Raw genomic sequence first — 144,179 nt, 5'->3', positions numbered from 1 at the left:
TTGACTTAGCTGACAGAAAATCGAGTTGAGTCAGTGTTTCCCCATTGGTAACGATGCTTGTTGTGCTTCATGATGCCTTTCAAAAACCACTTGGTGACGTCAAGGTGGCTATGGTCATGTTTTTACCGACTCAGGGTTTTATTGTGCTGTAGTAGCTTTGTATAAGCATAAATTTTAAGTTTTGGAAGATTTAATAATTTATGGACCAGACTCCATAAAGAAATAGCTAGACTTTCACACTTTTTCCCCCCCAAGTTATCTGCTGCATTAAAATCACATCATCACAATGATACTGTTAAACAAGATTAGCATTACTGTCTGATTTTTTAACAGCCATGCAGTTAATTCAGTCAGGGGAAAATCTTTTTAGCTATGATAGCAATTAGCTATTAACAATGCAACATTAGCACTTGGCTCAAAAGCACTGCTTTGCCTTCCTGTAGTCCCATCAGGTTCCGCGCATGGCTGTAACCCTTCATGCTGTCTTGATCATATCTTCCTTTGTACCAGAATATAGGGTTTGGGTGTTGGAGCCCCGTGTCCAGCAGCAGTACACAGCCTACTTGTCTATCCTCAACAGGACCTTCTCTGCTGACTTGGCATCACACAACAGCCCTGCATTCAAGAGGGAAACCAAGGCGGTACAGAAAACGGTGAGCATAATCTAAGAATGTGTCTGATAACCAACTGATTGCAGTAAAAATTGAATTTTGGGGGTCTGTGGAGTTTCAGTGTTCCTCTTTATTTCATTTAACTTTGGACAACAAAGTTGCCACGAAAAAATATCAATAGCCATATTGTTTTGATGGAAAAAGGTCAACACAAATGAATTATTTTACAAAATGGTAGGGGATATTCACACAGATCTTGACATTTAAACCATTTAATCTTGAATTTATCAAGACAAGAAATTACTGGAATGGATTACATGAAGTATGCGATAACAAGAGCTGCAATCAACTAGAGTGTATTACTATTTTGCAGCTCACAGGGTCATGCCAAGAAAAAACACGCAGTCTGTAATTAAAGGGTGAAATACAAATGTTACCTGGCTTGATGTTTTTTTTTACCCCATGATGCTTGGATGTAATGTCTCTTAAAGTTAGCTAACATAAAAAAGGATCATGTTTCCATTTTTTTTTGCCTTCAGATAGAGAAGATACTCAGAGCCTCAAGTCTTTCTCGATACTTCAACAACACCAAGGTGTTTGCCTTTGGGTACGTTGATCAAATTTTACAACATACACTCAGGATGGAATCACATAAAACCACAGTAAACACTTTGACCTAACATGAATAAAGATTTCCTCTGCTTTTTCAGTTGAAAATCGTGAGTGACAAAGAATATTGTTACAAGTGTGTGATTACAGGTACATTGCTTCTTAAACCCCTGGGTGGATTTTGGCCTGGGCTCTATTTACTACAGGGAAGGGAGTGTGGTGGCTCACTTCTGGATAATTATGTCAGTGCCTGGCAGCCATGTTGGGAGAGTAACTGGAGAGAAGGTTTCCGACAGCCTGCAGAGCGGCCTGAGGTGGTGCAGAGCATCAGTGAAGGATGATGTTGCCAGCTGTGATGGATACCTCCTCCACCTACCCTCTCTATCTGTCAGTGGTGAGAGCAATAGGAAAATGTGTGTGTGTGTGTGTGTGTGTGTGTGTGTGTGTGTGTGTGTGTGTGTGTGTGTGTGTGTGTGTGTGTGTGTGTGTGTGTGTTGGAGGGGGAATCTGAAATGTGCTTTTTTTTATTCTTTTTTTTTTGTGCCTATTTTTTTTTGTGCTCCTTACAGAAACGGACTACAGAGTCATAGAGCTTCTAAAAGCCACATTTGGTATCAGACTTCATTTTCATTAAATATTTTAAAATTTGTAATCTTAACTGCCTAATCTTAATTGGAATGCGGTATGCATGTAGCAGACAAAATTTTGCTGTGAAAAAAAAACCTAATGCATGGATCAGCTGCAGCATTACAAGTGCTTATTTCAATCATTGACATGCTGTGTTCATTGTTGCTGCTACAGAGGAAATGGTCACACATATAGCAAACTGGCAATTGATTGATAAAGCTTGGGATGTGTTAAAATCAGTAAATTAAAAATCTAATGAATGGGGGGAGAAAACTCCACTTTAACAACTATCCTTTTCTCCAAGACTGTTATCGCTACCAGAAGGTTGTGTCAAGCAGTCTCGTGGCTCTCCGTGGCCCTGACACACGGCGCTCCTCTTGCCTGTGGCACCTCCAGGCTGCTCCCGGCTCCCAGCTGGAGCTCCACATGGAGTGGCTGCTGCCAGAGTGCCGGGACAGGCTGGTGGTGTATAACTCCTTAACCCCCAGCGATACTCAGCTCATCACCTCGTGAGTGTCATCCACAGAATGAAAGAGTTGTATTTATTTGCTGTTAAGCTATTTAATCTCATATCTCTAAATAAGTACACATTTTCTATCCACTGTGAGTCATTTCACTGATTTCTTTTCTTTGTTTTTAAATATTAACTCTTTTTCTTGCTTCTGCTTCCTAGTGTGTATGGCTGCAGCAGACATGAGCCTGTGGTACGAGTGCTGTCATCAGGAGAGTGGTTAACAGTTGTTTGGAAACAGGGTCTGTACAACTACAAGGATCCCTTCTCTCTGTCTGCACGAGCCTGGGACCACCAGGGTAAGACCACCCAAAAACACAGGTGTTACCATTTGAAATACTTTCAGACTCCAACTAAAGGAACAAACAACACATAAAAAATAGGCCATGTAAAAATACTGACACTGGAGTTTTGTTAGCAATTACCAATCAGATCTGAGTCAGTATATCATGTTTTTCCATGTCCAGCAGCCATTGATTGACAAAAATACAGATAAAAAACACATCATAATTTGACTGGTTTACATCTGTAAATCTTTTGACAAGGCATGAAAGCACTTATTGTTCAGCAGCTCTGCCTGTTGAAATTTATTAAACACATTACTTTACCAATAATACCACATTGGCACTCACAACCTTCTCTTATCTTGTTGCATAAATCTTTGTTGTTGTTTTATTGTTGCTTTGTATCTATCTCATACAAAGATGTTTTTATTCACTCAACTTCTAGTCTGGTATTCTACTTTTTTTTTTTTTTTTTTTTTTTTTTTTTTTTTCATTTTTTCAATCTTTAAGTCTCTATGGCATTGTGTTTTCCTTCACAGATTGTAACTCCACCATAGAGCTGAGATCAGTATCAGGGGTCCAGGGTACCCTGAGGACACCTTTCTTTCCCAGCTACTACCCCCCTGACACCAACTGTACCTGGAGCTTCACTGTAAGAACAACATTCATCTCTTCATGTTCCCTTCTGACTGCAGCAATACTCCTCCTGGAGTCCACTTGTGCAAATCTGTAATTACAATCCCATCAGATCGCATCATAAAAAATACTCCATGACAATAGCTATTGGCTAACCATTTAGCTGGTTACACCAGTGATAGCACTAGCATTCTACAGATCCGTGGCTAATATTACTGCAAGATGGAATATGAAATATTTAAGTCAGCTTTCATTTGTCTTATCATGAAACATTATCAAATGGTTTGCAGGAGTGTGGTTATAATAATTCTTCACCTGTTAGTTCATGGGTTATCCATCTTTTTTCTGCTCTTGATATATTCCCCAAAGTCTCTTTGGGTGTATACTGTTTGAAAAAGCCTTGAAAAGCATTGAATGACAATAGCTTGTCAGATGTAGTGATTGACTTGTAACCTTACACAGAGGGGTATGCAACATAGAGATTCCTCAGAAGTTTTTGAGTAATGTGCTGCAAAGAAATCCAGTGTATAAAACTCTCCTTTATGTTTGATTTTAGATGCCCACTTCAGGTTTGGGTTTGTCCCTCGAATTCGAGGGTTATGAGCTGAACAGGGCCACATACAACCAGGCCTGCACTCAGGGTCAGTGGATCATCCAGAACCGCAGGTAATCTTTGTTACAGTGAGTCCAGCTTGTTTGTCTTGGCTTTAGAGGTTTGAGTAAGCTGCAGCAACCAGAGAGCCCAGCAAGAGTTTTACCATCTATGCTTCACAGACAAGATGTGTGCTGAAGAAATGTAATACTAACAAAGAGTATCTGTCTCAGTTCTTATCAAAATATCTTTACTTTACTGTAATGTATATTTTTTTACTCTTGAGTATTTTACCTACACTGCAAAACATAATTTTTAAGGGAATGAAGATCAGAGAATAGAAAACATAGAACCTTTCTATGCTTATTTGGTCATGTGTGGGGGAGTTTTGGTACTTTTGTCTGCCAGAAGTATCAGCGTCACACACTTGTCAGAGACTGATATAAACCCCAGACAACAAACCATACGCAGGTGGCAGCAATAAATACATGACATTTTAATTTCCAGACAGAATACAGTGGCTACAGCACCAACAGATCAAGTTATATGTTTCTTGTCAGCTTGTTGAAGTTTTGTCTATTTATAACTGACATCTGTTTGTGGTTTGGTGTGGGGCAGGAAGTATCAAAGTGTATATGTAAGTTTCCTATCAGGTCACGATGAGAAAAACTTTCCGTAAGTATCTCGATAAAATAATCTGCTGAAACTAACCAAATTATATTAAGAAAAATCCCTCTTTGCTGATGGGATGGGTTTTTTTAATACATCCCTACAGTTTTAACAACAGGGGACAACAGTGTCCCAACTTTGTGGCCATACGTGTGTAGTAATGGCTTTTTGAAAGAGGAGAAGTTGTCTGAGCTTGTTTTCAGGGGCTCCATAGTAGCTGAACCCATGCTCCTCACACCTGTGACAACCTCCCCGAGGCCCCTGCAGGGTCACCAGCACCTTTGACTCTAACTGAATTTTAAGACTCTGTACCTCCCTCAGGCTGTGTGGAACCAGGAGCCTGCAGCCGTACTGCGAACGCCTCTCCCTGCTCTCCACGACAGTCACTATTGTCATGACATCAGAGGTGTCAATCACAGGGCCGGGCCTCCAGATGCACTACAGCATCTTCAACTTATCAGATCGTAAGCTGTGAATTTAGGAGAGTCAGACAAGACATTTGGATGATTAGAGCAACAACAAAAAACAAGTATGATGGCATTGTAGAACTAAATGTGCATTATGTTTGTGTGTGTGTCTGTGTGTGTGTTTATAGCTTGTCCAGGTCAGTTCCTATGCACTGTGAATGGCATGTGTGTTTCGCTCTGTGATGGAATCAAAGACTGTCCAAATGGCCTTGATGAGAGGAACTGCGGTAAATACTGAAGCTATTCAGAACTAAATGCTCAACATTTACTGTGAAGTTCTTGAAAACAAGATATTGTCACAAGGATGAAAACATTCAGCTACTGATGACCAAAATACATAAAGCAGTGAACAAACTTTTCTGCAGTAACACCTGACAAAAAGGTCAAATGTCCACATGGCCAAAGACAAGGTTCATAAGACAGAGTGTCAATGAGTAAATCAATACAAACACAGTGCCTCGTGTGTGTTTGTACATGTTTCAGTGTGTGTGGCACAGTTCGAGTGTCCAGAGGACAGCCGGTGTGTGGATTACTACAAGGTGTGTGACCAACACCCAGACTGCCCTGAAGCAACGGATGAGATGAACTGTACAGATGGTAAAGCTTTCAAACCATATGCACAGATATACAGTAGGGGAGAACGGGGTAAGTTGAGCCTGTGGGTAAAGTGACCCATCCCCTGTCTTTGGGGAACAGTACGAATCAGTGGTCACATGACTCTGGATTTAGTTAGCCCGCCTCATTTCAAGCTCTCTGTGGTGAACAGAAACACAAGTTGAAGTGTTAAGTAACTTTTATTCTCCAAAAATCATTTTTTGCATGTTGAAGTAAATTTTCAACATATCACGAATAATGTCTATAAACTCGAAATAATTTTAATTATATCTAAAAACATACATCAAATGTGTTGCTGAACTATCAATGTATAAAACCATGTGAATCGTGTAGCTAGGTATTAGCCTGGGCTAGGTTGTTTTTAACAAAATGGTGGCTATGGGGTAAAGTGAGCCAAACTGCTTGGGGTGAATTGACTCAGTGATTTAACTTCCCCCATAATGAGGCACTAAAGTGTAAGAGGTGTAACGTGTGTAAGTGTAGTAATACATAATTATTTTTTATTTTTTTATTTTTATAAATATGTGTAACAATGTAGACAAGCTAGAATGCCAAGGAAATACAGCAAGAAGACAAACTGGGGCTCAACACCCCTTGAGAAGATGCAGAGAGCAGCAACCGTTGTCCAGGGTAGAAAATCCACAAGAAAAGTGGCCACAGAGAGAAATATTGACAGGTCAACCTTACGCAGATTCCTAAAAAAGAAAGAGGGAGGGGAAGTGACGGTGGCAGGCTACAAAGGGACAGCAAATGCAAAGAGGGTCTTCACAGAGGAGATGGAGGAGGACCTTGCAAACCATGTGAAAAATCTGGCTGACCAGTTCCATGGCCTCACGGCAAAGAAATCCTGTGATCTAGCTTACGAAATGGCAGAAAAAAATAATATCCCTGTTCCCGAGAGCTGGAAAGCTAACCGTTCAGCAGGTAGTGTAGAAGAGATCACAATTCAACTCAGGTAAACAGTTGGTCTTGTAGCTAAACAGATTCTTAATAGTGTCCCTATTCTTTTGGGTCAAGATTGGTTCATCAACTTCAAGGAGTGCTACCAAAAAAGTCAAAAGGTCAACTTACCCCCATGTTGTTCAATTTACCCTTTGAGGAGAAGCAATTTACCCCTTAGCTGGGGCAAGTTGAGCCATAAAGACCATTTTTTGACAGGTTATATTTTCATGACCAATCATTGTGGATGTGTTCTTATTATTTCCATTGATGTGAGACATCATGAAATTAATATACATGTGTTGATTTCACTTCAATTGTGTGTGTGTTTCCAGGCGTGCAGTGCACAGATATGACTTATGTATGTGCTGATGGAACATGTCTGAAAAAGCCAAACCCAGAGTGTGACTCTGTTACAGACTGTCCTGACGAATCAGATGAGAAACAATGTGGTAAGAGGATAATCACACAATTTTTTTAAACAAATTTATCTTTATTGTTTTCAACTTTCAGAGCCATTTTTTCCCCACACTTTTAAGGCAAATACAAGAAAAACCTTAATCCAGAGTAGATGTAATGCTTCTGTTCCAAAAAGCAAATTTCTAAAATGGGCATTTAACAGAGAAATCATCCCACTTTTACCTTTAAGCTTTCAAGTTTTCAGCACCACTAGTTTGCTATGTACATAATACAGTGTTGTTGAATGCATCCATCCTTGCTCTGTGTATCTCCAGACTGTGGCCTGAGACAGTTCTCCAGCCGCATCATTGGGGGTAAAAATGCCTCAGAGGGAGAGTGGCCATGGCAGGTCAGCCTGCAGGTGAAAGGTATTCACGTCTGCGGGGGCACACTGATCTCCAGCCAGTGGGTGGTGTCAGCTGCTCATTGTTTTTATGATGACCGGTGAGTGCAGGATGGGGTTTCTGTGGGTGAGGTGTTAAAATGTTCTCAAAACAAGGGATGTTTGGGGAGGGCAAAATTAGAAAAAAATTTTCCTTTCAGCTTAGGATTTCTATTTTTTACGTTATGCAGAAGAAATGCTTTCATTTCACCAAACTTTTTCCACACTCTAGATTGAGTGCTCATATTTATTAGACCAGAAATCAGTTTGGAAATGTAAAAACAAAAAAAAAAATACCTTGAATATAGATAACTACTGTATTCGTTCACGATTAGTTCAGAAAAAAAAAAAGTTTAATTTTTGCTCTGGGTTTTTTTTTTGATGATATACATTTGCCCACATATTTTTAAGCTTTCTATGCAATTAAAGGGTTAAGTCATGTTTGTTTCTACAACCACAGGAGGTGTTCTGAGGTATTGGGAAAAAAAAGGAAAAGAAAACTTTCTTCAGATGCACCTTAAACTATAAACAAACTATAAACTTCATGAAGCATAGACTGACAACCATTTTGTCTTAGACTCACAGAAAATACTGATAAAGTTTTGATGAAATTTTGCCAGACGATATCTCTGAAGTTTTAAAATGTTTAAACTGCCGAATTAGATTAGAGAAACAAGATTAAACATGATTCCCTTTGGATGATGTTTTGCTTCTACTCCCTCTCCATTTGTGTAAACCATAACTGTTTTCCTCCTTCTCCTGCAGTCTGTACTCCCCCTCATTGTGGATAGTGTACCTGGGTAAACTCCAGCTGAGTCGCAGCAGCCCCACTGAGGAAGTAGCTCGAGTTCAGAGGATCCACCTTCACCAATACTATGATGATGAGACCCAAGACTATGACCTAGCCCTACTGAAGCTGGACCGGCTGGCAGTTCATGCTCGACCGGCCTGCCTTCCTCCACCCACCCACCAGCTGGAGCCTGACCTGATCTGCTGGGTGACTGGCTGGGGGTCCCTCCGAGAAGGAGGTGAGGAGGGACAGATGGAAGGGGAGCCTGGGGGCACTGAAAAGAGTTACTGGATTTACTTTGTGATGAGAGAAGTTTATCCAAGATTCAGAGTTTCAGAATGGGATCATTCATTTTTCAGAATAATTTTTTAAGATTTTTTTTTAACCAATCTTGATGGGTTTGTGACCTTTTTAAAATAATCCACATCAGCTTCATGTTTCCTGTTTACCAGGTATCAACAGCTGGAACCTAAAAGTGGAGCAAATAGAAAAGTCTGCGATTCCCTTAGTGTCCACTGGAGGCTGGCTCTGAAATTGAATCACTGTCCATTAGGGACCTATCAGGAAGAAACCCTTTTAGTATCTTTGATCATATACTTGGGTGTCTGGAGTATTTACTCACTCATATAAGATGAGAAAAAAGCCAACCAAATCTTCTCAATCTACCTGTTTGCCAGATGTGATAACACCCTGTCCGACTGTCTGACAGAACCTGCTTGCCTTGTGTTGTGGCACCATGAAATACTGCTGGCTTTTACAAAAGAAAAACACAAAGTTAATAGCTGATCTTTCAGAGAAATCTTGATGCATTTTTGGTTGATGGCGTTTTTCTCTTTTTTTCTGCATCTGTGATCAACTTTTATTTTTTATTTTTTGAATTACAATTTTAGTTTATAATGCACTGTGTCCAGGTTTAGTTGTTGTGCTTTAAGGGCTTTAGTATCTGTTGCAGATAGTGATTTAATTTTTTTTTCGCAGTGATCATGTAACATGCTGTTTAATGAAAGGCATTCACATGTAGAGATCTGGAATGTATCTCAAAGCGATAAAGTGAAGCCTCCTCTCTCCTCTCTCTTCTCTGTGGCACCCGAGGTACTTTCGGAGCCGCCATGTGAAGGCTGTCCCAAAGCAATAATTGTGCTTGGAGGAGAGAGGAGAGAGGAGGGAAATTGATCTGATGAGCTATTGTCGAGGAAACATAAGAGCTGGCTTTACAGAAGCCTTTTCACTGACAGACACGCCCTCATATGGGATATCACTCTCTGATTGAACACGGCAGCGGCGCTGACTTCTCTACATGAAACTTCCCAAAGTTTCAGACGGAGCTGAGGTCAGGCACTGAGGATTGTTCAAAAATGGGTCATAAATCTGTGAATGAAAAGTGTCTGAAATAAATACTGAACACAACCATCATGAAATCAATATAAGGTAGGATCAATACTGGAAACAAAAATCTTATAGATAATATATTCCAGAGACACAATAGCCTAGGTTGTATAAATAACTTTCAGAGTTCATGATCAGATGTGCTCTAGATAAAGGCTAAACAATTAATGAATAATCTAATAATGACGTATTTTACCCGTTAAGTGATCTGTGTGCTTCTATACACAGTGATAACCGAAACGCGCCAAGTAACGTGCTACTCTGATTTGAATAGAACAGAATAGAATATAGCTTTATTTTCATTGTAACAAGTACAACGAAATTGAAGTCACAGCAGCAAAGAAAACAAAAGTAAGAAAGTGTATAGAAAGTGGAAAAAGGTCCATAAGAAAAAAGATGATTACAGCTTGTCCATCATTCTCCAGTTCAGCCAGCCTCCACCTCCACAGGGTCCAGGACTGAGCTTCTTCAGTCATGCTCCATCTCTGTCTCCTAGATCCTGACTGCTCACAGCAGGTGAAGCTCCTCGCTTGGTGTCTAGTGTTAGCCCTTAGCCCTGTTAGCCCTGTCTGTGAATAGCATGATGCTACTCTGCCCTCTGGTATTCCCTCTGTTGCTGGGTTAGCACAGCTAGCTCGTCCATCTTATTGGAGATAGATCTTACGCTCCCAATAACGATGGATGGAAGGACAGGTCCATGTAGTCACTTCTTAGCTCACACCTGAGAACCAGCGCGTCGTCCTTACCCCCTTCTCCTCACCTTGTGTGAAGACATCAGGCCTTACACCAGTTAGCACTGACATGCTACAGGCTGCTAACAGCTGAGTTCACATGTAAACAATGTGGCCATGGTTACATGTAGGATCTCCAGACAAACACAGTAGAAAAAGTAGTAAAAAATCACTGAGGCCAAAAAAAGTTTGGTGTCCATGACCAACAAATGAACCATACAAAGTAATGATCCACTTCAAATACTGAGATTAAGAAAAAGAGACGCAAAAATTACAAGAAAAGGACAAAGAAGAGAGAGCTGTGATGTTTGAGCTATGTTTGTTTTGAGCTATGATGTTGTGTGGTGTGAGAGCTATGGTGTTTTCAACCCAGAATTGCGTTAAGACTGCCCCCCCACCCCCCCCCCCACCCCCAGAAAATCCTTGCACAATTTTGCCAAATTATTCAGCTGCAGGTGCTGTTGGCAGCTGTTGAAAGTAACTAATACAGTAACTTGTTATCTACAGTTTACAGTTCTACAGTTTCATTTAGCAGACGCTTTTGTACAAAACGAAGTAAGCCATTAAGCGCAGTTTGTTTTTGTTTTTTTCTGGGGGGTAGAATAACCAAGCCAACAAATCACAATTTATCGCTGCAACGGTATACTTCAACCTTCAACAGCATTCAGCAACTTGTAATGTAACCTAGTTTCTTTTAAAATCAACTAGTCAGTAAAGTAACTAAGTTGCTTTTATAAAGCAGTTATCAGTAACCAGATTACTTTTTCAAAGTAACTGTAGCAACGCTGTCTATACAGCATACAAAATAAACAGAGAACAGGTTTTCTTTGTGTGAATGTGTTGGTTAAACAAAGGTCAAAGGAACAGACAAAGCTCTGTTACTGTTTATGTATGATTAGTGTTATTACAGTGCACATGTGCAGAAACAGCTGTGAGAGCTGACTGACAGATGATCCAGAGGTGATCAGATGATGCCATCATCACCAACACACGTCGCCTCATGTGAGGAGAGGATGTCTCATTGCTCTAAAAAAGAATCTCCTCGATTCCTCTTTCCTCTCTTCATTTCCTTGCGTCTCTCCCATGCATCTATGGTGGAAGGGACAAATACTATGATAACAGAGTACAGACCTGTGAAATGAGCTTGATCAAAGATGTAAGATGGAGTTAGAGTGACACGAATGTGTGTGGGTGTTGGGTTGTGGTTTTTTTAAGAAACATGAAACCACCTTTTAGCACAAACAGTTTCAAAGAAATCCAATTCCTGTGGGTTTGAGTAACAAGACTTAAGTGTTTCTCATGCTATACCACTGTTGTTTATACATTGGGGATTTTTGTGATTTGTTGATTTCCAGCTCTTCATTAGGCACCCAGTGGGTGAAAAAAAAAGCTGAGCAGTAAAAATGTCAGTTTCGTTTGACTGCAGTTTCTAGAATCATTTCTCCTGTACAGCACAGAGAAATGTGACTCTTTCTTTGATCCTGCACATCTCACCCACAAACTGCCGCTTAACAAAATGAGAAAAGAATAAAAACAGAGTGAATATTTCTGTCCTCACTGGTTGTCTTTCTCTATCTGACCTCTTCAGGCAGAGCCAGTGATGTGCTCCAAAAGGTGGATGTTCGCCTGGTCAGTGAGGAAGCCTGTGTTCGCTCCTATGGCCACCTGGTGACTCCCAGAATGCTTTGCGCTGGATACCGCACAGGAAAAAAAGATGCCTGTCAGGTAAATCAAACATGTAGGATAATTTCCACAAAGGTTTCAACTTTTGCAGATAGTTCACTCAGAGACGAGAGATACACAAACCCACTGTATGATACATGATCAACCCCAGAGAACAAACCAGCAGTGTAAGCTTTGAGAACAACAAAGTGAGCAGTTCCAGTAAACGTTTCACATATGTTTTAGTAACATATGTAAAGTAAAACTTAAAGGTGAGTGAGTAATGAACAGGGCAGATTAAAAAGTCAGTTTTTGCTGGATATGAAGAAAAGAAAACAAGACTTGGAGCGAGTCAGCTTTGTATGGTGCCAATGTTCGGTTTAAAACAGGAGTTCGCCGCCCTCTAGTGATAAAACAAAATCCCTGCAGTTCTGAGGCCCTTCTTCCTCTTTTTTTCTTTTTTACTGGTAGTCACAGTAACAGATTTGCGCAATGCAAAAAGCAGACCAAAGTTGTTGCATGACCTAAAACAGAAAACTACTGGTTTCTCCTATATCTTAGACTTAAACCCTTATGCAAAATGTGCTGCAGACTAGAAGCAGGAAGCTGGGCATAAGTAAACTGTGGCAGACAAAGCACTAAAGATCAATCAGCTATGACAACAGTTTTCACATTTCATTGGTGCTACGTGAAAAAAGCCAACTATTTAGACATCTTTACTATCCTGTCCCTAAAAATGATTATCTTTCTTGCACAGTGGAGTTTTTTACTAATTCTCTTAAATGTTCCCTCTGAGTTTACACTGGTTGCATGATCTAACATCATCACTCCTGTTGCTGATGCACTTAATGGTCCCACATATCATAGAAGTTTTATGCAGGCATGATTAATTAAAAATGTTCACTATTCATTTTTTCGATTAAAAAAAAAAAAAAAGAATGACCCAATATAATCTCCTTTTTGTTTGAATTTGAACACTTTTGATGCAAAGGCACAAAAGTTCCCCACCTGTCTGTTAAGCTTGTGATTGGTCTCTCTGCTAGGGAGACTCTGGAGGTCCCTTGGTTTGCCAGGAGTCCTCGGGTCGCTGGTTTCTGGCAGGTGTAGTCAGCTGGGGCAGAGGCTGTGGACGTCCTGACCTTTATGGTGTCTACACCCGCATCACAAGGCTCATGGACTGGATCAAGCAGGTCATCAGGAGCTCCTGAGACATCAGGGATCTTCCCCATGTTAACACCAAAATCCTCCCAACTAAAGCAGATTGCTGATGAAAAATTTGTCATGTGAAGGGAGAGAAGATTTTGGATGATTCGTTGTAAGGTGTAAGGTTTGAGTGTGAAAAACTTTCATCCAAAGGAAGTTTGCAAACAAATGTCTACCTTGTTCATGTGGCTGTTCCGAACTGATCATGTCAAAATTTTCATAGACATGCACTGATAATTTAACAAATCATGTAACATCTCTGCTGCTGTTTTCCCTTTTGGGGTCACAGATACTGGAGTCTATATCAGCATTGGGTGCAGGGCGTGGTACACACAGGTCACCAGCCTATCACAGGGCTAACACGTGGAGACAAACCAACATTCACCCAACAGGCAGTTTAGTTTGACCAATCATCCCGACAAGCATGAATTTAGATTTACAGAGGATGCCAGAGTACCTGAGATAACCCAGGCATGAACAGAGAGACCATGCAAACTCAGATCCTGCACACCTAGAGATTTGAACCAGGGAACCTTCTAGCTGTGAGGCAACAATTAACCTCTGCACCAACTGAATGCAGCCTCAATTTAACAAACCAATACTTTTTATTTTAAAGAAACAAAACCCAAACATTTTTCTATGATCAAGGATCAGTTGCTGTTTATAAAAAGTTTGCATTATACGTAGCATCTTGGGAGTCATTGCAGCATTTCGATCATTTGCCAAACAAGCACTGTGAACATCTTTGAACCATCTTGGTGAAATAAGGGAATAACCAAAGTCATCAGGGTTTACTCTTCAACCGTCAATGTCTGTAGAATTTTTCCTGCCAACTTGTGCAGCTGCTGAGGTCATCTTATCTGAGAAACACCAAATAATCTGCACACTAAACAGAGCAGTGGTCCCAACCCTGGCGCCACAACACTAGCATGGGTTAAAAGTCTTCTCTGACAATAGATTGGTTTATGTTTAGTATCTTTGATCATTTCTGTTGTGCTAAAAAAAAAATAACTAGCTCTAGCAAAGCATGCTGAAGAATCCTGTATTCATTGCTGATTTGTAGGCTTTTTTTCCTAGATTAAAAGTTATCACAGGGCTTTACCTGTGCTGTCTACTTTATAATTTCACCAGTCTATTTTGCACATGCAGAAATATGCTTTTTGGAGCAAGCTCTTTTTGTTGTGTCTCAACATTTTCACACTCAGATTCAATCTTCCTGACCTTGGAAACTACTATAATTCATCTACCATGTTAATAAATGAAATGACCCAGATTGGATCATTAAAAAACACATTCCAAGATGTAGAATTTATCAAAAAACTTTTAGGTTTACTCTAAGCCAGTCCATTAAAATAAGCAGAAAAGAAACTATCTCATGTTCTTTTTGAAGCTTTGATTCAGAGTTAGTTGTTGTAGTTGTCATTCAGAGATGTCAAGTCAACCGAACTGGGCCACTCCACAGGAGCTGTCGCTTGCATCCAAACAGCAATCAGCACCTCTGCACCTCAAAGCATGTCACAGACACATCCCAAGATGTCTGAAGATGGAGGGTGTTGTTTGTTTACCCACCAGAAGATATGATTTCATCAAAAAACATGTTACCATCAACAAAAAGTAAGATCCCAGGGACTAGTGCAGTGTGTTGGCTTGATCTGACTGCATAATGAGCTGTTTGAACTCAGCCTTGGAGTCAAGAGCATCGGTGTTTTACAGTGCCAGACAAAAAAGTATGCAGATTTCTTCGATATAAAGTCTAATAAATCAACAGTTCATGGGTAAAACACGCAAATCACTTCTTAAAGTATAAAGAAACATATAAGAACAATACTGAAAATAGACTGACCAAACTCTAAGAAAGAGGGGAAAGGCAGAAGAAAATGGACTTGAAAATGGATAATTATTTAGTTGTGAACATCAGCCAGCTTGCTGCTCTTATGTTTTGCCTCAGTTATGAAAACAGGGAGACAGATGGAGCTCATTCCATCCAAGAAGACCTGCATAATGTTTGTCTTGTCTCAGCACATATTGAATCAGTCACTGGCCCCAACATTTGCATCAGGTAAGGACATGCAAAACATTTATTCTTTAGACTCATAGGGCCCCCTAGAGCCAAGTTCCCAAATTAAAAAAAAAAAAAAAAAAAAAAAAAATTGAAAACAGGGTGAGATCTGGTCAGTTTAGCAACACATATGACATCATGGATCTCTTTCTTTCTTTCTTTCTTTCTTTCTTTCTTTCTTTCTTTCTTTCTTTCTTTCTTTATCTATTTATTTATTTATTTATTCATACCATGGAGTAACATTTTCCATATAAGTCATATTGCAACACAGACCCCCAAATTTTGGTTATAGTATTTGATAAGACCCTCTGAGATAATAATAATAATAATAATAATAATAATAATAATAATAATAATAATAATAATAATAATAATAATAATAATAATAACAACAACAACAACAACAACAACAACAACAACAACAACAACAATAATAATAATAATAATAATAATAATAATAATAATAATAATAATGAATAGATTAACAAATAAATGTGATAAAAAAAGAGATTTTTTTCTTTTTCATCAAAGCAATTCAGAAAAAATAAACACATGTTGATACTAAATTGCTGGATTATGTATAAGCTATCTCTAGCTTAACATTAGCAGTATGCCTATGAACCCCATGCTCATGTTTATTCTTGAAGAAGTGGATTTGGGTCAAGATTCAAGTTTGCGGGCCAAGCAAGCAACACCCTACAGTGGTATTAAAGAATTTGATGTCTCAAAACAAGAAGGCGTAGGCCACTAAAACACAACAGCTATTTCCAAGTCTGAACAGCTGGATGAAATACACACAGCCAAAGTGTTCAGAGCTCATTTTCAAACAATTTCAGAACACATGGACTACAATGATCAATCCGCAATCAGTGAAGAGCATGAACTGTATGGCCTGGCCTCAGCTTTACTCCATTGCTACCCTGGAATTAGGCTGAGTCAGCATTTTCAATAACTCACTCTCTTCAGAAACCAATGGCTTAAGCCACAGAGTATGTCCAAGTTTTACACCAGTGTACGGTTACAGTAGTTTGCTGACAGCAGTGTCCAGGCTGTCCAGGGGTGCTGGATGAGAGAACACCTGTACAAAGCAAAAAGGACACCAAAAGCTTTGGACACAAACCCATGTGAACAGATGTGTTTGTAGATGATTTGAGTGGTGGCAAAAATTATAAGAACACCTGAGATTTTTTTTTTCTTTTTTTTTCATTATTAAATTTAATGTATTTGCCTCCAAAGCATGATCATTAAGCATGCAATTTCTCTCTCTGGAAACTAGATTCAACCACAGGAAAACTAATGGATCTGTTGCTTTGTGTAATGAACTATATGGTCCATGGACCCTCCACACTAACAATTCAATTAACTGAACAAAAACCACACTGAGAGTCAAATCTGATGCACTAAAATGCATACAGGATTTAAACAACACAGCATGTTTTCCTAAAATGTAATGATTTTAAGATGATAAATGCTTTTTCAATGGGTGATGGGAAAAACCACCTAAAAATAATCAGAAAAGTGAAAAATGAAACACACTTTTAGTTACAGTTACTGTGTGGTATATTGAAGTTTCTTTCAACATCAGTCTGTTTTAATCAACAACACTTGTCTGCTGTGTTTCCATGATGAAAACACTCCCAAGTTGCTTTAAAAAAAATAAAAAGAGTCAGATTTCTGCTATTCTCCTCTCTCTTCATCCCTCCATTGCCCCCCTGGGCTCCTTTCCCTCTCATTCAAAACAGTAATGGGTTGAACAGCTGAAGGCTGCATGTGTTGTTGCTGTGGTGAAGATTTGTCTCAGGAGCAGTGGTTAGACTGGGATAAGAAGAGGTTGTGGGAGGATGATGATGAGAGTGTGCAGAAGTTCTTCAGACAAAAGAAGACAAAAGAATGAAGGAAAAGCAAAGGAATGAAACAAGTGGCAAGGCTTTGACACATGGTTTCCAGAGGTGATGCTCACTTACAAACCCTAAAATCTGTCTCTTTCTTTACTTTACTTCAAAAGTTTCCTCAACTCATTTTTCGATTAGATGTGGTTTCTTGTATCATTTTCATAAAGCTAAAACCTGATAGTATCTGGATTATTAACATGTGCGGTGTGTGAGTGATGTGTTTGTAAGACAGCCTTTCTACATTAGTGTAACACTACTTAATTCACGCTCACCTTTCACATGTTTTATGAGAAAACAATTTGAAAACGTTGACCATGATGTTTTTTCTACATGTTTGCTGTTAAAGGAGACAGTAAAAAGAAAAATCTTCCCTCTCAAAGCAAAAGGTTGCAAAGTCAGATCATATAAATCCAGCTTACTACTGTAATAAATGAGGCTTCCCAAAATAATTTGATGCCACTGAGCCACCGAATAAATATAACAGAAAAACAGTAAAGCAATCTTTATTTACATATAAATAATAACCGTTAATATGAGGTTGACAGCTACCATAACAAACCCCCTCAACAACTTCAAAAGCACCTGAAGGTCATCCATTATTATCCACCCTGTTAAATAGGGCTACTCTTCTCACTAAAGGCACCAAGCAAGGCACACTGTCACCCTCTACTGGAGGCGGTGTGATCAACCAACAGCCTGGGTACATTATCATGTGATGTTACCAGTGGGAAGTGAAAGCCCCTTTCTGCACTATGCAGGTCAGACTTGAGTACCCATGAGCTCCTGCAAGACTACAAGTGTATGAAGTAAAGTTGAAAAAAAAAAATATATATATATGTATATATATATATATATATATATATATATATATATATATATATATATATATATATATATATATATATATATATATATATATATATATATATATATATATATTAATAATGGTATCTGAGGAACTCGACTCACCCCCTTTTTTTTTTTTTCAAAATTGTCAGGCATGGAAAATGCATAATCTATGGCGTCTCTTTAGGCCTCCTAGTAACTGTAGTAAAAATAAATGCATGAAGTCATGCAGGCCCACCTTTGTTTGGAAGAGAACAAACTAGAAAAGCACTCAGAGTGTACAGACCTCTGTCAAGCATATTGTGATTGTCACGCAACACTTTAGTCCTACTTTAATGTTATACTCCCTTTCAGCAGACTGTCTGATACAAATTGGTGTGAGTTGCAGATTTGTACAATAATTTGTTACCTGACAGTGTTTAAAAATTTACTGGGTACACATTTCGTATTTAGGATCTTGGTATCCAGAATATTGCCAGGATCTGGATCATACTTTTACATCTGTCAGAAATTATGTTGACCCTTTGTTGTAATGTTTTGCAAAGCAATCCAACCACTTATCATGTAGTTATATACACATAAGGTGAAAACCGTGAAACGGCCCCATCTCACAATGATAAAGAATCCTTCAAAAAAAAAATCCTTGATCCAGATGGCGATCCAGATCACCTCCAAAACTTAATCACTTCCTCCTTGTTGAACATTTCCTGAAGATTTCATCAAGATCTGTCAGTTACTTTTTGAATTATGCTGTTCACAGAAAACAAACAAACTCTGACAAAACATAACCTTCTTGGCAGAGGTCATTATCAAGGCCGTTAAAAAGAAAGATTGAAAAACATAAAACAGTCTCAATCACCAGATAAGTCTGAGTCATTTTTCTCTAACATCAGGGTCTCAGCGCAGTTACTGCTCTAGTCTCAAATCATGTCATCAGTGCTTGAGTACAAGTCACAAGTTCTGTCAATCAGGGTGTGAGTGATGTGTAATGACAATGTGTTTATCATCGATTCACTGCAGTGTTTGTCACTTAACCTCCTATGTGAATCATTATTCAAGCAGTGATGCTCAAGGCCTTAGCTGTCACCATTTTTGTAACTTCCTGTTTCATACAAGCGCTAACACAGTGTGTTGAGGAATCCAGAGCTTTAGTATCATCTAAATATCTCTGATACTAACATACACAGAACATTTGTTTTCATTAACATTAGCTTTGAATTTAATCACTATTGCTACCACAACACACTTGATAAAACAATGAGTATTATGGTAGTGAATTGGATGCAGTGTGTAAGGAAGGTCTTTAATTACAGAATTATCTGGTGGAATTATGTTGTGCTTAATCATGATGGTTGGTCAGTATATAGTAGAAATTAAAAATCTTTGTTCCAAACAATTCACCAGGAATGTGCACTGTTTGTCTAACTAAAGTGGTGTTGCAATACACAGACTTAGAGACAAAACAGATATTAAATAAGCAGTTACCCCTAACGTGCAGGACTCTTTTCTGTTTAGAAAACCTTGTCAAACCATTTTGATATTTTCAGGCTTTAACTATAAACTCTGAAGAGGTTCTAGCTCTGGGTGCTAAAATGAGACACAGTGTTTACATCACTGTTAATGGGAATCAGATGTCTCTTAGTTTCTCTTGCCTGCTAGTGTCTAAACTATCCACCTCTCATGATCTTGTCTGACATGAAGCCACATTTAAATTTTCATAAAGAAAGTGACTTGGACAAAAAAAGGAGGAGGATTAGTTAATTTTAGTAACGCTTCCTACATCAAGAAAACAAGTAGACTGCAGAAACTGAACTAGTCGACTGTGCAATATCAACAGAACAGGGGACTGAACACTTTGTGTTATTTTTGCCTGCAGCTAAAAAATAACTCAGACACACTGAATGTAAAAGTTGAGAAGTAAAATGTGCTTGTGGAAAATCAGAATAAATCAAATTTTAAATAAACCACAGAGAGACTCACAAACGTGCATGAGCCATCCCAAATGTGCTCTAGTTTGGTTTGTGTGCACCCCTGAAAAATGGAAATACCAGGAGAGAAAGAGAAGAAGATATGATAAAAACCAGAAGCCTCATTATATTTTCTAACTGTGACAGTGAATGCATGAAGCACACTGATTAGTCTGAGCCACATTCACCCGCCCTGACACGTACACTCAATTAAAACCGACTGGCTGCAGTTCGTAGCCACCACCTGCAGTTTATCTCAGAAGAGGGTGATTATGAAAGAAAATGAACAGAGGTCTATACATTTCAAAGATTGCCCACCCTTTAAAGCAGGGATATTTGATATTTTTCAAACCAAGGACCCCCTGATTGATGGAGAGACTGGGCTGGGACTCCCATAGTTATATATGTTGTGTGTCTTATTAAACCAGGCCTTTACATTCTGAGTAACCTGACAGAGCCAGTATGAAACATGAAGCCCAGAGCAGAGACAGAGGCAGGTCTTTCTCTGTCTGGAGGAGCTAGAAGTGAACGCTGAGTGAACCTGTGTGCAGTTTGAGAGAGCTGCTGTGTTGCTGAATGTGTTCATTTCCATCTGAAAGATAACATCTTTGCCTCTGTGTATCCGTTGATATGTTTAAAAAACAATAACATGTAAAAAATTGAACAATTTGGGAATAAATACTTGAAATTACAAAAAATTACCTCACCAACCAAAAATGTCACAGACCCCCTGCAGTAGGGTCCCCACTGAAGACCTCTGCTTTAAAGCTTCATTACCAGGTGTTCAGATGTGCACTTGAATTTGTGTTATTCCCTTGATAAAGCAGGAAAAGCAGCAATGTCCATGTGTGTTCATACTGCTACTGAAAAAAGAGAAGATGAAAACAAAAATGATGCCTTAAAATAAAACAATATAGATATAGCACATGTAGACATGGCAGTGTGGCCTAAAGCTATCTTTGTCACTCAATAATTTTAGCTGAATTTTTTTTTTTTATTACCAGGAATAACACACAGTCATTGTCTGCACATCTGCAAATTTTCCAAAATGCCACGTTGCCTTTGTCATTTCAGGCACTAGAGACAACACTGCCCCAAAAATACACTTCTAAGATGATCATAGTGTATTGGAATAGTTCATGACATTGCATCACAGTGAATTTGAGTGGGAGGTCAAAAGAAGTACGGCCAAAGAGAAATAGTAAAGTGGTTTGGTGCTGAGGAGCAGTTATGAGCCTGGCACAAGACAGAAAGAAGAAGAAGAGGAGGTTACAGCTCAGCAGGAGACAGAAGATCTGGGGAAAAGAAAGATATGAGAGCGCAAGGGATGAGAGAGCGGAAACTGTAGGAAGAGAATTCAAGTTCCTTTAAAAGGAGGGGGTGATAATGGAGGAATGTGGGAGGATATGGGAATGAAACAGAGAGATTGAGAGGAAAAAAATGACCCCACAGCCACAGAATGGACAACTCCATTTAGGCACGCTCCAATCAAAGAGACAGCATGACTACAGGATGAAAAGGACTTGACGATGAGTTGAGTTGAGTCAGGGCGCAGAGCTGAGAGGACAGGAAATGACAGGAGGAGGGAGGAAGAGAAGGTTATATTGAAAGAATGAATCAGATATTAAAGTGAAAAGAGTTGGAAGCAGGGAAATGGTGGGTGTAAAAAGACGTGATGGATGAGAAAAAGACTGTCACACTGAAATCCAAGAATAGTGGAGTTGAAAGAAAACCTTTTTTTCTTTTGCAACCCAGTTGTCAGAGCTTTTCACTGGATTCAGTCACCCTTTGCAGAATCACAGAGTTTAAAGGGGAAAAGATAAGAAAGGTTGTGATCGTGTCTCTTTCAAAAAAAGACACACATGTCGACTCCAAGGGATTATTTCACAAGACAGATGACAGATGACACAAGACACCACTTTCACTTCAATATACCGATGAAACCAGTATCTCTACACAACTGAATGACAGGATTGGTTAGCTAACATGAGCACTAACATATTGAACTGTATGTAAAAGTGCCGGTAAAAGCACAACAACACGGGTCACTACGTCAGTGCAAAGAGGAGATCACAAACAAGCCATGATATCCAAAACAGAGTGGGGTAACATCATGAAACAGCACAAATGATGTCACAGCTTTAACACTCTTCGCTCTTTAACTCACAACAGTGGTTTCTGAAACTTCAAAAGTGAGAGGAGAAACAAATTTTCATCCTGGTCCATCCATGTTTCTTGTCCTACAGACTCAACAGAATTAATTTTAGTCTGATTCATTAACGGTTGAGCTTTGTGTCAGTATTTTGAGCCCTGCTTAGGCTGTTTCACAAGATTCATTGAAAGATATTCTCTGTAATTGTCCTGGCAGAGACAACAAAGTATTTACAGACTTTGTTGATATGAAATAATCCTTAAACGATCACCTCACTTTAATTATTATTGGTGAATAAGAAAGAACTGAATGACTTTTGTTATTTTATTTTCTGGGTTTTTGGGGATTGTATGTACAAAGTGTGTGCAGGTGTGTCTGGTGCCCATTATTTTTTTATGTACCCAACCTATAACCAAACAAACATTAATCTACCATATCACTTGATAATGTATGGAATAATTGAAAACTTCTTTTATCCTGTGCAAAAGTTTGGTTTGTGGACATTTAGAACTGAGAGCTATCACTATACTGTCTAATATCTGGATGGTGAAACCTGTTGACCAGCATTATACGACATTAACTTCACAGATAGATGTTGTGGAGAGTTTCCATCATTAACATGGCATGCAAGGGTGAGCTCTATAATCTAAGATTTCACCACTTAACAGGCTTGGTGCCGTTTCATTTATGCATGTTACACATGAGCTGCACTTTGACCAAACATGAAAAGTCCCAAAGTAAAGAAAGGTAAAGTTTTATCTAAAACACTTTTCAAAACCATGCAGAGCTGGTTAAGTAAGATTTAAGGTGGGAGGACCTGAAGAAGGTTGTTTCAAGGTTTATGTGCCTGAATCATAAAAGCAGAATTACTGGAGACTAGGGGGCCACAAAACATTTCTCTTTTCCCAGAGCATGTTGGATAAAAAGGAAGCCAGCTGAGAGTGAAGGGTTATGGGAAAGTCATGGAAAGATATGGACCTCAGACCTTTTGTGACATAGTGGTCAAGAAAACAGTTCAACTGTCCAAATTAAAAAAATAGTAATTTTCTGTCACTTTGATCCATTGCAATTCTTAACAACCTTACCATATGATGTTGCATTAAAAAATTCATGTTTAACTCTTTCGGCTATATTTTTTCATCCATTGCTACCCATCGTTATCACAAACACATTCGTCTTCTGTTGCCATAGGCGAACACTGTCCACAAGCGCACCACCAGTTCGCATTGAGTCGTGGACGTGCTCCTGTTTGTTGTTCTCGAGCCACCTCTTCGTCTCTCTCCCTCTGCATCCTTCTTTCACGGAGCTCCTCGTCCGTTTACGCAGGCTCAAACCGGTAGGGACAACCGTCAAATTCGAAGTCGTAGCCTGAAGGCGGTAGACGAGCTGACTTTCTAATAACACTGGCGATGGATGAAACAATATAGCCGAAATGAGCAATTTTGCAGAGATTATGTCCCGCGCTGAAGCTCCCTTGCCGTGGCCCCCGCTAAGTGCGGCTAGAATCGGTTGGATCTAAATAACTTCTGAAGGACTCCGAGCTGCACGATGTTTGTCTGAGTGAGTATATGAGCATGCACACATCTATAAATAAGGTCCAGGTGTCAAAAAAACAGAGTTGCCCTTGAAGAAAACTCAAAGTACCTAACAATAGGGTACAAGGGGAGGGCAGGCTGTCTCCTAAGATATAACCAGTTTAACAGGTAGAATTTGTTTATATTTCATGTATTAACATATATAAACATGTGGCAGTTTGTGTGAGACACCTGAACAGACAAAAACAGACAGCAAGGTAAATGAAGTCACAGTCGCAGATGAGTAAACTAAACAAAAGCAAACTTATGTACACAGTTTGGACATGGTGTCACTGAATCTGAATCAAGCTCAACAAAATATTCAATATTTCTTCAGGAAAGATTCATAGATTGAGAGAGAAGCATTGTTTGTGAGAGGCTAAATTATGAGGCTGGATAAAAATGTAATATTATACACCTCTTTAAAGTCTGATCACATTTAATAACAGTTCTACACTGCATGGTGAATGTATCTGAAGGAATATCAATACTGTACACAAACTATGGTTATAAACTTGTGACATCAGTACTGAGATGTTTTCGATAAATGAAGCTTTTCTTCTCGTTACTGAGAAAAAATAAGTTGTTCATTGCAACCCTTTAGTTTTACAGCATCCATATTGAGACTCAAAAACAATACGCTGCTTCTGCCCCAGCTGATTTAACGATTTTCTTCTCTGTATTTTTTTCTGTCTGTTGTTATCTGGTGTTGAGATTCTTGAGTCTTTTCAGGCATCACCAAGTGGCACCATGCATGTATTAACAGTGGAAAAAGCCTATTTAAGGGGGGAATTTGACACGCCTGGCCAACCAGGGCACTCAATAAAACTTGTTTTGATGAGTTAATGCCGCGCAGAGGAGTGAGGAAAGTGACAAATTAGCAAAGGAAGAAACTCAATAAAATGTTCCAGCACATAAACCAGGTCCTTCAGTTTGACTCCAAGTGTGTCACTTCAGTGTCTCACCACACTATGCCTGGGAAACGCATGATTATTATTTAAGACATCACATAAATGACATCATAGGCTTTTAGTTTAAAACAATGAACAGATTAAGTCCATTTTGTCACCCGTCAAATCAGCAGCACTTCCAGGATCTTTTCATAGGGGTAGCCAGATGGGGTCACTGAAAGTCTGTGGGTGGCAAACCAAAACAAAAAGCCATGACTGAATTTTAGGAATTCAATTATGCTGTTGCAGTAATTGGCATCGACTAGTCCAAAACTAAAAGAGTATAAGAATCACCTGCTGATACACTCTGGTTCCTTGTTTCACAGTAATGTTACTGATTATCCAATGTGCATAAAATACTACTTGTAAACTTAGTTCCAGGCGGACCCCCCCCCCCAAAAAAAAATAGATAAAATAAATTAAACAAATTAAGAAAATAAATAAATAAATAAATAAATAAATAAATAAAATAACAACAACAAACTAAAAAAAATAAATCATGATGCATATAGTACTGATGAGAGGAGGAGCCGGTGGGGTTGCGAGCAAATGTATGAGGATGCATTTATATTTCTGTATCAGTACGCTTTGAAGATGCTATGAGGAGGATCTGTTTTGATTGGACTTTCTCGACATCATCTGGCCCAGGGTCTCATGCACACTGTCATAAACACATGACTTTTAACAAGTATATTTGTTTTGGAACAAATTTTCTTTGTTCAAGGCAATGTTTTTTTATTGCGAAGATCGTTAGCGCAGTTGTTTGAAACATGACAAGAAGCAAATGCTATAAGTTTGTAGTGCACGTCAAAGCTGGCTATGCTCACAGGTGCTGCCAATTAGGCACCTGATTGGCAGCACCTGGGGGCAACAAAAGTTCAAAGGAAGATTCAACAGAAACAGCAAAATAGGCTGTTTGGCACTGGCAGTGAAGATTTGGCCAATTTTTCAACCCATACACTCAGCTTATACTCAGCTGCTCATCCAACAAATTCTCTTACTTTTTGTGTTAGGTTAACCAAATTTTAAATTTAACAAAAAAAAAAAAAAGGCCACCTTGTCAGTGGGATGCAACCTGTTTGACTTCGGGCAGACCTCCCTTAAGTGTCTCAGGAGTTATCATTTGAATCATGGTTCCCATCAACCACAGGGAAATCAAGCTGATTTGACATTTCCCAAAAACTCATTTAGATGGCTTAGTTCATCTGAAACAGAGATGATATTTGTCTCTCCTGGCTTGTTTATTTCAAAATCTGCTACATGAATAGCTTAATTCCCAAAGTCTTCAAAAGTATAATGAAGATGTGACCATAGACTGTAAAAAAAAAAAAAAAATGGCTGTCTGCTTGCCCGGCTCAAAGTGAGGTCTCCACAAAACTGCTCCCCCTGGTGGCTGGCTGCAGTATAGGTTAAAAAAAATCTGACTTTCCAGTCATTCCAGATGGGCTGTGGTCAAACTTGAAAAAATTAATACTCCTTGTAGAAATGTTTTCCATGTCCGATTGTTGTGGTGATTTGAAGACATCATTTGGCTGTCTTGTATTCAAGTCCTCTTTTTTTCTGAAAAGTTTCATTTTCATTAGTTATACGAGGTTAGAAACAAGGTTTTACGTAACGTTTAACGATGATACCAGATGCCGTTCAGGTGTATTTTTTTCGGGGATTGTAAAATATGTCGGGAGGTAGAGTCCAGAAGTGATTAGACTCTTGAAAGAAAAAAATGATTATTATTTTTGTCACCCAACTCCACTCAGATTCTCACAGAATCCCTCATCGTCTCTACTGCGCAGACTCTGGCTGAAAATTGCTACAATGGTGGCACCTGTGACAGGGTACTTTGGCTTCAAAACCGTACAATGATAAATGGCCGGGCCACACTGTCCACTCTCTATACAGTCTATGGTTGTGACTCAAAGAAGAAACAATTTTCATGTCATTGTAATACCTCATCTCACTTGAAAACATTAAATTGAAATAGATATTTTTGATGTCATTGCTATGTATGTTTACTCTTGATAGCTTGTCTCAAAGGTTTGTTTTCTACAACTGTTGGTTTGAAATATGCTATGTGTAAAATGAAAAGCTTTTTTTATTTCAATGTTTTAGGTTTATTTATTTTTGTTTTACTGACTTTCCTTCAAAGGATTTATTCAACAACCTTGCTGCCCTGGCACTTGGCCTTTTAATGCTCTGAGAAAAATGTCAGCACCAAAGCTGAGGTGGTTTACCTCCCTATTTACAACAGTATAGGCCCAACTGTCCTTGTGAATCAAGTTTCTTATTGTGAGGGGTAATTCATACTGGGAAAGTGGATCAGTGAACAGCTTGGTGGCCTAAAATAGAGAATTTGTTGAAATATCTCCATGCATTCAGAATTATTAGGATCTCCTGCTCTAATTTGCACACTTGCTAGTCTTCATTAAAGAATTTTTCCTGTCTTAAGGATTCCATTGGATCATATTTCTACAAATGTGAAGATCAAGCCCCTCAAGAAGAAATCTTTTTAGTCTCTGTGTCACAAGTTTACACAGCATTTTGGTGCAGTGCTTAAGATGAGTGGATTAAATAATCAACATGTGGTGTTTTTGGTGTCTCTATGGTTAGAAGGTTTGTAGACATAAAAGACTCACAAATGCTGCTTTCTTGCAATTAGCCCTCCAGCTTTTAAATGTAGCTCCCAGCCCTTAACTGAATTAACAGCCTCCACCATGCACACGCTGTTTCTCACAAATAAAAAGACTTACACAGAGAGCATGAGAGTCATTAAGAAGAGACAAAGTGAGAGGACGACACTGCAGAGACAAACAGAGAGCTCTCCAGGCGCCTTTAAACTACACCATTACACACACCCACACACACTTCACAGTCCCCTGGTCTCTCCCAAACATCTGTCTCATGCTCTGATGGGGCCCAAATGTGTCACACAGAATTGGGACGATAAAACTGCAGAGGAAAAAAAATGTTGGAGGAGATTCTAAGAGAAGAGAATGAGCAGAGGGAGACTCGGAAGATATAACATGTGACAGAGAGACAGGCAGTGTTGTAAAAGTTTTATATTCACTCAGCAAGGAACCAAAGCAATCATGAATACTTTGACAGGTGGGGTTGCTCTGAGGATCACATACTCAGCCTCACTTACATCACTCTGAAATTTATTAATGCAATATTTTAAGGTCATGGTTTCCTCTATGATTTTTTTTTACTGCTTCACAGCTGCTTATGAAAAGATGTTAAAGGAACAGTACACCTTTTTGTCAAGTAATATATCCAGCTTTTCACGGCTAACAACAGATCTGTGAAAATTCTTTCTGTGGCTTTTTCACTTTCATATTATCAGGGTTGTAATGCTGAACAAACCAAATCAAAACATTAAAATATTAGATATGAACTGAAAATTTACGTAGAAAATAGAAATGTATAGCGATTATAAGACCATATGCAGCATGCTAAGTTTTAAAGCAAGCATTAAGGACGCTTTCCCACATTATCATTATTTCATAAAATGATGACATCACATGGATGCAGGGTCTGACTCTGCAACCCAAAAGGACAATCTTGACTCAAGAGTAAAACCTTTTGGATGTACTCTTCCTCTTCTTGCCCTCACAGTGAACTGAGCGAAGACATGAACAGTCACATCTGAAGCCCAGTTATTAACGCTCTGACCCCGTACAGCCTGCTGTTAATGATAATCTGCATTCATTCACAGTATAGCTGGAAACACATGAGTCCAAAAGAAACTTGGAGGACACGTGAGCTAACTTGAAACATATGGAGCCAGAAAGGAAGAGGATTGCAGACTCTTGTGTAATGAAGAGCATTTTGAGGGTAATTCCTGCTTTGAAGATTGGAAGATTGCCGGTTTGACTTACGAGCCCACTGGCCAAATCAGTACTGAAGGACTGTGTGAGTGATACCAACTGGCACTCGCTCCAAAATCAGTGATGATTATCTTAAACAGCGCTCCACCAATCACTGTGTACTCTCTTTTTTTTATCTTTAGTCATTTTTAATCATCATCTAAAGACTACGGAACATGATTTCACTGTGTGTTAGGCCTCTTTTGTTTCTGTTTAACTTCCAAAGTGAATGCTGCTTTTATTTCAGAATTAACAAGGAACCTTACATTGTCTTAAGAAAGGATTGAAAGTAGTTTACATTTTTATACATTTTGGTCCTATTCCAACAAATATTAGATAATTGTGAAGACTTTAAAGGCAACTACTGAACAGCTGTTCCTTCAAGAATGAAAGAAACCTTCATTTGAGCAGTCAGCCAACTTTCCACCCCTCTTTTCTTGGCATCGACAGCAGACACACAGCTTTTAATGATACAATCTTCAAATGTGTTTAATTCAGTGCTGTAAGATCTAGTGCAGAAATTAAGATTATTGTGAATTTATTCATGGCTAGTGCCATTCTCATCTGCCTGAGCTGTTACAAAGCTGCATGGCACAAAATATTAACATTTCAGACTCAACTTTGTACAAAGGGCACTCTTTCTGCAAATAACCAGCATGAAAGCATGTTCGTAATGAGCCTGTTAGTATAAGGATGATGCCATTTATCTAAAAACAAAAAAAAAATGGTTTTGCTGCCCACATCACTGAAGAAGAAATGAGTTTTGCAACTTCAAAAGTGAAATTAATGCTTCACTCTATTACACCTGCATTCTTTGTGATGACCAGCAGAGGGCTTGAGTCTGAAAACAGACAAGACAACAGTCCCAACTGATTTATTCAAGAGTGAAGAGAGTGAGCCAGGTGACTCATGATGTAACAGCATGTGAGAACCACTATTTGGCCCATGATAATGATAGTATTGTAACACATCAATTATCAATATTGTAATAATATCTGTCACTCTATTTCTATGTGTACGTAAAGGCAATAATGTCTTCACCCTAAAAGGTGTACTGCATTGTATTTTCATACAGAATTCAAAGCACTTAAATTGTTGCATGAAATCACTAAATACAGACTCTTGGAAATGAATGTTTACAATATCTCTGACAATAGAAACCCGAGGGGAAAATCAAAGAAGTAGGCACAATAAAAACAGCCATTTAGTGTCAAAGCATATATAAACTTTCTACAGCCTGATGCTTCTTTGTGTGTTTGTTTTTAATGCAGTTTTTTGGTTGAAGCTTACTGAAAGTGGACCTCTTCTGTTGATAAATGCATGCGGTAGAGTGTGACAGTAACCCCAGAGACAAAGTGGATGTCATGCAGCGTTTTCAATCAGAAATGTCAAATGATTCATTAAATTGCAGATTTTGCAAACCGAGTACAAATGCACTGCACCAATCACAGATGGGGGGGGGGTTATTCAAAAATGACCCAGGTCCCCAAGTAATACTGTGTGAGAATGGTGCTCATAAAAATGATTCAAAAGCCCTGACAGGCTCAGTGCAGCTGCTGAGCCAAAGACCTGGAAGGTACAGTTTTTATTGTGGCTAGTAAGAAGATAAATCAAAGCTTAAAAAGAAAGTGTGTTTATATTAAAGGGCATTGCCTGAGCACCAAGTGTCTCTCTGGTCACATCCTGTGGATTAAAGCATGGGCCACTCCCTTCACACTACAACTTAAGGCGACCACAAAGTAAAGCAGGTGGTGTTAAAATCACATAATCAAGCTCTGCCTGCTTGCTTGACTTTGACGGACTGGCCACCTGGAGTTCTTCCTTTTTGAGGTCATTTTCTGCACTTTATATCCTCTAGTAAACTAATTTTCATATTGTGGATTTTAAGGTCTCTGTATGTAGGTTTTACAGTCCAGAATAGATCAACTCTGAATTTTCTAGTCAGTATGGTTTTTAAATAAAGACGCTGAAAGAGAAGAAATAATTTTATTTGACTTAAACCTGTGGTTACAACTGCTTTAAATGCAGGGACTAGCACATAAACATGGTCAAAATAAACACCCCATGGATCAGTGTTGTTGTTTACGTTTGAGGGCTAACAAATGTTTACAAGGACTACAAACAACCCACTTTCAGGCTTTGTTTGGACATTTTGTCTCCACTCTGCAAGTACAAGCTCCCACAGAAGAAGGGCTTTCACTCTTCTTTTTCATATGTTTGCAGTATTTTGTCCTCCCAACTCTGTGGCGTCTGGTTGGCTGACCGCTCTCCATTCTTGGCTGGCCAACAGGAAACAGAAGACGCAGAACACGGCCAAATTCTCAGAGTGAAAGGAGGTGAAGTCTTAGGAGATGAATGGCCAGACAGAGGAAAGGGAGGGCAATGAAAGTGGGTTAAAGATGCATTATGGTAACTTTAGAGGAGTTACTGTAAGAAGAAATAAAGAAGAAAAAGACCAGTTGATGTTGTCGTTGTTTACATTTCTATAATAAAACTGAAAGGAAGAGTCTTGAGACAGCTTGACCTTTTGTACCAACCTTTGACTTTATCCATGCAGTCCAGATGTTATCGTTTCTAGGTTGCTGACCCTGAAATGAAACAAGCTGCAGGATTTACAGAGGCAGTGGGTTGGGGAAAATACAACTGCTAACAAATGGTCTTTATGCGAAAGTGTGGTTTCTTCTTGCTGTATAATTAGATGTTTACCATTGCCGCCATCTTTCTGTATTCGTCTCAACCAATCAGGAGGGCCAAAACAAGTGAACTCTAAGCCATGATCACTATAAAGGGGAGTTAAAAGAGACTTCTCACAGGTTTGTTTATGAATGGAAATCCCCTCTGGGTTGATCTCACACTTTATGATTAGGAGTTGTTTCCTTGGTGTTTGAACTTTTGACGGTAACCTCAGTCAACCTCCCAACTCAAAATGTTGACGTGTCAGCTCACTGCTCAACAAAACTCTGTGGATTTGAGAGAAAATTGTTACCATCTTTTTTGAGGTTTCTGGTTTAGACCATGCATGTTGGGCCAAAGTGCACCCAAGACACCAAGATGTTGGATCCCACTGTGTGTGTTGGACTCACCGCAAGCACATCTGGAAAAGAGTGTATTGTTCCTCAAACTTCCCAGGAGTGACAGATATGTGAAAGAGAAATTCTATTCATTTCAAACTGGGGCCTATATTTTTTTCTATGTTTGAAAAAAAAAAGATTAGAAAGATTTGCCTGATGTATATCCTTGGGGAAGATATGCCAAAGAAAAGACTATGTGAAGACTACATTTCCCATGAGCATCATCACAGACTGTCCTAAAGATGTGGCTATTGCCAAAGTCTGCATGGTCAACTTTGCCAACTATGATTTAATTACTAGGAGCTTAAAAAAAGGCAAGCAGAGGACCTAGTCTAACACTTCAACTGGGCACTGATATTCAGTCTCAAGAAAGAAAGAAAAACAGCTTTTTTGTTGATAATCTGTTATAAATACATCTCTTTATACCTCTTTGTCATCCTGAGTCTAAAAAAGCCCAAACCCCCCCTCATATTACAGTGAGTGAAATATTATAAAAATCTCTGTGAGGGGGACAGAACTGAGCTATGTCTAACGTAATCCCTATTACATGACAGGCACGTTTTTCCAACACTTTTCTTATCATCTCGCCAATTTATCTTGACACTGTAACAAATCTTTTACACTAAAGAGATGAAGAATCAGATGAGAGCTAAGGAAAGAAGACAGGTTTATGTTAATGACAGCAGTATTAAAAGCGTCAGCGTGATTTAAGGACTGCAGTTGGACTTTATGAGCGGTGATAAAATGTAGTTATTTCTGGCACTTACAGGAAACGCAGTTGTTCCCGTCCAGAAACTGAGTCATGGACAGAGAAGTGTGAATGTAAACTAAAGAAAGAAGACGGAAAAAAAGTTGACCTGAATTTGAGTTTTTTGGTGGTGACAGTTTGGTCATACGGGATTTAGCTCTTTGCTTTAAAGTCTTCACTGAGACAGTCAGCAGTTTTGACCAGTGTTGAGGGGTGGACATAAATTAATGAAAACGAAGTTTTGCTTAAGCTTGCTTTTGTTCAGCCAGGTTTTAATGCTTATTTTGAACAAGTAATTAAATGTTTCACCTGATTGTTTGGTTAACTGGTAACGCCACAAGAAAAATAATCTTTAAACTAAGTTGTCAAACTATTGAAATATCCTTAATTTTCATTTACAAAACTAATGAAATTTCTGTTTTGCTTTGTTTTGTTTTGTGATTACCCAAAACTTAAAGGGGCTGTGAGGAGTTTCTAAGTGATCCTAAAAAAATTCTCCCTTTAAGATATATGCCTGACTGTCATCCACACTTTAAAATGAGATTTTTCCAACCAAGGGGCAACATCCAGTTAGTAAAAATTAAGCCTATGTCTCCAGGTCATCCTCAGACTAGCCTTCCATCGTTGATTCCAGTCATCTCTGTTTTCCATGCATCGGGCCAGTTCGCTGGTGCTTTGAGTTCCTGCGTCCTCTTTTAGTAGCCCCACATAGGTTAATGTGGGGCGTTCTTACAACCGGTGCCCATGTGTTGGTTCCCACAGAACCAGTTTGGAGGCTGGCAGTTCTCTGTGCCTTTGGCAATGTCCTGCGAAGCTCATCCTCCTGGCTGCTACTTTGTCGCTCACCCTTGGAATTCCTTTGTACAGGATATTGTTGGGTACACGTGCATCCTTGCTAATGTTCAGTACTGCACGCTGCATCCTGGTGTAGCACCCGCGTAAAGACTTGTGCAGGGTCGGCTTTAGGGTCCAGCATTCACTGCCATGGAGTAGAGCAGATTCCACTGTAGCGAAGAAGAAGCTTAGTTTGATTTGGCGGGATAGGGTGGACCTCCATACACAGGTCATGCCATTCAGCGCCAGTGCCTTCCTCACTTTTAGGTCCGACTCGGTTGAGCTGATCCATGAGCCCAGGTACTTGAAGTCCTCAACCTCTGCCAGCACAGCTCCTTTGATTGAAGTCAGTGGTTGATGTGCAGGAGAGATGTTGCAGGTGATTGACTGGGCAGAAGTGCTAAAGACGCTGAGGCTGGCTGGCAGAAAGACCGGAAGTCACATGCACACATGCACACTTTTACGGCATTAAAAAGCATATTTACAGCCTGGTTCAAAAAAGGCTTTGGTCTAAAATGCTGATTTCACTATCCGCACACACTGTACGGTACATATTATTTTTTTCTATCACTGCGGTTTAAAAGTTATCGGGATCATTTGATTTTCCAATCAGAGGCACAGCTCAGGTCATGTGACCACCGGGTGCCCTGCAGCTGCATAGCAAATGTAGCTTCCTCCGCGGATTGGCTTCATTTCATGGTTTCAGGAGCAGATGGGTGATTGCCACAGATGCTACGTCCATGTTTTATACAGTCTATGATTCCAACCCACATACAGCAGTTATTCTGCAGTGGTCTGTACAAATTTGAAAGTCTATCAATAAAATGAAGAGTGGGGTTACGTTAGCTCTGCTTGGTAGATGAGCACTGGCAGGACATCACCAGGATTCACTAACCTTACCCATTACGGACATATCTTAGAGCACCAGGCTGTGAGCAATGATAAATATAGACAGCTTCTCAACTACTTAAAAACTGACAGTGTTTGCTTGTTGTGACATAAGCCTACAGATACATCGGAGCACCGGGCTGCCGATAGCCCATGTAGCCTGCTACTACAACATTTGCTTGTTGTCACATTTCAAACAGTATCTCGACATAGCTATAGGCCAACTGATAAATACCTTACCTGGACGAGTTGTATCCGGTAAAAAGCCGATCTCCTTTTAATGAAAAAAAAAACTAGTTATTAGGATGCTTGAATATTCACTTGGATTCTACAAAAAGCTTTTTGAGATAATATGTTGTGTGGTCTTCAATTTTTTGTGATGGAGTCAGTGCTGATTCTGTTTTTTTTTTTTTTTTTTGCACTGTGATGCAATAAGTAGCATAAAAAGCTTTCCTTTCAAAGTAGCTTTTCCTCTGCTTTGACTCTTTCAAGTACTAAGAGTGATGAATGAGGAGTCAACGGAGGGATGTGGGAGTAGAAAGGAAAATCCAGGAGGTGATCATAGAAGCCGAAAGAAGACATAAAGTTAGGAGTATGTGAGAGACAGATTTGACTTTTGATGCTCTTTGATGAAGGAGGGGGTAAAAGTGTGTGTGTGTGTGTGTGTGTGTGTGTGTGTGTGTGTGTGTGTGTGTGTGTGTGTGTGTGTGTGTGTGTGTGTGTGTGTGTGTGTGTGTCCTCATCTTGAGTGTGTGTAAAATGAGGGGGGGGTTCCTCCTCAGTGATTCCTCCTCTCAGTCTGACTCCAGCAGTCTGCTCTTTTCCTCCCCGGCAGAAGTGAACTGCAGCAGCAGGTAAGAAACGCGACCAGGCTGTCTGACACGATCTGCCACAAGCTTGTAACAATCCGTCTCGCCCTCGACTCGACTCTTGACTCTGCTCAACAATCCTGCAGAGTTTTAAAGTAAGAGAAGGACAGAAGAAGAAGAAACACCCGGCGGCGCGTTTGCATGCTTGCAGGGACGTGCAGCATTGAAGAAGTTATTCACAACTCGCCAACTCAGCAGAGTTGTATCACTTTTGGGAAAGTTATCCCTTCAACATCACCGTGCATGATCCAGTCGCCGGCTCAGTGACACGTTTCTCAGAGTGCACGGCGTGTGTGTAAGTACGTTTGTTAACTTAGTGTGTGAGGTTATCGGGTCTGCAGCTGCATGCCTTAACTGATGCTCTGGCTTTGTAGACGTGGCTCCCCCAATGAATTCATTATGAGTGTTTGCATGTGTGTTGTGGTTGGTGTGCTGTGATGCTGTGTGTCTTCACTTCATAGGCAGCATGTTGGCACCATGATCATAGTGTCTGCTGGGCACACAGCTATGGTGGGAGCTGCGTTCAGTGGGTGACAAAGGGTGAGGTTGCATGTGTTAACATTAGGTAAGGGTGGGCTGAAGTGTTGTTGGCACGTGTCAAGTTCCTGTTACACAAAATTGTCAGGAAATATGAGGGTACCTGAACATTACAAATACTGCAATTTGATAATTCAGATTCAATATCAAATATGTTCTAATATTTATATTTTTATTGATAATATACCAACTTCATTATAAAAAGTTCTGTCATCTGCCTGCAAACCTGTATCAGCTCTACATTTGGCAGGAAAACCTACATGTTAAGAGTAATGCATGGTCTGTGAGTTAAGGACAGTGTGTGTTTTAGGACACCAGATCATGATGAAGTAGGGTATGAGTGTTTTTTACAAAGGCAGTGAGAAGCTGAGCAGTCACGTGCTAGAGGAAGAAGATATAGCCAACTTTATAGACCCCTGCAGGGAAATTCATTCTTTTTTTCCACTCTGGCGTTGAATAATGCTACACATACATTAGCTGAAATACATGCACTAACAGGATCCCACAAAGATGCACTGATGGAGAAATGAGGAGGATACTGCACGTGATTTGACACCCAGAACGGTTCGGGCTTTAGTACCTTGCCCAAGGGAACCTTGGCAGTGTCCAGAAAGTGAAGTGGCAGCTCTCCAGCTACCAGCTCAAATTCCAGGCTTAGTCCACACTGGGAATCGAAAAAGTTACCATACAGGGCAGATTGTGTAGGCTTCTGTCGGTAGTCTAGCAATATTTTCCCCCAGTTTTGTTTTATTTGTGCACAGACATGCCCTATCCATCATCTCCAATCCAGTCAACAGTCATTCATCACTGTTAAAGCTCTTGGGAATGTCTCTGTTATCTCCTTCATCCGTCTCTCCCCTGTTTATGTTCTTTTCAGTTTTGGTCTCTTATCCGCCTTTTGCTTTTGTTTTCTTTTCTCAGTCCTCCCCTCCAGAGGATTTGTGATACACATGTGTGGATTTCAAAGGCTAAACGTTAAGATGGATGACAAGAAGATAGAAATGTTGGGGGAAAGGGGACAGAAAGTAGAAAATATTTACTATGAATCCAGGGAAATAAAAAAAAACAAGGGTTTGTTTTAGCTTATTGTTTTGGATTTTTGATCCCTGAATTCCACTTCAGCAACTTTCCCACAGCAAACAGCTGCTGTGGGAAATATGCACTGATAAATTGACTGTACGCCACCCCCCTGCTCACCAAACAACAGATGGATGAACTCAGCATTGGAGAGCATAATGAAGCATGATGTAACACATGATTCTGACATTTATATCAAGAGATGGAGGAGACCAAAACAGAGGAAAAAATGAGAGTGCAAAAAGTGAGCAGCCTTCATAGACCTGTATAGAAACCGAGATTTTTGGCTCTTGATGTTTCTTCTGGGGAACCTTTAGGTTCCCAGAACTACAATCATCCTCTCAACTCACTGCCCACAGGACAATTAATCTGCTTTAACTTGAAGCTCTGCAAGCAAGAGGGAAGGAGGGAGGGAGGCCAACAGGACACTTCGTCTTTCCAAAATGAATTAACACTTGTGAAACGTAATGGTTGTGCTACAGATTCTTTTTCTGCCTGGTCTCTCTCTTCATTTTGCAACACAGCTGTGTTGATTTCAATCTAGATCATGTTAGCTTTTTCATACTTCTCTAATGTCATAGTTTGTTCAGTGCTTGTAAAAAAGATGATCTGTTTATGGCAGATTTTTATTGCTTGGCGTTGAATGTTATCATCTTCTTCCTTTTTCATTGGAACATGTTTAAACTCTGATTTGATTTATCAGGGTTGACAGTCAGCTACTTAGAGCAATCTCCTCTGTTAGGATTTGTGAGGTCAGATAAACCAAAAGCAAAAGCAACATTAAGTTCATTGAACCCACTTCTGCAACATGGCTGCTGGTGACCCAGCATTTCACAGTAAAATCACACAAAATCACTAATGCACTGTGAAGAAAACGTACAGGTTGTATCTGAGCATGGCATACATATTGTCAAAGTTCTTTTGTTGTATTCATAAAAGATCCTCATTCATGCAGTTATTTGTAAAGATTCTTAAATATAAACTCTTAAAATAAATCTATACTCAGTCTGTATAGTGTCAGACCAGGGTCCTTTGTTTTTTTTTGTTTCCAGGTTCAGGAGGTCCCAGCCTTCAGGGATAACATATGTAACATATGCACCTAGTTTACCAGGAGGCATTCTGGGTAACAGCATCAAACAAAGGCCAGATGTTTTCAGTTATATAATACACAATGTAGACCTACTATAAATGTCTTTGAAACTTTCAGTTGTCCTTCAGTGCTGTCTTATCATCCTAAACGTTATCTGAAATTGTCCATTATCCTCAAATAAGCAAATCTAGTTGATTAAATTAATTTTTAAAAATCCTTTTATGCTTGTGTTGCAAAATGCTGGTGTGTGGATCAAGGTAATACAAAGAGGTGTGACAAGGGTAACAGGTTAAACACCATATGTTGTCCTTGGACACGTGTATGAAGTGCTCATGGCTTTCTTTACGTACTGAGAATCCAATCATGGCTGGTGTTTTCTCATCAGATTGGGTCCAGGTGTACATGTGTGTACATATGGGAGGCCACATAACTTCATCCTTCTTACTTTTCAAAATCTATAGCTTCTCTGCAGGGCTTGTGTTTCCAAATCTAAGCACTGCACCCCATATGTGTCCTCCAAGGCCACATGACAATCTGTCATTTATGGTTTTTACCTTTATAGTGCAGTTTCCTTTTGGCCTTGGACATTGAAGGGAAAGTTTTTTGTCATATATGTACACAAATCAGCTTTTGCTTTCCCTGTATGCCCCATTAGGGGTTTCCTACATTTCCAGACATCCTTCAACAGCTGACAAAAGTTATCTATGATAGATGTGTGGTTATTGAAGACAAACCCTTCAGAGGGCAGTGCCGAGGCTAGGGTGTATTCTCGACTCTGGCTTCAGGTCTTATCCAAATCAAAGCATTTAGGCCTGAGTCCAGTACATTTTTTGGCTGTCAAAAGCAGCATATCAGTGCTACTTGCCAGGGCTGCAAAAAGCAAACGTTATCTTACTGTACCGTAGATTATTGTGGAAGTGACCATTAAGTTTGTTTCAAATTGCTCGGTATGATCATTTTTGCTCCCCGTAAGGCCTGTTTCATGGCTTATTTTAGACTCAACAGAGTACAATTTATAAAAAATTGAGTGAATAAATAAAAGGCCCATTCGCTTTCCAATGATTGATTTTCATTATAGTTGACTTTTCTTCAAAGACAGCCCTGAGCCTCAAAACTCAGCTGTCTTGAAACGCACTGACTCTTGCCAGTTATCCCCAGAAATTTTAAACCTACACCACCAATTAAAACCCAAAAATGTTGGTTTGGACCTTGATGGAGTATTTTTTTTTTCAGCTAAGCTTATTGGACTTTTTTTGAAGTTCCTATGGAGAAAAATTGCAGCTGAAAAATCAGTGTTCCAGACAGGTTATAGAGTCTGAATTGTTTATTCACAATAAATTTATAATTATTTACACATTTCTAACTTTACCATTCTACTCTCTGTGTGTTTTACTCCAGGTTGTGACAGCCATGTTGCCCTTGTGTTTGAAGCTCCTTTTGCTTCTTCCCCTGGTCAGCAGTGTCCCCTCCCCCTCCCGACCTCCATCCAGACTCTGCCGGCGATGCTGCGACCACCAAGAGCCTCCAGCAGCTTCTACCAAATATCAGATGCCTGAGGTCCACACTGTCATCAATATGACCATCCTTAAAGGTACCAGAGCCTTGATTAACCTCTTTTTTTTATCTGGATGTGTTGTACTTCACCTTTTAGGCAGTTACTTGTTGAAAGCAAACATCAATATATGATAGAATATAAACTCATACATTTCATTGTAATGAAGCAGTTCTGCTCATACCTAAACACTGAAAGTTTTTTGGCACTGGGACTAGAGTTTGATTTTCCTTGATCAGTGAAGTTTGACTGTAAACCTGGAACCATTAGTGTTTTCAAAAAGAACCAGACTGAAGAGAACAGTCACTTTGAAAGCTTCTGTCAGGAAATGTCCATTAATGTATGAATTTATGCAATCCATCTGAGAAGTTCATTAATACTCAGCCAATATGTGGCTGTTAACATGTGAAGGGAGCATTTTACTTTGTCATTGTAGTTACAGAAAACATAAAAGTTAAGCCTTAGAATAAAAGCATACATGCTAATGAAAAAAAGCTTAAAAATTGTTTCTTGGCTTTAACTTGCTGCTTGATGATTTCACCTTTTACTTTTGGATCTGATTTAGAACTGATCCATAGAAAAACTTTAAGAACCGCAGACGTTTATACATGACTTGGCATACAGAAAGAGACTATCAATCTGATAGAGATCTACAGTCATTTAGACCAGGTTTGACTGACTGATTGTAAGTTTATAACAAACCAGACTCAGCCCTGGAGTCTTGGAAACTAGAGGACCCATGAGAGTTTCTACTTATTACACATTACTGACTCACTTTGGACCCAGTCTCAGCCATATTTTAACTATGCTGTCTGACCCAATAATGATGTGTTTGTGCTTTTGTGGTAACTCAAAATGTGTGTAAAGGCCAAAGAGAAACAGAGAGAGGTTGAAAAATCCAACAAGACAAACAAGTGATTAAAATACAAGAAATTTTTCCAGTATCTGGACAACACAGGATCACAGCTGGGGAGGGATTTGTCAGAACATGTGTGTCTAATATCTGCTTATTAGCGGCCAGATCACTCAGCTCAGTCCAAATGATGTGTCATCACTTTTCTGTTTTATCTGCTGGGTCTCTGGACATGCCAAGCCTTTTCTGACCCATGATCAACCCCTGAAAGAAATCTTTTCTTTCTTTTTCTTACACCCTTCCATAAATAATGCAGAGGCACTCAAACAACAAATGCATTTTTACACCCAAGAAAAACCCTTAACCTTTAAACACAGAACTTCAGCACAAACATGCTACATTTCTATACCTTGGAACTTTATAAGCTTTGTGTTGATGAGAAAGGAATGAGGAATTTTTGGAAGAGCTCTGCCTGAGGGATGACCTAAAAAGTTCTCAGTCAGGGAGTAGGGCATTGTAAACACTGAACTTTTCACACTGTAACATGAGGTGTTGAACATTTCTGAATTTGGAGTCTTAAAACATTTGTTTTCTTTAAAAAAAGAAAAGAAAAAGTGTAATCAAGGCCCAGAATATTTGTGTTTTTGTGAATTTTTCTTTATATGAAAGTATGTAGGAAATAGCTTGCAAAAGATGGACCCATGACAAGGCTGATGAATTGCATGCTATAGCTCAGATTATTGCTCTTCTGTACAAATGAGCCAATAAAACAGAATACAGATTCTGAATTCCAGCTGGTTAATGAAGGAGGTCTCCCTTAATGAGGGAGCATGTACCTGGCCCTGAACCTGCTTATGTGGTAGAAAACGTACACGTACTTCTCTTCCCCGTACTGCTCTGATTCACTGACAGCTGACATTAAAGCTTAACTCTGTTTTGATTTTGATTGTGCTTAGGCGTGCTCCTACAAAGCTGCAGTGATTGAACTCAAAAGGCATGACCTGCAATCAGTTTTTCAGCCAGCTTCCATTTTTAGAGAGCAGTTTGCCAGTTTGCTCAAAAAGAAACCAAAACGAGGATTGTGAACCTGCAGGTTTGACATCATTTGTTAAGAGGAACAAATCAGATTTTTGTCAGCTTTGATCTATTGAGACAGTTGTGTTTAATAGTTTAAAATCCAGTTTTACTGCTGTTGCAGTGCTTTACGTGTTTTTAATGTGACTGTTATTTGGTCCTACCAGCATGTTTACTACTTTTCGTTACTACATCCTTTGTTTAAAATCTACTTTGGAATGAATGACTGAAAAAATTGTGTATGTGTCACATATTATATGGTTGGGGTAGAAGAGAACTGAGAGAACTTTCATCACCAATTGGTTTGTCAAACTACTTCCTGGAATATGTGGATTTTAAGCCTAAAGGGAGTGTTCGGGAAAAAAAAGATTAGTCTGGGAAAGGTGAAGGGGTTGACATCACTATGCCTTCCAACTAAAACAATTTCCATTTTTACATCATAGCGATTGAACATGCTACGTTAGACTAGTTAAACTAGTCTTGATGTCCCAAAACTAGGGATGTGCATCAGGTCTGCTTTGGCTAATTTTGACTGCACATACTTGTTTTTTTTTTCTTTTCTTTTGATTGTTTTCCAAATTTGCTTCTTTTTGATATAAAAAACATGATGAGGATTATTACTATTAAGAAAACACTTTGTTAACCTTACTTATGATACTTCTTAAATGACATTCAACCACAATTTAACACAAAGAAAGACATTTGATACAGCTGTTTGATTAAAGCACCAAAACTGGGCCAGAGAAGTTGAGTTCAGTGACTTGTAGCTGAAATAAAACCATGCAGATGCCTCTTATTTCTTTGAGCCTTTAATGAAAAAGAGAAATGAGACGCAAAGACCAAAACAGTTCTTAATACAAGGTTGTAAACACGTCAAATTAATATCACAGTTAATGGGGATCAATACACTTTTACAGCAAGTCTCCAGTGGTCGTTCAAGGAACTGCATTGTGATTTTTACATCAGTTTAAATTTCTTTTTATCTCTGGGAGTTCAACCTTACCTTAATTCATGTAAACAGTCATTTTGGTCTGATTCTGCAACATGCTTTGATTTTGTTGCAGAAGACTTTTTGCTTCCCTGCTTTATATCTGAATTAAATTCACATAGATTTTCTCTTATTTTCTGTGAGCAGAGGCACAGTTCAGAAATTCACAACAACAGATGGGACCAGCTGAGTGCAAGCTAGAAGAGTAGCTCACAATCATTATGCTCCTTAAATAAATCAAACATCACAGAGATATTCTGTCCAGTATCTTGAAAATGCTAGTCCCTTTTTCAGGCATCTGGTGCAGAGGTGCTGCTAAGCCGCTGTTAGTGGAAACTGCTGTAACTTCCCTCGAGGCTCTTTGTGTGGACAGTGGTCACAGCTGCACAGATCATGAACAGACTGAGCATCTGTGCAGGGGATCACTGGTATTTACTTCAGGTCTGCAGGAAGTGTTGGTCATGGTGAATGAGGGGAACACTGCGGCAGTTTCTTCCTGTGTGGTTTAACCAGGCCTAAGTCATTTGATTTAGGACTGCATCAGACTTCAGCGTTAAAAAAAATATCCTTAACATTTCTTTTGTGCCTCACACGCATAAAATCACTTTTTGCCCCTTTGAAGATTTTTTAAATGTTTTTCTGCTTTTGAATAGCCTGGCTGAGCCAGATATGCTCCTTTAAGTTGAATAAGAAGATCACGAAGTTATCACTTGCGTTTACTCTAACTAGGTCTGTTTTATTCCATTCACATGGACTTATGGAGGGAGTGTTTGCTTTGCTCAAAGAACTTTTCTTTTTCAGCTTTTAAAGCTGCTTTGTAGTGAAATGGTGATTAATTCCCATAAAAGTTGTCACCTGAAATCACAGCAAAGAGGTTTTTGTGTACCTGGAGCAACAGCAGCAGTCAGATTTTTTTAAAAAGCAGCACAGCTGCAGTCATGAGCAGCAATAAGAAAAATGCACAGAGGCACATTTAATCATTTTCAAAGTCTGCTGTTAGATCACATGTTTTATAATTCAAACCCTCGCTGAGTTCTTGTAGCAACCAAACAGGAAACGGGATGCTGAAATAGTAGAGCTACCAAGGACATGTACACCTCACTGTATATTTCGAAATGTCTCTCATGAAAACAGATTGAATTCTAATTTCTTTGTCATCCAATGTCAAAGAAGTTGAAACGTAAAAAAAAGAACATGATTGATTCAGCATGTCTACAATGCTAGACGGATCCTCCCCACTTACATTTTGAGAACTATTTGTCTTTTCAAGATAAGTTTTTGTTTAACTAAATTGCTTCGAATTTACACAAAAGATGAGCAGTTCAGTCATTTTCAATCTTCTGTGATGTAAAGAGTACTCTGCTTCAGTGCCTGCATAACTTTTTACTTTAAAATGATCACCCTGATGTTTCTGTCTGCATCACTCACTTGTGCTTCTTCAAACCCAAACTCATCTTTTCTCTCTCACTTAATTACTCAGGTGATAAAGGAGAAAAAGGCGACAGAGGTACACCTGGAAAGTCTGGCTTGGAGGGCCCTCCTGGCTTCCGTGGACCCACGGGCCCTAAAGGCAGCAAAGGCCAAGCCGGTTCTCCAGGAGATCCCTGCAAGATCCCTCAGTCTTCCTTCTCAGTGGGACGTCGCAAGTCTCTGCACAGCGTGGACTACTATCAGGCGCTGGTGTTCGACACAGTCTTTGTCAACCTCCACGAGCACTTCAATATGTTTAAGGGGAAGTTCTACTGCTATGTGCCGGGGGTCTACTTCTTCAACGTGAACATCCACACCTGGAATTTCAAGGAGACTTACTTGCATCTCATGCACAACAACAAGGAGCAGGTGATCCTGTACGCTCAGCCCAGCGAGAGGTCAATCATGCAGAGCCAGAGCGTTATGATGAATCTTGCTCTGAATGACGAGGTCTGGGTTCGACTTTATAAGAGGGAAAGGGAGAATGCTGTTTACAGTGATGATGTGGATGTTTACATCACCTTTAATGGATACCTGGTGGCGCCTGGCATTCAGTGAAAATGGAAGAATCTGGATAATGACAGTGGAGTGGCAGAATCTCTGGGATTATTTGGTCTTTTTGCCATGGGATCTGCTCTATGCAAAGAAATCAAAGCCAAATAGAGCACATCACAAGTTTGGTGCTTATTAAATATTCCTTTCAGACTGGAGAGGAACAAACTCTGCTTTTTTAATGAGGCTGCCTAAAAACTTCTAGGATAAAAAAGAAGTAGTTGAAAGAAGAAGGGTAGCACAGCCAGAATGTTGAATTGCTTCCTGAATTACTAAGAAAATAGTACCTTCCTTCTTTTTCGCTGTGCTACTTTTCTCTTTGATCACTTTGTTCAGGGACTTTGTGTACGAACACAAGTTATGTCAGGAAACACTTCTGTGCAATTAGCTGTGTATTTGTGACATGGTGCTTTGAAATGAATCCTTACTGTTTGCGTATTATACCTTTATCTAATTGTTCCTTTGTGCCATACAATACAACAAGTCATCCCACTTTCATCTATTTTGCACATAAAGCTGTTTTAGATTCATTTTAAGACCAGACCCAGTTGAACCTGTTGTTGTTGGAGTGACAGTTTAAATCTATAGTATTGACTTGGTCTCCAAATTACCCAGATCTGAATTTGGCCCTGAATCTTGGTGAATGTGCTAAATAAATGAAGCCCTCACCTGGCAACATCCAGTACCTAAGGGATGCCCTGCTAACGCCTTGGTGGCAGATACCACAGCACACCTTCAGATGTCTGGTGAAGTGTGTGTCTCATCAGGTCAGGGCTGTTTCTACTCTCACCTGATGAGAAGTTCACTTACAGAGTTTAAGACAGGTGGTCATAATGTCATGGCTGATCAGTGTTTATTCCCAGTGAATTCTTATGAACAAAAGGTGCTCTATTAATGTGTGCAATCATGCATTGTGGTTTTGGTGTTTGAATTTCAGTTTTCATCTGAAATATCAAACTGCAGAGCAGTTTGTGTAAATACTTGTATAATATCTCTTTCTTTACCAAATCATTGCTATTATTCACACTGTTTTGCACACTGTGTGTGTGTATGTACGTGTGTGTTGTCAGCATGTTCACGTTAGTCTCTCTTTGTACTGTATCAACACAACAAAAAAACACTTGATGATATAAAAAAATAAATGTTTTGCAGAATTTCACGTGAAACCCATGAGCCTGTTTGTTTTATTACAATAACAAAATATCACATTTTTCTTTAACTACAGACCAACTCATCATATTTCTGCAGCAAAGTCTCCAGACATTTAAAATTCTTTGTAACTGATATGGACCAGCTCAGGACTTGGCTCTCGATCAATCCACTCAATCCAGTGGGAGAACTAGTTTTTAAGAGTTTACCTCCAAAACTGGCCAAGTATCCAAAATGAGTAAAATAACAAATCCAGTCTCAAACTCTTAGAGACAGCTGATGGCTCTGCAGCGTGCCAGCTCCATCTGTTCGGCCATATCCCTCCCATTAGCCATAATGCCGTCCTCAGGGAGAACATTGGTGGAGAAAAGCAGGCTGCAGCGTTGTAAATACTTTAAGCCTTGAGTGGAGATCTGAAAAGCTCTACAGGGCTGCAAAACAGGACATCTGAACAGTTTTGTGGATCATCAGCTCAGGACCAATGAAGACCGTTTTAGCAAGCATAGTCAACAAGCTGTTCCTGAAATGAGCTGTGGCTGATTTGATACACCTTTGGTGTGTAATTGAAGCTAGTTTGTGTTTGACTACCCCATGTTTGCTGTCTGGGACAGAACATCCAGGCTATTTACCCTCTTAACACCAATTTACTCCTTTTTAAGTTCACAACAATTTGCAATTTTGTTGTACTTGTTGCAATGACAAATAAAGTTCTATTTTAATAAACACATCTAAAGAGCCAGGTCATCTTCTGTGCTTCAAACTACGGCGTAGATTGTGTTCACAAAGTTTGCTTATTGTCACGTTTCACACAATAGCTCCAAGGCAGTATAAATAAAATGCACCTTGTCCCTTTGAGTCCTGCAAAAAGTTTTCCTAGTCAAAGAAAAATATTGTCAAAAAGAAGATTCGTTCTCCATTCATTTATTCCAAAATAAATGCACGTCTTGGCAAGATTCACGTCTTAATGGCAGTAGGTGATAGTGCTCATGGGATAGAATAGAACAGAATAGAACTTTATTGTCATTGTAACGAGTTCAACGAAATTGAAATCACAGCAACAATCAAGAAAACAAAAGTAAGAAAGTGTATAGAAAGTGCAAAAAGGTCCATAAGAAAATAGGTGATGACAGCTTGTCCATCATTCTCCAGTTCAGCCAGCCTCTACCTCCACAGGGTCCAGGGCTGAGCTTCTTCAGTCATGCTCCATCTCTGTCTCCTGGATCCTGTCTGCTCACAGCAGGTGAAGCTCTTCTAATGTGGCGTTGGTGTCTGATGTTAGCTCCGTTAGCATGTCCGTGAACAGCGTGATGCGACTCTACCTTCTGGTATTCCCTCTGTTGCTGGGTTAGCATGGCTGGCTTGTCCATCTTATTGGAAAAAGATCTTACGTTCCCAATAACGATGGATTGAAGGACAGGTCCATGTCGTCACTTCTTAGCTCACACCTAAGAACCAGCACGTAGTCCTCACCTCCTTCTCCTCACCTTGTGGAAAGACATCAGGCCTTACACCAGTTAGCATTGACATGCTACAGGCTGCTAACAGCTGAGTTCACATGTAAACAATGCAGCCATGGTTACATGAAGGCTCTCCAGACAAACACAGGAGAAAAAGTAGTAAAAAATATTGCTGAAGCCACAAAAAGTTTGGTGTCCATGACCAACAAGTGAGCCAGACAAAGTAATGATCCACTCCAAATACAAAGATAACGAAAAAGAAACTAAAAAAAAATACAAGAAACGGACAAAGAAGAGAGCTGTGATGTTTGAGCTACGTTTGTTTTGAGTTATGATGTTTTGTGATGTGAGAGCTATGGTGTTTTCAACCAAGATTTGCATTAGGAATCCCCCCCCTCAATGAATAACCTCTGAAATTGAATACACTGTTATGACAGTTGAGATTGATTTTTATCACTTGATTGTGACCCACATGACCTAATAAACAACAACAACAAAAAAAAAACATAAATGCCACTCATCTACTTCACACCAATGTAATCTTGTTTCTTAAGGCCATACCTGCCAGCATTTTCAAGTGCTGTAATGTTTACACAGACACTGAGTACAATCCTTTTACGCTGACAAACCCACTGGAAACATGACTTAGAGGCTGCCTGCAGCAAAACAGATTTGATCTTGATAACAAGAACCACCTGCGGATCAAACTTTAAAACCTAGAAAACCGACCACAAGAATGCAGACTGAAATAAATACAGGAGAAGGGTGAATAACCTCTGATCTTTTCAAACCATCCAAAACTAACAGACTAATAACATCCTTCCATAAAAAATGGGACCGGCAGATTTACAGCTCAGCAGATACTGTCTGTGTCAGCTGTTAGGGTTTCTGTACTTACAATAAAAAGCACAGTGAGGCCTGTAGCATTCCAGCTGTTATGTAACTGATCACGAAGAGGGGAAAATGAGGGGATGAAGCTGACGTGGTGGTGGGAAGAGTTTTGATAAATGTAGTGTGACTAGAAAGGCAAGTTAAAGACACTTATTTAGGTTTTGTGAGTTTGGAGGCCAGGCCCCGTGGCTAACAGCTGTTTTCAGGGCCGCTCTAACTGAAGCTTGTTTTCTCGTAGATTAGAAACAGGAAGCAGGCAGATTGCCGAGGCAGCCCTCTCCTAATTACAACCACATGACCTCTGACCGCAGTCATCTGTCAGAGGGAGGCTGGATGGAGCGAGGTAGGAGGAAAATGAGCAAGAGAAGGAAAAACAGATAGGAATGAGCAACTAAGTGTGTTTGTGAGGGAACAGATCTTGTAGTTTTTAAGTAAGTCATAAAGGTGGAGAAGATTTAGAAGGAGCAACAACTTAACTATGAGTTTCCTATAGAGCTTGCAATCAAAATATGGGTTTCCGAATAGCGGTTAATCATCAGTTACACATAATGTTTTTTATTCAGTGTAACTTTTGGGACATTTCACTTTACATGGGTTTTGGCTTCCATTGTGTCCTCGTAGTAGTAGTAGTAGTGAATATGTTATCACCCTATGAGCACTTGTAATCTAGACTTCAGTAATTCCTAAACTTCTGAACCTGAATAAGACTGATGCAGTCCAGTCTGTCTTTCTAAAACCAGAAAAAAAACTGCCTTTCTCTGAAAGTATAAAAGTGGATTCCCAAATCTGTATCACTGACATTAAAATCAAACCTTTAAAGCTACTCAGAATATAAGGAATACACAGGGAGTCATTCTTAGAGAGCCAGCTAACCTTTTGAACACTCTCTAAAAGTAAGCAACATTAATCCTGAGGGTTGGAGAGCTAGTCCATTTTCAGACAGCGTGAGCACTCCACTGAGTTACAGTGTGTGTGTATGTGTGTTACTTAACAGAGACATATTGAGGTCATTTAGAGTTTTATGTTGGCACCAGACTGCTGCTGTTTTCTTCTCTTTTTCTTTTTGCTCTAAGTTTGAAGGCAATGATATTTTGGCATGTTGGGTAAAAGTGAAGGACTTACCCAAGAGTTGACAAATAACAGCCAGAAAAAACTATAAATAGATAGAATGACACCAATAAATCAAGAAAGGTTTCTAAGGTATCAGAATGTCTCATGTGTCATATGTTTTTTATCAAATCAGTTCTGAAAAACAAAACACCATTGTGGTCTCCCAGCCAAACATGTTGGGGTCTGTGTTTTTAGGAAATCCACTACTCGCATGCTCATTGAACTGGCCAGGCCCAGAGGGTTCAGTTTTGGGCTAGTGTGGGATCACTGTAATAAATGCTGAGCTCATGTCTACAAAAAGCATCCTTACATAAATACTTTATTTGTTGGTTTTTTTTTTTGTTTTTTTTTTTTGGTCCAGGTAGGTGAACACTGTGTGAAGAGCTGTTGTGACTCAGTCTTCTGTTGATCTAATGTCTGAAAGGCAAACTGAAAAAGCACTGAAGCTTGTGATATGTGTATGGAGTTATTTTGATGTGTAATTAGAAATAATGGAAAAAACTCATTACAGCTTAACTTTAAGTAGTTTTATGTATATTAAAGTTAAAAAGAAAAACAAAAATTAGAGGACCCAACTTGGGACCCAGAGGAACACCATTTTTCATATACATATATATATATATATATATATATAGAATAGAGCCAGCTAACGTGCTGGGACACTGTTCCACATATTAATACAACAAGCTTGCTTTGCTGGACTCGGTCATTGCACTTGCTATGCAGAGTTAGTTACCATTGTTAAGGGGTTTTCAATGAGTTTTGATTTCAATAGTTAACCCAGATTGGTGCGGGAGCCGGGTAATAAGAAAGAAGATCCTGTTCAGCAGTAACAAAGTTTACATTTAAGGTAAGTGTCAATCCCAGGTTCTTATTGTTTAGAGTACATGAAAAACAGACCCATGACCTCAAACAACCACCTCTTAAATTTTACCTTAAAAGGATGTTTTCTGGTCTGCTTGTTAGTATGACTTGAGGTATCTTAAATGGCTTTCAGAAAGGTTTGAAATGGGGATTAAAATAAAATGTGAACAAACTAACGTGAAAAGTGCCATAATACTTAAAAGTGACAGAATAATCTTTTATAATGGCTGTCCCATTGTGACCTTTTCACATTTTCCATTGCAGCATTTCACTGTCCCTCCCTCTCCACTCACTCTTCTCCATTTCCCTCATAAAAGCCTCTCTGCCTAATAAGTGGGTAATAGAGAGGACTGCCAGACTGCTGCAAGGTTAGCCTAAAATGAGTGGGGTGGAGGAGGTACAAGGCCCTGCCAGACACCTCTCCATGCTCGGTTGGTTTTATTTTATCCTGCGGTGAAGGTCATGAGTTGAGCAAAGACCAGCAGATTCAGATCTAAGGTAAAATCAAGCTGTGAGCTGGCAGAGCAGGCAGGTCAGGACAGAGCTGTTCAGAACATCATTAAAACTTTAAACGACACAATTCGAAGTCCATTCACGTACATCAACAGTGCTGCACAGTTGGTGCTCCAAAGTTCATATGTGAGAGACATTGGATGTACTATTCATAAAGAACACACACATAACTTTTCAGTTCCTCATGGAGTCAGTCCTCTAGCGTTCTTACATTTACCCTGTTGGTGATACTAATTATAAAATACTAGCGGTCTCAGATTCAGCAGCTAGGCTAAAATATTCCGACACCTTTCCTCATATTTTACATAAGGAGGTAATTTGAGTTTACTACCCCACTACTTAAATTTTTTACACATACATGGATGTTCCAAAGAATAATAAATCATTGCAGTTACATCTGTAACATACAGATGCCTGCTCTATATATTTACTGACTCAATTTATCCGTTTTTCTTCATACATCACTTTACATATGAATAGAATAGAATAGAACTTTATCGTCATTGTAACAAGTACAACAAAATAGAAGTTACAGCAGCAAACAAGAAAACAAAAGTAAGAAAGTGTATAGAAAGTGCAAAAAGGTCCATAAGAAAATAGATGATGACAGCTTGTCCATCATTCTCCGGTTCAGCCTCCATGTCATCACTTTTAGCTCACACCTGAGAACCAGCACGTCATCCTCTCCTCCTTCCCCTCACCTGTGGGAAATTGTCAGGCCTTATACCAGTAAGCATGGACATGCTACAGGCTGCTAACAGCTGAGTTCACATGTAAACAATGCAGCCATAGTTACATGTAGGATCTCCAGATAAACACAGGAGCAAAAGTAGTAAAAATATCACTGAAGCCACAAAAAGTTAGGTGTCCATGACCAACGAATGAGCCATAAAAAGTAATGATCCACTCCAAATGCAAAGATTACGGAAAAGAGACGAAAAAAAATACAAGAAACGGACAAAGAAAAGAGAGCCGCGGCAAAAGGCAGCCATAGCCAACGGCGGCGCCTCAGAAAATAAAATATGGACCAGGAAGGACCACATTCACACACACATATTGTAGTATTAACAGAGACAGACAGTTTCAATTTATCATGAGCTCCATTCAAAACTCTCAAGTAGACGCTTTCTCTGTGGAGGCAAAAAGTTTTTCTCAAGAAATTTGCAAGTTTGTATCTTTCATCAAGTTACTTTATCAGCCCCAAAACTTGAGCCATAGTTATCCATAATGGTATCTGGACCAAGCGCTAAGCAAACCTCTGACTTGTGTTACTTACAGAAGTCAAAACCAGTTATAATCATTGAAAGTGCCGTTCAATTCATCCTTAGCTAGCAGAGCCCCAACTCAGTTGTGTTCCTTTGTGGTTTGTAGCTGCTGAATGAAACTGCCTCACATTGGCAGGAGTCAGATTCACCTTAGCAGCATAATCAAAACACAAACACAAGTGTAAAGGGCTTTGAATGTTGAAATAACTTGGCTTACATCTAGGTACAGCCTGACCCAATAAGCAAGCATTTTCACCGGAAAAAAAAAAAAAAGAAAAAAAAAAAGTAGTTGCAACAGAGCTGATGCAACCTCAGGACTTCTTGAAAAAAAAATCTCATCACTGGTCATTTTTTCCAACAGCTTTCATGAAGAACTTGCGAAGTAATATGCCAAGGACTCATATTCATTTTATTGCCTGCTCAGGTTGGCCTAACAAAAATTTCTATTTTACCTTTAGTTTTGTTTGAGCTTCTGCTTCATCAGAATTAATTTCACTTTGGTTCTAAATGCACATTAATGCTGTGTAAGTTTTTAGCTTTTGGATCCATGTGTGCCATAACTGCAGAGCTGATCAGACAAATGACATTTGGTGAGTGGTTAATTTTGTTTCCCATGTTACATAAAGTGGGGTGCACAGTGCTTCAGTGGTCACCTCACAGCGAGGTGGTTGCTGGTTTGATTCCCTGATTGATTCTGTGTAGTTTTTGTTCTCGTGCAGATGAGCAAAAAATAAAATAAAATAAAAGTTGAAAGTTAAATAAGAATGCCTCTTAAGTTTGACTCATCTGTCAGAGGTTAATTTAGCTGTTTGGTTTCCTAAACCAGAGAAGGCAGCTGACAGGGAAATCCGCGAGCAGATGGATAAGGCTCTCCACTGATCCAGGCCCTGATATGCCCTGCCGCTCTCTTGGGGCTAAAGAATAAAATGCACATGCCTCAGGTCAGAGCGTCTTATCTGCAGCTGGCACAGTGTGTGGTGTGGGGCTGGGGAAGAAGGATCAGATTCTCCGGTTAATACCCCAAAACATTTTGTATTTTCAATCTGTGTGCATGCGTGTGCATGCCCGTGCAGCCAATGAGTTACATTAGATGTAGGTCATGTGAGGGTAATTATGCTCAAACCAACCAAGAGTCTCACATCTGAATGATTGTTCTTGAGGGGATAGTCTCGCCTGGTGTCCTCATTTGCATTAGTTGCTCCTGATCTACTATGAAACTCTGGGGCTGGTGTTCACAGATGGAAATGATGGCCTTTGTAAACTAAGATGCAGATACTGGCATTTTCCAGTGTTTGGATCTTACCGGTGCCCTTGGTGTTTTGCTGAAATAGTTTTTGCCATGTAACTTTTATGGCATTTGTATCTTGCATGCACACGACTCTTGCATGTTCTTCCTTTAACTCAAACTGTTAGAAATAATGCAGACAAAGTTTTACTTTCACTGCACAAAGTTTAGGGGCTGTGTTTAGTTTGAAAGCACTATGTATTTAAATTCTCCTAACCATGAAGCAGACACCCTACAGTCACTACATGTAAATGCAGCAGTTTGCACAACATAGATGATGACTCTTCAGAGGTGCTGCTGACCTTAAAGACAACACTGGCTGCTGTTGTGCAGTAACATTCTGGGTTTAATAATGTTACAGTCTGCATGCACAAGGAGCAGTTTATCCAAGTGATTCCCTGGCCAGAGGGATAATGAGCTTTGCATAGTAAGCAGCAGCTGTATTGGGTTAAGGAACTAGTGTACTCACACTGAACCAAGGGTATCCAAAACTTCATCTGAATATTCTGTTGTAAAGAAAAACGCTGAAAAAGACAAAAAAAAAAAAAAAAAAAAGAAATACACAAACCTGAATGAGTTAAGACTAAAAATTATACGGCAATAGGAACCAAAGAAATCCACGTGAAATGGACAGCATCTTGAGAAAAGCCAGCTGACCTCTAATTCTCTTTGCATAATGGATAAACCAGTCATTTGCCGGGGTTCATCTACACCAGTTTTTTTTTTTTTTTTTTTAAGCTGCAGATAAAATGCTCCGGTGTTAGCATTGTAGCAACCAAAATATCAAGTTCATCAATCAGGTATCACTTTTTGTATGTTCTATTTTCTCATTTTGTCTTTTTTGTCACTTTGTGGGCTATTTCTAGTTTCTTTCCATGCATTTCATGTCCTGACTTCATTTGGCCTCCCTGAATTGTTTTCTGGGAATTATATCTTTTTATTTGTGGGCAAACCTGTGTGTTCCTGTTCTTATGTCTGAAGTGTTTTATATTTAAGCTTTTGCACCAAGTGTCTCTGATCTTGTCTTACTTCCTATTTTTGTCTGTTTTCTCTCTCTTGTGGTTGAGTTGACAAGTTCCACCTGTGTCTCACTGCCCCTGGGTTGGATTGTTACATCCTTTGTCTTTTGTCTGCAAGTGTTCCTCTGTTCTCTGAGGTTCCATTGTGTTTTCTCCTGAACTTTTTTTAACTCTATTATTCTGTCTGTGTATGGGTCCACCTCCCTCACTTGTTGTCTCACAAGAAATCTTCATCTCAAGCTTTGGAGTTTTCAAAGGAAACTTGGTTGACATTGCTCCATCCTGCTTTTAACACAGTACAGCGTGAACATTCAGGTAGTGCATGACAGTCAGACCAGAGATGGTCTTAAACTGTCCCTGAACTCCTTCTTTTTGAATTTGAAGCAAATTTCTTTAGACTTGGTATCTCAACATATCCAAATGTTTTCCTGTCTGTATGATAAGTGGGGTGAGGCAGATTGATAATGACATTTCATTTTTAAAAAGAGCTTTTCCATTGGGGGAAATATCCATGTGTTGAAGAACTAAAGTGATATGAAAAGCTTTCTTTAAGGTAGAGGAAGCCACTTGTGTTTTTCAGGCCACACAGTCAGCTTCAACTGCCATAGAGGCCCTGAGGCGACAAAGATAGCTTCATGTCTGCCAAGGCCGGACAATTTACAACAATGACAGACGGCTCACTGTCTGTCACCTCATGCTCCTGCTGGAGGGGGGAGAGGTGGTGATGAAAGAGAGGGAAATTGTCTCAGCAGAATTTACTAAGAAAGACAATAACCTCTCAGGGGGCCGAGTGCTCTTGATCATGGCATACATATTGTGTGGCTCTGCCAGAGATGACTTTCATTAGCTAATCACCTACTTGCCTGTGGGTGTGTAGTTATTTCAGCTCTTGTCACCATGTATTTCATTCCCATTCTTGTCACTTTGATCAGCTTTCTCTGAGGAAATTATCCATCCTGAGGGTAAGTGGTTCTTTAAAAGAAGAAGGAGGAACCGAAGAAGGCAGGAGAATAATATAAAAGCAGCGCAACGCTGACACCAGCAATGTAACCAAAGTCTGTCTGAACACGTTCATCTTCTCCTGAGATTAGTCAAAGCAAACACAACAGACTCAAAAGAGTGAAACACTTAATGCATTCGTACCTTGTTTAAAATGTTTCATAATTATAGTTAATTAACTTTCTATATGGTGGTACATTTTCAGATCAGGATCTCAATAATGCTGGGTGCACATTAATTGCTTATATATAATAACTTCATTTTTTTCTGCTTAATCTGGGCTTTAAAGACCACCTTTATGGGAGCTCTGTTGATATTACACAGATAGGGTTTTGACAAATACTGCAGCCAGACAGCAGAGGGAGCTCTAGTTAATTCTACATACAAGCAAAGGACTCATATATTGTGTTTTTCACTTTTACACTGTCTCTGTGGTGGTCGTGTTTGCCTGTATTATCTGATATCTGATATACGCAGCATGCAAACACACTGAGAATAATAATTTTTCAAACTGATGCTTGTTCATCAGTCACGAGTTAGCATTTAGCATTGCAAAGTCGCAGCTGAGGCTGGTGGTTTTTCTAGTTGGTTTACAGTATTTTGGTCATACAACAACAAAAACATGATCAGCAGCAGTAGCAACAACAACATCATCAACAACAACAAAAGAGGAAGAGTAACCTTTGCCTATTGGTAGCCTGAGATTTAAAAAGAAAGAAAGAAAGACAGAAAAAGAAACATACCAATACTTTATCCTATATAAATAAAACCTACCTTGATACCTTATCTTGATGTCTGTGCTGTGCTCCTTTTAGAGCTAGTTTTCCATCAAAGACATGCAGGTGTGTAGGTATTGGGTAAAGAGTTTTTACACCTTTAAAGATGCTATGAGGGGGATCTTTTTTAATTGGACTGCCTTGCCACCTTCTGAGTCTCACACACACTGTCATAAATTACTTTTAGCAAGGCATGTGCTTGTTTAGGAATTAAATGGAGATCAGACCGTTGTTGTCTAGAACAACTTTTTACTGAACACAATTTGCCAAGGTAAGGTATTTATCGGTAGAGCTACATAGCGCTACAGTTTGAATATGTCTTGTCATTGTCATGTCAGTGTAAACATGTCATGACTCCTGAATTTCCCCTCGGGGATAAATTAAGCATTTTATATTCTATTCTATTCTATGTCAACAAGCAAACTTTGTAGTAGCTGGTGACATCACAAGCCCAAAGCGCGGACATATCTGTGGGCTACAGTGACAACAAGTAAACACTGGCAGTTTGTAGTTTAGTTGCTGTCTATACTTGGGGCAGCTAGCAGCCTGGTGCTCTAAGACATGTCTGTAATGTGTAACGTTACTGAATCCTGGATATGTCCTGCCATCAGATTTTGCTGCTTAATTTAGGGTAGGAGCAAATATTAATAGTAAAATTGCAGCGCCATCAAATTATGCTTCCAGTATTCAATGCATGCAATGCAATAAATCATCAATATTCACCTCAAAAACTTGTGAGTATAACTCTAATGATGGATAGTGCATGGGCAGAACCACAAAGTAGCAATTTTCAATGGGTAGCATAATCTGACAGAACTGCGCTCATCTAAAAAGCAGAGCTAATGTAACCTCACTCTTCATTTTATTGATAGACTCTCCAGTTTTAACAGACCACTGCAGAATAACTGCAGAATGCGGCTTGGAATGAACACTAGCACAAACAGCTTAGCCCCTGCCTTTGGATTGTGTCTTAGCCTTTAGCATGGGCTGTATCACTCTCCTTTTTAGCTTTCTTCTGTCCTCTTTCTGTCCGACAGTTAGGCTCCTGTGTCCACCGTTACTACAAAATAAAGCACAGACAAAGCAATATTGGTACTGATACTCTCATTTTAAAGTGTGGATTATGATTAGGCATATACCTAGAAGATCACTTTCAAACTCCTCACAGCACCTTTAAAGGTAAAGTCAGAAGAATCACTCTTGAGAATGTAACATCTTTGGACCCAAATTATCTGAATCAGCTTCAAGCCAGTCAGTTGAGTAGCTGGGGATGTTTCCTCTCAAGTAACCTTTTAACACAGATGGTGGGTCTGAATGGAAACTTACAGAGCAGCTAAACCCAGTGAATTTATCCTCAGGTAGCAAATAAATTTCTGTATTTAAGTTAGTGGTTTTCTTTTTAATTAATATGTGTTCAGCCATTTATGTTAAGACTAGGGCATACTGCCGGTCTATAGACTACCCACAGGACTAATATACTGAAGTATTGCTGAAATACTGAGTGTAAGTAACAAATCAGATTTAGAAATTATATTTCATTTAGTTATTGAACTTGACAAGCAGAGCAGATTTTGGTTATTTTGTGTATTGAAACTGTCCTTGGACTGGCAGCGCTGAGGTTACAATGTCCTCATATGCAAAATAGTTCATTGATATTCATATTTTAAGTCCTGTAAGATTTTTTTTTTTTTTAAACACAAAGATGATCTAGATTGGCTCAAAATGTCATTTGTCAGCCTGTCTGACCTCCTGCTAATGTCAGCGGAGAAGACAATGAGCAGAATCACAGCCTCTACTCTACCCAAATGTCCCACTGAAGCTGTGAGGAAACTATAACAACACACACACACACACACACACACACACACACACACACACACACACACACACACACACACACACACACACACACACACACACACACACACACACATACACACACACACACACACACACACACCTACTGGCACCCTTCTAGACACACGGACACACACAAAATGACACCCTGTCTGGTTCCTTTTTTTGTTGCAAATTATAGAGTGGTTTGTCCTAGTTTGCCTGACCCAGGCTGGGCTTTTTGGAGACATGGTTTGAGTCACACATGCACTTACACAAACAGAGAGAAAGAGGGAGACCTATGCAACACAGGAGCAATCTCTCTCTATTCAGCCTGAGGCCCTCAGTAATCTCCACCATCCTGCTCTGCAGAGTTTTCCATCTGCAGGTTTATTTAAGTTATTCTCATTAATGCTGACACACTTGGCCTCTGGCTTTCTGCTGCCAGATTTGTTCCATGGATTTTTAAAGCATTTCAGCTCTGTTATGTGGTTTACTGTGACGAAGTACAGGGGAGAGTGAGGACTACCATCTGTACTGCTTTTCTAAATCGAAGCCTCGTTCTGAACAACACAGGGTTGTAACTGGGTTAGAGGGGATCCCTCTTGAAGGTATTACGAGATCAAGCAGCTCCAAATGACATCCATCTGCAGCAGTACACGGCTCTCAGAGAAACTCTTCCTGGTGACACATCGGCCAGAGTGAGATTTTGTTTTTTACCTCCACTCTGTGTGAAGCATGCAGTAAGTGCTGAGCTTTTGTTTTGTCTCATGCCATTTTTTTTGTTCAACCTCAATCAAGCTGTTTGTTTGGCCCAGACTGAACCAATTCATGTTAAAGTTTGAGAATAATAGAAGATAAATTTTCCTGTTACACTGTACAAGATGCCTGAAGGGGTGTGACTAAGCATTGGTTATTTGACAAACTCAGATATGAATGGTTTGACCTCCAAAAATGTGCAACCAAATGTTCCCAAATCAGTCAGAGTTTTGTGAAAAATGACCTCAATCACTCCTGATGTGTGACTCATTAAAAGAGTGATTACATTACCTCATGTGTTGGCTGCATCTTCTGCAGCCAACACAATAACAAGAAACATGGAAAACCTGCCAACCCAAGGATTAGGGAAACCAAGTGAAACTCACATGCAAAGAGGGCTTTGGTGTTTTCAGATCATTTTTATAGAACACAAAGAGCTGACTTTGAATTGTACAGACTCTTACTTTGTATTATGTGCAAGATTTAAGTCTGTCATAATTCAAACCCTACCCAAACTTGCTGTCAGTTTTAAAACCAACCCACCTCTGCTGATAAGTTGAGGATAATAGCTTTAGACTAAGGAGGAGGTCTGTCAGCGTCTGTCACCTGTGTTTGATGGAGCTTTTAAAAACAAATAGGCTCAGAAGATTTTGAAAAAGGTAAAGTGACTTTGATCAACACTTGATGACAGTTCGTATAAACAGGGGACAGGTTAAGTAGGGTGAGAGTACAGAGAAAACTTTTACAGTGTTGCTGCTGATGCCTTAAAAGCACTGGAAACTTTCTGTAACAGAAGATAATACACATGAAAGCTTTATTCAGAGGGTTACACTGTGCCCATGAATCTCAGTTATTATGTGTATACTAGAAAGGTGTAAGTGCTGCTGTTTTATAATACAGCAGATATATAAACATTGTCTAGGCAGGAGAACACAGACACGGTCACACACACACACACACACACACACACACACACACACACACACACACACACACACACACACACACACACACACACACACACACACACACACACACACACACACACACACACTATGCACACACACACACACACACACTATATATATATATATATATATATATATATATATATATATATATATATATATATATATATATATATATATATATATATATATTCCAATAACGTGCATGTGTGCTTGCAGTGTTTTGTTTTGCAGCCCAGGTAGGGATGGGTACTTTTCACATTTGAAACGATTCGGTAGCAATGCCTGGTACCTGGTAATCAGTAGCGGTACTCAACGGTACCAATTTTCAGTACTTTCTTGTTTTTAAGTTGGTAAAATATCAATTTGTTCAATCATAAAATGTGATTTTTTTTTATTTTACATCTGTATTCTTTAATATATAACCTTGCAATGCTGTGTTAATGTCCAGCATGGAAAATCGCCCACTCTTCCAGTCCCTCTCTCACAATGATGCATTAAGGGACCTAAACATAGTACCTTTTGATTTAATTGGAATCAGTACCCGGCACTTTTGACAGAATTCGGTCAGTACCTATGAAAGTACCTAATTCGATACCCATCCCGAAAGCCAATGTGTCTTTGGATGTTTAAAGTTCTTTTGTTTTGTGCCTCTTTGTCCCCGGCTCTCTGGCAGAAACAGCAGTGGAGTGTTCCTGGTCTGTGTGACTGGGCTGGGAGCTGTTACACCCTGCTCCTCTGTGGCTCATCTGGCACTCAAACTGGATTAAATGGATGTTTTGATATAAAGTCACTCCCTGCTTCCTGCTGAGAGAATACCTCAGTTGTGTCACCGACTCAGATTGATTTTGTTTGCACATTTTGTTCCTCCAAAAATATGGACCACCATTTTAGACACTTGTGGTGAAAAGTTCTACCCAATGGAATAATGTATTGATTGCATTGTTTTGGGCAGGTTTTATAATTTACCTCATAGTTGAAGCAGGGATAAAGTGTTGTTGCTTGCATCTCTTTGGAAACTTGTTCATTTTTTCAATTATAAAAGAAGCAGGACTCAACTGTAAATATAAATTACCTTTGCAGCAGCCCTGAGGATTTTGCTTACAGTCAAACAAACTCAACAGCAGCATTTAACATTTTGAGTTATGAAGAGACACAAGTAGTTAGGCATCTCGAGCTGCACTGATTTCACACTTGACATGCATTATTATCATAGTCCCATGACACAAAACCTCACAGTTCGGTGGTCTACCTGAAATGTAGAGCTTCTGGTCTTCCCCTTTAATATGCAGGGAATAAAAAGAAGACACAGTTCAACAGGAAGACTATGATTAGCTAGCTACCTCTGACTAGTGTGGGCTACTAATGCGGTGCAACTTAAGCATTTTTAAACCCCTCCCCACCAATCAATCAGTCTCTTGATGGCACCAATTTTTGGGTGAGAATGATTTTAGGGAATAAGTTCACAATGTGACAGTCTTTACTATTTTACTGACAGTTTAGTTCCAGCATCAATCATTGTTTAATGGCCCAGAAAATTGATACCCCTCTCACATCTGTAGGTTAAATATACAGCTACTAGTTTGCTTAGCATACTTGATGTAAAAGCCTGAGATGTTAATCCAGCGATGTTCAGAGGGTTGTGTTTTAACGCTACTGATTTTTCAGTTCAAAAACAATAACAGAGAAGGCTGTGAGAACAGCAGAGATGTTTGTTTTAATATCATGGTACTGTGAGTGTGTCTTGTCTGTATGTGTCCAAGTACAACATCATTTTAGTATTTTTCTTTCTACTGGCAGCTCTGAGCATTAAAGTCCTGGTGTAAGGATGACTTCAAAGCATCTCAGATGAACAGGCTTAGACGGCCTAATGAGCTGTTTTATGTGCTGCGGTGCTGCCCTCTAGTGACACGAGGGACTGATGATGCAAATCACTGTAAGTTTGTTACACTGCAGAACACACACACACACACACACACACACACACACACACACACACACACACACACACACACACACACACACACACACACACACACGCACACAGAAATCAGAAACACAGCAACAGCACTTTTAAAATTTTAAAATTAATTTATTATATGTCTTTGTCATAGAACTCATTACTTTTTGTTCATGGTTAACATACAGCCATTCATATAGAGAACAAATGAGTTTTTTATTCATCATTTTCAATTAACTTAGAAATTTACACTCTTCTTATTGACCCCTGCAGAGGAGAAAAATATCCTTTTCTCAAAAGTATCTTTTCTCAGTTGTGTTTTTTTTTCCCTTGAGGGAAAAGGCCCTCTGCTGCCTCCTCTTCCTCTTCTTCATCTCTTGTTCTCTTTCTTTCCCTCACTTCTGTCTTTCATTTGGATGAGCAGATGCAGAGGAAAGGGAACAGCTGAACACACTGGTACAATGGAGACAGGCAAAGGGCTGATGTGCACCGAGCCAATAAACAAACACACCCAACGTTTCTGTAACCCCCCCTCACATACACACACACTCACACACACACGCACACGCTCACACTCATTCAGATACATTGCATACACACACTCTGTGGTGCACACACTCTCTCCTGCAAAACCACTGGAGACCCATTGAACATTTCAAAATAAAAGCACAAATCAACAACCGATCGCAGAAACAAAATAAATCCAAACAACATTAAAAAGATAAAATTCTGCAAACATTTACAATCATCATCAGTGCATGGGAACAGATGAAGGCAAGGGATACATGTTGCGTCAGAGTACAATGTCTCAGTATGTAGTAAGTTGTGCTCATGTAGCTGCAGCACAAAAAAATGAAATAAAAAAATTAATCTGTTTAATTTTCGGCTGTGTCTCTTGACGGCTTCAGCAAACTTTTTTTCAAATGCTACAAATCAGGAACTGATGTTTTAAGAGGTGTGTGTTTGAGCTGCTCTGGTAAGGGTGTGTTTCCATTGTTGAGTATTCGCACAGTTTGAATCACAGAGATCAGGTGTGACAAGTTTTGACTGGTCACTTGAGTCTTATTTAGGAAAGAACAACTTGTTCTGTAGGTTGCAGAACAAGTGTTGCAATCTGCTTGCTCCTCCCGAGAAAAAAAGACAACCCAGACATTTAACCTTTGTACCAACCCCACCCATTGTCAAAGAAATTTAAAACAAAAAATCACATCAAAAGGCTGTGTGAAATAACATGGAGGGTAAAATCTGGCAACATGGTGGGAGGGACAAGAGGATTAGATGGATAGGGACCTGGCAACCAGCCCTGTTCGTTAATTGGCTGCAGACAGAACTCTGCCCCAGGGACATGAGACCGGGTGGCAGCACCATGCCTGATGCCAGTCATCTGCCAGGGCTACACTTTGTGTGTTAAAAAGAATACTGCACTTTCAGTCACTGATGAGTCCCTCATTCAAGGACAGGAAGGACAGAAAGCAGTACAAGTGTTTGTCTGGATGTGACAGAACAGCCAGGGTGCCCCCTAGTGGTCACTGTAGGGGAAAAGGCCAGTGTGTATGCAAATGCATGTGTGGAAAAGGCTTCATTATGCAACAAATATATCAAGTCATTTCTCACAATTTCATTCTGGAGCAATAAGAGACCATGTGCCTGCTACAAAAGAATAAAGGTTTTTCATCTCTACAACTTATCGAAAACAGAGGATTTTTATTTTTCATCCCGGGACCACTAACTATAATTCATAAATTTGAAATGATTGGGTTTCTTATAATACAGATCATATTTTATTTTATGTTTGTTCCTTCAGAAGTTGTAGTTTTAAGGTTTGGCATTTTAAAAAAAAAGCTTAACAAGACACATTTATTTGAAAATATCTTGGACTCTTTATATGTTCACAAAACTCAGGCCCAACTATGACGCTACAAAACAAAGCCAACAAACACCAGTAAATGAATCAACTACAAAAGAAAACCAACATTATGAAGCAGATTTATGACCCTGTTTTACAAAACAGTACATTGCCTGAAAAATTAACAGATACCTCACTTAGTAAGTAAACAGATACATCCCCCATTATAGTATAAGCATAAAAGAAAAAACAAAAACATTAAGGTGCAATTCATGATTCGAAGAGGCATAAGTAACGTCTGCTTTTCAGCATGCAACATAAATAAGAAGCTTTTTCTGATACAGTTCCTTTTTTCCTTTTTTCCATATTTTAGAACTTGTCTAGTGAAGAAAAAATGCAAATGATATCAGTGACAAAAAAGGAAAAAAAAAAAAAAAGGCAAATAAAAGGAGCATCAAAATGGTACCAACTCTTTTTCAAACAAGACACATTTCAACAAAGAAAAACCTATCATGTTTGCAGTTTTTTGTTTTTTTTTTTTTGTCTGGGTTCCTCTCAGGGTCATGTGATCTGGCCCAAACTGGTTCTGAGTGGCTCAATGACGACAAAAAAAGTTTTTGGGATACACAATGGCCAGCCTTTATGGCGATCGCATAACAGTGAGGGCCCAAACAGAGCGGCTACAGTAGTGTGACTGTGTGACGAGCGGAGGACACAATCAGAGCACAGTAAAAAAAAACAGAGGCTGTACTCTGTGTGTGTGTGTGTGTATAAATGCCTGTTTGTTGTAATTTTTTGTTGTCTGCAAAGTGCTTGTGGATAAATCCTAAGATGTAAATAAAACAGCTTAAAAAAACTCAAAACAGATCTCATCACTTGCAAGGTCACAGAGAGCAGAACATGACATCTGCCACAGGTTTCCTTTTTTACTTTCCAAGAAGGTAAAGGATGGTTGAGGTGGAGTTAGAGTTTTTGAGCAGTAGACTAAGACAGTGCTTATGAGCTCGAACACACACACACACACACACACACACACACACACACACACACACACACACACACACACACACACACACACACACACACACACACACACACACACACACACACACACACACACACACACACTCTAACGGCCTAAAAAGACATTAAATGTCAAGCTGCCAAGTGGATAAAGTTACACAAAAGTACAAAATCAAAGTTAAATATAAAAACAGACAAAAAACATTCCATCTGTTTCCAAGGCTTTCACCAAAATGTTCAAAATAAGAAGAAAGACAAACTGATTGACTTAACAAAAAGAGCAAAAGAGTGCAAAAAAAAAAAAAAAATAGAATGGGAGAGAAAAGGTTAAGTTGGTTTGTTTGTGTCAGTTGCTCCTCTATTCTCTCCATCTCTGTTTCTGATTGCAGGGAATTGAAACCCCTCTGGAGGCTCTCTCTCACTTTCCACTCTCTGTCTGACTTCCCTTCATATGCCTTTGTCTGACCCAGACACCCGCTCAATCCCCCTCTTTCTATTTCTCTGTCTCAGTTTAGGTCGGGCCGCTGAGGGATGGTGAGTGTCAGGGCAATGTGGGTATAAAAAGCGTGTATTTCAAAGTGCATCACACACAGACGGACATAAATACGGAAATGTAGAAGAAAACTTCTGAAAGCCAGGCTTGTCTACTATCAAACATCTCATTTTAAAAAAAAAATGCAGTTTTAACAGCTGACACCATCCTATGCAGGACTGAAACAATACTGTGGGACCAGACCACAGCGATTTTCTCCCACAAGAGCAGATATTAATTTACCCCAGAGGTGTTGCATGGAGCTGAGGTCAGGGGGGTGTACAGGCCAGTCAAATTGTTCCACATCAAGCTAGGAAAAACCATCTCTTTATGGACCTCACTTTGGCCTTGAAGGCATGAAACAGGAAGAAGCATTCCACAGACTGTTACCACGAAGTCCGACCCAGAATGAATACAGGGCAGACTTAAAGGCCTTGAAAACACGTGTTAGTAATCAGCTTCTAAATATGGCTGATTATATTCTAAATAGATACTTTAAACTCCACCACTGTGTGAAAAGTAGGGGTTATTTCACTTTTAAAATGGCTTTCTTTCCCACCTTTTCAATTTATGAGATGGCATCAAAATGATAAATTAACTTGGTGTGCACAAATACCACAACCATGTGGGTGCTGGAGTCCAGCTTTTAGGGTGGGTGTTACCCCTTCTCTTGGCAATGCACAACAACACCTAAAGTGTGATACCTATGATGCACAAAGTCACACATAAGTCATATCACATGGTTTTCATGTCACTCAACAGTGTGATTTCAATAGAAACTTATGTGAACTTGGAAGTCTCCACAGAGCTGAATAAAAAGTGTAGTTTAAGTAAATTGAAGATGATGGGATGTTGGCATGGCTCAAAAAAGGCACAATGAGAACACAAACATGCAGCAGAGCTGGGGTGATGACAGATCTTCCTTTATCTTTTCTTACCTGTAGAAATGTAGAATGTGATATTGAAAATTTACTGAAAACACACACCAATGAGAGAATAAGGGGAGTACCGTCACTTGTTGGTGGTGTCTATATACTCTTGGCTGTGTTGCTCAGTCAAACACACACAGCAGGACACAAACAAACACTGATCTCTTCCCTCCAGTGTCTGATAGCATTTGATCTGCAGCCAGGTGTCAGCCTGCCTGCGAGCCTGACTTTTACTTGCTCGTATGTGTCTCTGTGTCCATCTGTCTCTGCAGCCCCACACTGACTTTCATCTTTTTGATCTGTTGTGTCACAACATATGGACTCGCCGACCAAACTCATCCTGCACAAACCCCGCAGCCAGTAATCTCTCCTAGATTCAGAAGTCTTATGACACACACACACACACACACACACACACACACACACACACACACACACACACACACACACACACACACACACACACACACACACACACACACACACACACACACACACACACACACACCTCTTCTTTTGTTTTAAATTCTAGACACATTTTTCAGATACAGCAGGACACAAGCCGTGACCCTGTCCTCATTTCATCTATGCCCAGTTTCATTTTCACACTGCTACTAAACCTCTGCATAATGTGAGCTGTTTCTTCCCTGAATTAAAATCCATGTCCACGTGTTAAAGGACAAATTATTTCCCAGCATGCTTTTACAAAACTTGGCTTCTCTACTGACGAGAACTGGACTACGCCCAGTTGATTAACTTATTAAAAAGTCACATAAACAAAAAGAAGGTTCTTGGTCTCCGCAGAGGGTGGAAAGTAATTCTGAAAAGGAAGGGAGACACTCTTTTGTCGAAGTTTGGCTTTACCTGTTTCTACAAAACCTCCTATAGCTACAAACACAGAAGTCTGATACGTCTTAACCTTGACTTAACAAGGAAGCAACCCTAAAACTTTCCACACTTAATTCCTGAGGGCCATATTTGGCCAAAGTTTCAATTTAAAGCTCCTGGAACTTTTGGGTTATATTGAATTTAGCGACCCCTTGGGACAATGCTGTACCTCTTATCTCTGCTGATCTCCTATAAATGTGTGTTATCATCCTGCTTTCTCTTAAAAGTACCACTCAGTAAAAAACTTGGCTGTGGGGAATAATAATAATAATAATAACAATAATAATAATTATAATAATAATAATAATAATAATAATAATAATAATAATAATAATAATAATAATAATAAAAATTAAAAATACAGCCCTGTAGTTGCAGCCTTCCAGTGAACTGACACCTACCTGGCAGCTTTTAAAGGCATTCAAACTGACAACACAAAAACAGCCTGTCTTCATTCTGATGGTCTTGTTTACATCTGTCACACATGAAGGGCGTCAGAATCAAAGTTGGTGTGCTCCACAAATAGCTCAAAGGTCATCAGAGAAACTTCAAAGTAGTCACAGCAGAAGTGTGCCACCTCAACATTGAAAAAAATCTACCTTTAAACCCTCAACAACAAAGCCTGCATACTTGGTTTGATTAAAGCATTGTGATTTTAAGGGCTCATACCACCCCTGGTCCCCTCGCTGGACACACTACTGTAGCACTGTACTGCACTAAATGTAGCTGTCTCCTAGAAACTCATCTGGCAATGGAAAGTATGTGTCAGTCCATAAAGACTTCAGTGGTAAACTTTCATATAGAATTACAAGTATCTCTGTTCCACATTTCACTTTTAATACAATAAAGACCACAGTACTTTCCCTGGTGTTATCCAAAAGTATGTTGTTACCTCAACCCACCTGCCTCTAATATTTCTTCTTAGGGTGGCCAAGGTTATTTTACGACCCTGAAGCCACTTAACTTGAAATTAAAGAACTCTTTTTGGATAAGGCGTATTGTACTAAGACACATTTTTTAAAGATGGTTATCTCTACCTGATCAACAGGCTGCTTTCAGTTTTGTATCAGAAAAAAAAAAGTTGTCCTTAAAACAAGCTGGTGGGCCAAAGTATTGCACTTGTTGTGTGGTTACCAGCACCAAGTTCTTTCCAATCAGTTGTGACACTTTGTTGCAGCTGTTGGCGTTGAGGTGATTGCTCAGCTAGAGGAATGTGAATGCTTTCCGTTGCTTACACAAAGAGAATAACAACATGTTTACAGCCAAGACCACAACAGCAGCAGATTCCTGATGCTGTGATAAGAGGGGTTTGCTGGTTCTTATTAACACGTAATTTCAAGTGTCACTGTGGTTGTAAATAATGACTTTTACACTTTAAGTTCTGTTTTGTTAAGGTTTCCACACATTCCACATTTAAGTGGGAGCCACAGAAAAAAAGATAAACAGCTTCTCAGAGGGATCCTGGTAAAATGACCCCCTTCTTCTGCACCCCCACACAGTCTTTTTTGATTTCCGGCCGCCTTGCCTCGAGTGTTTCTTGGAAAAGATCAATCAGTAGGAGCCACAGGGCTGGCGGTAGGCCAGAGCTGTGAAGGCATGTTAGCCATGTCGACAGGCAGCAAGTTTGCCGCTCTGCCAAGCACAACAACAGATGGGGGGTGATTGTTGAGGAGGTGATGGTGGTGAGGGGGAAACACACCCCTGAAGACAGATATAAGAATGAATAGTTTTCTTTCAATAGCAAACAGGCAGCAACCTCTGGTCTGAGAATATGAGACAATGCGAAAGTGCTAAAATCTGCTGTTTCTCGAGTGTTTGCTTGAGGCTGGCTCCGGAAGTACCAGAAGTCACATACACACCAAGCCAAAAAAAGCCGTTTTCAAAGAAGAAATTAACCTATTTACAGCCTGGTTCAAAAAACCTCGCCTGTCTGAATTGCTAATTTTACTACCAGCACCCACTGTGCGGGGGGTGAATTTTTTTTCTAACTGGGCCGTTCAGAGGATATTAAGATCACAAGCTCCCCCAATAAGAGGCACAGCTGAGGGTCACGTGACCGGGAGGCGCCCTATGGCTGTAGGCGAAGCCCTTGCCACTACCAATATGGCCTCTATAGCCAATGTGACTTCAATTTCCGTTTCAGACAGATGGGTGACGTCGGCGAGACCACGTCCATGTTTTATACAGTCTATGATAGCAAAATGCTGTTCAATTGCATTGTGGTCAATGTAGGACCCCATGGTTACTGAGGATAGCTCAACTGTGGCAAGATCCTACGTAATACATCCCCCCTCAAGTCTTAAGGTAAATAATTTAAACATGAGAATGGAGCCAAAAAGCTTAAATGAAAGTGTTTCAAGAAAGTGTGTCATGTAAAGATACACTTATAGATAAAATGGCGGTAATATGTTTTATGTTCTATAAACTGAATACTCCAACAGTCTAACGCATTGTGCTGCAGCAAACCTGCACAACAAGGTGAGCACTCTGAGAGCACCCAAATCCCCAGTTAAGACCACTCCACTTTCCAAGATTAACCTCCCAAATGGGTTCAGTTTGGTTTTCATGTTGCCAATATCAACAGCTGAAAGGACAAAAGACGGTCCCAATCTGTTTCCTAGCAACTCGATTCCCAAATCTCTGCAAACGTCTGCAGAGGTATTGCTCCATCTCGTTCGCAGGTTTGCATTTCCTGCTCAATTTGTTCCTTCTATCTTTTCAATCACCTGAAGCAAGCCGCCAAGTTGGTTGCGGATTATTTGTAGTCAGAAAGCCTGAAAAAATACTGATCTTGATGAGAAGTCGCATCTTATGACTTTAAAGGCTGTAATGAGTCATCATATTTTCCTTCTTTACTGAAAATCAGTTACTGGTTAATGAATGGTACAATTTTCCATCTGAAGCACACGTGTTGCAAAAAAATTTCTAGACTGAGTATACTTTTACATAGACATTACTGTTTGGGTTAGAGTTTCTCTGAAGTAGCTACAGGGCTGGGGGTATCTGCTCAGGTGGACCAATCAGGTCAGACTTGCTCCTGATTAGTCAAAAAAGGGAATCGCTGACGTCGGCAAACCCCGGAATTTCCAAACAGCTTGTTTTAGGTCAGGATTTTACATTCACAAGCACGACTAACTACAGGTTTGGTTATTGAATGTCACATTTTGTGGGCTGGGAGGAAAGCCAAAGACCCACAAATTTCACTAAAAGACTTAAAGTGATTTTTGCACAATGTATGACCTTTAATTTGCCAATAACTCACAATTCTGCCTCAAAAAATCCTTAGCAACCTCTTTAAGTCTATCATTGGCCTGTGTTTTGGTTCTTTGATGTCAGCTAGAGTTTTAATGAGTAGCAAACAATGCCTCCTAGCTGGCTCTCAAATATAGTAAAGCCATAATGAGCTGTGAGGTGAAAAACACAGATCTAAACTGTTTAACACCACCTCCTCTGAGTTACATGCTCAAAGATTTCCTTTAACATTAATGATCATCTGTCCCCTCTCAAATGGATGGTTTTCATTTCAACTCTGTGATGACTTTCCCCCCATCAAAGTGAAAAATCAAAGCTTGTTTTGTCCAGCTGATTACCTCCCTCTTCTTCCTTGTGTCACCGCCAATAAGCCTGTCACTGGGAAAGATTAATTCCAAAGTGTCTCTCCTTACGCTGAAGTCATCAAGGCTCGGCTTATTTATTTAAAACAGAACTGTTGTTCCCAAATTTCTCTCTGCTTGATCCCAAAATATATCCTCGTCATCCGTCCAGGTTTCCTACTTCTGTATCCTTAAAAACAATAACAAACTTCCAAAATGGAAAACAAAAGGTGTATGTGTGCTGGTAAACTGTGTTTTATGTGTGTGTGACACCATTCTTTCTTCTGCAGTGACTTATGAGGTGTAGCATGTTCACTCCAGGGAGGTGTGGCTGAAATATAGGAAGAAAACACTTTAAACATTTTCTTCCATCATCCCCCTGCTTGCATTCCCCTCACCTCTAATCCTATTGGTCAGCTTTCTGGGCTGATGACTTCAGGCTGTTATGGATGTCAGGAATCCATCTAGAGGATTGTTGCCATGGCTATAAGGGGCAACAGGCCGAATGAAGTAACCTTGGCTCAGCTTTCAGCCAGCCAGACGCCCTTATCTGGCATGAATCACTTTCTCCTATCTAGCACAAACACAGAGACACACATGGCTCTAAAAGTGAGAAGCAACATGCAGATGCAGCTGGCCAAATGTGCAGCTTGATTGCAGTAAGCAGAAGGTTGAGAGTTAACTCTGGTTAAATGCCTCTATGCAGAGCTGTAACATAAACACACACACACACACACACACACACACAACCCAAATCTTCAAATCTTGATGGGATTGAACAGACAACCCTGTGGCTACATTTTGGATGCCGTTAAACGATAAAGCACTTATTCAAATTTCACATGCATCCAGACTTATTTCCCACCACAAGAGTGAGTCTACACATGGCTGTGTTTTAAAGCCTGTGAGTCTGAGGAGGAAATTTTTCTTTATGTTAACACTCTGAAGTCAGACTCTTTGGTAGTCCCACTTAAAGCAGACAGCTAAAATAACCTAAGTTATTTGTCATATTTTCTGGAGAAATCAGGTTTTGGATTGAAACAGTTTCACTTCCAGTCTTTTTGTTTTCTCCTCTATCGCCTCATGTCAAATCATCCCCAGAGCTTGTTTCACTGCAGCACTTCTTCATTTGTGAAAGTTTGGCTCCAACCTCAAAGAGCTGCCACCACAGACCGAACTGCTACTGAGGCAGCAGCACAGACTGCTACAACTGTCAGCAGCCTTTTGGGAAATCTACTTCTCACACAGCAGAGCGATGGACCAAAAGACAAACACCCTCACTCTAAATGAAGAAGTTTCTACATACATTTCATATCTAAATTCTACCAAATTCATATTTGTCTCTGCTGCACCACAGCACTGTATCTGGCACATAACAATTCAATTCAATACGTTAGCTTCCACTGGCCTTGCTCTATTGCATTCTGCCTTCATTTCAGATCTGGCTGCTAGGAGCCCTCCTGAACTATCACACAAGACATCTAAACAACATTAAATATCGGTTGATTTTCAAAATAAAGCAATCATAATGAGCAGAGACAGACTTAAAGTCAACAGGTTAGAGGTTTAAGTGGACAATACGGACAACATAGATAAGAAAGAGGACCCTCTACATCCTTGCTAAGTAGTTCTGTGTCCGTCTTTCTTTATTTTTCAAAGTAAAATTAAAGCAACTGACTATCTACTTTCCACTTCAGGGTTTAAATCCAACTGAGTCTTATCCTCATCCTTCAGCAATTTAAAAAGTTTATCTACAAAACTTTTTTTATTTCTCCTGAGGAGCTGTTTGCTTTGAAAAAGCATCTAGCCTGAAGCTGAGGTAAACAGTAGCCCACAGAGGCTTCAAAGAAGCAGATGGTGGACACAGTCAATAAATAACTAAAAGGAAAAAAATATCAATCAGCTTTTGATTGGTATATGTCTGCTGCATCCTTCTTTCCTCACCTCTCCCTAGAATATTTATGATCACTTTTAATATAAGTCCTTCGCCTTTGATAAGCAGTAACCCAGTCAGCCCTCCACCCCATTGACAGCCACATGACACACACCCATGGAGGAAAATATGCACTCAAAGTTGTCCAGAAACCTCTGCCAAATGATGCAGGGTGGGGATTTAGGCATTCAGCCACACTGACAGCCGCCTATGGCAGGGAGACGGCAAGAGGCATGAGCACTCGTGCCTGAATGTTCAGTTGATACTGATCTGTGTGCACAGGGAAGGTATCGTCATGGTTACTGCTGCCCTGCCCTGTCCTGTAGAGACAGTGGGAGAAATGAGGCAGAGAAGAGATAAATACGTCCCCTATTATTTAAACAGGCTGAATTCTTGAGAGGATTTAGAGGAAAGAGATACACACCCAAAATGGAGTGTGAGAGTGGGTGTACGTGTGTGGAAAAAAGTTACAGGAAGAGTAAGAGATTAAAACTTTTTGGATAGAGAAAAAAGAACATTTGAATAACTTTCTAACAAGAGAGAATGAATGCCTCCAAATGAAGCTCAGGAGCAGAAGCACAACAGAACGGCAGTGAGACTCAAAGTGAATTCTCAGAGTGACTGACAGCTGAGAGAGACGAATATTTAATCCAAGGAGGCGTATTTGACCTCGTCCTAATACTGCAACTCGTTTCCTGATGTGAACCCACCCACTCATCTTTAAAAACACTCATCCCATCTTTCTCACACTTTAGTTTCCAAGGAAACAAAGTCATCTCTGCTGCCAGATAGACTGCAAGACAAAACGGAAGGGCAGTCATTCCCCCCAGCTCGCCTTGATTGTTCTCATTGGACAAACAATAACAGCAAGTTTCATCTGCCTCGGATGCCATGAAGGAAGCGTGATGTATTCAGAACTGCCCGAGGGGAGCACGCATTCTGCACAGTCATTCCTGCAACACTCATGTACCCGCAGACACTGTGGGGAACAGCATTGAGAGAGAGCCTCCTTTTCTTTCCTTTTCATCACTGCTCTCTTCCTCACTCATTACTCTCCTCTTTCTGTCTGAGTTGTGCTGTTTTCTCATCTCCCTGTTTCCTCCCTGGATGATTCTTTCTTGCTTTCCATTTCCTCTACGCTGATCTTGTCCCCTGTTCACAGCCCGGAGCCTTGAAACATGACACAAAGACAGACCACACACACTTTTTTGAAACAAACACACAGACAGAGGAGGGTAAGGTGCATGTGGATAAGTGAGGGAACATGGATGAGCTGAAACCTCTCCATCAAGTCATTCCTTCTTGTTTGGCAGTGGATACACTCCAGCAGGGTTCAAACGCTGTTTAACATTTTCTACTGAGACCCAAAAATAATACAAATCTGAACATCTGGTTCCAAAAAGAGGTCACCAGATAAGACAGGAAGACATTTGTAGGCAGAGAGTGAAATGGGAATATCAGCCTGTCTGTAAACTTTAACCAACACAGACAGACAGACGTAAACAAACAAACAGACAAACAATCCTTCACTTTTACTTCTCTGTGCTCCTCTGGCTGCACATGGCTGCAACTTTGCTTTCAAAGTGGCCTCATGCTCTCAGACAGCAGGCGTATTGGCTCGGATGAGGAAAGGGTGGACAGGGGGCAGGTGACGAATAGAGTGACAGCTTGGCTCCTCCCCCAAAAAGGGGAGGGTTGAGGAAATCTATGATTCTGTTTATCCAGTGGTTGAATCCTCTCAAAGATCTCTTAGTAAAACCATGTTTGATGTTATTCAGTGTTCCCTTTTGACCCCAAAATTATGATTTTTAAGAGATTTTGAGTCCCTGCAACATCAGTGCTGCCTGATGAAATTACACAAGTATCTCAGCAATGGGAGATCCAGTTCATCAGTACCATTCTGCACCCATTAACTCAGTGCTGAGGCCTCACTTGAGCCTTCCAAGTAATTTCACATAGCTCGTCTCAGCTGAACCCCTAGCCCTCATTCAGTCTTGACACTTTGCTGTAAGGGTTCTCCAGGAGGTAGCGGTACCTGTCATAGTGCTCCAACATGTACTTCGGAGCGTACATGTGTTCTTTGGGGTCCACAGGGGGATATTCCTGCAGGGAGCCATCGAACCAGCCCCCCGTCCTGATCAGATCCCGAATGTAGTTGAGGTCGCGTTTGTCCTCGTAGTCACCCCATCGTGGGAAATCTCCATTCTGCGCTGACACCAGCTTAAAGTAGATCCCCTCTGGCGTGAAACACCAAGAGCAGTGCCACCCGGCAAAGTGGAAGGGGCTGCCCACAGACCACTGCACCAGGATGTGGCCCGTGTCGTTCTCGTACTTACGGAAACCTGGCATGGTGTAATACTCACGACGGCGGAGCTTGATTCCGTCGCCATCGTAGACGTCGCGGAGCATCCCCACTGTGCAACCTGAAACCACCTCTAGAGAGCCGAACTGCTTCCAGAAGAACCCGTACAGTGACTAGAAGTCAGGAAAAAGAGACCAATAAAAAGGCACAAATTAGCATAGCACTTGGTTAAATGTCATTTTCAGGCTTTTAAAACTCAAGGATAAAAGCAAAAAGAGCTGCACAAGTGATTCCAAAAGGAAATCAGCTTCATGTCTGATACCCAACCAACCAACCACAAACAAGTTTCTCCATTACCTTGCGCATGTGGATGGCAAAAGGCTCTGTCCATCCATCAAATAGCTTGAGGAAAAGAAGGCCCTCATGAGCTGGGATTTCATCAGCATCATTTATTACGAAGACATCGTCTGCTCTGGTGCCCACCACCCTGGACATGCCATTATGAGTTAGAAAGGTACGCAAATAGTCATCAGCGATCCAGCCATCCTGCCGACCGCCCTCAGGGAAGTGGTCGAGGAACACGTAGAGGATCTTGTGACGTATGTAGTCATACGTACCGTTGAGGAGGAGCCTGAGGAAACTAGAAAAACGACATACACGTCAAGAAGTTGCAAGTTATTCAACGCCAAAGATAATTTTTCATGAGTGCTGTATTTAGATTCTAATGCATTTTATCATTCATTCAAGGAGCAGCTGTTCTTTTTCTTTCTTCTACACTTGACACAGTGTGTGTCATCAAAGACTCTCACAAGTTGATAGAGTTTAATCCTTGCCACAGTATCTCATTTTAACAGGTAACTTTTAAAGAGGAGATTGTGTATGTTGAGTTTTTTTTATTTTTATCACAAGTGGCTCTATAAAGCATTTTTTGATGAACACAATCCATATTTTTTTTGGCATCCTTTACTTGACAAGCACTTGCACAGTGAGGTTCATGAACTTGCAAATTGTGCACAGACCACATCCATGCTGAGTTTCATCCTGTCGCTGTGGTCGACACCCTGCGATTGTTCCAAGAAAGGCAGCAATGCATGGGCCAAATGCAGGAAAGAGAAGGGTTGTAAAACTGGCTCCAACATTATAAATTCTGCTTTGAATATTTCAGAACATGTTTTTTAGGGCTCCATGAGATGCTTGTTGTTGTACACAGCGGTAAAAATGAAATAGGATTTCCAGCCCTGACACACCAGGTTGACAGACCAATGGTGGGCTGACACTGGATGTCGGTGGTCATAAAGTGTGTGCTTAAACCTCGGTTCCTGCTGAATGTAGCCTTTTCGACAATTCAGTGTATTGAATCGGTGACAGAGCCTGTTGGATTAAAAGCGTATATTCTCTGATTAAAATAATCAGTTCACTAAAAGAGAAATGGAGGTAACGAAAACAATAAAAAAAAACAATCCTTTCTTCTTTCACAAGCTGCCAACACTTCCCATGTACAGCATTTCAACAGGCATATTGTTGAGGTCAAACAGGGTGAGAGTGTTGAAAAAGGAAGTGAAATTCGACTTTTCTCCTTCTGTCGACATGATTACAGCTAACGACCACTGCCTAATGAGTTGCTTCCTCTCACACAGCTGTAAGATGTATACGCTGATTAGCAGCAAACTCACTGACTCCGTGTGTTTTAAAGGGAGATAATTTTTTTAAAGTGCAACTTCAGTATAACTGAAAAGTTCATTGAGGCTTGATGATCAGTGTAAAAGAAGGCAGGACTTACACATTGTAGAGAACAGAATAAATAAAAACAATGCCGTTTCAAAGAGCAAAGGAAATCAAATTCCAAAGCTGCTGCTGTTAAATAAAAACATAGGCAACAAAGGTCCTTGTTTGAAACCTTTCTACACTTTAAACACAGTAACCATTCACCAAAGTGAGCGAACTCTATTAACCTGTTAAAAGGCATAGCGAGAAAAGATTGTACACCAAACATGTATATTTTCATGCTGTGTCACAGTCTCTGATTAAACACACCAATCTCTTCCTCCGAGGCAGCATGCAGAGACAATCATGTTGCTCTCGTCATAATTTGCTGTAAAATTACCTCGAGGCATTTTATGTTGCTGCCAAAGGAACTTCTGTAATTTCTGTTCACAACCTGATACTTCAGGAGCTTGAAGGTCTGTTGTAGACACAGACTGGCAGATGCAAACATCAACCTCTCACTCATCAGTAGCATCACAAAAATAATGGGAATACATAGAAGACTTAATACACCTTCATATCTCTATTAAGACCTGATGACAACATAGCCACTATGTTTAAGCACCATGAAGTGCTTCACATTCTGTCGTGCAGCATGCAGCTGAACGGTTTGCTGAGCCTTTCTCGCATTTTTACAGCGCTGTTCAGTCAGACAGTGTTGTTGCTGATGGCCACAGAGCAGCTCAGCTGAGGATTATACAACTTTTTCAAATCAACTTTGATCTTGGGTGGGTTTGTTATGTATTTTCATAATAACTGCCGTAGCAGGGCATTTATCCAGTCTTATGTTATGCTCTTGAACAGTCTCAGGGTTGATGTATAGCTATCTGGCAGATAGAAGGATAGCTTCTGTATCCAGCTTGTGTCTGTGAGGTCTCTTTGACCTTGTGTAAACTTTAACTCAGTCCCCAAGCTTCATGCTCTGATCCAACAGTCACACACTTTGATAGCACATCTCACTGAAACCTGACACTAGCTGTGGGTTGCGACCATAAGCTACGGATGTTCGATACCACTTTTTGTGCAGACCGATACCAGTTCCAGCACTTCTTCTTGAGTACTCACCGATATCGAGTACCGATACTTCTAGTACTTTTGATACATAAAATTTCAATTAACAGAGACAGATCATTTTGATCAAAGACTGCACAGTCACTATACCATTAAGTCCAAATAAAACACAAACAACTCTCTCTGAGTTTAGAAGTTTTTTGATCAATATTAAAAAAAATATATATTGAAAGCGCACAATAAAACTAACAACTGGCAGAATTTTAGTATTTTTTAAAGTAAACGTAAGTGCAAAATAAAAAAAGTCTAACTGTTAACTCTTCCTGGTTCATTCATATTGTCTGAAAAGGACCTGGCGCACATTTGCAGTGGTGTTAAACCGCAGCAATTAGTAGCATCTAATGGCGAGGAGGACTTGCTCGACGTAAGAGTTTTTTGCCTTGAGTATCTGCTGCTAGTATCTGCAGCCTTTTGGAGTACCGATACCTTGAAAAAAGGCTGGTATCGGATGGATACTGATACCTGGTATTGGTATCTGGCCATCCCTAGTATATAGAATGGACAGCATGGTTGCGCCATTGGAGTGCACAGTAGAGACTGTGAGGGACCCTGGGAGAATCTAAGTGGAGCCAGGGTGACAAAAATAATAAAAAAAAAAATCTTTAAAGAGTCTTATCACTTTTTGGCTCTACCTCCTGACATATCTTCACATACAGACATAACTCTTCAGAGAAAAGAGGACTTGAATACAAGGCAGCCAAATGGTATCTACAAATAACCACAGCACTCAGATGTAAGAAACATTTCCAAGAGGTGTATTAATTTTTTAAATTTTGACCACAGCCCATCTGACTAGAGAGTCAGATTTTTTGACCTATACTGCAGCCAGTCACCAGGGGGAGCAGTTTTTGTGGCGACCTTACTTTGAGCTGAGCAAAGTGATGTCCATTTTTTTTTTTTTTTAGAATGTATGGTTGCCACAGTGGTGTCAATCAAGTTTTTTTGGCCAATTAATCTTGGGTGTTTGGTTTTATTACAGGTTGTCTAATCCTCCAAACACACACCCGTCCAAAGGCAGACTTACCCCAGAGGCCGTTTCTCTCCGTAGGCAGTAAAGTTTGATTCACAAACGAGGAACAGATCCACGGCTTGGGCGAGCTCTTGAAAGCGAACATGCAGCAGGTCAAACTCATGGTTGACATTGATTGCGTTAATCACCCTCCGTGGGGTCTCTCTTGGTGTCAGCCGCTCCTTGGTTGGCAGATTGGAGTGGTACACCATGGTGGGAACTCCACAGTAAGGTCCATGCCACCCGGGCCGGCACACACATTTGACCAATCGTTTCCCATTTCCCCTGGCTCTGGGCTTTGCTTTGGGAGCCACAGAGGGCTGTTGCTGAACCTCCAGAGGTTTCCGTTGACCAGCAGCCACAGCTCTAGAACCCTCACCTCCTCCATTGGTCAAAGACCCCCCTGCTTTTCCAGAGTACTCCTTTGCAGTAGCCACCTCAGTCCCTTGCCTGAAGCAAAGGGCTCCAGCTTTGGTTCGAACAAAGTACGAGGTTTTATCATCTTTGAGCTGGTAGGTTCGAGTGTGAAGGTCTCCCATAACTTCTACGGGCTCAGGCACATGATCCTGAAGTAAGATCACACGATGCTCTTGTCCTACCAACGGAGCTTCTGGGAGGTCAGGCCTGGCAGGTTGGGCTGGGTTGCTGGGGGGCCGAGGTTTCAACTGGTCTTCGATCCTTTCCTGGAAAGAAATCAAAAAAGAGAAGGGAATCAAGATAACTTTCATTGATTTTATTCAATTCTAACAGTTTGAATAAATTTTGCAACAAGGGCCAACCATAAATAAGTAACAGAGTCTTTTCTTTTTTAAAAGTGCATTTTCAGTATTGAATGAAGACATTGCACAAGTGTATGAACTCTGACGAGCCATTACAAACAGTTATTGATATAATTGCTTTATGGTTGAGGTAATAAGAGGTTAGACAAAACATACAGTTAAATTCAGTAATAAAGGCAATTAAGTACAATAACAAAATGACATCAGGGTTGATGGCTGTCTAACATGTGTCTGGTTCTGCTAATGGTTTCTGTCGTTGGAAGAAGTTTTTCCATCCTGCCTTAACGTACTGGAGGGTGCTTGCTAAGGTGGGTGGGTTAAGATGAGATCAGACTGATGGTTTTTTGTTTATAATACGACATTTTGAGGTCTAAGTGTGACCTTTTTATAAAGCATTAAGAGACAACTGGTATACTTTGGCACTAAAGAGTAAAAAAATCTAATTGATTGAGGATGAAACATAGAGGTATATAAATATTCTTGCGTGTACTGAATTGACAAACTATATGAGAAATATTCTCGCTGCTGGTGGCAGATGATAACAACTCCCTGACATTCTGATACACTGATGTATTGTTGTCTGTATATGGACACTTTAAGCTACTGTTCAGAGTTTTGAACTGGTTGTGGAACTGAAAAAAAGAGTACATTTTTACCTAAAAAAGCAAACATGAATAAAAACAAAATATGCTTTTGTGTCAAGGTAGAAATGACTGAACTCAGACCAGGTGGTTAACTGTGATACAACTGTCGGTCCTCTCCATAAGTGACACATTTAACCACTGAAATTATTTTGTTATAAAACACTCATTAATTAATTAACAAATTAATATTTACAAACCCTGCATTTTATGATATTTCAAATTAGTCTTTGTAAGGCAACTGCAACAAATCTTAATAATTCACTTAAAAAATAAACTGATACTCTTTGATGCAAGGAAATACACTTCTTAGATCTCAGACAAATAGTATAGAAACAATTTAATGAAAAGTAGAAGAGACACGCATAACAAGCACAAAGAAAAAAAAAAAGCTCATATCACCCCTCAAATCTCTCATACAGTTTGATAGGGTCATTATGGCTCACTTTTTCTTCAGCAAATTCTTGCATCATTAATTTACTCTCCACTAAATTCAGTTTTTTTGATGTGAGCATTAAGCAGCTGCATTGTATAGTGCCATGGCAATAACATTTAATTCTTGTTTGCAGGAAAGACGGCATCTTTTCAAGTCAGATATAAAATAAACTCTTATTTTTATTGATTTATCTTCAGAAGAATTCATAAAAATAATAAAAATCTGTTCGCTATTTTTATCTTTGTCTGTATGTTTTATTTTGTTATCTTTAGAATCACTGAAGTCAAACAGAGACATGATCTGAGTGATAGACACTGCTCATAATAGTCAAACAAGTACAACAGGATTCTTTGAAAACAATGTTCTGCATGCTGACATTGTGTCTATCCTGAACACAACAGGGCAAGTACTGTCTAATGTATAGCTTTAATGATACCCTTTGTGCTGTGGTTCACTGAGTGCAAATACTTTACACGAATTTGTTGCTCTGAAGGTTGAATTTGCTTAAATAATGTGCTAAAATGGTGTTTTATAGCAAAAAAAAGACCTTTTTGTGTTCAATGAGTCAACCAGAATCCTGCTTTTGATCAGCTCCTGAGTCTAAAGATCCGTGGCTGTGATCGCTGCCCCTTCAGGACTTCCAGCCCAGCTGAAAGCTGCTGGTTAAATTGCTTTTTACTGTTTATTATATGAGAAAATTATGATGTTTTGCTTGTAAACAGGCTTTTCACCAGGCAGAGGGAGCCTTGCTCAACATTATCGTGCTTGCTTAGCTCCTGACAAACAGACAAATTTAAACGGTGTAATCCCCCTTATGTAACACAGTAGATTTTTGATTATTGATGGGAGTCCTGATGGAAGACCCAGTGTTACTACCCAGCACCACACAGCTTTCGAAAACAGCAAGTAAGCCAGTTGGTTAACAACTGAAACATTTAGTCGCATTCCTACACTGACATACAGCATTTTTTAAAGACATATTTTGGGCTTTTGCACCTTTATTTGGAGAGGATGGGAGAATGGACAGAGCAGGGAAACTGGGAGAGTTTGGGGGGCCATAAAACACAGGGTAGGAGCCTTGAACCAGAAGTAAACCCAGGCCCCTGGTGTAACATAGCCTGCTTTACCTTGAACTTAACATAAAACAGGATCAAATCGTACAGAGTGAATATTACATCACCAAAAATTCTGGGAGTAGCAATTGACCAAAAAACACATTGGTAAATTTTTTCCTGGTGTGAACAAACAGCTGAAAAATAAAGTCCTGGCTGTTTTTACATATACTCCATTTTCTATCTGTAGAGTCTCCCCCTGCTGGTAACAAAACAGAATGCAAGTTCACACCCTTCAACGTTAGCACTAGTTACAAGACAGTGTGCCAATGTACAGTGTTGCTCTCACCTCATTGGGAGTGTCTCCTCGCTGGTTCTCCTCAGGTTTCTCCCAAGGATGAGGTGCTGCTGGCTCCTCCCTTAACTGTATCTCAAGACCTGCACTGCCAACGATTCCAGCACCTCCAACCACAACTCCACCAAACCCCACACCAATGCCTCCCGCGCCTCCTCCTCCTCCAGCCCCCGTTCCTCCTCCTCCCACAGCACCACCCACAGCTCTGGCTTTGGTGTCCAACTGGCGGAGAACTGGCAGGGGAGGGGCTTCTTCAGGGGAGGCTGGGCTTAGTGGGGTCGTGGACGCGCCTTTCTCCCTCCAGAAGAAGCCGGTGACCATGATGAAGGACTTGATGTTGGGGTACGGGGCAGAGAGCTCACGCAGCAGTGAGACGTAGTGGAGGGCCTTGTAGTAGTGCAGGAAGGAGATGACGCACAGGCCCACCGTGCACAGCAAGAACACTCGGTGCCGCCGCATTTTCATCCTGGAGAGGGGAAAGAGGGAATGGACAGAAAAATGAAACATGAGTTCAGCTAATGTCATCAGAGGGAAGACTTAAACTCTGTGGACTGGAACCACAGGTGACAATGACCATTTTATAAGTTCTGTTTTTTATTTTTTTTACAGTATGTGTTGGTTTATTCATACCCTTCTCAAACATAATTAACTCCTGTAGATGGAGATGATTTAAAGAAGCTATACTCTTTGTCTGAAACAGACATCAGATCTTCGATTCATTTCAGTTCATTTTAAAGCTAGCAATTTAAGTGAAACAAGTTTTTATGAGGTAAACCTGATGTTTATTTTAACTGTACCTCCACTCTAAAAAGTGCTGCAAAATGTCACAAAATCACTTGGAAATAAATGAAAGAAGCATAACAGGCCATGCTAAGATTCAAACAGGAAGTGCTGTGATCTGTCTCTGTCCAGTAAGCTGGATAAAATCCATGCTGATGGTAATGTTGATTAAATTATTTGATTTAATTTCTGTCGTGTATCTTTTTATTAGAGAAAAACTGGAGAAAAGAGCAGGCGTAATGGAAGATGACGTTTTTAATAAATGATAATTCATATAGGCACTGAGCTCCTCTTAGAGATCTTGCTAAATATGGATGGATTTCACCTGCGTCCTGTGTCTGTTACAATAAAAAAGGGATCTAGACAGAGTGTTAATGTAGACTCAAAGCGTCTTAATGTTAAGCATCTGTCCTGGCTTCTGAGGGGATTTCCTTTTTAGCCAAACACTGGCAGTATGATCCAGGAACGGGAACACTAGCTGCTAACGCAGCAAGATTTATTCTTGCACTCTAATCCATCTTCAAAAAATGTTGGACAAGTGAACACATTAAGCATACAGTGTGGGGGGGGGGGGGGAAACAAAACTTGGAAGTAGGAGGGGCGAGACAAAGAGTCAGCTCTGGTAGTGTCCTCCCGGCAATGCATGCATGAATCTGAAGTAGCTTGTTCAGCACAGTACACCCCGCTGGATATTAAAACAAATGGCACAGAGGAACTAGAGAGTGTAGAGGAGGTCAGGGCAAGGAGTGAAAGCCAAGTGAGGAGGAAACAGGACAAAGAGGGAGAAGAGGAGAGGACAGAAGGTGGCTAGATGTACTGGAGGAGTAGATGGATACATTTAGCATTAGCTGAGGAGAGCCAAAATAGTGCAGAAGACGGATGAAAAACAAAGTTTTGCTGTTTTTTTCTTTCTTTTTTTACACAAATCAGCCAGGCATTTCAAGCTGCATTGTCGTACACTTTGAAGCCATTTATATGGTTTTAGGATGAAACACAACAGTAGGCCATAGTTGCGTTTCGGTCTCTCATTTACATGGAAACAGCGTAATAGCTGACCTAAAATGGGAACTTTTAAAAGTAGCCTCCAGGTTGGAATTTTTGTAAAATGCTGCAGCCACCGTTTAAATGGCAAGCTGGAGTTTTCAGTGAAAATACTAACGTCACGCTCCACTTTGCTCATAAAATGTAAAACAATACTGTGGTAACTATCATGGCGGAATACTGTGTTGTGTTTGTGCCGCTAAATCTTCTGAGTCTGCTGACTGTCTTTCAACAAAATGTGCATCTGTTGCTCAACTTCTGCAATCAATCTTGGCCCTGCCAAGATGACATGCCCAACTCTACTTTGGTGGTAATCTACCTAAAGCTGCTTCTAGACAAGACACTTATAGTGCCAACTACAGGCCTGGTAGGCTTACTACAGCATTTTAATGTAAACACAGATTTTTTTTTCAGTTTGTCTCGTCTTTCGGGGTGACACGTCATGCAAACGGGGGCTCAACCCGTCATTTTCCACAACTAGCAAAAAAAGGTATCCTTCTAAGCTGGTGATAGATTCAAGCAAGATTTCTGGTTTCTCTCCTAAACTCTTTCACTGCCACCTCTGCCCTGCACCAGTGCTGCACCCACACTTTCAGCCCCCACCATTTCCATAGCATCCCCCCTGCAGATCCGAACTAATGTGTGAGATACATTATCTCTCTCTAATTAAGCAGTGTACCAATAATTATAACCAGCCTGACATTTTGGGATTTTTGCTTACATGTGTTTTTATGTGAAAATAGAGCAAGTTATCCACGCAAATATCCTGGTGTTCAAATATGTAAAAATAAAGCAAAAATATCTTTTGGGGCCAGTAAAAAATAAGAGCCAAAAAAAGAAAAGGCTATCAGTCCTTTATGAGATGTTTCTGCTTGTTTTAGGTCATTTTGTGGGAGGGAAAGTGGTCTCACATTCCCTGAGGGTTCATTAAATAAACCCTAATACTGCAGTGCAGGCTAGAATACGTGGCCATCTATGGGTAGAAACGTGTTGTGTAATCCATCTCCTAACCAAGAGAGCATATAGGAGAGAGGAGACTCAAAGGAAGAGGAGAGATGAGGTGGAAGTTCGCCTCCCTCTGCCACATTTCCCTGCAATTCATTCATCTTCACACCCATCGCATCACATCCCCCCTGTCTTCACCACCGGCTTTTCTATCGTCATTGTATTGTTTAAAGAAGAAGCAGAATAGAGTCTAAATAAAGCACTGCTTTCTCATTCCCTAACAAAACGTAAAACTGAAAGAAAAATAGGTTTCACTTTCTTACTGATGCTACATGTCAGGTTTGAGTTCTGGACAGAGTCCTTAATAACCACATTTTTTCCCAACCAAAGCTGTGAAGAGAGAGCAAACAGCTTACACAATCTTTAAACAACTCCTCCAGGCTACAGTTGTGTTGAAAATATTTAAAGCAGTGGTTCTCCAACACCTGGGGGTATGATCAGAGAGAAAAGTCCACCTGAAGCACCAGTCTGACACAGATAAACAGTGTTTTCATGCCACTAGGGCTATTGAGGCTTTTTTCAGGTCACATTTTTTCATGTAAAATGAGCTGAGGTATAATACTCTGTTCCTTTAATATGATGCAAGATGTTTGTTTGTTTGAATAAGCTTAAAGCTGGAAGCTAGCTCCACCCAAACATGAATGTATTTTTAGTGTTGATGCGCCGGTTGTTGGAGTGTGTTTAAGAAGGCCATTGATGGGAGTGGCCACATCAGAAATGCTTATTCACTGTAGCTTCTCTCAACACAAGCCAAGAGGCCGGTGGAGTTGGGGTAAGCATGTAGTCTCCTTACCAACAGTACTAAATAGAAATATGACCCAAAAATGCTAAGATGCTACTTTTGCCAAATATGCATGACATTCAAGTATTTCCCATTGGGTTTTTTAGAGTGTCTTTATTCAACATGTATGAAAAGACTTTTGGGTTTTTGCTTAGCAATCTGAATTACCTTGCACTCCGTTTTGAATAAACATGGTTGACTGCACAAAGAAAAATCTAACACAACCTTCCCCTTTATCCTGAAGCAGAAAGAAACCTGAGAGCAGCTGGCTGAGAAGAGAAATATCACACAAGTGAGAATCTGGTTAATTACTAAATATTTAAAAGCCACAGCTAAAAGAAGAGTGTCAAAAACGATTATGATTTATTTGTTATCATTTGTTTAGGTCATACTTCCATTTTTACTGAAAACAATAAAAATAATCTTGTAAAGGTTGCTAAATAAAAATAATAGACCACCACCAGGTTTGCGTTACTACCAGAAAGTAACAGAATAAGCTGCCCTCTTGTTTAGCAAATGATTATAAAATGAAATAGAAAAGATAGATGAGAAATGAAGGGAGAGTTAACCTCTGAACTACACCATCACCAATCCACACACCCCATCACCAATCTGTTGACAAAAGCACTTACAAACAGAGGAACCGCAGGCATCGTGTTGCCTTTATCTTTGGATTCAGAGCTCTCAACATGTTTGTGCACCAAGACATGAAAGAAGATGACAGTCCACTGCCTTCATGTCAGCATTGTTGAAACTTTTCTCCTCCGGTTGGCTGCCTGTCAGGTAACACACAGGGTGGAGCTTAAAAAGTGAAACACCACAGTGTCCACAAACCAAATGCCATGTTAGTGAAATCATCTGGTGACTTGTTGAATCTATATGGGTGGGTCTGTTCACCAGTAATAGTGTCAGCAAATAACAATTAGCCTTATTAAAAAAACAAAAAAACAAAAAACGTAATCCTCCAACCACACCCAGACAAATATGTGATATTGACTGACTGCAGATAATATTTCACTTTTTCTTCTTCATTTTTTTTTTTAATTGAACAGAGACAGAGAGATATTTTTAGTTTTCGTGCCATCTGGTGGATGTAACCTTGAAGCATTTTTTTTCTCGTCAGCTAACTGGATAAAAATATTTGCTAAATGCTTCAACTTTTGGCATCATGTTGTCTGCAAACACAAACTGAAATGACCCATCATCAGGTAAAGGATTGTATGTTTTAATTAGAAATATCAAAGGAACAATAAATGGAAAGATGAGAGGTGTTTGTTCTCTTTTTCATTCTTTATTACACCATTTTTTTCTATCCAATTTGCACTTTATCTGTTAAACTTTGAATTCATTTGAGTAATTTGCTGATTGTAGTTATTGCTTTTCTGTGGCGCTGCATTAATTATTATCTTGTTTACCAAAAAAGTAAATAAATAAAAATAAGTAAAAAATCGCATTACTTTACCACAGTTACCCGATTACCAAACACAGAGTTAGGGATTTCACTGATTTTATCAAAGCCCAAATACAAATGGACTTGTATTGACTTAGATTCCCAGGACTCTCAAGTTAAGGAGCCATATCAATAAAACAGCTACATCCAAATTAGAGAATTAGGAGCTGCAAAAATGATTCTTTTTTCATCTGTTAATGATTTTTATTTGTATGTGTTAAGATATATATATATTTTAAAGTAGTTTTTACATAACAAGTCTATGATTCCTCTCTTGTCACTTGCTACACTACTATCACCGTTAGTTTAACAGCTGAACTGCAACTACTGATAGGAGATGTTTACAAAAATAGAACAAAAAAAAACAGAAACCACAGTTAAGACCTACTCCCTTTTCTATTTTAGTTTTATCTCTAAGAAAGCTCTACCAGACAAGTCAGTTTAGAAACAGCTGTAAATGGTAGATGAAATATTGTCAGGCCTCCCTCCCTCTTCACCATGAACATTGACTCATAGACTTACATTTGCAGCACCTGTGTTTCTCACACAGGTGTTTCAGAATTCAGCCTCTGTCTAGAAGGTTTTAACTGCTATCTCTTTTAGGCTCCTCGCTCCTAGCTGTTGCTCTGTCTGCCGCCAATGTATAATGCAGTTTATTAGTAAGGAGATCCTCATGCGATGACCTCATTATTTAAGCAAGGCAATTAAAAAACTTGTGCTGATTTTGGAACAGACTATTTTGAGCCATTTATAGGTAGATTCAATGACTTCTACAACATATGAACATGTACATTTGATATTGACATCCAGCTTTGTTTCTTTTTTGTATGTCTAAAATGTGATGTAACACAATATGTAATAGGTTAAAAAAATACATGATAAAACACATTACCCCCTCTTTAACTTGGGAAAACACTGCTTTAGGCTGCTTTGTTGAAATACAGCTTTAAATTGCTAAAATAAAGATGAGGATGTGACAAAACTTCAAGATGTCGAAACGTGAAACTGTTCAAGTTTTAAAATTAGGAGTTTTTAAAGATTAGATATTTTTTAAAGAAAAATGATTCAATGTGTATTATTAAAAGCTTTAATTGATTTATTATTTGTTTTTGTTGGACGCTCTCTTTCCCATACTTTGAGAAATCCTTATCTACACAGGAATAAGCCAGCCAATCAAATCTGGGCAAGAGTTCAGGTCTGGAATGTGCTGAATGGAGGAAAGAGGAAATTCACAAAAAACTACTTTTTACATCTCTTATTTTGGGCCAGCTTTAAGTTTCTGTGTTTATGCAACCCAAAGACTTTTGAGAAGAGTCTGATATGAGCCTTAAGGAAATAGGGAAGAGTGAGAAAGCGTCTCTCCTCTACATTCACATGTGTTTATCTTATCAGCATGGTATTACATGTAGATGTCACAAACCACAAAAACTCCTCTTCTCTGAAAAAAAAAAAAATCTGCCTCTGGGAATGTTTCATTTACACGTTTCTGGACTGCATATCAAGCCCAGACCGCTGCTAAACAAACTTAGCCCAAACATTCGGTTGGGAGACCAGGAGGTCGATCCCAGCGATAAACAACCACAGAGAGTGTGAGAGTGAGACAGACAGAGAGACAGAGTGAGAGTACATGCCAGGAGGAGGAGTCCTTCCACTTTACCATCCCTAATTTCATCAGTCTCCCTCAGTGTGTGTGTGTGTACATCAACGCACAGACGTGTGTGTGCCTGTAGTTTTGCATATTTGTGTGTGTGTGTGTGTGTGTGTGTGTGTGTGTGTGTGTGTGTGTGTGTGTGTGTGTGTGTGTGTGTGTGTGTGTGTGTGTGTGTGTGTGTGTGTGTGTGCACGCCCTGCTGCTGCTAACCTGATGAACTAATTTCACATTGAACTTGGTTGGTCTCAGAATTTGGGGCTGGCAGACAAAGATAAAGAGAAGGGGGGATGTCTGTTGTCATAGCAACAGTTGGATAAGCTGGAGGGCTGTTAGTGAGAACAAGGAGCTAATTGCATCATCACAAATAGTTTTAATTAACAGACAACAACAATAATAAATAAGTGTGCATATCTCTTCTTTTTAAAAAAAGAAAAAAATCTGATTAAAACAACACAATGCCTCAGTCATGAAACGATGACTAGACATGAACTGCAAACACTTTGAATCGTTACAGTTTATGATAATTGGTGTCTTGTTTGAATTATCGTAATTTTCTAATACAAAAAAAATCCAAACCAAAGACATGCTTCTCACAGTTAATGTCATGAAAAGGTATTTCAGTTTGTATGAAAAAAGGCCTTGAACACATCTAACCCCTTAAAAGTTTTATGTTGCAAAGAGTAATTAATGATCACGCAACTTTAAGGCAAACATGGAATGCTTTATGCAGAAAAGGTCCAAACACTCAGTTCAGAATCCTTACGTGAATCATTCATTAGGATTTGTTAGGATTTCATCAATCAAGACAGCAGGTTTAAGCTGTAGCTATCTTTCAGTGAATTAACTGTGTTTAGCCACCAGGTGGGTTAACCTACTGACAGAGAGCCTCTGATAAGGGCTGTGGCTGGTGGAATCACTCTCCAGACGCTGTTGCACTAACAACTATGTTGGTAGGCAAATGGGACTGAGATTTAGTATTAAGCCCCAGATTTGACTGCCATATGTTGAGTTCCAAGTGTTAACACACACAGATGCATAAAAACGTCAACACACGCAGGCTCACAGTCAGTGGTTTAAAAAATGTTGCCATGTCAACTCAGCTGGTTCATAGGTGGATGACGAATGATGCACTGCCTCTCCAAAGTGCTTAAAGGGACTTTGTTTTGTGAGAACTTAAGGCAGGAAAGCTGTTCCCAGAGAGAGAGCGTGTGTGTGTGTGTGTGTGTGTGTGTGTGTGTGTGTGTGTGTGTGTGTGTGTGTGTGTGTGTGTGTGTGTGTGTGTGTGTGTGTGTTTTTGTGTTTGTGTGTTGTGTATGTATCTTAGGATGCTCTGTGAGAGGTGAAGTGCCTCAGCTAAATCCCCTTTTCTTCTCTTTCAGCACAAAGAAAACTCACAAACATCTTTCCACATGGGAGAGGCTTTTGGTATCGTCTCATCTGAACAACAAAACGTCTCTCGGTTTATTCAGCGCCACCCACGGTCTCTGACCAGTCTGTTGACCTCACCTAACAAGCACCCGGGGGGAGGGACGAACAAAACAAAGCACCTTGGGGGCAGCAGTTAGTGAAACAACTTCCAACCAGACTCAAAAGTTTGGCTCAATCAAAAGTCTCCTTAGTTCATGCTCTGAACAGTTGAACAGTAGAAACAAACTTTTAATTGCATGGTGTCTCTAAGATAACCTTTCATTGGCAAAGAGTGAAGCACAACAGAAGTTTCAATAACACAGCAGGACAGCAGATTGTGGGACATGCATGAGATAAAACGCCATCCACAAACTGTCTAAATGACTGAATGGAGAAAAAAATAAAGTATACTGTTTCAACTTTGTGTTTCGAGTAAAAGACATAGGAGGCTGACTTTTACTGCTAATAAAGATAAGAAGACACAAGAAACTGATGCACAATGATGCACAGCTTGACATGGACCCAGTGGAGGTGTGTGTATTCACTCTCACGCTTCCTGTACTCTCATATCCTTTCTCATGCGGAAGGTTGGGACCAAATACTGTTCTTATTGATTAAAATCCAAATTGCTGCTTACAGAGGGTGAAAGGCAGCTGAGGCCTCACTCTGATATTCTCTCCTCCACCTGTATTTGGCTTTTCACAGGACCTGTGATGATTCAAAGATGCATCAAGTGTTTGTGGTTCTGGAAACGCCTCTGCTTGTATTAACGTGATATGAATAACACAAATAGACTGCACTAACTCACAATCAAAGAGATATAATAATAAAGTGTATGATTGTGTTCGGGAGATATGTACATATCAGTCAACTAGAAACACTTTACATTAATCCTCACACAAAGAAAAGCCTGTGGTTTTTACTAAATGTAAGTCTTTAGGGGCTGTAGATAATTACCTGTGAAAAGGCTAATCTGATAAATAAAGATATAAGTGACTATTAATCCATAATCAAGATAATAATAAGCTGCAGCAAGTTAAAACCTGAAATCCCATTAACGCTATCATAGTGACTTTCTTTTCTTGGATGCTTTGTTCACAAATCCACTTCAAGAAGTTTTATGTCTAATCCAATAAACACGCACAGGCATGAAATTGAGACTTACTGGATATGAAACAAAAAGCTTCTCTGCACAAAATCTTTATCATCAGGCAGCAACTTCCTCTGAAGATGGATGGAGTCTCAGGATGAAATGCACCCAGACCCAAAAAAACCCAAAGTTTTATGGTAGTGACTCCTCCACTTGCAGAGTAAACCTCTCAGTATGCAACACTGACCACACTTCACCCCTTTCACTTCTGCTCTTGACGCCTGCTCAGCTAACCCTCTTCTCGGTGGTTCTCTCTGTCAATAAACACGTGTTTCACTGGAAAGATTGTGAGATGATATAACTTCACCCACAGAGTCATCAGGAAGTCCTGTTCACTTCTCACTTTTCCTCCACCCAAGTAGCAGAACATTTAGCTGAATTATTTTACAAACTAATCTTTTTGTGCCTAACTCCATCAAAATTTGAATAATACAATGTGAAGCTGTGTGGGTTGTGCATAAGCTGCATAATATTCATTTCTTTTCTGAGTTGTGCATTATGCAGAATTTTTTTACCTCAAAATATACAATGCGGTGTGTGTTTTTTTCTTTATTTTGTTTCGTATTAAACTGTATTGGACTTTACTGTGTAGCATCATATAAAAACATTTTGTGTTATATTGTAACAAACTGTACTGTGTTGAATCTTAATGTATCCGTTTGTAATATATTATGTTGGATGTTTGTTTAATGGATCATACGTGTCATTCTGCATTGGATTGCATAGTGTTGTATTGTTCAGTAATGCATGGAGATGTGACAGTATCATCAATTTTGGGATATTGCAAGTTCTTTAGTGTCTTGATTCTTTTGTGGACGTGTAATGGTATGAAACATTGAGTCTTCCAAAGAAAACCTGTAGTTGTGTTTCTACGCAGGAGAGCACTCTGGTTCGGTTCAGTACGGTTTGGCACAGTTTGGTACAGTTAAGCCTGATCCCGTTTGCGTTTCCATAGCAAAAGCATGCCCCCTCGTGGTAGGCGGTGTGTAAGCCAGATGCCAAGAGCCGCAGCTGTTTAACAATAGCGTGACGCCGTAGCAGCGCGACACAGTGTACCCCACTAATAAATCCAACGAAGAAGAAAAACGCGACAGAGTAAACAAAGAGCATAGATGGAAGACATGCAGCACTTTGTCCTCTCTGTGATTGGCATGTAGCTTTTTGATACAGAGTGCAATCAAGCTTTGTTTAAGAGAAGTCTGTGAGCCGCCAGGAGAAATACAGTTCAGTCTGGCACCCATACGAAAGGGTCCCAAAAAGTGGGACAGCTCATCTCGGTTCTTTGGGGATATGTCCCGGGATAAGTCAGTGGAAACGCCACAAAATGCGCCCCGTACCGAGACGAACTGAACTGGTCTGCTTGGTGGACACACACAGAGACCATTGTCTCTGTACGTGTGAGCCTATCATCCCCTGCTCTGCAAGGAAAAGACAGCTGGCCCTAGAGGCCAAAGAAAACAGAAAGATGATTTTCAAATTGTGGTTGCTCCACTTAATATTAAATATGACATGTGGAAGCATTTTGCAAGTATTGGCAAATCGTCACCAGAAGTTTGAAGAAGATGCAAGAATTAAAAAAAAAAAAAAAGGCAGACTCTAAAGCAAATGTTCGGTCTTGGGTCTAAAGGAAAAAAATTGTCTTACTTTCCTGTAGCATGTTAGGGCTCTCAGGTGATCATATTTTACACCACTGAATATTTTGCTGTGAATATTATTAAGACCTGGAGATCTCTCTTGTGGTTAAAAACTTTTCAGATTAAGAGAAGATTATTCACTACAAGATGGAGATTTAATCTCATAACTCTCTCATCAAAAACCCATAAATATCACACCCAAAACTTGACTTCATCTAAGCACTTTTGACTGTAATTCATTACAAAGCTATGTCTTGCTCCCATGGGTGTGCTTAAAGGGAAAATGCAGTCCTTATCTCTGTCAATCTAAATTTGTTTTACTGAGTAGGAGATGACAGGAGATTTTTTATGCTGATGTCCCCTGTGTCTGCATAATCAGCTGTTCTTTTAGTCACTCATAACATCGTTTGACAAAGTAGGTGGGCAGGCAGGAGTAGTCTCGATTCAATTTTTGATTTTTAGTCTTTGCTTTGTATTGCAAAATAGTTTCCAAATACGTTCTAAAAAGCAAAAGGTGGGATAATCAAATATGAGGGCTGAGTGTTTTAAATACAAATATTTTACTGTGCCTTGGCAGCCTCAGAAACACAAAGCTTTTAGAGGATACAGAGGGAGGCCGTGTAATTTCTCACACTGTATAGGCTGGGGATGCTTGTGTGCAATGCATCCTGGTAAATGTCGGCAATGACTGCATCAATCTGAGGGCGTGAAGACTCATCTTTTTACATAAACTGAGACATTTTTTCAACATGTAGTGGTCAACCCAACTAAACATAGCAAATAGTTCATGCAGATGAAAGCTGATAAGAGTTGTGGGATGTTTTATGTCATCTCCACTCGGCTGACTGTGGTATCCAGCTGATCTGTCATTTAAAACTTTATTTATGGGATGCCCATGCTTTCTGTACTTTTAAATGGTTTTATTTGTCAGAACAAATTTTCTATCCAGGATATTCTAGTCAAAGCTAGGGAACATTGTGTTTTATATGTTTTTAAATGCTTTCACTTGTTCATTTGTGATGGATAACAGTCCTCCTGGGCCCGAGGGCACAAAACATTTGATAATTTATGGAACAGACATCAACATTATGTCAATGGAAATAAAACATCTACTAACTCCAACATTTAGGGATATGGTACTCATCAGGAAACATGATTAGATTTTGTATACGCCTAAAACCAGCCCTTCTTTTATTGTTCCTCCTGAAGCAGAAGAGGTTGTACTCCCTCTTTTTGCTTTCTGTCTGCAGCACCAGTAAGTAGTTCTTCATGTCTTGTCCCACTCTGACCCTAGCAGAGCGTATTCCTCTCTTGTCTCCTTCTGCTGCAGAATCAGGGAGTTCAGCTCTTTTTCTTTAGGCTCATGGGTCGCTGGTTTGGTTATTCAGATGTCAGGAGAAAGCCAGCATGCTAAGTGGGTTTCAATAATGCAGACACAGGGAGGGCCCCAGAAAGTCTACATGTGTGTGCACATTTTTGAACCCCAAACTGGGAGTATTTTCAGATAAACTCAGTGTTTAAGTGTGCACAAATGGAAAAAGCTGAAAGGTGGAGCTGCTGCATCGAATAAAATTTTGGTGAGGAGGTGCCATTTAGTGTTTGTGTTTGTGAGGAGGGAGGACGGGAAACGCTGGTGAAGTGCATCCACCCCCCCACACCCTCATCTATAATTCATCCCCATAGCGGTCCGTGAGGTCTTTCTCTTACCCCCCTGCTCGCTCCCTGCTCTGAAGGTGGAGACGAGTGTTGCACGGTACATTTCACTGTCTCTCCTTATTCATCCGTTCCCATCTAGCGCTCCCTCTCCAGAGGCTGAAGCAGCTGTGAGCAGCAGCCCAGAGAATTTCACGCAATGAAGATGTTTGGAGGATACCATGTGTGTTCAAAATGGGGGGTCAAGACTTACCCCAGCATAAAAAGCAGGTTGAAAATGTCTTCATCCTTTTATTGTCAGTGACTGTAAAGCCTGTCTGCCTGAAGCTAATATCAAAGACTGTGTGCTGTGTCTGCTTTTCATTTCTTAAAGCTAACTCTCTGCTTTTATTTGTTTAAATGTCTGACAGTGTGCTGTTTCACTTTGAGTATAGTGTTATGTAAAGCCCTTGCTTTGTATACAAAAGCATTTTTACTGTAAAGAGGGGCTCGACCAGTTTTGATGACGAAGCTTTACTTCCCAGAATCTATTTGTCTGTCCATCCCCTTATGCATGTCTAAAGAAAAAAACTCTCCCTTTAAAACTATCCTATATAAACAGTTTGCTAACTAATTTGATCTTGTTACACTAAACCCATCAATGCTGGTATGTTTCTGCTCTAGTTTGTTATTCATTAAAGGCATACCTGACTCCAAAACAAAAGATGTATGAAATATACCTTGACAGTGATTTCTGGTGTCACACAAAGTGCAGTTCTTAGACAAAATACAATTTGTTTACATTTGCTGTGGGTAGCAGCTAACTATTTGCAGTTTGGATTGAAATAAACTTGAACTTCTTCAACTTCAACTTCAGCTTTATTATAGTCCCGTGGGAAAATTGCTTTACAACAGGCTGGCATCAGACAATAAAGTCAACATTTTAAAACCCTGCCTACTTATCTGACTCCTCTGCCTGCTCAGCTCAGCTCTCTAAAACTTCTAGGTGAAAGAAATTGGTGAAAATATTCATAAGTATGTAAAACTAATCCACAAATACTGATATCAGAACAAGAGTGACAGTATTTGATGATCAGCACAATAATCTTTTTGATTTTGTACAAAATGAGCCTTGAATAAGTGATCAACCTTGGTGACCTATCATCTTTTACTGAGCTCAGTTTCTATGTTTATTTCTAATGATCAGTTACATTCAACCATGTAGTTACTCATTAAAACCATTAGAGCTTGAACATTTGATGACTTGTTTAAGATTCATATTTCATTAAGATTGGTTTTGCAATTCAAGTACCAAGATGTTATTTGCAGAACTTCAGAGAAGTCTCAAAATAATAAGGTAAAGCTTACAGAATTGCCGAAGAAGAATCTAAAGAGCCTCTTGGTTGGATAAAATACTGATATCCAAATATTTCTCCAACTCTGACAAAGGTTTGGTTTTGTCTTTTCTCTTCTCAATTACAAAAGCAAGCCAATTAAACAACTGTGACCAACAGGGAAACTTCCCCTTATTACAAAGCACTTTAACGTCCATCCTCTCTACTTCCTTCAACTACTTCCTTACACTCTGTCACTGCTAAACGAGGTCGACTAATGAACACAGCTTTTTCATACAAAGCAATCTTTAATATTCACTCCTTCAGCCAAATGCAGTCTTTTATCTTTTTTTTGCCACACCCATTTTCTTTGACTCCATTAAAAGCTAACATCATGTCTCTTGTGTTAGCTTGTTGTCATGCTGGATAGTGATCATGCATCTGACTTGTGCTTAAACTTGTATAACATCAGACGTAATGACAGGCCTCTGCAGGTCAACCAGACAGTGAACAAAGACGCTCTCTTTGTTCAGAAGTATCCCCCAGGTGTATCATTACCTTTAAGACAGGATGACAACACCCATTCTCTGTCAAAATATTTCCCCACTCCTTCCCATCCTCTCGCTCTTCCTCTCAGATCCCTGCTAATGTGAGAATTGTTTGGCGCAAGGACTGGCACTTCTATTTGTGCCTTGATCATTTCATGTGTTTGCGTGTATGTGAGTTAGCTGGATGACAGCCGTCCCTCAGGTGGATCTGTCTGCCATTTGAACACTCAGGCATCTATTTTTTGTGGGAGGAAATGACAGTAGACACACATATGTGGCTTTACTCCTGATTCTTTGTTTACTTGTGTGAACACGTCCAGTGCGGGTCAGCCTTTGTGAAAGAGCATCTGCTTATCCTACCCGCATCCGTTCATCTGTCTCTGCTGCAACCTTCAATCCATCCCAGTCTAGAGTCAAAAGCCTTCAGACTCATGTCTCAAATTAAACAGCTGGCTAAATATCTTCTCAATCCACTAGGTCAACTTTCAAGTCATGATGCCATCCGAGCTTACTGGGAAACTTAAACATTAAAACAACAAAGACTCCAAGCATGCATACTGTACTTAAATGAACGTCAATTTGGGGCCCTTAGACCAAATTCGGCATGCAAGAGCTTTTCATCTGACCCCAGACTATTAGTGAAAAATACTCTAATGAGGTGAATTGAAACTCTTTCAATATATCTGTTTTTTTTTTTTTTTTTCATTTAATCAAATGTAAAAAACACCCTCGGGGAAGTGGCTTGTGCCATAATCTGCCTTTAATCAAAAATATCAACAAATTTTGCTGCATGCAAAGACACAGTTGTTCTCTTGTTCATTTCAAGCAAGGTTATAATAGCTTTGGATTTGTCATTTTAGTTTAGCTTTAGTTAGTTTTGACATTTTTTTTCCATTACAGTTTAGTTTTAATTAGTTTTAGAGCAGGCTTTCTAGTTTTTATTTAGTTTTGATTTTTGCAACAAGGCTTAGTTTTAGTTTAGTTTAAGTTAAGTTTCAGTTTGGTTATAATTTTCATACCTTATTAACCAGGTGCAGGATTCAAAAAGGTCAGAGTAAATATTTTTTAATACTGTTTATTTTCAAGTCCAACATAGTGCTCACTGCTCAGCCAATGCTGATACTGAACTGTTGGCTGCTGCCTTAAACACAAGAAAATAATATACTTAATATAAAAGATATAAACATAAATTATATAAAACAATATAATATGAGCTTTAATAATGAAATTAAACTATTACAGATGCTCTGATTCATTGCTCCACTACGTTTTGTCGCAGCACAGCGCACAGCCAGTCAGTGCAGTAAACAAGCACGTCCCAGTATGTCGCTATGATGGTGCCGTACGGCGCTGACAACTGCTGAAAACTGACGTAAAATTGGTTGGGAAAATGTGTCTGATTAATTTAAATTCTAAAGGCTATTAATATTGTCAGAAACTATAACTAAGGACATTTTGTCTACAATTCTAGTTAGTTTGAGTGAACACAAGATACAGTTATAGTTTACTTATCGTTTTTGTTTCCTTTTCTAGTTTTTATTAGTTTGAGTTAACTGCAATGTATTTTAAATTTCAGTTTTCGTTTTTAGTTTCGATTTAGTTAACTATTATAACCTTGATTTCATGTTCAGTTAATAATTGAGATTTTAAAATACAAATGTTTTTCTGATGGACGTCTGACTTTTGCTGTGGTGACCCCTCAGATTTTCTTTAGCAACAGCAACAATACGGTTGGAAATGAGGCACACAGGTACAGCATTTCTAAAGGTTGGCACCATGAATTTATAATTATCAGTGTTTCTTCATTAAAACTGCAGTTTTCTGCATCAACTTTCCACATTTTCTAAGCTTTAAATAGCAAGAGCAGGAAACGGGGAAAGAGTGGGCAGCTGCATGTAGGAAAGAGGCCACAGGCTGGATTTGAACCCAGGCCACCCGCTCTAGGGCGAACCTCATGGAGTGTGCACCTAAGACCAGTAGGCCATCTGCACTCCACTTTGTTACATTGCCTGTTGACACTAGCTACATGTTTGGAGAATTCACAAAGCCTATGATGCTTCAAATGCAAGTGGCTACAAGTGCAGTACATGTAGGAGTTGGGGTTGTTTGGATGATTGGGATGGAAGATGTTTAGTTTGATTTATAAAACAACTGTTGCTGGCTTGACTGAAAGAACATTTAGATCTTGTTGTATTAACATATGACTGTGAGTCTTTCCATGATTACATTAAAAAATCCTGTAACATCCTTCCACCCACGCATTTATTCATTCATTCAGCCTTGCTTGTTGCTTGATTTTGAGATTTTGAGATTTTGAGTCATTAGCTAAGGACTGAACCAAGTGTAGTCACAGTGGGGTGGGTATTGTGTTAAAAACAGTTTATATGTCATGCAGCGATGAAATCTCTTGAACGTTTTTTAATGAATATATATCTGCAATAATAATTAATATAGAAAGAACGTGACATCCCAGTGTCGGTTCCATCTTTCATTGCACAGCCTTGGCACAAACAGGCCTGGGATCAGCTTAAGTAGGTCAACAACACCCAAACACAGTGGGCTGAAGGATTCACTGCCACGCTCATATTGTGTGTTTGGCTTGCATTGTTATTACGGAAACAGGAAGATGGAGGCCATTAGAAGGTTCCATTTTGGCTCGAGTTAGCCGTCCTGGTCTTTGCATTAGTCTAAGGTCCAGACAGGAATTGCTGATTGCACAAAATCAGGTCTGATGGACCCAGAGAATGGCGCCTTTGTGTCCACCATTGTTGCTGTGCAATGCACAACAGGATACACCGTGGTCTACTGCAACCCACGCTCATAAAATCTACAAAAATATATTTAATTTCTGCTTTTTCTGGTTAATTTCACTCTCCCACGCAATGTGGCAAGAAAATGTGCTGATGATTGTAGTGGAAGGTGTTCAAAGGCAGCAGGACAAAGAACAGAGAGGGGGCAGGAGTCAGAGGTTACACCTGAACGCAGCTTGTACATCCATGCCAACTGTTTTTAATCAGAGGTCGATGGAGGCAGCCGAGGAGAGGGAGTGATCATAGGGAGAGAAGAGAGTGATCAGAGCAGAGGAATGTAGAGAGCGAATATCAAAAAAGAAACAGCTAGAGGAAGAGAAAAGAGAGTAAGGGAGGGCAGCCTTAGAGGGGAAGCAGAAGTGTGAGGAAGAAAGAGGAAGGTTGAAAGATGTGAGGCTGTGGATGTGAGCTGGAGTCGGAAGGAAGGAGGAAGATAAATAAACAGAGGAGAGAAGAAAAAGATTTGTGGGGGAGGGAGGCAGTGGAAGTGCTGATGAAGAAAGAGCCAGAAGCTGTGTGTGCATGCATGTGTGCATGCATGTGTGCTTATATGCGAGCGTGTGCGTGTGAGTGTGATCAGGACTGGAGATGAGATCAGAGTGTGGAGGAGAGAGCTGGATGGGAGACATTGTTCAACAAGAGGGATGAAATATCATGACTGGTTTCATGTACACCAACAGCTTCAGTGCTGAGGATTCACATACTGAGGAGAGTTATTGAGGCGGCAGTAGCATTTGTGGGTGGTGATAGCTTACTACCGAGGATTTACAGTTGGGAAGCTGAGAGTTTCTGGTTCAAGTTGGGACAGATGTTGGAATAGCTGGAGAGATGCCAGTTCACTTCATGGAAACTGCCAAGGCCCCAAACGCCCAACTATTAAGGGCACGTCTCCATGTGTGTGCACCCTTAATCTGCATCTCTGAGCCTGTTTTTGCATGTTGGAGCACATTTTGGCTTATTAGTGTATAACATGTTTCAGCAGAGTGAAAACACTTAATTTCCCCTCAGGTGTTTACAAAGAAAAGATGGTAATAATGTTGTTTATATTATGCTGACTCAACAACTGAACAATTTAACCTTGTCACCCTCTCTAGTTAGCAAATGTATCATTCATTCATGTCTTATTTGAAAATGCCCATCAGGTTAGGTTGATGGCTGCTGCCATTAGAAATAAGCACAGTGAAGCAATGTGTCAGCACTGGTTCATGGACAATAACCTGCAGGGAGGACAGAAGGCTTATAATGCTATCTCTGCTAATGTTAGCCATGTTATTCCACTAGTTTATGATTTGAAATTTTAAAGAAGTTGCATTTGAAGACAAAAAAAACATTCAGTCTCATCCTTTAAAGTGTTAGAACTGGCAAAGCAAAAATATATTTTTGATGAAGAAGAAGAAAATCACTGAGCTGTTAAGGTGCCAAGAGGAATTTCTGTAATGCAGTAGGGTTAATGGAGTTCTGGCTCTGCATTACAACCTTAATGCAAGACAGATAACTCTGAAGAGGTTTATCTGACTGTTGCAATATTAACCTACTGGCTCGAATCAAATTATGAGAGTCCGCATAAACACAGCGAGCGATGAAAAAGTAGAGAGATGAGGGTACGGTGGAGGCAGAGTGACACATTAGAAGGTAGAAAGAAGACGGAGGAACAGACTCTTGAAGAGAGATGAAAGCAAAGAGTCAGGTGATTCCTGTCAGCTGTGTAATCTGGAAAAAAGCAGATAGAGAGCTGGGGTGAAACTGCTATCCTGCTCTTCCTGTCGCTCCTGTCATCTACTCTTCGCTTACTGAAAGGACAGCTCGAGAAAAAGCCTGAACGTACTTGGCACACACTGCCAGTCCCGAACCTGTCTTTCCACAGAGCTCTGCAGACACAAAGTTCACTTGATGCCTGCTTTTAAAAAAAAGGAGAGAAAAGGAATTATAAACACTTTCCTGTAAATACCTTCCTTATACTGAACAATGAAGTCTTTCACGTTATCTCACATGTGGGGATTTGTTCATTTCTGTCAGTGCCAGAATCAACACCTCAGCCTTCTTCAATAGAAAAGTTAAAGCTACAGCAAGCTTAGCACCAAAGGATAAAAATGTTAATGAAAATGTCAGATTCCCCAAAATCGTCTCAGAGCTTAAGGCTCTATTTTGGAAATGATGTCACAACATATCACCTTCGGGTTTAAACAAATAAAGCCGAACTGTCTCATGAACACAGAGCAGGCTTTGTAGAAAGATTTCTTATTTAAAGTTCCCAGAAAGTTGACAAATGCACATCAGAAGTAGTCTACATTAAGAGCCCTGTGAAACATGTTTCACTTCCTTATTCAGCTTTTTTTTTTTTTTTCATGGCTGACTTCTTGTAGCTATTGAATAACAGATGGCAGGGCAGGAACAGCAGACAAACACTGAGGCATATTTTAATGTTTCAGTGGTTCAAAGAGGAAGTGAAATGAAGAGTTCAGTTATGTGAAATGAGCAAGCAGTCATATGAGGAAAGCAACAGAGGTGGCTGGTCTTTGCTGTATTTTTGCACTTAAAAGTGTGCACACATCTAGAAAACAGCTTTCACGTCTGTTGATAGCTACAGTAGCCTTAAGTAACCAAAAGATAAATAAAAGGTTCAGGTTTGGAAGTTAGAAACAATGCAGGAAATCATGGCTTCACAAAGATACAGGTAAAAAGGTAGAGGACGAGCCATGTTGTCCATTTCAATATACAGTCAATGGTGTGGCATGTTTGAAATGCAACAACCATGGAGAAGAGGACCAGAACAATCTTAAACTTTACAGACATCGCTGATCAGCCAGAAGCCAGCATTCATATGCAAAATGTTTTCTACACATCCAACATCTCCTCTCAACTGAACCTTACCTTTGCTAACAAGGTCCTGGCACATCATATAAACATTACTCACACAGTAACGTGTCTGTGTTCAGAGGTTGTGGTCATTTTGCCTTTTGCTGTGAAATAAGGTCAGATTTCAAATCCTCTCTCCTTTGTGGCTCTGTCAGGACAATGCTTTGTTTTTGCTGTATGACGCTTTTGAAACTCACATGAAAGTATTTATCAGAGGCCCTTTTTGAAAAGTTGACATATGCTGCTAATTAGCAGTCCTCTACATAATCTTGGTCGCTTTCCAGAGGAACTGCCTTTGTTACTGTGATTTAACAAAATGCCTTATAAACAGTTCACTCATGTATGGAACTCGAGTATTAATGACTGAATAACACTGATCAAACTCAACTGTTGGGGTTTGTCTGTATAGCATTTATTCAGCTATTTGGTGACTCGACCCATAACCACATTCCTCACCTCACACAACCCCAAAAACACGCTTAGTCCTGCATTACTGAGGCCCCCCCCCCCCCCCCCCACCCCCCCACCCCCCCACCCCCACACACACACACACACACGGACACGCATGCACACATCCTCACAAAAACTTCCTCTGTTTCCTTCCCCTTCATGCAGCCTGCAGCTCTTTTCCTGCCTGAGAGAGCCGACAAGCAGCCACAGACTGATCAGCAGTTGTTTGTTGCACGTGTGGGAGCGACGACACCGTCTGATTGGCTTTGGCAGATTGGTGTGGTCTCCACAATTGTCCAGTCTTACGAGTGCCTTGCCAACTGCCATCACAGGACCTGTCTCTGCACCCCCATGGCTCACTTCTCTGTCGCAGGCACAGTTCAGGAGGCGCCTTGCATGCTGGGAATTCTGATTTGCGTGTTCTGAAAACTGTGTTTTTATAAGGCATGAAGTGTGTATGTGTGTGTGTGTGTGTGTGTGTGTGTGTGTGTGTGTGTGTGTGTGTACAGAGAAAAAGAGGAGATGTGTGCACACTGAAAACTACTTGAGTGAATACACGTCTGTTAAAGAAACTGGGGCTCTTTGTGTGGGCGGCTGTTATCACCATAACACTGCCTGTAAGCCTTCCCACCACACCCTCTCTTTCACGTTTGGACTTGACATTTGGGAAGCTAATTTTAGCCTCAAAACAGGGAAGCCAAGTAAGTGGAAAGCAAGTCCGCATATAAAAGTTACACAAACCAGAAATAAAGATGCCAGGAAATTTATTTTCTTGAAACCCAACTTCACCGCCTTTTCCATGAACCACAACTTCTCTGTGGCTCTGAAATCCCCCTTTAACCTCTCTGTGACCCATCTTAGAGTGAAGAAAGGATGTGTCATTTTTAAGACATCTGCTTGGGAATGAGTAAGCTGCATACATTTACTTCCAAAAGTAACACAACACACAACGAGGCACAAGCTCTGCTTTCAATTTTAGAGTGTCAACAGTGGATCTGGGCGGGTTTGGCAGGTTTCTTGTTTTGCCCTGACCGCCAGTCTGTTTTGAGTCAGATAAACTTTATGAGTGTTTTTTTAATCAGGCTCTGCTCCATGCAGACGTGACCTAAAGCCCCAGACTGGGCTGCAGCAAATGGGAACATGCATCCAAAAGCATATCTAAGAGATAGCCCTAACATACACATAGCAATGTTACCCTGGTGCTGGTGCAAGTCTAGTGAAGCTGCAGTTCAGTTTGCTCCAGCAAGACGTAAATACTTTTTTTTTTTTTCTTACTTTAACAAATATGGACTTCTCATTTCACGTAGATTCCACCTGCTGCAGGGCTGTCAGCCCAGGTATGACCCTGTTCCGCTCCATAACAGCTCTGAGTACTGCTCGGTAATCTAAAGTGACTGCTGGATGAGACTCTAGTGGGCGTAGGGCTGCCTAATTGCAAAAACTGTGCTGAAAAATTAGTGGTGCTATTGCAGACCTCAGAGCAGTTACATAACAATAACCCAAAAAGCTGCAGAGAGAGAGAGATCAGGAGCCAACTGAGGAGGAAGATAATTACTGAAACTGAAGACTATACATACACAGATTTAGACTAAATAACCTGCTACATATACACTCAGCCTATATGAGCATTGTCCTACCCCAATAAAATGTAGAATTTTTTTTTCATTGTTAGTGAAAAAAGGAAGGGGATGAGGAAAAGAAAAAAAAATGACAGTATGAATTAAATGCGATATGACACAGAGGGGACCAGAGATTAAATCTGCACTGCAGGGTGAGCTCTGCACATCCTCAGACCAGAAAAAAGTCTATTAAACTCCCAGACGACAGAGAGGTCAGGGTGGCTGCAGAGTGTGATGTCGGCAGCAGTCATTGTCAGAATAAGAACTCCTTCACTCTGAGATAGTGACATTACAGCAATAAGCGCACTGAAGGAGAGCTGAGGAGTAAGACTGACTGCTTCACCCTTTAAGGTTTACAGCTGCCAGCTCCAAGACGACTGACTGGAAACGCTTCAATTAGATTTATCAGGGAGACTTCCTCTATTACTGACCCTCCCTGACTGTTGCAGGACAGGGTGGAAAAAGCACAGTGGGTTTGTCAGAGTTCATGCTGCTGAAGACAAGGTTGATAAGAGCAGTGTGAGTCCGGAAAAATTTAAAAAAATATGTAAAGCTACGGGTCAGAGAACCAAGACAACCAGCTGAATTATGTTGAAGAAGTCCAGTTACATGAAACCCTGTCTTTTAAGCTGCTGTTAGTGAAGCTATGCTGATTTCACTTGCAAAGCTTGAGAAGCAACATGTTGTGATCCACCACACATCGCTGATAGTTTCAGTACTCAACCATTTTTTTCCCCACATCTGTCTTCTTTGAATTTGTTACAAGATTTCCATTCAAGAGCACTAACACAGACACCCCCCTCCTTTTCTGCCCCTCACAGCTGATAACCAGCAGCACCTGCTGTTCAGGTGAACAGACTGAGAAGAATGCAATCCCGTCATACCACTGTTTTATCATTTGTGAAGGCTGTTTGCCAGCAGTGTCATTTTACACTTTCTTCTTTTGTGGAAGATTGTAAAACTTAAAGTCGTATAATGGTTGTCCACTTGCATAGATGTGCGTCCTTGATTAATACCTTGGCAGGAAGCTACGTAATAGCTTGGGTAACAAACAGGTGACACAGTAGTTGTTGCCCTTAAAAAAGTGACGATAAGTCCTGCATCAATCTGACAATTATGAGTTGTTTTGGCACTGCTGTCCTATGTGCATCACTTGGGCTGGTATTCTCTGTTATGCAGCATCACCACTTCAAAATTTAACCCCTCGACTTCTTACCATCTGCCAGTACCCTGTCCTCTGTACACCACAGTTTCCTTTTGTGACCCTAATAGCACACAACAAACCTCACCCATGGTGCACTTTGTGATGCATGTCCTTTAGTGGGTGTTACACGACACTCACTCATCTGTTCTAAGTGACAGTAAGGTCTGACTTATGCTTAGTTGCAAGTTCTACAGAATTAAACAAATGAAGAAAATCTGGATCAAACGCAGATGACAGAAAAGAAAGAAACAAGAAAAAACACCGGTCAGGAACAAAGAGATGCAGAGATAATACGGCTCCACTTTGTGTCACACACAACTAGTCATTTAAAATAAATATACATGTAAATATCAGCCTTAGCTAATGACTTGTTTCAAAAACTGGAAATTGGAAGAAGGATACTAATGACTCACTGATATACAAGATACACACTACAATAAGTTAAACACGGAGGAGTATTGGCACCTATTTTCTTCTACCTTAAGCACTAAACCAGGGGTGGCCAACCACTCAGGGACCAAGAGCCACAAAAATCACCATGGTACTACAAAGAGCCACATCACACATGTGGTCTTACAACCCCACTTCTTCTCACACATATATGAAATGACATGAAATGAAAATCAATACGTTTCCAATTTTCAAAGTGAGATTTATTGTTTTTGTAAGTGTGTTTCTAAATTTGTATTTGAAGCCGTGTCAAATACTATGTCTGTTTTACTGCAGAAGAGACTCCATCTATCTATCTATCTATCTATCTATCTATCTATCTATCTATCTATCTATCTATCTATCTATCTATCTATCTATCTATCTATCTATCTATCTATCGTTAGATAGATAGATAGATAGATAGATAGATAGATAGATAGATAGATAGATAGATAGATAGATAGATAGATATCTATCTATCTATCTATCTATCTATCTATCTATCTATCTATCTATCTATCATCTATCTATCTATCGTTAGATAGATAGATAGATATGAGAACATGAGCTTTTAAGAGGAGAACACGTAGAGAAGAGAAACTGAAACTTAAGTATCAATCTAATCACCCAAGTATTGATCAATACCGATCCCAACTTTGGCATCAAGAGATCAATATTTTAGATTGATCAGCACACCGTTACTCATAACTATATAGTGGATAGAAGAGCCACACACCAAAAGGCAAAGAGCCACATTTGGCTCAGGAGCCGCAGGTTGGCCACCCCTGCACTTTACTATTTTTTAGCAGAATCAGGAAACACAGTTACATTAAACATCGACATTACAGTGATAAATTAGACTGAATCTACTGAATGGGATCATATGGTATAAAGCACTAGAACATCAGTGTTATGTTAGTAAAGTAGTAACTGTACAGAATCATGTTCAAACCCTCCAACATACTGTCGTTTTTCTGCTGAAGACATGTTTAAGAGTAGAATCCTAAAAAAAAATAATGCTCCTTACCACATCTGCTGCTGCAGGTCCTATTAGTTATCTTTTTATCAGCGTGGCACTACGTTACAGTGCTCCTTTTCAGAACAAGCACCACTAAGTTAAAAAACAAAACAAAACAGTGAAACAATAAATCTACTCTGCTGCTACTCTGATGTTGATTCTCCAAAATTAAGCTCGAGCAGATGGGTCACAGCGGTTTGATGAGACACATGAGGCTTCTCCTGCGCTTCGGTTGATTGGAGGCAAACGGGACCTTTATAGAATGCAAATAAGGATTATTTCCTGTGTGTTTTTCTGCTTTAAAGGACTGATTGCATGAGTCAAAGGGGGTTGAGGAGGGTTTCATCTAAACAAACATCGAAAAATTTGGATGAAACTACAGACGGCACAGAAGTCAGTACAGCAACATCTCACAGTAATCTTCTCTCTGGGAACAAGTTGTTACAACACAAGAAAACTATCACAGAGAAAATATAAACTTAACTGCACCAATTTGGTTTTGCTCAAGAAGAAAAATAAAGCTTTGTCTTTCTGTGACATGTTTACATGCAGCTTTTTGATTGTGGTCGAATCACACAGGAGATAAAGTTACTAATGAGCACAACTTCGCTAAGAAAGCTCAAACTTTTAGGGAAATCAGTTAAGCACATTAGATTTAACTGATTTTACATTACATTAAAGTTTAAAATCCACCTTCCTATGAACTGTTTCCCGACAGGTTCCTATCATCTGTCCTGTCTACTCTAATCAAAGCAAATAACTTAACCTACTCTAACTTTAACTTTGCATGTGCCTCCTGTAAGAAAATAGCAAGCAAATGCTGCTGATACAGCTCCTGTGCAGCTTGGAGATGGTTGTTGTTCTTTTGTTAATGCTGCAGAGCCCCCACCAGCCCTTGTCACAACAGGGTGCCATAAAGGATATAAGACCTCTGTTTCAAGGCAAGTGTTAGTAATTGGAGCTCCGGTCAGCAGTTGGTAAGTGCATGGTCATCATACTGAGAAGTAAACCATTAGGTCCACAGAAGCTTTGATGGCTACAGATCTTGTGTGATAAAAAGACCTGCTATTCAAGGAGCTAAGAAACTGGGATTACTGTGGCTGTTTTAATTTGATAACTCTATAATTTATTCATTCCTTTTACATATATTTGTTTTGTTTGGCTGAGAGGCTGAGTCAGAATGACTGGATTTCCAAGGGCAGAATGAGTCATCTTGAAATTTCACTTTTTTCTAAACCACAGGAGCTATAACCATTAATTATATTTGACTTACTGGCTTTTAAGACAAAATAAAATAGCAAAATATTCCACTTTAGAGTTTTTGACAAGACTATTTTTTCAATTAGTTTACTTGCTCCTCTCTAAAATAACAGCCACAGCTATTTAACCTGTATGGATGTTATTAAATGTGTTTGCTTATTAGTGAATAAACCAATCTATTCTAATGTGTCATCAAAATTATCACTGCACCCACATAAAGGTGCTATCAGTTGACACCTTGAAGTTTCGTAAAAGCAGATAGGCTAGTTGTACATGCACCTGTAGTTAAAGTCTTGCGACAAAAATCAAATGCCTCCTGGTGATAACCTTTACTAACTCATGAGACAACAAGTCCACTTGCTAACTAATATTTAACTTACCAACAGAAAGCCCCTAAGTTCAGGAAAAGCATTGGTCTTCAGTAAATTAATCAAGGACACATGTCATGAGTTAGACTTAAATAATTATAAAGAAAGATAAATAAAAAACACAAGAATAACAGATGGAAGACACGGTGACCTTCTACTGCTAACATGGTCTTGGGCAGTAAACCCATCATGTTTAACTTCAAGCCCTGCAAGTGTTCATGACATCATAAAGTGAATAACAGCACATTTTATGGGACAGCTAAAGAAGTTTAACATGAATTAACACCTTTTGCCCTTACTTTGACCTAAAACACTTTAAATGTTTTTTTTTTTTTTACTTATATGTAAGTACTCGCTAAAATAGTTTTGTTTATGATGATGTGTATTAAGTCTCCTTAGACTGTTTTGTTTTGACTCTGTCACATATTTTGGTCAGCTCTAAGACTTTACTTTTTTGGCATGACTGTGTCTTAACATAACCCTCGAGCTGTTCTCAGGAATTTACCAAACTGTAACTGCAAAAAGGGTGGGGAAAAAAATACCACCAGATGATGCACCGTGATAACTCAACAATCACTCTACACCCTTAGGAGAAAATAAAAGTGAGGCTATCTGGAAATTAAACTTATTTTCACAAGAACCTGTCTCTAATAGGTGTCTGTGTGACACTCTTTAGCGAAAACAGAAAAAAACTGACCTGCTACCTGCAAGCTGCCACAGGGGCATTACACTAACACCCAGACAAACAAGTGTCTTCTTTTTAATGCAAAGTTGAAAAATTATAAAATGAGCACCTGTCCCACCAGACCTCTCAGTGAAGGGAAACGAGAGCACAGAGAAGTGACTGGCAGCTCATTATACCCTGGAAGACAACCTGCTAATGATGCTAGCTGTGGGCGAGTGCAACACTCGGCTATCGCATCTCACCCCTGCTATTAGACATAGCAGGAGAAAAGTTGAGTGCACAGATAAACAGACATGAATGATTGCACAGAAAAACAAACAAGCTGAGGAAATAAAGGCTGTGGACATTACTGATACACATTTTCACCACACATAAGATAAGCAAAGCTGAAAAATTACTGTTTATTGAAAGATGTGAATGAGTTCTTAGCAAGTCAGGAACATCTGTCCACTCCTACTCATCTTAACTCTGCAGCATCCAATCAGCTACACACACACACACACACACACACACACACACACACACACACACACACACACACTACAAATACAGAGAGCCTATTAGTGATGTTAAGCCTTCCTTCTCATGATGTCTGGATGAAAGAGTTCTTGACTAATAGCTGCTGTGGATTTGCATGTGTGTGTCTCCCTTGAGTGCTGTTTTGCATGGGGGTATACAGCTGGACCCTAAAGACTGTGGACAGACAATTTCTGCAATGTTCTACATCTACGATCGCATTTTAAAGGGTGGCCTTAGCTTGTCATTTCTATTCAAGCTCAAAAAGGCATCTAGAAGCTGCATGATCCATAAAGCACTTACATTATTCTCCAAATGTGGCTTCGAAGGCATTTCCTCTGTGATATGTAGTATCTGAAGCAGATGTGACATGATAAGAGGACTCACCACTTTAGTTGGACATTTTTTTGAATGTTGGAAAGATGTGGATATGACTCACTTTCAGTCAGTCAAATCTGCACTTTTTGTTATTGAAATGCATTGTTTTACACTGAATCAAGTAGTTTCACTTTAAAATACATAGTTTCCATGATGGAGGCCTTCAGCAGGCAAAGGGTGTCCAGAAGAGGTGGGAGCTGAGCTGCTGCTTGGATATGTCAGTCACTGTTTCCATTGTACGAATGCTTAAGTTGATTATCAAATACATTCATCTTTAAAAAAAAACTAGGAAAAAAAATAAACAGCTGGAAAACTCAAACTCTTCAATTTATAATCCCTTGGTTTGTCAGAAATGCTTGGTGGGCTGAGAGCTGAACTGTTTGGAATCATTCACTAAAAATTATTGTTTAAGCTGATGGAAATGTGTTTTGTAGAAGTAGCAAAAACACTGATTGGAATGATCTGATATTAAGGCTGATGAGATCCAAAAAAAAAAAAAAAACAGAGTCAATACCAACTTTTGAAAACAAACAACTTAAAGCCACATCGCTGCAAATGTGACTGTGGCATACAGAGATTACACACTAACACTGATCTCAAAATGAAACAAATGACCTTTTGTAAAAATGGAGTTTCTGTCTGACCACTGTGACATTCAGTTGGCACAGAGTGAACAGTAAAGTTCAGTCAGATACGATCAATAATTCAGGTCAATACACTCAACAGAAAAGAAACATTTATTTCCCTTTCTCATCTGAGTGCAGACTCCTGAAAATCATAGTTTCATTTATGATATGGGTACACATTTTCTGATCCAAAGCAGAAAATATGAATTTGTTTCTGTCAATGAAGTGAATTGTGATTCAAGCCGAAGTGTGAGGTGTGTGTAATCCAGAACTATTTGGTCATCAACTAAGCCATTGCCCCTCTAAACCAGATACCTGACTCAGGATTCTCAGATCATTCAGGCATTTCACTTTCAAGATTTGTTTTTTCCTGTTTTCCTTTTGCCATCTGTATCCCATCTGCTTCAAAGCTGCATTCAAGCCTGGAGGACAGTCTTATGAAAAGAGGATATTTGCAGAAACTGGAGTAGTAAACCAAAGACTGTACTTCAGTAGATCTATCAAACTAAAAAAAAGAGTGAAGAAAAGGAGGATAGTACAACTTTGCAAAGTTTCACTACCAAGATGCTCCAGCGAGTCTCCCACTCCACTGCGCATTCAATTTCCTGCTCTTTGCATTGCTTACATTTGACATTCTTCTGGCATCGGGAGCTGAATACGCTTAATTTCCTGGATCACTTCAGTTTCAATCAACTGGCTGTAAAGAGAGCTGGGTTGGATAGCCTCTGCTCCTTAGCAACAGAAAAGAAAAGCAAAATTCCTCTGACCTTGAACGCATCATTGTCGAAAGAAGGAATTTAAGAGCAGAGGAGAGAAGGGGGAAGAAGGTGGATGTCTTAAAATGAGGGTAATTAGTGCGAGCAGAAGAGGACAATGTAGGAGACAGGATGTGATTCGGCGGGGTGGCGTGAGGTTATTCTTAACGTGATGGGTTTTCAGCCTACAGTGATTTCCACTCTGGAGAAAAGGCAAAGAGGTCACACAGCCACCATAGTTAATTCAGTGTTTCCCAATCATGTAGGCATTGTTGTGGTGAGAGTTGTGCATTGTATTCTTAGATGAGCTGTAAATTAAGTTTCCGGGTAAGAACGAGCAGAATAACAGATAAACAAATTCCATCAATGAGCTGACAACGAAGGAGCAGCCTCTCTGGTTAAACCGTGCTCTAACCAGTGCAGAAATTCAGTTGTTGGCACAAATAGATAAATTGGATCTTGTTAACATACAAACAGCCTCTATTTTCAGATAAAATGCTGCATTATGCCCCACAAACAGTGAGGGGCTGCTGCACAGTCAGGGGCCTTTCCCTGCTGCTGCTGTGCCTCGACAATGAGCTTCAGAGCAAAACACACAGACATGTGTTTATATCTTCAAACTTGTTTCAGAAAAAGAGTGCAGTTTATCATGATCCCATCAGACTTAATCTATCAACACAGCAAGCATGTCTCTCAATAAGTCTACAAAACTAAAAAAAAGTCAACTTTAATCAAAAATCACACAACATTAAGCATTGAAGCAGTGTGGTGGTGGTGGTGGAGTCAAATCTAAGACATTTTATTCATCTTTGGTTGTAGAAAAAAGACTCCAATAGGAAATAATTCAGCAGAGGTGAAACACAGTGGTCCTGTGATCGGTTTCAAGGTTTCAAGAGGAGCATCCGCTCAATGACTCAGTATCTCTCTCTCCCTGGGGGTTAATTTATCTCATACACTTCTAATTCCTTTTTTTGTTATCATGTTAGCTAGGCTGGTCTTTCACAGTTGGACCAAAGCACTAAAAATTCAAAAGGAGGAGTTTAAAGAGTTATGCAACTCTCACCAAACCTCATGAAGCTGTTTTTATAACTTAATGTAGTGACAGAAGTGCTGTTTTTAAAGGATGAAAAATAAAAAATACTAACAGCACTGCTTCTGGTAGAATATTTGATGCTCCGAAGTCCGAAGCTGCCAGATTATTAGTTAAGTGACTGGAAACCAAAAAATTGTGGTTCAGCGTTCAAAAGTGTTGAAACAGTGACTAACACCTTCTTCTGGTGAATTTCATAAAAGGAATAAAACCAACAAACACGAAGCATCACGTCACAACTGTTTCAAGTTTTCTGACTCTGATGCCACAAAGAACCTCAGTGTTAAAAAAAACCCCAAAGTAGATGCTTTGTAAATGTCAAGATAACTTACATGTTGCCAGTTTACACTTGACAATAATGCAGAAAACAGTCCAAATGACTTGCTGATATACTGTTTAGGCCTAGGGTTATCTTAAGTCTTAGTCAGACCTCCGTCCTCCATTCGCACTTAACATCTTGAATCATTATAATTCACAAGATGAATACATAAATGATAATCATAATAAAAAAAAAGTATACATAAATAAAAATAAATAAATATCAATAATATAAAATATAAAACATCCACTTGTGTAATTATAGAGCTCAATTTCCACAGCCTTCCATCACAATGTGACACTGATCGAAAAAAGAAAAAAAAAACTGTGACAGAAGATTGGCAGTAATGGCAGGAGACGTGCAGGGAGGCAGCGTGACACTGAACCACAGTCACTCAGAGAAGAGGAGGAGACAAAAATAGGTAGAGCGAAGCAGGGGGTTGACACGAAGCGAGAAAAGACAAGAGGGAACTTTGTGTGAGTTAAGGTTGATGTGTTGATGTGAGTTTGTGAATGCTGCACATCAAGCATGAGACCAGAGCGACTAGTCTGGAGACTTTATAAGTAACCCTGTGTCGAAATACCCTAAACCTGCATTATTTCTGTTTACTTACTCAACTGCTGACTTACTAACTGAACATCCTATTGTGCAGAGGTCTATGTGAGAGTGGCCCTACTTCTCCTTGAACTGCAAGAACCTCAGGATATGATACGCCTCACGATACAATACACGTCACAATAATATCACGATATGACAATTTTGTGATGTTTTGCAATATTCTACACTACACATTAAACTGATTGAAAACTTTTCTATTTTATTGTGCTTGAAATAATGAAATTCAGATGAAGTGTTTCATACATACACTTAACTTGAAAACATAAAGAGTGTCAAGTTTGTCACTTAAACTACTGTAACAGTAAAGTCATGTTGCAAAAAAAATATTGGTTGAAAGATGTGGTCAATTGGTGAAAGTGATATATGTCACTTGGTGTAACCATTGCTACTCATTAAAATATCTAATGTTGCACAAAACATGACTATGATTATTATCTTATCAGTCTACCACACTGTAAAAATTACACTTAAAATGATTTTAAACTAACTGACCCAAGAATAGTTTACAGCATTGAAACCCACATCATCAAGTTTAGGAATGAACTATTTTGAATATACTTAGAGATGATATTTATTTTACAGTTTATGGGCAACATATGGTGCAGTAGCACAGAAGTCACATTTCACTTCTAACTCACCCAAAATATACATTTTTACCTTGACAAAAATATTGATATTAAGAGTTGAAATACAGATATTTTATCACAAGTCAAAGTATCACAATATATTGCCGTATTGATATTTTTTCACACCTCTAGTCTGAGGTAGAAGAGGAAGTAATGCAACATCAAGGCAAGTGTTTGAATTTATAGATGTTTCTGTGTTGAACATGCAGTCATTTCCAGTTTTTTGTTCTAATACAATAAGGAGGAACGCCTCTACCTGTTTGCAGGCTTTTATCTCCTGATGGCTCATTTATATTCCAGGCATGTTTCTCTGTGTCGCACTTCTGCTGATTGTGTGGTACAGTGTAAGAGTGGCGGGTAAGCAAAGAAGAGGTCCATGTTTTACTGTGCGACACAGATACAGAAGTGTCAGAGCATATGAGGATGTGAGAGCAAAGACAGATCCAACTCTGTGTGAGTGTGTGTGTGTGTGTGTGTGTGTGTGTGTGTGTGTGTGTGTGTGTGTGTGTGTGTGTGTGTGTGTGTGTGTGTGTGAGTGTGTGTGTGTGTGTGCATGCCAGAGACAGCTAATAAAGTATTTATGAATGTGTGCAAGATTTAATCACATCTAGACTTCCTCTTTTACAGTTAGTGAGGGACTGGAAAAGGGCAACACAAATTTCCGTCCATTTCACAATCATGAAATTATTCTCTAGTTTTTGAACCGACTCACTAGCAACCGTTTCTTTCCATGATTAACCATTAAGAAAACACCTTTGAGTTTGTCAAACAGGTAACTTCTTTCAAACAATAAAACCCTCCTCTCTGAGTCAGCCAGGTAAACAACTTATTAGCTTTATTTACCGAATCCACATACACGGCAACTTCAAGCTAAGGATGATGTTCAACCAACACTTTTGTTCATTCCTTAAAATATTTTCATCACAAAACCGAAACTGGAAATTCCAAGCATCCAACAACAAAAAAACACCCATAAGTACCCACCTTCTCCTGTAAATGACCAGTAAAATATTACACAAACCTCAAAAAGCACCTTGTCTAAAAATAGCAGGTTAGCATAGCTACAAAAACAACAAACCTAAAATCCCTTGTCACATCATTGATGGTAAGTTGAGCCAGAATAAAAGCTCAGACCACTAGAGGATTGCTTTGAACACCTAGAAAAGCATTTTTAAGCCCAGTGGGAAATGCCAGCTCGGAGCCAGGCAGGTAGACAGTCATATTCGATTGATAAAGACTCAGAAATGTAGCAACCGTGAGTTCAACTTTGACCCTCTTCCCATTGCTATCTTCCACTCTGCTCTCTCGATGTTTCCTCTCCCTCTTTAGCTGTTCTGCCAACAAAGATAATAAAAAGAAAGCACCTCAATAATGTCAGAATGACCGCTATCTGAAAAAAAAAAAAAACAGAGCCAGTAACCTTAACTGCTCTTGGTCTTTCAAAGCAGCGGCTATATGTGGAGTTTGGGCGACTGACTGAGGCGAATGTGGACTAACTGTGTTAATATTCAGCGCTTCTAGAGAACAAGATGGCTGTTGATTCCACATTCCAGTACAGTGCTGCTCATTATGTGTGCATAAGAAAGACAGAAAGAGAGGAAGAGAGAGAATTGTGAGGTCAAGCATGGGCCTTTGCTGTGAGTAATATATGTGTGTGTGTGTACATATGGGTTTGGCGTGTGTGTTTCACTGGCTCGCCTCCCTGTCTCCCTGATAGTGCTGTTTGAACACAATGAAGCCCATTCAGCTCTGCAGCCACCTCCTGTCTCTGGAATAGTGCTGCATCATAGCTCCATGTTGAGGAGGGAGCATGTTAATGTGTGATCATCTGTGACTCACACACTATTGCTCACATAATCTTCTTTAAAGCCATATTTGATTTGTCATTACGTTTAAATTATACCATCGTAAGCAAACATGGGGATGGGATGGTGTGTCAGCTTGTGAGTTATAATAACTACAGATCTTTCTCATGTCAGAGCACAGCATGCATCAAGAGGGTTATTTGTCACGTTGCATGTCCTTAACCCACCACCTCATGGCTGTTACAGATGATTATGGTTGATGAATCACGAGATGTAGATAAAAAATTCATCGCACTAAAAACATGTAGATATGAAAACATACTGTGCAGCATTATTAGAGCTGTAATCCCCCCTGGCAGCATGATAAATGGCTTCATTTTTTAACCTGGGTGTAACAATGTGTGCTATAGTCACTGAATGGCAGCTTGTCAAGGAAACTTTATAAAATACATGAAATTAGACTGATAAGTACAAAGAACAAAACCAGCTGTTTTGATTTGTCATGCTCTGACAAATACAGCCTCAGCAGTCAAATGTAATGCCTTGATTCTTACATATTTTTCCTGCACATCCTTAAAGTGATACTCCGGGATGGAACAAGTTGGGTCCTATCACAAGGTTTAGGGCAGAAATTACCCCTACAGCAGTGTTTTTGTGCAGCAGAAGCCCAGGGCGCTCACTCCAAAGACCCCCTCCCTGCTCGTCTACCGGTTTCCTATGCATTCAGACGGGGCCATTTTTTACTTGACCAAAAACACAAATAAACGGACTCCCACTGAAAAAGTCTGATATCGGTCTACATTCATGCTTTATTTAGACAATTTCCAGTGCGTTACTTTCACACAAAACCCTGCTAAATAAGGCTCTAGTTCTCATTGTATCTCTTCGTCCTAGCAGACTACCTGCGTTTGTTTATATCTGGCTACAAGGCGCGCACGCGGACTGATACACTAAGCGGCGAGCACCTCGTAGCCAGCTGTGGCTCTGCAGCGGAGGTAGCACTGTTTTACGACACGATGAGAACTAGAGCCTTATTTAGCGGTGTTTTTGTGAGAAAGTAACACGCTGAAAATTCTCTAAATAAAGCGTGAATGCAGACCACTATCAGATTTTTTCGGTGGGAGTCCGTTTATTTGTGTTTTTGGCCAAGTAAAGTAGGGGGTGTTTGGTGCGAGCACTCTGGGCTTCTGCTGCACAAAATCACTGCTGTAGGGGTAATTTCTGCCCTAAACCTTGTGATAGGACCCAACTTGTTCCATCCCGAAATATCACTTCAAAGGATTTGTTGCAATGGGAGAAGACATTTAAGTGTTTGTCTCCTGCAGCGTAGGTACAGTCATATATTGTTCAAGTAGGCATCATTTCTCATGTACACAGACCCACTCAAATAGATTGTCTGCCAACCACTTACATTTCTCTGTATTATAGTGTTTATCTCTGCCTTTCAAATTTGTGTGTGTGTGTAGATGTAAATCAAAGGGCAATGCACAGCAGTGCTGCATTTAAGTGCAATCAAACGAGAGGAGAATCTTACAATCACATTCTGGTTGTACGAGGACTGTACTAAGTGGAAATACATTGTGCGTTTTCTTGGGCGTAGAGGGACTACAGAAGAACACGAATATCTTTTGACTTTCTCCATTTAATCTTTTTTTCTCACTCTACTGCCTTTCAGAGGTAAACACTACTTTCCCTTTAGTCATGCTATGGTTTGTGAGGTAAAAAGGATATTAGATGGTTTAAAAAAGGAGAAAAAAAAGAAACCCTCATTAGAGTTTAGGTTGGATTTTGCACCCTGTGGACAAAATATGCTATTGCTTCTTTTGCTGATCCAGAATGGAAAGACTAGTTTTCTAATTTCTTTGTTATGTAAGACGTTGAACTACTTTCCTTTGGATCTCGAACTTCTATCACAGTGATGACCTAGTGACATATATCCACAGTGATAAACAAAAGGTGTCATATGACGTATGTTGAAGATGTAATATAAACATTAAATAAGTGACTTGTACACATAATAGTAGCCTGCAGCAGGTTTTTGTTAAAGCATATAATATTACACGACCTTTGCACATTGTTAAAGTTGCAACTGATCTGGAAGAGTATATAGGCTGTGGACAATGTGTATAAAGGTGTCTTAGACTGACCTGTAATCTCACACAGCTGTTAGCTGTGAACCGGGTCATGTGTGACCAAGATGCTCTACAAACGCACAAAGTCCTCAACACACCTGAGCTCTCACATGACCTTTTATCACCATCTGCGAATAGCCTTGGCTCAGTCACTCCTTTCAGTCCAGCCTTATCCTGCAGGTATCCACAGAGCTGCTGGGAGTGGTGTCTGCTTACACAACCTTTACAGGACAATACGGCAGCAGTGGAGCGAAACTCCACACAAGAGCACTGCGTGGTCAGTGTCTGGCTGTGAGGCAGGGAGGGCACAGAGTATTGTTACACCTCTATGAGTTGTATTGTAGTGCTGACATGACACAGGAAGACTTAAAATCCTGACAAAATGAGGAAGGATGGCTTCTGACTGTTAACCACTCACAGAATTAGGTCAAATTTGCTCAAATACTGCGGATATATTGGGCATAAGATAACATCAGGCCTGAGGTTATACAAGTGCTTCCTGGCTTTGTGCTCGTTGAAAAATGCTGAATAAGTGCTTTGTAAGATTAATCTTATTTTTATCAACAGAAAGTTTGCCAAAAAACACAACTGAGTTTTTGCACATTGTTACTGACTCTGAATTTCCTGATGCTGTTAAACCACTGTAAAGCATTCATGAACTTGTAGGGAGTCAAAAGCAAAGTTTTAAAGAATAATGGTCATCATGGAGAAATAAATGAAAGCACATGTACAAAGACTGCAGATAGAGGATCCTATCCGGACCCAACATCATCATTGGGCTGCAAGACAAGACATATACCAATGTGGTGATGTCATTATGTCCACAAAGAAATGGAGATTACAGAAACTATAAATCAATCTGGTTTATAGAGCAATGTTTTTTCACATAGCAATGTATGTAGCTTAAAATACATCTTTCACCTGCAAGTCCAAGTCAAACCTACACCGTGTTTATTGTCAGTGACCTTAATCCCCAGTAGTGGAGGTAGAACTACACTTTGCATTTCATTTGTTTATGTTTGTTTGCATAATTTGTTGCAGCGTTCAGGATGTCTTGCTGAACCAGTAGCCTAGATTTTTCTCCTTGTGTAATGGTAAAATCTAGCTGTAAAAAGTCAAACATAAAGTCAAACATCTTTTCCCCACTGCTGGCAGTATCCTCTGTCCAACTAATCAAATCTTACAGCCCTGCTCTCTTCCTCTATAATGACATCTGGTTTGCTGATTGCCAGCTACTTATTTCTTTATCCTCCAAGCAGAATTTAAATTCCAGTCAGCTGATCAAAAAATTAAAAAAAATCCCCTGATAAAACTGTAAAACACAGCTAAGATACAACTCTATCTATATTTTTCGAGAGAAGATGCTGCCAAACTTCGCCACACTACGAGATGCCATGTGTCATCTGTGCTCATTTACTTCAGTGTAATGCAGCCTTACAGTATGATGACAGTGCTACTGCTCCAGTATATTGTAGGTGGCTGCGGCTCTGGCTGAAGACACTGACATATTGACATCTTCACAAAAAATTATTTAAAAGTACAAGTTTGAACTTAACTAAGGTTTCAGAGACACAAGGGTGTTTTTTCATACATCAATTTAACACGTTGAAACAAAGGTCAAAGGTCGTGGACACATTGGTGTTTTGCTTGATTTGAAATGTCCTTCCGTTAATGTCTCTAATCTCATCACCAGTGGAGCAGATTACACCCGAGATCTTATGAGACAGTGTGATGTACACACTGGGTGGCCCAGCTGTTCAAAACATAATCTGATAGTGAGTGCAATTCATTTAACAACAGCCATGTGACAACAGGGCAATAATGGACACACCCACATACACACACAGAAATAATGATATGCAGCTATGTTGGTAACAAGATGATGCCATGAGGAGGTGTGAGATAGTGATTATCCCCACTTGCCTGTATTATAATTAAGATGCATCACTTTCTCTTTCGCACACACTCGCAAACCTCCTCCATCTCCTCCTGGAAAATCAAATCCAAGCCTCAGGTGACTACTGAAAACCAAAAGAGCAGTCTCAAATGCAACGCTTTTGCAAGTCTGATGATAATCTCTAATAATGTACGCAACAAATATCTCAGAATTAAGACACGAACTGGGGCAAAATCTTTGTGGATTAAGAGCTAAATGAAAATCTAAGCCTTTCAGGTATGTATTATCTTAGCGTGAGGAACAAATAGTCACAATAAGCATCATTATCTTTAACCACTGCAGGATTTCAAACTCTCATGGTGCATTTATCATTAATTATATACCTCTCAGCACTGATAGAGACATCAAATATTTAATCTCTTTAAAACTAATTAAAAACTTTAACAGAGCAAATATCGAAAAAGTCTATGTCAACACTCCTCGTTTGATCGTGTTCTCTTGCAGCCTCACTAATTCTACGCTTTACTACCCAGCATGCCTCACAGCAGATGTGTTAATGTGTTAACAAGGTCATAGATCTCCCCACATTTTTACATAGAGACAGCTGAATGTGACACTGAAACACAACATGAAAAAAAAAAAAACAAGCAAAAAAAAAAACAAAGTTCTAATTTAGATCAATGTCAACTGACTCATCTCATGCCGAGCGTCATGTTGCCCTTGATGACTTGTTTTGTCAGCTGTGAGGAAACCAAAGCTGTTTTAATCTACGCTTCTGGATGCTTGTAGCGCTGCAGATGGAAGAATATAAGATTAAACTTTGGTCCTGTGGCTATAGGTCAATGGAAATAAGAGCATTAACGTGTGAGGAAGAGTGTAAATCTGACAACAGTGGGCTTCAGATGAACTCTGCCTCCATGTTAGCTTCGTCTTTCTTCAATCGTCTCAATCAAGTGATGTTAATGAAAAACCAAATATAAAAAGGAAGTATTTATAACACCTGAAATACAATGGGAACCATATTCTTTTCTAACCATATTTACAAGAATTAAGAAGACGCTAAACACTAAAACAGAGCCAATGCAGGACTTTAGATAAAAAGAAGTAGATTGCAAACTGAGGCGTTTCTCTCACCGAAAAGCAAAAATTTAGGCTTATTATCAGTTTTATTAAGCTCAGGGCAAAAACAACCTCAGTCATAACCAGAAAAATACTATTCTTATGACATCACTGGTACCCTAAAAGCACAGACAGTTTATTTTGCTATTTTCTGTTGTTGTTTTTTTTCAGCACAATTTCATTCTAACAGAAAAAAATCATACGTTTTTTTCAGCATTTTCTATGAAATAGAGCAAATAAGATAAGAGATAGCTGCTAATACTGAAGGCTTCTTGGAACAGCTAACATGCCTCTACAAGAAAGACTGCAGTACATTGAGTGCTGTATTATTTCCCAGACGTAATGTAGCGTCAACAATTCAGCCTGACATCTGAAGCTTTAGCTGCTAACACAAAGTTTTATTGCTAATTTAAGATAGAAAATGTGTCACTTTACTGCTGTTGTAGTTTCAGGAACCAGATATCTATCATGTAATCACGGATGAAAATCTTGGCCATTAATTTTAGCCCCATCTACAGTTTTTCTAAGACAAAAAAAAACACCAAATGCTTGATACAACAGTATCATAATCTTTTCATTTTTCACAGAATTTCAACGTCACCTGTGAAATCGAAGGCTGTGTATGGATATATTTAGACTAAAAATGGCTGAGCATTTCTTCTAATTACTACCTTTGGTGATAATTACCCTGTGCCATCTAGTGATGGTAAGTATACTCTGCACAGCGTGAGATGAAGTCATGACATGATGGGAGATTAAAAAAAGCAGCTTTGCACAGAGGTCTTTGGTGTTTTTCACACTGACAGGTTTTGAGTGTGAGTGCTATGTGAGGCACTGTGAATCAGAGGGGCAGAAATGACACTTTAGAATCAGCTCTTTGTATGACACCAGCCCAAAACCCAAGGCTCTTTGTTTACTGGAGGCAAAAGACACTGAACAAATCCTGAAATCTAAGAAGCTAACAGCAAATGTTATTTTGGCCTGAAAACTGATGTAGTTGTTGATTTAACAACTACTATTTTGGTTGTACTTTATGTATCAGTGGATTACTGTTGGAGGTGGAATACACATAGGCATCAATGTCTATGTTTGGATTTATAACCCAAACATTGCCCCACTGTTGTCTTTCTTTTCAAGGGGCAACTCCTGAGTCTGGTTGGTCATTGAGTTAGAGTTATTGATGAGCAGTACGACTGGTTTAGTTTGGTGCCTTAAGCTTGGTTAATGCTTAATGTGTTCCTGAGGTCCACACAGCACCGCGCAAATGAAGGACATAATTTTAGCGTCCTTTTCAAGCGGTAAATTTCCTCATTGCGAACATCCAAAAATTTCTACCTTCTGTACAGGGACATACAGGAGCTCCTAGTGTCCAAACAACAAAAATACTGGCCTTTGTATGACTCATCACACAGAAATCACCGTGATAACCATGTGATGAACAATCCACGGCCTGAAATTGTGGCAATACTCGGCAGAGATGAGGAACTGGCAAATAAAAAAAAAAAGTTGTAAAAAAATACAAACAACTTCTCCTCTAGATTAGCGCTGTGGTAGATGAGTATGAGAATGAATGCCGCGCGCAGTGTGGAAAAGCACAAAAGCCACACTTGTTCTCTCATGCTAATTCTGTGTGCTATGTCTGTAGGAATAGCATAACCCGGCCTTTGAATTCCAAGTGTTCAGCTTGGTACCCCTTGATTTTATCATTCTCATCACCTTTTTATTGTCTTGTAAAGGGTTAAGAAAGGGGAGCTCCTTTGAGACTGACAACATTCGATAACATTTAAAATAAGAAGCCAGTTCCAGAGATAAATGGAACATCTTAAAATGACTCTTAGCATCCGTACAACCAAGCTGACCTCAAGAGTATTCCACTTACTTTAAATCAAACACAAGCAGCAGATCATCAAAGGTGGTACTTACCAATGTTTGGCAGTTTGGCCAAACAGAAAGTCAGTTATCAGATTTGTTGTCCGATCAAGTGTCTGCACAAATCGTTTTTGGCACACACATTTTTCTTCCTGTGTGTGCATGTGTGTGTGTGTGAGTGAGTGTGCACTGTGTTAATCTGTAACTTTCAGAGTCTTATGCAGCTGGAATGAAGTCTCTATGTGGAAATAAATGCCTTCAAATTCAAAGCTCCTCTCTGCTATCAAGGCTTTCTCCAGGCTGCAGCACATTGGCGGCTGGGCAGGAGTTTCAGGGATGGAGGGTGATTAAACAGTGTTATCAGGTGGGAGGATCTCCACCAGGATCCAGCAACACAACAGGCGGATGGACCACACACATACACACAGAGACACTCAGATTTGTGCATGTGGGCCCAGCAGCAGAGTCTGACTGGAGGGAGCAGGGTGTAGCATGCAGCCTAAAGAGGGGCTTTTCCTGGGCAAACAGAGGTGAAGCACAGCTTTTCCAGTTTTTGCACCCTCCTAAGGCTGCATGTGTGTATGTGTGTGTACTTGTGTGTGTGTTCGGTCAGCACTGGGCCACTTTCCCAGATGAGATTCTCTGCTGCAGGATAATCCTGATGAAAATGTCTTTCCTCCTCATGTCCCTCTCTCTTTCTCTCCATCTCTCTACAAACAGTTGTCTCTACCCCTCGCTCTTCCTCTCCCTTCGCTGTAAGCATCTCACCACCCTCGCACCACTAACAGCAACAGACTTCTCGCTGACGTAGGTTTCATTCATCCACTAAAAGGACATGTAATGAGTAGACTGGATGATTGTCATTCTGAGAAAGCAGTTCCAACTGTCAAAACTCATTTTTTTGTCGGTTAAAGTGACTCATCAAACTCCCCCAACTTCCCTCTTTATCTTCAGACTGGAGTCAGAAGCTTTCACCTTGGCCTCCATTCATCTCTCCAGATTCTTCTCCTCTCTCATGAATGTATTCTTCTTTCTCCAGCACCCACTAAAGTGCATGCTATGAAAGACCTCTTGCTTTTAAAATGAAAGAAAATCTCCTTCAGTAAGCCTCTCTCTGTCCAGCACTGACGCCACATGCTTTCTAGAAAAAGCTACATTCTTCCTCACACATGGCTGAGTTTGACAAGTTAAAATCAGAGTGTTTTCATTTTGAGCTCAGGGAAAATGGTGCAAGCACTGTTTTCAGACAGACTTCCGAGTCTTTAAAGACACACTTGCAGGATGCTGTAAGATACATGAGTGTCACAAGTGTAGTGAGTAATAACCGTCAGTGTGGTTGGCAATTTCATAAAGTCACACTTACTTCTCTCACACCTTAATTTTCTTCAGCATGCCATGGACGGTATTCATATTTCCATGGTTGATTTAACTTCTGATTACTTTCAAAACCATCTATTGCTCAGTGACAGGTGATAATAAGAAAAAGAATAATTTATCCTAATTACTCAAACCTCAAAGAAACATCTTTAGTGTTGTTTTCTTCTGTCTGAAACAAAGCAGCAAAAACTCTCTATTAATTGTCTTTAACTACAAATAAAACCAACAAATTCTTTCAATTAAGGAGCTTTAGTTTTAAGTTTCAACAGCTACAATAATCAAAACAGTGCCAGAGCATTTATTTGGAAATACGCTTCCAGACAAAAACAGAGTTTCAATGTGCAGAGTTTAAGTTTGCATCAATTAGCAGGACAGACTTGATAGGAATGAAAAAGATTTTTATTATTGATCGTAAATAAGTTTTTAAGAACTCAGATATTGAAGATGTTTTTTGGTAAGTTAAAAATGAGCCTTTTGAACCTGGGAACAGGTCATTTTGACAGAGGCCACAACCTTAAAGGTAGAGTCTGCAGGATTTTCCTAAAAGAAAAAAAAAAAGTCATGTTTTACATGAATAATCATGCTCTATTGTCACTTCTGGGCCTCTATAAATGTGTGCCAGTGTCTGTGTCTACCTCAAACCCTCTCCTCTGCCTGTATGTTGATGTTCTGGTTGTTCTGGGATGCTTCTGGGCACAGAGTAAGTGTGGTTACCTCAGCCAATCACAGCCCGCCCAGTGCGTGAGTAACTTTGTGTGTTGATTAGCAAGTGAAAGAAGCTTTCGCGAGCAGCTACGATAGTGGATATGGCACGGAGAAAGACAACCAAAATGAAACGAAACGCCCAATAGATATAGCTTTTACTTAAACTCAACTTTAACTCGCTTTCGAGCACTTGGAGAGCCGCTCTGGATGAAAAGCAACACGAGTTGGCATTCTACTGAGTAGGTTTGAGTCAGATACCGGTGATTAGCTTGTGCTAACATGGCAAGTCAAGTGCAGGGGTTTTTGAGTCTGCCCCACATGTTGCAGATGTTGCAGGTGGTTGCTGAGCTAGTTAGTGTAGTCACATAGTCACAGTAGGAGGCAGTGGGGTGTGCACTGCTGCTGGCACTGAGCTAAGGAGGAGTCCAGTTTGAATTTGTGTTTACTGACAAGTAACATGGAATCCCGCAGACTCTACCTTTAAGCCTGCTTTATACTCCTGTGCCAAATTGATGCTAAAGTTCAGCACAAAACGAGGATCGTTCTTGTCTCACAAGGTCACTGTCACTGTTTCTTATTTTGCATTAAAACGCTGTACAACCCTTCTTAGAGCCACATAAGTCCATTCCTAACCAAAGCCCACAACTTCCTTTTTTCTAACAGGAAAGTTTACTCTTGCCACACCTTCAACTGAAATATAGAGATTTCAGAGCTGACACCAAAGACATGGGGAGTCTACAGAACAATGTCTTTCAAACTTAATAACCCAGACACAGTTCAGGTTGCAAATGGGAAAAATCCCCTGCAACAGACTCAATATTTCAACTTTCTTTTCATACACTTCTTGTCTGGCAAACACAGACCATCTGGTCCTTCACACAAACCAAGTACACTGAAAAATATCTGCATATTCATCTCTGACCCAGGCATAACTTCTGTTTTATTTCCAGCAAGCCCGAGACAACACCCCCCCTACACAGTGCTTCAGTGGTACGCCCTGGCACTGTAGCCTGGGTAAACACACATGCTGGGTCGAGCACAGGTCAGAACCATTTTCCTTTCCCACTCAGTGGGTCTCCTGAGGTCTCCACACAGCAGGGACATGCTGTAAGGTGACACTGGGGCTACCAAGAGGGGGAAGAAGACGAAGACGAGAGGGTGAGGAAGGGAAAGAGAGAGCGATCCACAAGGACAGGCGGCTTCTATTTTGGCCCGGTGGTAAACTGGGCTTGGCTGTCTGACAGGAGTTTGAAACAGCAGCCATGTGTGAGTACATGGGGGATCACTGAGAGAGAAACTGCCTGATTTAGAAAGAGGGGCACCCTCCAAACAGCAAGGGAGGAGGGTCACAATAGAGAGAGAGATAAAAGATAAAAGAGAGAAAAGGTTGTGATGTTGGTCTTGTCCTTGACAAACAGCCGCAGTGTGTGGAGAGCTCTTCATCCACCTCCACACAAAGCCCAGACACACTCAGCTTGACCTACACATAGACAAATCCATACTCCATCATCCAGACCGCTGGCCTCTCAAGACCTTGCACAGGGAACCTCTGTGATTGTGTTTAAGTGGAACAGACTATGGAGGAGGTATTGACAGGACTTAACCTTTTGAAAATGTTCATCCTGCATCTGGTTTTACAAGAACCTGTTAAAATGAATCTAAAAAGATTTGATAACTATAATAGCTGGGCCCTTCATTTATATAGCAGCTGAACGTGTACATCTCTGCCTGGTCACTACACTGCACATTTGTAAAATAAATCAATATATAATGGTAGATGCAGTAAAAGTAAATGCACAAATGAAAAATAGGCCTGGATTTTCTTCATTACGAGGAGTTGGTCACAACTCCTGTCTTAGCTGTGGCACAGTGACCTACCTCAAGGTAGGGCAGTAGCTCCAGCTGATGCATACTAACATAATGTTATGATGCTCTACTACTAGACGTAAACAAGCACAGATAACTAGTGGTACCTCATAAGACTAGTAAAGCAGTATTTTGTTGTAGAAAATTAAGATAAAGGTAAACAAAAGCTGTGTCAGGACAAACTGTGGTCACTTTACCAGAGTGCTGTGTAATCTGCACAGATTTACTGGCTTTAACTTTCAGGGAGGACCTATGGCTGGTGCTGCTAATTCTGCATCTGTGTGACATACACAATAAAAATGACTTTGTACAGCTATTAAAATAAAGTGTCGTGTTTTCTCAAAAGAAACATAATTTATTTTAGTTTATAAAACAAAAACTGAAGAAAATTGGAGTTTTATTCTTGAATGTATCATCTGTTAAATCACAGTGTGGGAATGTAATGACATCACGTGATGCGGAGTTACAGACGTGGGCACCTTTGCCCCATTTCTTTTGACAGTACATTGGTTGAGTTACTATTCACAACACACTGCTTTAAAACCAGTATCTCTCAGAGCAGATGGTTGCTACGGTTGCTTTGTTTTCATTCAGTGACACATTAACAAAAGTCCATTATATCTGACCAGCAGGTTTGATGAGGTCTAAGGGCAGCCTCTATGATATTTTTATGGGTTTCTTGTTGAACTCTGTGTATGAAACATTTCTGATAGTGAGCTTTACAATCAAAAAGCTGGCAGTCATACAAGGTCATGGGGAAAACACAGGATGATGAAAGGTGCTATAAAATTTTGAGCCAACAGACTGAGTAGCCAATACTGTGATATTAGTCAGTCTTGCTTGATTAGAGCAGTGGAAAACTTCTCACTGATAGAGCTGTGATAAAGTCATATATTGATAGTGTCAAGCACAGGTTGATGCACGTTGTATTTTACACGAAGCACTCTGAAACAACCCTGTGACCTGGGAATAATGAAGTTAAATAAAAAAACAACAACATGAAAATAAGCAGAAGGGGGGTAGGTGAGTACAAATGAAATATACTACAGAGAAACATCTGAGATAAAGCAACCACATTAAATGCCCTCAAGTTTACAAAGAGTCTGAGAATTGACAGAAACAATTTGAGCTTAAGATTCAGCAGTTTTTAAAGCTGGCTCATGTCCCAGGTTTTAAACTAGTTTTTGAAACAGTACACAAAATGTAAGATCACAGTGACTGAACAATAGCCACTGAAAGGGTCTTACTCAAATCATGTCTCTGAGTATTTGGAACTTAAAAACTGACCTGGCTGTCCTCTTCCTTTTTTAGGCTCTTGTACCATTCCTCTTGTAGTCCTGTAGTAGCTTTACATGAATAACAGCTCTCAGAAATCCATCTTTTTTCATTTTGGTGTTAAAAAAAAAACATTATTTAAGCTTCTGCTTATAATGCCTTGTTTTAGCTGCTATCTCTTTAAGACTCCCTGGTTCACAAAACCCTTTCCTCTGATTGGCTAGCTTTCTGAAGGTCTGTAGAGGACAGAGCTATGGGCAGACCTCAGTGTTTCAGTCTCATCTGCCCCAATGTACCATGAAACAATTAGGAGATCTTTATGTGATGACCTCATAATTTCAGCAAGTCTTGCAAAGATCTCAAAAAGATCTCATGTGACTAATTCAAGCAGTTGCAGACAGATTCAGGGACTTCTATAAATGAATAAACAGCAGCTTGAAAATTTAATAGCATGGGAATGTGTGATAACCTCTCCATATAGATAACTGATCACCATAACTACAAACATAAACTGATGAGAAGATTACATTTGCACGACTATGGCAGGTCACGTTCACAGTTCAGGAAATATCTGACTGAACAAACATGTTAACAAAATATGGTGGATCAGCTGAGAGTGGTATGGTTAGTCAACTCCATTTCTATTTTTTATATAGTCTATCTTTCTATTTATCCAAAACCAGAAGTTAAAAAGTAAGAAAACCAACTTCCAAAGGGAAAGAGGAAGGGCAACAAAAATGTCAGTTATCTGGACTGTATTGAGACAGTTGTAGTGTCAGCGACATCACCCTCTGGTTTCTGAAAGGTGTTATGGAGCCCAATAAGAACAGTAATAAGCCCCATTTCCACCAAGCCCTTCAGGTTGGTTTGTCTTGGTATTTTGTACCGTTTCCACTGACTAATCTCTGGACAAATCCCCAAATAACCAAAAAAAACCCATCTTACTTTTTTGGAACCCCTCTGTTGGGGTGCCAGACTAAACCAAATCAACCCCAGAAGGTGGCGCTGCAACAGTGCAGTCCATTTATTGGTCAAAAGAATTGTCACTTACTGTGACAGCGGTTGTTGCATTTCCTCACACAGCCTTCTCTGAAACCAAGCCTGATGGTGCTTGGTAAACAGATACAATGCATCCACACGATTATGAAAAACTTGGTAACATTATTTTTCCTTCAAAACCAAGCTTAAGGGCACCACTCACACAGTAAAATGTATTATGCAGTGCACCAGAGAAACCAGCTTCACAGACTGCAGTGACATGCAAGTGTTCAGAGCCAAAGCTGAGCAGCAGAGCGCTACCTTTCATGTGTTCAGCTCCAGGATGAGTTCTTTTTTTTTCTCTGCAGTTTGACAGAAGGTTAGTGACAGGGAAAACTCAGAGCTGTTCGTGCATCAACCATCAAACGCTGCACGAGCCTAATGAGGGCTTTGAACACTTAATCCAGAGGCAATACAGGGGTTTCAATCCAGGAAACTGGAGTTTCTCACTCATTTCCTCATCTATTCCCCTCTTTTCTGTCATTAAATGGAACACAGGTTCCAGCAGCGTGCGTGTGTGGGTGGAGGTTTTATGGTAATGCAGGTGTATGTTGGATACATGTGGGGGCAGAGAAGAGGAAAAGCAGCTTATCTCATGATTGGAAGCCCGATAAGCAAGGTGAAGGAGAGAGTGTGGAAAGAGATGTCAAAAAGTGAGAGGGATGTGTGTCTGTGTGTCGGCTTCTCTCTCCAGGAATAGTGTGAGCACAGCCTGCAGTCTCGCTGTGTGTGTAAGAGAGAGAGTGTGTATGAGAGAGAGTGTGTCTGCAGATGCCAGATCAGAGGTGGAACACGGCTCAATTCGCTCAGCAGGCTGTGCTCAGCAGTGCCTAACCTGGCTGTGGTGTTAGCATGATGCTGGTTTGGAGCCTTAGGGAACCCGGCTTGAACTACCAGGATTACCAGGTCTACCCCCAAGTAAGGATTTTCTTGAATCAGGTTTATGCCAAGTAGGTTTGAATATACAGGGGATTTGACAAAGTGTTATCAGTGCACTTCAGTGAATGAAAAATAGATACAGAGCAGGAACCAAAGTGAACCCTTCTACTACCACTAACCAAAAAGAGAAAAAAATCTGTGTAAAAATGTACAACAGTGAAAGAATGGATGACTGGAGCATCTTTGGACATGTGGTGAACTTCTAGGAGCCTGTCCCAGAGATTACACACACACATGCAACAGTAATAAATCACGCAGAGATTTGCTCTACTCTTCAATCCAGGTCAACAGAAGGCCCATCAAGCTATCCCCAAGTTGCTGCATGTTTCCTCTTGCTCTCCTTTCACCCTCTGCTGAGCTACATCCTCTAATTACTGCAGTGCTCACTGGGGTGTTTCTCCTCAGCATGTCCGTGCTGAAAACATCTCTTTGTCCCACTGACTTCCAAAGGAATAAAGAGCATATTAAAGCCAAAGACCACCCTGTGCAGGAAGTAGCACTAGCCTAGTGGGACAAACATGGACTACCCAATAATTCAGGCTTACCCTCTTTTCCCCATCAAGCACTTTTGTACCCTGGATTGAGAAAAAATAGTATTTAAGTGTTTAACATTCAACTTGAAAATACCACTGCTACGGTTTAATTTAAATCCAGCTGCACAGCCACTGAAAAAACAGGGGAAAAGAAACAATGACCTATTTGATCCACAGCTGCTCTTTGGGGCCAACTTCAAGAGGATCCGAGAAACAAGTCATGCTTAAAATGAGCATCATAAGACTAGGATGATCAGTTTCTGTCAGAAGATAACAATTTCAATGAAGCTAAGCAGAAAACCACCTGCAGATACACGTGTGTGCCTTGATACTTCAGTAAGTAAAACTACTTAAGACATCTCCAAACGGTAAAAGGCTTTTCATGATGTCTTCCAGACATTTCCAGGGATTGATACAGATACCCTGCTAGAAGACTGAGTCGGACTTAAGTCATTGGAAGTCATGAAACAACATTTAAACTATCTGCTTTACTAAAAAACAATTTTCTACAAAATTGATTTTGAATGTTAAACTGCTGGACCATAATGTCCATAAAGCCTGGACCAAGCTAGACAATTCTTAACCACACATGACGACAAAAAAGACAGATTTAGACCCTGTTTACATGTTTCATCTGACAACGCTAAAACGCAGTGAAAAAAAATTCTGCGTTTCCACAGGAAAGCTGAGGGACTGAAAACGCTGTAGTAAGCATGCCAGGCCTGTAGGTGGTGCTATAACTGTCTTGCCACTTTTGGGAGATCTCCACCGAAGTAGAGTTCAGCCGATCATCTGGGCTGTTTCCCAAAGCCAAGGTACCTTGCCTTGCCTTGCCTTTGAAGGCAGTGCCTCCGAAGCCGCTTCCTTCCAATCCAAGGCAAGTGTCCTGCCTCTGCTCAAAAGGAGATGCTAATGGAACAGCCTTCAAAGGCACATTTTGGGAGGAGCTCAGACGGCTACAAAGTTTGTCATGGCTTGCAACTTTTCTACACTTTTTGCTTTTTTATTGTCATATCATTGACACTCTCAGGTGCAGCTTCTCAGTAATTATAGTTATGTGAGTGACACACAAAAGAGTTAAGTGGTGGACATGGTATAAGTTGTTATTTTCAGAGGTGTATTTTGTTACTTACATTTAAATTGGAATTTACCACGCGCCTCCGCTGGTGCGTCTTTTCCTTCCATTTTTTTTGTAGATTCACGCATTGCATGTTGGGTATTTATAGCCATGTCAAGGCAGCGAAGGATACACCTGTGTATCCTTGGTCAATTAGCCACATGCTAACCAAACGGAGGACATATGCCTCTGGAGGACATGAACATTGGAACAGCACTTGGGCAGCGACTGATGATGTGGATGCCTGCCCACGCCCACCCCACGCCCACATCAGACCAAGGCAAGGCAAGGTACCTGGGCTTTGAGAAACAGCCCTGGAGTATTGGCGAATGCTAAGCCCAGAAGTGGAGCAACAGATGCACATTTTGTATAAAGACAGTCAGCAGATTGAGCATCACAAGCACAGTACAGTAGTCCGCAATGATCATAATAACTATACTGTTGTACTGTTGTATTCTCTCACGCGAAGCAGAGCGTGACATCAGCAGTTCCACTGAAAACGCCAGCTTACTGTTTGCAAGGCAATGGTGTCAGCAGCATTTTCAAAAGTTTGTGTTTGAGTTTGGCTTAATGTTCTGCGAAAACGTGAGGCCGAGATACAAAAAAACGTAATGTTTCACCCTAAAACTGTTGTGTAAACGGCCCCTTACAGACACAGATCACTTGACTGGGAGAATAATAGGCATGCATTAATGGGTCATTGATGTCACTGTTTTCACTGGATGAGTGTGTTGCCAGTTCTCTTGATGACAGAAGAGTTGGTGTTTTAAAAAAGTTTCACTCTGGAATCTGGCTTCAAAATTTGTGATTCCAGCACCAAGCACGGTTCAAAAAACAGACAAATTGCAATACATTTCCTACTTAACAGCCTCATAGAGTTTACAAGTTTTGAAAATAATAATTAGTTAATTGTCCTTCCAATGAACTGTTGATACTTCTTCTGACTAAATAAGTTGCACAGTGATTTGTATCATAACACTTCAAAACCACGGCTTTAGGGCACCTTAAAAAAGACTCTGAAAAGACGACCTAGAACACCTTTATGAGTTGTCAAAGGACAATAAGGAATTAATGCCAGATGTCCTAGAAACAAGAACATGAGAGACATTCAAAGCACAGCGTATTAATATCTGATTCCACAAGCACAATCTAACCCATTGTGAGATTCATCCCTGTTCCACTTCTCCCAGTATAACTTGGCACAGTTATGTACAGGACAGACAAGCTCTTTCCCTGTCTCTCTCCTATCATCAGATTTTTTCCACAGATAGATTGCCTTACAAACATCCTCTGTTTCCACCTTTAGTGCAACCTTCATGGTGTCTTTTTCAAAGGACATATTACATTACTCCCAAAACAACAGAAAGGCAATTGTCTTATCAAAGGTTCCAGTGTGTTTGTGCCAAGCAGAGATTTATGGTCTTTTAATCTGAGCAGGGGAGAACAGCACCGTGTGTCGAGGAGTTCTCACCTCCACTGTTGGCTGTAGTAAAACCAAAGAACTTTGCTTCACTCTGTCAGATTTGATCCAACAATAATATCATGATAAAAACTGTAACTGATTTGATGTGCAATTAAGATGCATTGTATGAGTAAAAACATAGACAGTGTTGGCAGGATGTTTTTGATTAATTGTTCTCTTTGTCAATTCTGTGGCCTGATTACCCAAGTAGTTGCTTTTGGCAACAGCTTTGTGTAAGAAACTATCTTAGTGATGTTAACATGACAGCTCCAATTCTTCATATTACTGTAAGACTTGCAAGAAATTATAAGACAAGTGCAGACTAAATGAAATAGAAATCCTACAGCAGCATGGTGTGTGATGTCACAGAATTACTGAAAACTTCTGAAGAAATAAAAATGAAACTTGATCCGAACCTCACTCAACAACTTACTTTCCAAACACTTACAGCATTTGATGAAAAGACTTCCTGCGCTTAACAGAGAAAATATACTTTGGCTATGCCAATCTGTCTTTGTTGTCCTTCACTTGTTCACACGCTGCAGGATATCAGATGTCTGCATCCATCTGCCTGGAACAACAAGCCTGGTTTGTGTCCATTTCCTGCAAACTTACATTCTCTCTGCTCACAAAATGCAATATGCTGCACTTGGAAAATAACTGGGTCCTCCTTCAGATTTAAAACAGCTTTATTTTCCACTCATGTAACCCAAAGTAGAAGAAACAGAGTTGATATGAATGCTTTTTTGTTTCTTATCAGAATTTTGGAAGATCCATTTAAAAAGAACATTTGATTCCCCAGGAACAAAGGGCTGTATTTAAGTAATGCTTCCGACACAGGATACCAAGGAAAAGGGTGCTAATCTCTTTGTGCCCAAATCACATCTAGAAATGTTAACTGTGTGCCAGCAAAGGCATTTGTTGTGGCCTTGCAACTGGAGTCACGGGCAGGGAAACAGGGCAACTTAATGAAGCTAAAATAAGAGATACAGTGAGGAAGGATGGATGGGGGATTTACACTGAATAGCAGAATGGTTAAAAGCTCCAGCTGAGAGACTGATACTGAGACAAGCTGTGAGATATGGTTAAATAAATTAACATTTTTTTCTCTAATTATTCCTTGTTTACAACGTGCTTTGATGGATCACTTAGTGCATTACATTTGGATCAACTTTGCTGATGAAAAAGTGGGATAGAAAGAGAGACAAACAAATCACTATCCCTCAATACTTCCTCCTGCTCAAAACACAAAGATGTCAACTGAATGTGATCAAAAAGAAGAGTTCCAGACATTTTGACCATGCTTAACTCCTTTCTTTCATCTTTTTGACAGGAGCACAGCAGGGTCAGACGCTAAATTTGTTATCTGCTGCTGTGGAGCAAGCCAGATACAGCTCAACAGAGTATCTGTCAGTTGTCTTACTGCCATAGAAAAACAGTTTGGGATCTTACACATTACAATTGTTGGCTTTCCTGCTGAGAGCCAATTGCACAGCTCGATGTTACTATCACACAAGTCCAGTTTGCACAAAAACTGAGATGTAAGAGTGACAGTTAAAGATCCTTAGAAAAACTTTATGTGTTAATTTTGAAGCCTCCTGTGGACAAACTGGTACTTTTTATTTTTTCATTTGTTCATGCAAGTTTTATGATTATGCACCATAGTGGCAATCGGTGCCATGGAAAAGATAAAAAGAGGCAGCTTCTGCAGTATGCTAACTCTGCATGCTAACCGCACCCTCAGACACTTAAAAAAACTTTACAGTATCAATTAATCTTCATGTTGATACTCTGGTTTGCTTTGCCAATATGGAGACATATGTGTAAATTTTAGTCCATTTTTAAAAGAGTATCTTACAGAATAAAGGTATCTTACTGAACTTTTTAATGGCTTAGAGTCGAAGAAGTTGTTTATCCCAATCAGAAAATTTCAGGCATTTAACCTTCTTTTAATGCTACAGTCATAATTTTTTTTATTGTTTTTTTTTTTTTTTTTTTTTTTTTTTTTTTGGGGGGGGGGGGGTGCTACCCATATATAGCATCTTGGTTTTAACTGATTCAGGAATGCATGTGTTGCTTCAACTAAACAATCAAGTGTTGTCATTCTCGCTAATCAGCACCTAACTTACTAGTTGTTTGAACTAGTTGATATTTATAGGCTTAACATTGTGTCTAGTGCTGGCTATATGTTCCTGTGTTGTGGTGTTGTGATGTAGCAGTAGAACAGCTACCTGCCACTAGCCTGAGCTGTAACTGGGGTTAATGGCTACTTATGTAACGCCCTACTATCTGTGAGCTGTCACAGTTGACGGATGGCATCTCATAGAGTGGCATGGTTTGGCAATGGTTACTGTATAACATCTCAACTGACACAGTGCGTAACCGGCGCGGGAACATGGACATAAACCTGCAAGATAAATTGAGGGCTGGTGGTGCTGGCTCTGATAACCGCAGCCATAGGAAAACAGATCTGACAGTGTTTACCTGCAGACTCTGTGGTTCCATTCTAAAACATGTAAAAAAAAAAGTGATCTCAATACTAACTTTTCTGAGTTTTTTAAATTATATTGGGACTGGTAATCTGAATTTAAATTTCTGCTTGAAAATAAGATAATTAGTCACTTTTTAACATCTTTGGTCTAAATTATCTGAATCAAAGTGTTTTGGATGGGCAAAGCAGTTTTCATAGCCAGTAAGACTGAGCCTTTTTTTTTAGTGCATTTGAGGTATTGCCAGCTAAGTAGTTGTAAAAGTGGTTTTCCATCAACAAAAATACTTCTGAACAATTTATCTAGCACAACTTAAAAGATGTAATTTGGAAGTGCTGGGAGCTAGACTTCATCACACCCATACAAAGCCAGGCCTGCTTTGAATCTGGGCTCATTCAAACATCAGACTGGAATCAAATGCTGGGCAGGTAAGCCTATTTTTCTCCTCAAATTTGTATCTATTACTTTTATGTTTATTAAAGACTAGACTGGGGCTTTACAGATTTGTTTTTAAGTTCACTGCACAGTTTTTTTTCTTATAAATGTCTTCACTATTCTGTTTACATCATCAGCCTTTTTGTTACTTGAGATGTGTATGCATGCCATACCAGGCAAGGGAAACATCACAGGAGTGTGTTCTTAATCAAATCTGGCAAAAGAAGAGAGCTTCAGCTGTGGGGCTCAGGTGGATCTCTGGAGTCTAGGCACTCTGACAGACACGCGATAGGGAAACATCCCTCCATCGTCTCATCAAGCTTACCCTCAGTATTCTACATTTACATAAACGTCCCTTTATACAGAACATTTTTATCTCTCTATTTCATCCCTTGTATTCACCCATTTCTTTTAAACCTGATTCACAAACACTGACAGGCAACCCACACATGTATGTGTGACAACTGTGTTCAGTCTCCAGCTGAGACATCCAAGAAAAACACAAAGATGGCTCAGAAAAATGCTCTATTTTTTACTCTCTCTTCCTTTTTTGGAAGCAAACATAACAACCCCATCCCCCCAATCACAAATACACACATACACACACACACACACACACACACACACACACACACACACACACACACACACACACACAAACACACATACACACACAAGCACACGCACACACACATGAAACACACACAGCACTGTCTCTCAGCATCAGCATCACTGTGAAGTGAAAAGGCCAGCATCCCCATGAGATGTGGTCTTTGTTGATGTTGTTGTTTTGAAACGTGGGGATCTGGGATACTAGCAAGGGCATCTTCGACCATTTCTAGCCACAAAGAGATAACTAAAGGATAACTGCAGTTGGGAAATAGTTTGAATATGCCTGTGCCTCATTTCTTTCTGAAAAACATGCCTTAAGTGTGTATTTCCTGTTTATCACAGGATTGAATTCTTTCCCTCTCTGCTCTCTTTTACATGTCTGGCAGGATCACATTCAGGACCAATAAGCGGTCCATACATGTCAAAAATAACACACTCATTTCATCAAGAGGCTGTTTCTGGATCTGATCCTGATCTCCCATGCTGCACCTGACATGCATCTTGAAAAACCCAGATTCATCATGAGGGAACACACTGAGCATGCTCATCTGCGCTTCTATGTTTTACATGCTCACACCTGGGAGTTACAAGGTACAGAACCAGTCGGCTACCCCGGCACTACTAAGCTACTCTGATACAGGTTTGCTGATTAATGGCCTTGCTCAAGGGCAAAATGACAAAGGAAAGAGAGGGTTTTTTTATTTTATTTTATTTTATTTTATTTTATTTTATTTTTGTTTTTGCTTTTTGACTGTACAAAAGAAGTGAATGCAGCTCCTGAGATGTCACTCAGTTGTTTTTGAACTAGACTTTGGAGTTGGGCGTGTTGGCTGGAGACATCTCTGCACGCACAGTAAATTTGCATTACTTTGATAAAGAAATAAGGTGTGATAAACAAATGGCTGATAGTTTCAAAAACCACCGGCTGTTCCTCGTATTCTACACAATAACAGTGTTTGCATCAAGTGTCTATTTGATTAACAAACTCCCACGTTCGTCTCATTTCAAAACCACTAAGTCCCCAGTTTTTATCTGCTACTCCAGAAACTCCAAGCAGCTACTATGTTCAGTAAATTAACCGCTAACTGCCTATCAGAGATCAGATTACTTCATCCCTCATAATCTTGAACTCATCTCAGACCCTGGATCAATACCTGACCCTGAGCAGCGACCTGGGAGCTGGGGCCTTCTCTCGTGGGAAATCAGAATGGAATTCAGTAGTCTGTGGTTGTTGAGTTTTTTGTTGGGCTAGATGGGACTAGATGGGAGATGAAAATGCATCTTGTCAGTGAGGCTTGCAGAAGCTGCAAATATAAGACAAGCGCCCGGGGCAGGGTGAGTCAGGCGTGCTGAGGTGACGTTGGCAGGGGTTTCCTCTGGGCTGTGAGATGTTATACTGACAAAGCTGAACACGCCGTCATCAGTTCAGGTGTTTAGGGCAGGGGAAAGGGGATGCAAGACTAAAAACTAGTCTGTAACACGTGCTGCAAAACAAGGGGTTTCTTAATGCTCCTAAAGACTGGGCGGACAAAGAAGAACATGACTTCAAACCTTTAAAGCATGATTCCTTTTTTGAAGAACATCTGTTTACAACTTTTGCATGATAGCTTGGCCAAAAAGCATGTCACTGTCAAGCCATGGGGAAGAGAATGTGTCCCTGAGTTCAGGGACAGGATGCTGCATCTGACACACTTCAGTGTTGCCTGTTGTGTTTTGGATACCCTCCCTGAATAATGTTTGGATTATGAATTAAAAGATAATATTTTGATGGTTCGGGCAAAGGAATGTTACACTGAGGATGCTGAATGATAAACAGGCTGTGTTAATACTAGTGCTGATTGGTCAGTTCTGATGACATTTTAACTGTTTTTGGTGGTTTCTGCTTTTTTAAGAGCGTCTGTGAAGGGTACTTTTGTAGTTTCTTGGGTCTTGGGAGCCGATTTGGAACCGTATTGACAGTCATTTGGCCTAGGCTGAAAAAAGCTGGGTTAATTTTGTCACCTTTTTTGATTTCCTGCATCTATTTGGGATGTCGCTTCATTAGTCTCTTCATTTCGACATGCAAGTATTCCAGATGAAGTTGTCTTCCATCTCTCTCAATGACATTTTGCCCCTTGACCTCTCAAGCCCCTGGGCCTTCACCTTTGTGCAAGCTCAGTGCTTCCATACATGGTTCTCACTGCTGTGTATGAAACTAAATCTCAGAAATCCAGGACCTCCATGATACAACAGAGTAGAATAGAATCCCCTGGGGTGGCATAGCCTAAAGCACACTCCATCTCATCAAAGACAAGAACCAAAGGACCATCTGTCTATCCCATCTCCATCCTAATTTCGTGAGGAACAACTTCATCAGTCTCGCGCAAACGCAGATAGGTATACCTCCTCATCTACATTACAATCTTCCACTGTACATGCAGGGGTCTTCACGTCACAAGCCTCCCAGCCCCCCTCCCCTTCCCACCTCCTCTCGTTTCCAGCTTCCATATCCCGGAATAAAATATAAATAAAAAACTAAAAAGGCAGAGTATCTCGTCTTACCCATCTGTGCCTGTGTCGGATGTCTTTCAGAGGTTCATGGTGGATGAGAGCCCTGCTGATCCGCTGATTCTGGTCTGACAGTTTTGCTGCAGGAGCCGCTAAGCCATCGCATGGGTGATGCTGAAGTCTCGGTGATAACCAGGGGGCCGGGGTCTCTCTCTTTCCGCCGGGTTACTCTTGAGCCATCCGGCTGTGTTTACCCCTACTCCACCGGGTTTAGCACCGGATCGGTCGCGCCGATGATCGTCCCGAGCAGCACTTACACTGGATCCTGTCGGTCGTAGTGATGACACAGCCTCCTTTCTCGCCCCCGATATGAATTGTGTGAATATTCTTCTCACCGAGAGGGGTACGAATGTAAAGGCAAAGGACATAGAAGCCGAACTGCTTCGGTGCGCAAACGGATGAGCCGAGCAACGCAGAAAAGGATGGAGATGAAGAGATGAGGAGGGACACGGGGTTGGCTGTGGGGGGGTAGATCGCCGCTGTCTGCCGTCCTATTCGCCGTTTTCTGTCGTGTTTACGAGCCGCTGTCGCCTCCCTCCCTCCCTCCCCTTTCTGTCTCTATCTCTCCCTCTACGTGATGCGTCTCTCCCTCCTTTCCGTCCTCCGCACAGCGCTCTGCACCCGGTGTGACGCCTTTTCCCTTCCTAAGAAAAACCACTCAGATCCCCCTGCGTGCTCTGCTCTTTTTTTACTTTCTTTTTTATCATCTTCTCCCTCTCTCTGGCTCCATGTAGGAGGAGGGGGAGGTGGAGACGAGTGCGTTTGAGGGGGCAAGTGAAAGAAAACGAAGGCATTGAAAGGAGGAGCCCCGCGAGAAGAGAGCTCCTCCCCGTTATGCTGCTTATCAGAATGAGGGGGGCACCCAGCATGTTGGGGGGGGTATAACTGATGAAACATGAGACGACGGGGGGCGCTGGAGTGGGGATGTTGTGAATTTCTGAAGAGGATTAATGAGAGAAGGAGACTGATGAAGCTTTTCTTACTGTGAATATTCTCTGAGAGTGCTCACTTACCCTAAATATCTCCAACCTTCTTTAAGTCCCACAAAACTGGAAACCCGTTACATTCTGACCACAGCAGAGCCCCCCTGAGGCTGTAGTGACAATTGCATACCACAAAAATGCATGGATCCAGTGTACAAACTTAGGGGCATTCAATCTGTGTTATGTGGGAGATGAATGTGTCCAAGGTCTTAGAAATTGTCTCATGCATTTGTGAAAATAACATCTTATACTGCTTTCAAAAACCAAGATGAGGGCTTTTCCTGAACATGCTGTCGGTGGTTTATAAGTCAGAACTCTGAGATCACCTTTCCGAAACTTAACACGCCTGTGGAGGTGCAGAGACAGACTTTAAAGGTGAATGACTTGTTCGTGATCATCAACCCTGCACTGGTTGAAAAGTCAGTATTAGAGTCAAACTGCCTGTTAGTCACAGGTGACCATGAAACAAGAATGAACAAACGTGCTCACTTTTGCTGGACATTTAGTGGAAGCCATGATAAGGATGTGAACTCTAACACAGAATCAGAGATCAAAACCAACACAGACAGAGAAATTGCCCTCGGGCGATTATAGTGAACCCGTTTAAGCTGGGTTTGTTTAAACATGTTGCAAACAGAATCCACACCCTGATAATTGTTTGAGAGCAATGTGTGTCCACTGTGGTGCTTTTCTATCCATTACTCCAACGTTGATTTTCAGGATGGTTGAGTTTATTTCATTATTGAATTACAACTGGCCTTGACTTTTAGACAACTGGGTATTAATTGCCACGTGTACCCTTAAAAGACAAACCCTGGGAGCTGGCTTCTTTGGAGATTAAACTTCTAATTAATCAATGTATTGACTTAACAGTTCCGCCCATGTTTACCTCCACCACTTTTATTATCTTCACTTGACATATTTAATGCACCCAAGGATTTTGATGCTCAGTAAACAGGATACAAAAAGAGGTAAAAGGTTCTCCGGTCAAAAACTACAAAACTGCTAACCCATGGTTTAGCTGGTAGTCTTTCATGACTTTTATTGAGCACAATGCTCACATTCTTTGTTTGACTGCTGGCATACTAAATGCTTTTCAGGAAACACTGCCAGGGTTGATGGGAATCTGATAACTTCCAAAAACACAGATTATAGCATAAAGGGGGGATTTAAGAGATACCAAAGAATGTCTAAAGTAGGATACATTCCCTTGGGATCATGAAAGTCTACAAAACCTGTATATTTAAACCTTTGCCTAAAGTGTTGAACTGATAAAGACACTGAAATGCTACTAGACTGGTTCATAAACAAAAGGAAGACAAAAAGAAAAACAATAGAAGCAGAGACAAAAAAAAGGCTGAGTTTCAGATTGCAGCCTTATCTATGAGCTGAGTTTTTTAGGGGTTTCCAGAGACTCACTTTGCATTCAGGTCAGGGAAGTTTTCCAGCTTTTGAAAGTTTGTGGGAACATGTATGAATTAGCTGAAGCCTTGAGGTATAATTGCTCTGTAATGATGCTGTGAAGATTGGTTCACTCTCCCTCAGACTGAGGCCTGTTTCATTTCTGTGAACAAGTAGTCTGGGGCTCATAATTTGGGGGCAGTGTTACAGCTCAGAAGTACAGTGTCCTGTGACCCATTTACTTCTGTAACAGAGTCAGTGTTTGTTCGGTTGGTTGGGGAAGATTTCGGATACTCAGCTTGTTGTTTATACATTAAATACAGTTTGTTATATAAACATTAAATACAGCTGGATGGTAAGCTTCAAGTATCAAACACTCTTCATGTCAGCCTTACAACTTCAATTTCTCAGCCTCCAGAGCAATGTGTGTCTATGTTGAGTTGACTAATAATCTGACTTCTTCTTAATAAAATAACAATATCTGATTGACAGGGAACACTCACAATTTAAACCAGCCCCTAAAAGCATCCTCTGTGACTGAGGTTTTCACCTGACACAAAGTGAATTACAAGTACAGCTGGCAAATATTTCCTCCGATATTAATCTGTTTTTGTCCCTATTACAGTAAATCCCATCTTTCCTTTCTTTCAATAAAAAGCAAAGAATTTCTCTGAGGAAGATTATTTATATTCTGAGGAGATGAGTTTCCATACAGCCACAGCCTAAATATAACACCAGCACCCCAGCTATAGAGGAAATACTGGCAGTTAAAAATAAACTCCCAGAATCGTGTTGCTACTTAAAGATCAAGTTGGAAATACATATGCAAAACAGGCAACGTCTGTTTCCACATACAGTATAAAAACCCAACGGAACAGAAAAATCTCTTTCAAGAGTAAACAGAAAACACAGATTGGATTTCCTCTAAAAGCACTATGTGTGCAGTGCACACACACAAATACACACAGATCTCCTCACACAGAATGTAAAATATTCAGCATAAGGGGCTGCTCAGATGACACTGGAGATATGAAGGTTATGGAAGACTTTGATCCAAGGCCAGAAAAAAAACTGAGCTGTTACTGTTGGCTACAGAACCCAGCACTAAGACCACCAAGCTTCCTCAAGATAAAATACCACAGTGACAGGACAGAAACGTGGAGCAGGAGGCAGGCCATTTAGTTAAACTCAAGACAGAGATAGAGGGCTGGGCAGGTGTGTGTTAAGAGAGAAAACATAACCTGCAGTGTGGATTGTTTCCTAAAGACAAAGTGTAAGGACACTGTCTAATTAACTAAGCTTGCAGAATGAGCTAAACAGAACAGGTTTCAAGAAAGTTACGAAAGTCGCCTGTTGACTTATGGTACAAGATTAATCCAAATACTGTTTGCTTTCTTTTCAGGGGTCAGATAAAAAGAGAGCCATACCTCTCATGTGTTTTTTCTGTACATTTCTATCTATAAAGTGAGGAATCAATTTAGCAGTGTTTCTCACAACAATCCAGGACCCCAGGGAGTCTGTGAACCACAATTTGGGGGTCCGCAGAATAATTTTAAAATTATTGTAAAAGTATGCTGTGTCACTGAAAAAGCATTTCAACAAACAGAAATCTCTTGCACGAGTTAAATCAGTGACTTTTTGCAATACTCCTGCCCAATTTAGTTTTGTGCCATGGCATCAATTCTGATATAATTGTGACATGTTCATCACTTTATAGTGCGCAACAATAAACAAACAACAACAACAACAAAAAAAAAAAACCTGAGGGCCAACACTTTCTCAATGTTTACAAAATGAATTACTTTTAAAGTATCAATGCAGTAATAGTGATAGTAATTGTTGCAAAGTAATACATAGATCATTATTACATGGCATTAATATAACCCCAGTTAATGTTATGGTAATACGAGGGTCCTTGGAAAAATGTCACACCTGAAAGTGGTCTAAAAAAGTCTGAGAACCCCTGCAATAACGAGAAACAGGGTTCAACAGTGTACCATTTAAGCAAGTGACTAAAGGCTCTTTGCTAAATTAATCAGTAGGTCAACCTCTGCAAGTTGTTACAGTTTATTTTAAGTCGCCTATTGCTCCAAGTTAAATAATTGGCCTGGTGTGAGTGCCTGTTGCAAGGGGAATTTTGCTTCATCATTGAAAATGGGATGGAGTCGAGACACATCATCCATCTTTACACACAAACAATGGATTCCCACAAAATTCTTAACAGGAGGGGATGAATCCTTCAGAATATCCTTTCTGTATTCTCGAGGCTTTTGTTGCCTTTGTGCTCACTTGAATTAACTGCTCTTTGAATTCAGTATCAAACAAACAGTTGAGTATCTGTGGTATCATTTTTGACAAAACAAAACAAAACAGGAATATCTCAAACTGGTCCATGGGCTGAATGTCAAAATCTGAAACAAAAGGACTTCTTTAAGCTCAGTTATTAATGATTCATTTTCTAGATCGGTAGACTTTCTGTTTGGTCTGTGTCAGAGATTAAACATCAATACTGGGTTACATTTATAACTTCCTGGTTGCTGTAAATGTAACAGTTGAATTTCAGAGACCATTTTCTAGATACACTGGTGAGAAAGTTAAAAATCAAAAGCATTGAAAGTTAAACTGACGTGAGGTGCCTACATTTGTTATGCTTTTTTCACACTCACAGCTATATAAGCAGAAACACATCTTACCTGTCACATCTTCTCATTGTCATGTTTTCCAGTCACAGAGAACAGTCAAGCCTAAGGTAAACCACACCCTGCCTGTCAAGTCAGCGCTCCTGCTTCCAGGTGACACTGGGGAGTCACTGAAGCTATTTAAAATAAGAAGAAGGTGAAAGTGGGCTGAACCAAAACACCAATCCACTCAGTGACTAACACCCTAAACACACCCACAAGGTAGCAGTATCTTTGTAACTTCCATCCAGCGAGTAGAAAGACGTACAGGTCAGGATGTGTTCACTGGCTGTCTCCTCTCATTTTTGTAATAGCACACATCTGCTGACACTGCAGGAGTAAACATGATTTAAAATGTGTTCAAAGGCATGATTGCATTGCTTGAGTTGGAGGTGTTGTTTTTTTTTTCCTTCCAACCTTTTTAAGTAAAATGTTTCCAACATTAAAACACTTCAGAAACCGCAAGCACAGGCAGTTACTTTAAGATCCTCCTGCCACTATGAACTGTTGCATATCAGGAAATGTAGCTCCACATTGCCATCTGATGGGCAGGGAGAAACAAACAGCAGAAAAAAACTCAAGGTGGTTACAAACAGGGAAACCGTCATAGATTTCTTCATCTTTTAAATGTCACTCACATTTTGTATAGAAAATGATGCTTTGATGGGGAAATAAATTATGTACAAGTTTTTAAACTACTTAAAGCATAAAAGCTCCAGTGTCAAGTGTCAAAGTTAAACTCTGTAGCCAATGGGGAAGTGCTTAAAACGGCAGTTA

The 144,179-nt window shown here is 40.0% G+C and overlaps 3 protein-coding genes across 3 annotated transcripts in view; 2 read left to right on the top strand and 1 right to left on the bottom strand.

Annotated features, from left to right (window-relative positions):
- tmprss6 (transmembrane serine protease 6) overlaps positions 1-13,178 on the top strand; it is a 14,977-nt gene extending 1,799 nt beyond the window's left edge. The window contains exons 3-18 of the mRNA XM_074664352.1: positions 511-653; positions 1,151-1,218; positions 1,427-1,614; positions 1,790-1,831; positions 2,152-2,356; positions 2,521-2,657; positions 3,182-3,294; positions 3,835-3,944; positions 4,861-5,003; positions 5,135-5,233; positions 5,490-5,603; positions 6,896-7,012; positions 7,295-7,463; positions 8,167-8,429; positions 11,897-12,033; positions 13,014-13,178. Coding sequence (XP_074520453.1) covers positions 511-653; positions 1,151-1,218; positions 1,427-1,614; positions 1,790-1,831; positions 2,152-2,356; positions 2,521-2,657; positions 3,182-3,294; positions 3,835-3,944; positions 4,861-5,003; positions 5,135-5,233; positions 5,490-5,603; positions 6,896-7,012; positions 7,295-7,463; positions 8,167-8,429; positions 11,897-12,033; positions 13,014-13,178 — 2,213 coding nt within the window. The remainder of the gene's footprint in view (positions 1-510; positions 654-1,150; positions 1,219-1,426; positions 1,615-1,789; positions 1,832-2,151; positions 2,357-2,520; positions 2,658-3,181; positions 3,295-3,834; positions 3,945-4,860; positions 5,004-5,134; positions 5,234-5,489; positions 5,604-6,895; positions 7,013-7,294; positions 7,464-8,166; positions 8,430-11,896; positions 12,034-13,013) is intronic.
- Positions 13,179-34,976: 21,798 nt separating this feature from the next.
- Positions 34,977-44,932, top strand: c1qtnf6b (C1q and TNF related 6b). Its single transcript, XM_074697283.1, has 3 exons — positions 34,977-35,178; positions 38,986-39,178; positions 43,535-44,932. Exons 2-3 carry the CDS (start codon positions 38,998-39,000, stop codon positions 44,080-44,082), a joined length of 729 nt encoding a protein of 242 aa, XP_074553384.1. The 5' UTR covers positions 34,977-35,178; positions 38,986-38,997; the 3' UTR covers positions 44,083-44,932.
- An 18,721-nt stretch (positions 44,933-63,653) lies between these two features.
- On the bottom strand, positions 63,654-139,042 carry mgat3b (beta-1,4-mannosyl-glycoprotein 4-beta-N-acetylglucosaminyltransferase b). Its single transcript, XM_074686935.1, has 5 exons — positions 138,335-139,042; positions 81,075-81,546; positions 77,833-78,500; positions 74,331-74,613; positions 63,654-74,146 (listed from the first exon to the last, which is right to left on the bottom strand). The coding sequence occupies exons 2-5, from the start codon at positions 81,543-81,545 to the stop codon at positions 73,649-73,651; spliced, it is 1,920 nt and encodes a 639-aa protein (XP_074543036.1). The 5' UTR covers position 81,546; positions 138,335-139,042; the 3' UTR covers positions 63,654-73,648.
- Positions 139,043-144,179: the final 5,137 nt, after the last annotated feature.

This window comes from Halichoeres trimaculatus, unplaced genomic scaffold (assembly GCF_033239565.1).
Source record: "Halichoeres trimaculatus isolate MK-OKI-2021-1 unplaced genomic scaffold, fHalTri1.1 fHalTri1_scaffold_2, whole genome shotgun sequence".
Lineage (NCBI taxonomy): Eukaryota > Metazoa > Chordata > Actinopteri > Labriformes > Labridae > Halichoeres > Halichoeres trimaculatus.
The sequence above is the reverse complement of the archived record's forward strand: the minus strand, read 5'-3'. Positions and strand labels throughout refer to the sequence as shown.

Coding starts and splice junctions, on each gene's coding strand:
- c1qtnf6b (XM_074697283.1), top strand. CDS start 38,998: ATGTTGCCCTTGTGTTTGAAGCTCCTTTTGCTTCTTCCCCTGGTCAGC. Junction 39,179..43,534: donor CAATATGACCATCCTTAAAG/GTACCAGAGCCT, acceptor TTAATTACTCAG/GTGATAAAGGAGAAAAAGGC.
- mgat3b (XM_074686935.1), bottom strand. CDS start 81,545: ATGAAAATGCGGCGGCACCGAGTGTTCTTGCTGTGCACGGTGGGCCTG. Junction 78,501..81,074: donor GAGGAGACACTCCCAATGAG/GTGAGAGCAACA, acceptor ATTTCTTTCCAG/GAAAGGATCGAAGACCAGTT. Junction 74,147..74,330: donor TTGCCATCCACATGCGCAAG/GTAATGGAGAAA, acceptor CCTGACTTCTAG/TCACTGTACGGGTTCTTCTG.